Source organism: Haliotis rubra, unplaced genomic scaffold, assembly GCF_003918875.1.
Source record: "Haliotis rubra isolate DU_JTF1 unplaced genomic scaffold, ASM391887v1 Scf311, whole genome shotgun sequence".
NCBI lineage: Eukaryota > Metazoa > Mollusca > Gastropoda > Lepetellida > Haliotidae > Haliotis > Haliotis rubra.
The window spans coordinates 626,739-770,917 of record NW_025766982.1 but is presented as its reverse complement, the minus strand read 5'-3'; the positions used below and the strand labels follow the sequence as shown (position 1 = coordinate 770,917).

Below are 144,179 nucleotides of genomic sequence, written 5' to 3'. Positions count from 1 at the left end.
CAGTAAGATATGACTATAAATAGACCTTGCTGCCGATTGACTTTTCATGTCTTGCAATTACAAACATTACCAAAAATAGATTTAATGAAATAACCGCAGAGGCCACATAATTAGACTGGCTCTACAACTGACAGATTGTGTGTTAAGAGATACACGACATATTGATAAACCCAAGACTTGTATCTATCAAACATGATAAATGTATATAACGTTTTACACTGTATATCCGCAGGCCCTAATGCTACTGGAGCCGTATCATTGCTCCACGTAAAACCAGTTTTCAAACAACCATGGATGAATCAATTTCAGGCAATATGTCTAAAACATGTGTTGTTAAATCAGGGAATATGTGTTGTACCGTAAACGTTTAGGGATTATGCATATTCATTGAGTGAATCAGACATACATCTTCCCTGATCTTACTTATTCACTGCGACATATATACTGGTATAGTAAGCCCTCTCTGTCTATCAATGCTGTCAGAGGTGGACGCTTGCAACCACAAGCAGATGGCTGGGTGTAAATTTCTCAGCTGCATAATCATGTTATTCGTTATATGGTTTTCAACGTTGAAAATGTTCTTGTTCAAGTCAGAATTTACACCTGTTATGCGGTTACTTTGCCCTTAATAATGCTAATTAATTAAGCATGTAATCGACGTCTGTATTTCTCTCTGCAAATGTTTAAAACGTTTACCGAATAGTTTCTGGTGTCCCCTGCATTGATATTGCTTAAATATTGCTTAAAGTGGCGTTAAACCAAACTCGCTCACTCACTTTTTGCAAATAAATGGGCGCCATGTCATGCCAGTCCAGCTAATTAGTAACGCCAACTACTCTTTTCGGTAAATATGTATGGAATCCTTGAAGGGACATTGTTGCATTGCCGCCCTTACCAAAAAAGGGGAAAAGTGTCAAAATTTACAAAAGCGCAACAATATGCAGCAATGCAACAACGCGATAATAGAATTGCGACATTATAACATTACCGCGCTTTTTTCCTTTCTAAAATTCCAAATGTCAATCTCAAGTCAGAATGTTGTTGGATAAAATTAGTCTTCCTCAAAATGTATGTAGGCGCGAACTTCACCAGCAACAGAACCAAAATTTACAGTAAATTACATTTAAATCAACGTATTTGACGATATCCTACCGCTCCATATATCTAAAAATAGTTATGTTATCCTTATAGAAAGAGAAAACCGCTGTCTTCAGAGGTCATAATGAATCGACACCATGAGGAGATGTTAACCATGGGAACATTTCTTGGACTTTTCCGAAGCTAATGAATAATTTCACACAACATTCCTTTTAAGAACCTGCGATAATATGATACTGGTAACATTTTACAGAAGGTGCGTGACGATGTATAATTAGTTGTAAAGGCTGCCATACATTTAATGATATAAAAAACGTAGTTTGCTTCTTCACGATAATAAAGTCGAAATTACGCATCAATTTGACAAGAACGAAGTAGGGCTCGTAGAGAATTAGATGGGCGCATTAGGGTAATATTTCATATATAATTTGAAGGAGGTGGTGGCACTGTTCCTGGAGAAACGTGTTAGCAGAACTACATGGGAAGACCATTCCTGTCTGGTGTCCTCACATCACGGACCAGCAATTGACATTGGGACGCAAATATTGATCATACGCATAGCGACAGATTGAAATTATCCCTCTCAAGGTTCCTTGCTGCCCGGACTGTAAGATGCATCTTTCTGGGTCGTGCCTTCACTTGTCGCTGAAAGTGTGTGGAGTGTTCTTTTCCGTCTCCTCGAATGTTGATCCATATTATGAACTGGTATTCACTATATTTGCAGTGAATGTTTGTGGAGTATTAGTCAATATGTACGACAGATCCACATTAAAGGTACTATTTCACACCACACTTCTCTAAAAATAAATAATGCATTTCTTTCAATAATACTAACGATCAGCCTTCAGGGAAGCTACCATACAGTTTATTCCAAAAGAAATTATGCATTTAGATTACAATATTAAAATAAAAAGGTCGAATGAATTAATGCAACGTTGTATTAAATCGACTCTGGCGCCCTCTACCGACCGAACATTATTTCAAGCGCACCCCATAGAGTTATGTCCCTTGAGCGCTCTTTACGAATATCATACCCGCAACTTGTCATTGAAACTTGTTCAGCAAACACCGACAATACCACGTGCGACAGTTTTGGATGTACGGAGCAATTGTTTGCATTCCATATAAGGCTGTTTGGAATCTGTTCGCCTCGAAGTTTCAGTTATCGATTTCAGGCAAATGGTAAGGGATAATAAGTCTTTTATTGCATCAATAGGAAGCTAACGTGAGTTCATATGCCCCAATATATATATACTCATTCCAAAAATGGTTGTCACTCCCTTCAATTTTTTTAATTGGAGAGGGGGTGTGGGGTGGGGATAGGGGGGTGACAACCATTATTGGTATATAATATAGGACAAAATATCGTCGAAAATTTTTGGCATTGTGCCTTTAAGTGTTGACGGAGGTGTTAATGGGTGGCCATATCTGTCAACTCGCAATATCCAAATTCTCTGTGACACTTTTGTATAATAATAAGTTGTCAAATAATGATCATATTGTGAATCACAGTATAATTATAGTCCATATTCCGGTCCCGCGAGATCTCACGCGATTCTGACTGCTGTTAATCACGTGATACAGGATACAATATCCGTTGAAATTAATAGGAACTAGCTTGCTCACGGTATGGCTCCCATTCTGATTTCGTATACAGCTTGTAATCATGGATGTAGATTAGGTGTCACCATGACATACAGAACTGTACGTGGCATATCTGGGTCACTCGGCGATGACTGTGACTGCAGCCGTGTTGTCGTTTTATCGTGACCTTTGTCATCAGATCACTGAATACAGCGGAACATCCACTTCCATACAAGATACGTGAGTGAGTATAGTTTTACGCCGCACTCAGCAATGTTCCAGCTGTATGGCAGCGGTCTGTGAATAATCGAAACTGGACCAGGCAATCCAGGGATCAACAGCATGAGCATCGATCTACGCAGTTGACATGTGTCAACCAAGTCAGCGAGCCTGACCACCCGATCCCGTTAGTCTCCTTTTATGACAAGCACGGGTTGCTGAAGATCAATTCTAACCAATCAATCAATATTTTATTCCGACAAACCACCATTGGTAGTACAGGAACAGTACAAATTAAATCATAACATAAATGATGAATTGTTATGATCTTCACAGGTCTCCTTATAGCCGGAGGATTGCTGAATACGGCAAACAGATAAACAAACAAAACAAGCTTTAACCTGTCGCCAAATCCTTTGCCTGCTTGCCCCTCTACTCTGGAACTCTCTCCCTATCACCATTAAATCAGCAGTTGACTTTAATTCCTTCAAACCACTTCTCAAGACTCATCTGTTTTCACCATTATGACTAGCTACTAGTCCCTCATTGTATATATGTATATTATCCACCCACTTTGTTAGCGCTTTGAGCATGGGCCTTGTGCATGGAAAAGGCGCATTATAAGTTCACATTTATTTATTATTATTATAAATCATATCATGTGCCTTTTTAATATCAAGAAACACGTACGACCTATTCTGATCAGTGAGTCCTTTTCGAAACCATTCTTGAATTCTGGATAAAATTTTGTTTTTCCGCAAGATAAATAGTCAAGAGGTTGATAACTATTCCTTCCTTAATTTCACATAAATAGGACGTAAGAGTAACTGTCTTTAGTACAGGTATGATTATGACATGTCTCCAAGCCTGACCATCAATACATGTACTTATTCATCAGCTCACGAATAACTTCAAGAGCAGGATCAGGCATGTGCTTAAACAATTCACAGCACAAATTATCTGCCCCGGGTGAGGAGTTATGAGCTTATAAAATTGTCCCTAGAGCTCATCATTTGTAATTTATTTATCTAAATCTGAAGAAACATCAGCCGCAGCCAGTGAAATATCTGGCATAAACTCAGCTTGGTAGGTTTTCTCAGCATCTCGAAATCCTGGAAGGAAGTTTTCAGAACTGCTTGCATTCTTAAAACTGTTCAACCGACCGGTACATGTGGTGGCGTGTGGTTCTGTGCACAGAGCTCAGGTCACGAATCAGTTGAAGTTAAGCAACGTCGAGCTCGGACAGTCCTTGGGTGGGTGACCGTGTTTGGCAGCTTGAGTCCTGAGAGTTTCTAGGACTTCAGTCCTGCCCCACAACGAAGCACATGTGACACATGTGGTCTCACCTTATGCAAGTGAGTTTGTTCAAAAGTGCCTCTGTTCACCCAGCAGATAAAGTCATGTGACTATAACCTTCTAGCGCCTGACATTCAGCTTGGGTTATCCAGGGTAATAATATATTAATCCTCAGATTCTGTTTAAGCGCCGCGAGCAATCACTTGGTGTGTGGAGACTGTGCTATAGAACATGACTTGTTATAAACTATATATTCGTCACTGTGTTGCCAGATATGCCCATAGCAGGAATAAGAGATCTCTTACTTGTGCTACTCATATTTTTTTTTATCTTGGACCAAATTAAAATTGTAATGGAGTAAACCTATTCCCTGTAAAGATGAACGACCTACTCCAGCTTGAGCGTTTAGTACTTCTAACAATGGAAATCTGAACGCTTCTTTTGAAAATCACCCAAATGGGAAACAATTGATGTATAGTATTACTTTGTAGTAAGCTTTTCTTCTTGCCCTGTTGGGCTTTTCACATTCCTGATTCCATCAGGGTTTGGGCGCAAAGACTTAGCTGGCATTTTAGGCAGACATGATTCCTTCTGACACACCTCATGGTGTTTGCGTTTTTTGGATACCACTGTGATATAAATTTCGCCAAATTCTGCATCGGTAGATGTTTCCCCAAATGTGTTTCCATATCGACAACGAACGAAGTGTTCGCCAAAACACAACTAGGAAATTCCGACACTTGCCGCGTAGGGCGAGAGGATTGTGCAGCAGCACTTTACTAAACGGAAGAAGGAAAATATGACGCAATAAGCCAGTATTCTCATCTGACCGTATTCTAAACTTACCTTGATAATATTATTTGTATATTTAATTCCAGAAGATAGAAATGATAGAATAGTTTAAAATAGTGGGGGAAAACAGCGCGAGCTACTGTCAACACGTCCCCGTGGAAACTGGAGTTATATAGTCAGTTATCTCCCTTGTTTCTGTAATTGTGGGCGTTTCAGTTGAACTAGCGTTATTAAGCATATATCTAAAGATAGATATATCATTCTCTCTCTCTCTCTCTCTCTCTCTCTCTCTCTCTCTCTCTCTCTCTCTCTCTCTCTCTCTCTCTCTCTCTCTCTCTCTCTCTCTCTCTCTCTCTCTCTCTCTCTCTCTCTTCTATGTCTATTAATGTGTATTCTCTTAATGTCCTGTTGTAATTTAAATATACACTACGTGCAATGCATCTGTTTAGATGATATGATAAAACCAAGATTAAACTGTGACAAGCAGTAGGCTAGGGTAAATAGTATCCCTCTTACTACTACCACCTCTCTCTTTCCCTCTCTCTCATCAACTCCTTCCACCGACTCGTTTACCATCACGGACACTGGACTCCGACACGGTCATCTACTCCATCTACTCTACAACACCTCGCCGTCTACTGCATTCACGACAGCGTGTACAACACCGCTACGTCAACGACACCAGCCACAACAATACTTCTATCAACAACTATGCTATAAACTGATGAAAAATTAGTCCTAATAATTTCAAGGTGCATTAACCGCAGAGTTAATAGGTCCGCCATTACAGTCACGTGAACATAATGAGGGCAACGTTACCAGGGCGGCCGTACAATGGCGTCTGGCCGGCGCATCTTAACTAAAGGAAACTTGAATCGCGATCGGAAATGCTAAATGACTTTTACACTGCTGAGAAGATGATTCAGAGTCGGGGGATACAGTGCACTGATGCTGTTAGAATTTCCGGCAAGGTCCAGTTTATGTAGTTTTCCTGTTGTGTGTTTTATTATCTTTGCTTACCTCTTTGTACTCATATTAAACACAATTTAATTATTGTAAAAACCGCTAGGTCCGTGAACACACAAGAACAGTCCAAATAGAACAAAACTTACTTCATCTGATTGGTGACGGGTTCACACGCGGAGCAGGATACGTCACCTTTTGGCGAACACCTGCTATTATCATTTGTGTTTAATAATTAATCTTAAACACATGCTTATTTTAAAATTGGACTCGTATAATGGAAAGGATTTGGTATCGCTTATTTGTAAATATTTCCGAAGAGAAATAAAAATAATAAACTATAAATAAATTAAGCTGTTTTGAGACATTTGATTGCCTTTCAGGTTTTATTACACGTGACTTTTTGATCTAATATTGTATATCTCTGTAATCGCTCAATGCCCTATTTAGTGGAGATTAGAATAGTGTATATCGTAGTTAGTAGGTAAATTATATAGTAAGGTTTGAAGCAGTATTTTTTTCAAACTTTAATTTGTTGGGGTTTTGTTTTGTTGTTGAACACCGCACACAGCAATATAACAGCTATATGGCGGCGGTGTGTAAATAATCGAGTCTAGTCTAGACAATCGAGTGATCAGTAGCATGAGCATCGATCTACGCAACTGGGATACGATGACATGTGTCAACCAAGCCAGCGAGAGTGATCACTCGATCCCGTTACGACAAGCAGGGTTGGTGAAGACCATTTCTAATCCGGATCGTCTTCATAGATTGTACCCATGTGAAGAATCGAACCCAGATCTTCGGGATCAAAAGCAAATGCTTTAACCGAGGCTACCCTCTGGCTCTTAGTATGGTAGTAAGGTGATACCATATACACCAACAGCAAGGCATTCGTCACCACTCGCCCCTTTCCGTAATCGCTATTCGGCTCGTCCCGGAATAACACGGGTTAGTCACGAATGAAAGCAAGGTTGCCAACAGGGAAGTTACGGGATATGAACTCGTTCAGTTGGTCCACTCAGTTACGCCACCTCACATAACTGGGATATCCATGGTTTGAATTTATTGCAAGTTCTACGTATGACAAATACATAATGAAAGAGTTCAAACCTGAAGAATATTATTTATAAGTACATTTTGTGTGAGCGTACCTCCCAAAAAGACTGTCTGTCCATAAGAGTACAAACGTGTGCGAAACTATATCGACATTTAAGCATGTACAATATGTATAATAGTGCAAATGTACCATGTTAAAAAGCATTGTTGGTTTAGTTCGTATGGACTAGAAACCGGAAAACAGAGACAATCACACCGTGCTGTTATCGCGATCGGCTTGCAGTCTGATTCTGTCTCTATTGTTATGCTTGGAAGAACATGTAGAGATTTTGAGACTGAAGGATCTTCACTCGTTATTAAGGACATTAATAGCGTTTTTGTGTTGGGAATATTTGCTATATTAGGATTTTAGTTTCCATTAAATGCAATAATCCGTCGTTATAAAATTCATCAGTTCCTTATGAACTATTCCAAAAAGGGAAGCCAATATTTGACGAATTATGAACGAAATTACATGAACAGCGTATTCACATACAACTTAAATTTCACATGAAACATTATGGGCTAAATGTACTTAGCATTAGGTAAGGCGGACTCAGACTTTTGTTGTAACTTTGTGAGTATAATGTGCACTACTTATTTCACAAAAGCTGTTATGAAACAACAAATTATTAATCACGATGTAACTCTATCGTATATGGTCTTTGAAAAGTTGCTTTGGTAATTATAACTACTTTGTATAATAATGACTTGCAAATGAAGAGAATCCATTCTTTTCATTTAAAAGATATCAACATCTGGTACTAAATACAGAAAAGTGCTTCCATTCTTTTCGAGAACAAAAAATCTAACAAAATTCTACTCTTGATATAGAAATTAACAGTTCACGTAATGGAAATATCTAAGAACGTATTTTCAATCTAAAGTATTTTTTAAATTAGGCGCTCTGATGTGTGAAGGCCATTTGACTTGTATTTACAAAATATTGAGTGCGGGGCATTGAGATGTTGTGATTTTATGTGCGCATTAGAGGTGACAGGAGATAATTTTCCATGAACGAATGAACATGGGCCGAATGCTGTTTCGGTCCAGAAAAGTTGACTCCGTATTGATGAAAGTACTGAACAACAAACAACATAGAAACAGCTGGTTTTAATGTAGTGGATGTTTATTTGATAACGACATTCACACAATACAGTTTCTACAACCCACTGTGCTAGTCTAGACACGAGGCTCTGGGTACATGCAACAGTGGGATTAACCGAGACGACCACCGACACTACGCAGTGGAGATACGACGCCACACGTCTACCAAATAGCGCAGCGAAATAGATGATAATATGCAGGTCCTTATTTCTCTGTCGCAGATACGGGTTAACGCATGATTTTTCTCCACAAACAGTTGAACTACTGCATTTTTGTGAATGGTAATCTGTTCTTCAGTCGGGAAAAATGTTGATTCATGAAATGTAGGAAAGGAATACATGCAATACCGTTGATTCTGTGACCCTGATCTCTGGTCACAGCGGGGCGGTGGGGTAGCCTAGTGGTTAAACCGTACGCTCGTCACGCCGAAGACCCGGGTTCGAGTCCCCACATGGGTACAATGTGTGAAGCTCATTTCTGGTGTCCCCCGCCGTGATATTGCTGGAATATTGCTAAAAATGGCGTAAAACCAAACTGACTCTCTCTGATCACAGGAAATTGAAATCCGTTGCATGAAAGCAATTTTAGATGCCAAGATTATGTATGTGGACGTGTATTAGGTATATAATAAAGAAAAAGAAGAAAGGGAGAGGGGCAGGGGGCGTTGTGTGGGAAACTTTCGACCTTTTCAATTGCAGTATTTCATCAACGTTTCCTTAAATATATTCCAAATACGTTTTCGAACTCATACACGGACAGGTAATCATTCTTAATGTTCTCGAAACGCGGCTGTACACTGTATGCTTTGTAGGTATCATTATATAGATTATGTATCACTGTTCAGTGTGGTGTGTTCAGATTAGCAAACTACATCAGACAGAATGTGGTTTCATTTGGATACAAATTATTACTTATTTTCTGGGTCGTAGAACAGTGGAGACGTTGTTCATTTTGCGTGGAAGACGTTGTTCATGTTGTGTGGGTTAGGTTGTTAATGTTGTTTGTTGTTTGAGGCGTTGTTAACGTTGTTTGATGTGTTGCTAACGTTTTGCAAGAGACGTTGTTCATGTTGTGTAGGAGACGTTGTTCACGTTGCGTAGGAGACATTCCTCGCTTGTTTGTCGGAAACTTTCTTCACGTTATGTGCCAGAAGTTGTTCACGTTGTGTAGGAGACGTTGTGCACCTTGTGTAGGAGACGTTGTTCACGCTGTGTAGGAGACGCTGTTCACGTTGTGTGAGAGACGTTGATCACGGTTTGTAGGAGACGTTGTTCACGCTGTGTAGGAGACGCTGTTCACGTTGTGTGAGAGACGTTGATCACGGTTTGTAGGAAACGTTGTTCACGTTGTGTAGGAGGGTTCACGTTGTGTAGGAGACGTTGTTCACGGTTTGTAGGAGACGTTGTTCACGTTGTGTAGGAGACGTTGTTCAGTCTCATAATCTTATCTAAGCTTGAAGGCAAAAGACATTACACTGCGATGTTTAATGGTGGCTGGTCTGTGGTAAGACGTGACAGGAAATTAGGTATTTTACGTCCGTTTCAGATGATAACGCCATCACGAACTGACGAGGTTGCCCCTCTTGGAGTGCAGTTCATGTCAAACGGAATGTTAGCAGTAAACTGATGATTCGTTGTGTGATCAGTGGATTGCTGATGTTGATCATTGGACAGTAGTGGGAATCTGTGGACAGGTAATGTGTATCATCACCTGCATATTTATGTTCATGATCATCACTTACATCACTATAACATCATCAGTTGCACATTTATAATCGTTACCATTCCTTGCCATCTCTTACATCACCATAACACCAACACCTGCATATTTATAATCATTATCATTCACTGCCATCACTTACATCACCATAACACCAACACCTGCATATTTATAATCATTATCATTCATTGCCATCACTTACATCACCATAACACCAACACCTGCATATTTATAATCATTATCATTCATTACCATCACTTACATCACCATCACACCAACACCTGCATATTTATAATCATTTTCATTCATTGTCATCACTTACATCACCATAACACCAACACCTGCATATTTATAATCATTATCATTCATTGCCATCACTTACATCACACAACACCATCACCTGCATATTTATAATCATTATCATTCACTGCCATCACTTACATCACCATAACACCAACACCTGCATATTTATAATCATTATCATTCATTGCCATCACTTACATCACCATAACACCAACACCTGCATATTTATAATCATTATCATTCACTGCCATCTCTTACATCACCATAACACCAACACCTGCATATTTATAATCATTATCATTCACTGCCATCACTTACATCACCATAACACCAACACCTGCATATTTATAATCATAATCATTCACTGCCATCACTTACATCACCATAACACCAACACCTGCATATTTATAATCATTATCATTCACTGCCATCACTTACATCACCATAACACCAACACGTACATATTTCTAATCATTACCATTCACTGCCATCACTTACATCACCATAACACCAACACCTGCATATATATAATCATTATCATTCATTGCCATCACTTACATCACCATAACACCAACACCTGCATATTTATAATCATTATCATTCATTGCCATCTCTCACATCACCATAACACCAACACCTGCATATTTATAATCATTAGGGGCGGTGGGGTAGCCACGTGGTTAAAGCGTTGGCTCGTCACGCCGAAGACCCGGGTTCGAATCCCCACATGGGCACAATGTGTGAAGCCCATTTCTGGTGTTGCTGGAATATTGCGAAAAGCGGTATAATACGCTACTCAGTCACTCACTCATGTTCTGCGACCCATTTGCAATCATTAGTAGTATTGAGACATCATCGACCTACATGATTAAGCTGTTTACAGTTGACCGATTGTATAGAAACCTAATCCCTCTAGTCGGCGAACACAATGGCGTTAATACAGGCGGCATACAAGGACACCTACTTTCCCAGCACATTACCCCTACTTATCGATGTCTGTCCCATTAGAATTAAACCAGAGTCGGAGTAAACACATGACACACGCGACGTCCTGTTCTACACAAACACCACACACAGCCACACAAACACAACCACAGGAGCCCTAATAGTTATTGCACGAACGTGTAAATTTATCTTCTGTTAATGACGCATTCTTATTTGCGACTTTTATACATCAAACAAAGATCGCGTTCACATTCCCTCGGGTGAATCTGATGACATTACGTGAGTATCCTCCATTCAGGATGCCTGTATTGCCGAATAGGATTCGTCCATATTTAATAGGTACGCCTGTACGTACCAGCGGTAACTGGAATACTAGACGCAGTTGCTAGGCAACAACGAGTTCCTATATTTTGTTTGAGGCTTATGTTTAATAATAAAAGAACCTTTTGTGCTAATCACATGTCCTATTACAATGTATGACGCCCTGAACCTGGGTAGAGATGCTGGTTCGGGACCTGCATTGTCCTGTAAGTCGTGGCCCTGTCTACCAGTAGCTTGCTGTTTTCTATGAAGCAGAGTTCGAGATGGCAGATGAAAGCATAACAAAATCCATGGCGAGGTAAGCGCGTAGAAGTAACCACCATAACATATGTTATCTGTCAACCTTATTCTGTTTTGTTTTATGATAGGGTTTTCTTTGCATGAATGAAGATAGAATTCACGCTGGGTAGTATCAATGAGGATAGCATTGACATTAAAAGTATCAATGAGGATATCATTGAGGTTTGGTAGTATCAATGAGGATAGCATTGAGGTTTGGTAGTATCAATGAGGATAGCATTGAGGTTTGGTAGTATCAATGAGGATAGCATTGAGGTTTAAAGTATCAGTGAGGATAGCATTGAGGTTTGGTAGTATCAATGAGGATAGCATTGAGGTTTGGTAGTATCAATGAGGATAGCATTGAGGTTTGGTAGTATCAATGAGGATAGCATTGAGGTTTGGTAGTATCAATGAGGATAGCATTGAGGTTTGGTAGTATCAATGAGGATAGCATTGACGTTTGGTAGTATCAATGAGGGTAGCATTGTGGTTTGGTAGTATCAATGAGGGTAGCATTGTGGTTTGGTAGTATCAATGAGGATAGCATTGACGTTTTGTGAGGGAGTGAGTTTACTTTTACGCCGCACACAGCAATATCATTGACGTTTAAAGATAATAATGAAGAAATGATAAACTGTTGATGGTTTTGATAAAGTTAGTATTCATATTTATGGTATCACTGATGACAGGATTTACGTTTGGAAGGATTAATGAAGAACATTAACCTTGGGTGGTATTAACGTCAAAACCAATCAACTGTTTCGTGTATTAAAGAAGAAAACATTGACTTGGTTTTTTACGCTTCTCCTGTGACATAAGACTTAATTCGATACATATCACGGACCTAAGCATCAGGAACTTTTGGTTCTTTGTGAACATAATTTATAACTTGTTTCATGTTTGTGGCTTCGAAATTACATGTGCGTGATTTCTTCTATCTGCAGCAACACCGAAACAACTGAATCAGGTATGTAAATAATCTTACACTATACATTCAACTATTTCTGCGTATTCTATCCCTACACAGTCGACATTCAACTATTTCTGCGTATTCTATCCCTACACAGTCGACATTCAACTATTTCTTAGAGTACATGGTCTATATAAACTATTTCAGCGTATTCTATCACTACATGTACATGGTCGACATTAAACTATTTCAGCGTATTCCATCACTACATGAACATGGTCGACATTAAACTATTTCAGCGTATTCTATCACTACATGTATATGGTCGACATTAAACTATTTCAGCGCATTCTATCACTACATGTTCACGGTCGATATTAAACTATTTCAGCGTATTCTATCACTACATGAACATGGTCGACATTAAACTATTTCAGCGTATTCCATCACTACATGTACATGGTCGACATTAAACTATTTCAGCGTATTCTATCACTACATGTACATGGTCGACATGAAACTATTTCAGCGTATTCTATCATTACATGTACAAGGTCGTCATTAAACCATTTCAGCGTATTCTATCACTACATGTACATGGACGACATTAAACTATTTCAGCGTATTCTATCATTACATGTACAAGGTCGTCATTAAACTATTTCAGCGTATTCTATCATTACATGTCCATGGTCGACATTAAACCATTTCAGCGTATTCTATCACTACATGTATATGGTCGACATTAAACTATTTCAACGTATTCTATCACTACATGAACATGGTCGACATTAAACTATTTCAGCGTATTCTATCATTACATGTACAAGGTCGTCATTAAACTATTTCAGCGTATTCTATCATTACATGTACATGGTCGACATTAAACTATTTCAGCGTATTCTATCATTACATGTACAAGGTCGTACTATTTCAGCGTATTCTATCATTACATGTACATGGTCGACATTAAACTATTTCAGCGTATTCTATCACTACATGTACATGGTCGACATTAAACTATTTCAGCGTATTCTATCACTACATGTACATGGTCGACATTAAACTATTTCAGCGTATTCTATCATTACATGTACAAGGTCGTCATTAAACTATTTCAGCGTATTCTATCATTACATGTACATGGTCGACATTAAACTATTTCAGCGTATTCTATCACTACATGTACATGGTCGACATTAAACTATTTCAGCGTATTCTATCACTACATGTACATGGTCGACATTAAACTATTTCAGCGTATTCTATCACTACATGTACATGGACGACATTAAACTATTTCTGTGTATTCTATCACTGTTGACGGGTTCGACTTCCGTCTCGCCACGCTTGTGTTTCCGTGCTAGTGTGTTTTAGTTCAGGGGTAACCATCTGAGACCAGCATTATTTTGGGCTTTCCTCCCATGTTTCTGAGTCAGTATAACGCTGCTTTAAAGAACTGTTCAAGTTGTATCGACGCGTATCAGCTTGATGTGGACGCTACAGTTTATGTGATGCAGTGAGCAAGTTTGGGCAGTTATCAAGACGTTTCCTGTTTGACAATTATAATGAAGACATGCGTTTGGTAGAGTGAGTGAGTGAGTTTAGTTTTACGCCGCATTCAGCAATAGTCCAGGTACATGGCGGCGGTCTGTAAATAATTGAGTCTGGACCAGATAATCCAGTGATCAACAGTATGAGCATCGATCTACGCAATTGGGATACGATGACATGTGTCAACCAAGTCAGCGAGCCTGACCACCCGATCCCTTTAGTCGCCTCTTACGACAAGCATGGATTACTGAAGATCCATTCTAACCCGGATCTTCACGTTCCTTGGCAAAAGCCCGAACGTGACTGATTAATTCCTCAGTTCCTGGAGCGGGTTTGGGATAAGGGTGTACGGTTAGAAGGATTTGGACTGTCCTGCCTTGATCAACCAAAAAGTTGTAACACTATGTTTTCATTGTTCCAAAGGCGAGCAGGATAACAAAGGCTATGAGGGAACTGACGATGAGAAGATAGAAATCAAAGATCAAACGGACGCCAGTGACATCTGCATTGACCTTTCTCCCGAGGAAGAGGAACGGATTCTGGATAAGGTAAGTTGTTAGCAACTTCATTATTTTCAAGATATTAGTTTGCACAATTGCTTTGATAATTATTGGTTTGCAAATATTCCAATATGGAGCTAACAATCAAAAGATTATTTGGTTTCCACCGTTTGTTATCTTAAAGCTGGAAAAGCGTTCTGTGGCGGATCGCCGACGTTCCGAGAAACCTGTATGGCAATGGTTCGAAACCTTCGTCAGTTCATACCATGAGTTTTGTTTTGGTTTTTTTGTTTGGTTGTTGCTTAACGCTGCACTCTGCAATATTCCAGCTAGGCCATATAGGCAGCGGTCTTTAAATAGTTGAATCAGGACCACACAATCCAGTGATCAACTGCATGACCATCGATCTACGAAATTGGGATACGATGACATGATTGTGGCAACCAAGTCAGAACCTGACCACCCGATCCCCTTAGTCGCCAATTCTAATCCGGATGTTACCATGGGACTTTATCAGATCGTGTTTAATGTTATCCTAATCGGTGCTTGGAATTAGGGGATGTAGTCAATAAAAGCTGTCAGCGAGGGGTCTATATACATTGAGGCATGGTATCTCAGTGGGCTGGCACTGTAAAACCACCATACGTCTGTATTAGTACCAGCAGCAACGCACACGTCATCCACGTCGCTTTCTAAGTACAATAACCTTGAACGCGATGATGAGGTGAAGTCCAAACTGGCAGAGACGTTTGATGCTCGTATTGTAACCAACGACCAAAATACTAGGTGCAGGCAAACCATAGAATTTGGTCGTGTCCACAATGAGACCTAGCGAAAAACCCACTTGGCCAGAAAGGACGCCGAGATACTGTTGAAGGCCCTTAGATTGAAATATCATGAGTTAAATTTGTAACGGTGTTCCGGTTTTCTTTAGGCCTCTCTTTTCATAGGGTAAGGCGGCGGATGGCTTCTCAACATGTTTACAATTAAGGAAGCCTACTTTCTGGTATCCCCCGCCGACTCACTCACTCACTCATAGGGTAAACTACCGAGCAAAAGAAAGCACACACCTAGGTTTAATTGTCTCTAAAATGAATCCAAAAAGACATGTTGGGTTTTGGGAAGGGGGTGGGGTGATGCTTGGTGTTAAACGCCGCATTCAACAATGCTCTCTGCGAGCCTGACCACCCGATCCCGTTAGTGATCCCGACAATCCAGTGATCAACAGTATGAGCATCGATCTACGCAATCGGGAACCGATGACATGTGTCAACCAAGTCAGCGAGACTGACCACCCGATTCGTCAGTCGTCTCTTACGACAAGCAGGGGTTTCTGAAGGCCAATTCTAACCCGGATATTCACAGGTTCAAAAACAAAAGCCATGGTTATTCGATGGTGAAGTATATTGGTAGCGTTTCGGACTTTACGTTTTCAAGCCAAAAACGTTTTGATAAGGTTTCTTCTTTTTTAATGAATCTAATATTGAAGTGTATATTACTTTCCCAGGCATTTTAGTTACTCAGTGTTGAGAAATGAGGTGGTGTTGGCTTGTGCTCCTAAACGTACATATAGATCAGCTCAGGGGGTCGTTTGAATGAACGCCTCGTGACTCACGTTGCCCTTTAGGCAATGCATAGCGGTAATCTCGGGTTACGCCACATTTCGTTGTTCTTTGGGACAATTGTCCCCGTTATGGTTTTGGCATCTTTTCAGAAAGGTAGACATGCCTGACCTGCGATCCTCCTTGTGATCCGTTTTAAAAAGCGATCTCAGCGTTGAGACGATCGCAATTCATGTTCTTGAACAATTACTTTAAGTAAAGCTTTCAAGAAGTTAATGGTAGACATGTGGAGGACATTTCAAAATTTGATGCATCAGTGACAAAAATGATGTCCGATCCAATTCCCTATTTTGACCTATACCATACGTTCACAAATTATTTCCGGTGAACAAATGACTAGACTTAGCATATGTGTATGACGGGTGCCACCTGTGGAACACGATACGCTCACCTTTTCGCGGACACCTAGGATATATAATAAGTATCATCACTATTTCGTAGTGATCACTGTTTGTATTTTTACTGTTTTCTTAATCAGTTCCTTAATGATTAATATTTCCTGTTGTATTTGATCCAGTTGCGAGAGGTAGTGAGAAAGTGCACCCATGTTGACCCCAGCAAGAGACCAACGGCGGCAGAGGTACAGAAGCTACTGGAAATGCCGGACGTGAAGAAACTGTGAAGGATTGAACACCTTCACGTCCACAGCTGACCTTCTGACATTTACACGACCTTCCTGACCAGTGCAGCCATTGGCCAATCATTGGATTGGGTCAAGGTCAGCGTAGATGACGGAGGACAATGTGTCTGCCGACCATATGTCAGTGTCTATTTGTATGTGTGTCCGTCTGTCTGTGTCTCGAAGTGTGTGGCCGTGGATTGTAGGGAACTGACTGTTTTGAGTTGACAGGTGTCCGTACTCCGGTCTCGAAGCCAGACGTTCATCGACACACTTCAGTCAACAAGGCCGTAGCTACCATCTTAAAACATGATTTTGAAAATGAAAGTTGGGCAAGCCTTCAATACAATCTAAATATACAGCTTTGCAACCTATCGGGCTTGCACAAAAAAAACTTGCTTGCTACGCGCCTGGTCAAGAACTATCTGGCCTTGGAGAAAACACCACTGGTACCCTGCCAAACAGGAAACCCCGCTTTCCGGACTAATATATTTACACATCCCCATGAGTACCGAAGAACCGGTTTAGGTCTTCAGAAACCTTTACTTGTTATCTCCCCTAGACCTTTGGCTACAGCCCCGATGTTTGTTAATCCCATAACAGATGAACTTTACTGACCGGATTAAGGGAGTAAAATTGGCATCAACAACAGTTAGTTAATTTCAATGTATTCACAGATTCCTGTTATGTTGTATAAATCACACTGAATTGGCTATTGGTGTTTTTATTGTTGATTAAATAGTGTGTTAGTTGTTTTCCTCCGCACTCTAATACTCTGTCATGAAGAGGCTACCCGTGAAGATCCGGATCAGATTTGGTCTTCAGCAACCCATGCTTATCGTTGGAGGCGACTAACGGGATCGGGTGGTCAGGCTCGCTGACCTGGTTGACACATGTCATCGGTTCCCAATTACGTAGATCGATGCTCATGCTGTTGATCACTGGATTGTCTGGTCCAGATTCGATTATTTACAGACAACTGGAATATTGTTGAGTCAGGCATTAAACAACAAACAAACAACAACAAAAAACAACCCTCCGAGGCTGTCATCTCTGACAATCAAACCTTGTTAAAGCGGAATCTCTTTTACTGACAGGAACTAGACGGTCGTCCTCCGGCTGTTCCACCAATACATTCAGTGCCTGCGTCACAGAACGCAGGGTTCTAAACACAGTAAACAGCGGGCACTGCGCCGAGCTGTCGTATACAGAGGAATAGTATATATATTCTATGCCTACGCAGCAGTGAATGGGTACCCGGTAGGTTGAGATGGTAATAGAACTGTTAGTTTTCTAGCGCCTCAGGGTAAGCTTGGGTTGTATACTCCCCAGTACAGTTGAGAATGAAAATTTATTGTGTACTGACCTGTTGGCCTGTGTAATGTATCGCCCTGAGCTTAAGGGCACTACTACTTCTACTATACTACTACTACTGATACTACTACTCTACTACTACTACTACTACTACTACTCTACTACTACTACTACTGATACTACTACTACTACTACTACTACTACTACTACTGATACTACTACTACTACTACTACTACTACTACTACTACTACTGATACTACTACTACTACTACTACTCTACTACTGATACTACTACTCTACTACTGCTACTACTACTACTGCTACTACTACTGCTGCTACTACTGCTGCTGATGCTGCTACCTGCTGCTGCTGCTACTGCTGCTGCTTACTGCTGCTGCTGCTGCTACTACTACTGCTGCTGCTAGTACTGCTGCTACTGCTACTAGTGCTACTACTGCTGCTATAATACTGCTGCTGCTGCTGCTGCTGCTGCTGCTACTGCTGCTGCTGCTGCTACTGCTACTGCTGCTGCTGCTGCTGCTGATGCTGCTGCTGCTGCTGCTACTGCTGCTGCTGCTGCTGCTGCTGCTGCTGCTGCTGCTGCTGCTGCTGCTACTGCTGCTGCTGCTGCTGCTGCTGCTACTGCTACTGCTGCTGCTGCTGCTGGCTGCTGCTGCTCTGCTGCTGCTGCTGCTGCTACTGCTGCTGCTACTGCTAAATGCTGCTGCTGCTGCTGCTACTGCTGCTGCTGCTACTGCTGCTGCTGCTGATGCTGCTGCTGCTACTGCTGCTACTGCTGATTGCTGCTGATGCTGCTACTCTGCTGCTGCTGCTGCTGCTGCTGCTGCTAATGCTACTGCTACTGCTACTGCTGCTGCTGCTGCTGCTGCCAATGCTGCTGATACTTGGTGTACGGTGGTGATGGTGGTTACTTTTGTGGTTTTGGTGTGTGGTGGTGGTGGTGGTGGTGGTGGTAGTAGTAGTGTCAATTGATTACTTATGTTCAATGAATTCCCGTTAATATATTATAATCCAGTCCAGTTTCAATTGGCAAGAGCCTATTGCTAGTCATACAGATAGTAGCTCTTTGTCTCACTGACGTACAGGCTATTAAATATTGTTCCTGCCAAAAGCAATAAGTACATTTTAATGATTCGATACGGACAAGCATCGTCTCTGTTTTCTACTTTCGCGGACTTCTGCAATAACTATACATTTAGATCAATCAGTGCTGATATACTTCCGCTGGGTAATAATTCAAAGTATATTGGTAGGTCCATTTAGGGCTTATGCTAATACAGTGGCTGTTTAGTCACAACAAACTGAATCAGCAATGTGAGAACTGAGTTCTCGTCATATCAATATTTAATGAGCTAATACGATCACAATGAAACCATGAGTATTAGCTTCAACAAATAGTTACTAGTATTTGATTAATATTGGACAAATAGGTCTTCAGGTTACCGTGGCGTGTCGGTTTATTGAGTATACTTTTACGCCGTTTTAAGCAATATTTTAGCAATACTAAGGGGAGGCCAGATTTGGGCTTCACACATTGTACCATGGAGGGAATTGAACCCTGGTCTTCGGCGTGATGAGGAGTGTGTGAGTATGCTTTTACGCCGCTTTTAGAAATATTCCAGCAATATCACGGCCTGGGACACCAGAAATGGGCTTCACGTATAATACCATGACGGGAATTGAACCCGGGTCTCCGGCGTGATGAGGAGTGTGTGAGTATGCTTTTACGCCGCTTTTAGAAATATTCCAGCAATATCACGGCATGGGACACCAGAAATGGGCTTCACGTATAATACCATGACGGGAATTGAACCCGGGTCTCCGGCGTGATGAGGAGTGTGTGAGTATGCTTTTACGCCGCTTTTAGAAATATTCCAGCAATATCACGGGGTGGGAGACCAGAAATGGGCTTCACGTATAATACCATGATATATTCCAACAATATCACGGCGGGGGACACCAGAAATCGGCTTCACGTATAATACTATGACGGGAATTGAACCCGGGTCTCCGGCGTGATGAGGAATCGTCTTAACCACGGAGATCACTCGCCGTCCTGTTTAATGTGCCAACAATCCCAAATGTGACATAAGTTGTAAAAATGCGCACGTGAGGTGGTGACACACTTGGACTCACGAGTGTGTGACCTACGACGGGTAGCGCGGCTAAGGGACGCAACTCTTTTGGCTACTCTGTTGTGTGCATCTCATTTGCGTATCCTAATGTTCCAAATAAATTGTACCCACCTCACTCAAACGCAATTGGGTATTTTGCCATATTCCATTAATTGTAAAAATATATTAAAGTTTAAATGTTGGTTTGCGTGTTTGTTATTTATATTTGATCTGTTATATGAGAAAGGATAAGAAAGACTGCAAGTTGCCAAGTCCAGGTGCTGAAATAGAAACTCTCAATATACCACATATATTTTATCTATTTTGGTTTGTACACATGTAATATCAAATCTACTGTGTATTTACAAAAATGAAGCGTACTTGTACGCAATAGACTTAATAGGAATTGAGTTTTCACATAACTATTTGCGTAATTTACGCAGATACGCAGCTTATCTCTACCTCTGACTAGGCTATCACTTGTTGTAAGTGGCGACTCAGGTGATTGGTTGGTCACGGTCGCTAACTTATAATTAGTTGTCAGATGTCATCCCAAATGAGAATACCGACTCTCATTATGTCAGTCACAGGATTGTCTGGTCTCATATATTTATAGACCGCCATCATATAGTGATTTTTGTACGGAATTTTTAGCAAATTCCAGCAATATCACAGCGGGGGACACCAGAAAGGGGCTTCACGTATTGTGTCCATGTGGGGAATCGAACCCGGATATTCAGCGAGACGAGCGAACACTTTAGAATTGATCTTCACCTATTTATAGCTCTACAATCAAATATACACGACTATGTATAACATTATATATCTGGGTATAACATAACCAAACATGATGACATGCTCAGCGATTTCTGACCCGTGAAGATCCGGGTTAGAATTGATCTTCAGTAACCCATACTTGTTGTCAGAGGCGACTAACGAGATCGCGTGGTCAGGCTCGCCGGCTCGGTTGACACGTGTCATCGTATCCCAATTGCGTAGATCGATGCTCATGATATTGATCACTGGATTGTCTGGTCCAGACCCGATTTTTACAGACCGCAGTCATATAGCTGGAATATTGCTGAAGACGGCGTTAAACAACAACCAATCAAATCCAATCCTATTGCTGGAATATCCAGTAAAGAACAAACAACATAGAAAGAGATAGTTTTAATGTAGTGGATGTTTATTTGATAACGACATTCATTGATAACACACGATACAGTTTCTACAACCGACTGCTCTAGTCTAGACATGAGGCACTGGGTACATGCAACAACAGGATTAACAGAGACGGTCATAACAAACACATGTCACTAAAACGAAATAAATACACATGAAAAATGCATAAATACAGTTTGAATAAAACATATACTGAAACAACATCGGTATTTTCATGTCCATATATTTCATATGCACTGGAAACACAACTTCATGTTCATAAACTGTATGATGAAAGGGTGACGAATTCACCAAAATTCATCATACATTCACCGCTTCACCAGGATTCAATAAATATTCAGCTGGAGAATTAAAGGACCTTTACTTTCCTGATTGGCCCACAGTCCCTTATGGTTATACAACAGGTGTAAGTGAAGCAATTAATTATACATTTCCCCAGGTGCAGGATCGAAATCCCCATCCCGCCTGGCGCCTTTAAAATTTAAACGCATTTGTGGCTTTTCGTCTATGAACCTATTTTCACTTTCAAACACTAAGCGTGAGACTTCTAGCAGACATGGGACGTTTATAGTGAGTGAGTCTAGTTTTACGCCGCTTTTAGCAATATTCCAGCAATATCACGACAGGGGACACCAGAAATGGGCTCCACACATTGTACCCATATGGGAAATCGAACCCGGGTCTTTGGCGTGACGAGCGAACGCTTTAACCACTAGGCTACCCCGCCCCTTGAACGTTTATAGAAAACACCTTCGTTTTAGTTTATGGCGACAGTTCAGGGATACATTTCCCCATTATCAGAATCAATAAATAAGTTATCATCCGGAAAACATATCTTCCAACGTTTAAGAGACTTCCTCAAACTATAAACGTCGTTTTAGTTTCCACAAAGAAGGGATCAGCGTTCAACAGTGATGCTGATGGTAAACATTTACGAGCGCTTCAGATGATGCCGCTTTCGTTCTCTTCATATTCCCGAACTGATGCCATATTAAAGGGGACGCCTAGGCTGACTGAGTTTGGTTTTACGCCGCTTTTAGCAATATTCCAGCAACATCACGGCGGGGGACACAAGAAATGGGCTTCACACATTGTACCCATGTGGGAAATCGGGGACGCCAAGGGAATACATCGCACAGCTTGACCGTTTCCAGTGATATACACACATATGTTATATTCATATTGATAAACAATGTAATACAAAACAAGTGCTGCCATCTGTCTCCTTGTTGAGGAAAAGGAATAACCAATAAAATCCATTCATTCACTCACTCTTACATTCACTCACTCTATCATCCTTCATTCAATCGCTCTGACACATCATTGCATTGTAAGGATCCCTTGTGGGCACTTCCGGCTAACTACACGCATGAAGTATGTACAATGTCACGTGACACGCTGTAGGTGATGAAGTGGTGCAGTAACCATGGCAACGTGTTGAAACAAGCATTGGAATAAATGTAACGTACATAAAGAATGCAATCATATGTCCTACTTCAAACAAATACTGATATGATGAAGAAAATATTACACGGTTAAGAGACACGAACATGCCTCTTTAACACGAAAACCTTTGTAATTGATATTCAATTTTCATTTTTCATAAAATACACTCCATCATCCATTCAGTCCGGGTTTAGCTACTAGTAGATCTTTTCTGAATAGATTATTAAAGAATGATATTTTGATTTGACATGAATGGAAGGGGCACCTTAGTCACACGATGCCTCATTCTCGATGCATTTTCTGTGAAGTCACACTGATGCATGCACACTTGTAACAGTAGCTATTCTTCCATAAAAAATAAAAAATACTATAATATAATTCTCATTCAAATGGCATTTCGATTTGAACCACTTGATCCAATTTCCCTATCTTTCAAGAAATAGACATTCAAAAAACTTGCACATATTACACGTCAAATAGCTTAGGCGAAATGTTCCTTTTAAGGCATAAACCATTGACAGAAATGTTCGTGTTCAAATGGCATCTTAATTGAAAAATAACTTGAAACAGCAGTATTTCATCAGCAGCCACACTGTAAGACTTGTGTGAACGGCAGCTCTCCATAATAAACTCGCTGGGAATCGTCAAAATAAAGACCCATCACGGGACGTGACTCAGTAGGCCGACAGCGTGACGATACAATCTGTGAATAGAAATAAACACTTGCTTAAACAGAAATCAATTTTACATTGTGCAATAAAACACATTTCCTCACATAAACACTTGCTAAAACAGAAATTAATTTTGTACGTTGTACATTGAAATACATTTCCGCACATTTAAGTGTGAAGTTATGGCTGAGGATTCTTCACGTCATTCGACATTTGTGGTTTTCTATGGTCATGGTCAGTGCATGTTGATAAAAGGGACGTCAAAGGATTTTAGAAGATAAATGGGAAATAAAAAAATTAGTACACGTCATGTTATAAAAATGTATGGTGTCGTTTTCGCTGGGGAAATACACGAATCTGATTCTGGTTTCGTAAAATCATTATGACTCTCATGAACGTGAACTAATCGAGTCGCCGAATTCACTGACTGACTGACTGAGTTTGGTTTTACGCCGCTTTTAGCAATATTCCAGCAACATCAGGGCGGGGGACACCAAAAATGGGCCTCACACATTGTACCCATGTGGGGATTCGAACCCGGGTCTTCGGCGTGACGAGCCAACGCTTTAACCACTAGGCTACCCCACCGCCCCCGTCGAATTCACATATGTGAACTATTCAAGACTATTCTGATTATCAATCTGTGCCAATTCTGTTCTGTTAGTTAGCAGTTATTCATTTGTATGACAGCGGCCTGTAAATAATCGAATCTGGGTCAGACAGTCTAGTGATTTTATTGACCCGCGGGCCTCTGCTTCGGGGTACCAACACACGCATCAACCATTTCACATATAGTCTGACCTCCTCAAATCGCTTCCAACGATCAGGGTTAAAGGGGACCAAAATAATAGGAATCTTACTGTATTCATTCATGAGGAATAAAGCCTGTGGTGAAATGGGTCAAAGACAACTACTTTGGTGAAGGAGACAAATGCAAACTCTGCATATTGCATATCCTGGCTCAGGGAAGGGACGCAACTTAAACACCTACCTGCAGCATGCCGTTGAACGTCGTCACGCAGGTGCCGCCACACATAAGCGTCGTGTATGATGATGGTGCTATTACATAGGGGCCTGAAATGTACAAGACACTCGTCGAATGATATTCGAACAAATAGCGAGTGAGTGAGTGAGTGGGTGAACACATGCCGAATACCTTTTCTGGTCAAGAGTGGGTGAGTGAGTGTAGTTTTACGTCGCTATTAGCAATATTCCAGCAATATCACGGCGGGGGACACCGGAAAAGGGCTTCAAACATGTTCACTTGCGACAAGATGCTGGTAACCTACAGTTAACTTTATAATAGTGGATGGTTTATGTATAAGGAACTTAATATTTCTCCCGTTAAAATATATTATTTCTTCCAATAATTTCTTCCATTAATATATATAGAGAGAGAGAAAAGGATCATATAAGTGCTATTGGGAAATGCACAGTATGCTATTATTAGACTAACAAAAGAAAACCTTCGGAAATGAGGATTTAGTTTCATAATGGTATTCTTACATTGGCGGATCCAGAGGGGGGGTTCTGGGGGTTCGACCCCCCTTTGAAAATGACTTAAGACCACATTGAAGATTTTTTTTGCGTTAGCGGAGGCAATGGGATGTTCAGGGGGTTTGAACCCCCTGAACCCCCTCTTTTCAAAATTCCTGGATCCGCCCATGCTTATATATTTAAACTCACTTGACTCCCACGTGGCTATCCTCACTTCCGTGCCTTGACACATCCCGACCGATCTCACGCTGTTTTTTGGTGCCGCAGTTGTGACCGGTGACGACGTAGCTCCGACGTCACGTCTCGCACGGAGTCGACCAAATGGAGGACGAAATCGGCTTTGAGTAGTGATGATTTCTAAGTAAGGATAGTTGGATTCAATGTTCTCCTGAATCCAGCGGAATCGGTTGAAAGCTACTGGTTCCTCCCGGCATCCAGTCTCTGAAATGAGTAAGTGAATGGGTGAGTAGGAGAGAGGGTGGTTGGGTTAACGCCACTTTTTACAAACTATTAACACTAATAATATATTAGAATGCCGACACACTGAAACATTCCCCAAAATGTTATACTAGTTGTGGGAATCGAACCGGATTCACGGCGTGACTGCGAACAAGATGACCAATCGGCAAACCAGAAAAAGATGACAATGTAAAAATATCAATATTTCAAATTTCAATAAACCCATTTCAGCTGAAAGTTTTAATACTTCCATAGCATAATTGATAGAACGTCTACAAAGGGAGCCTAAGTTTCGATCCCCTGGGACCGTCAAACCAAATTACGTCAAAACATAAATAAGTTAATCCTAAAATCGCTTTCAACGTTCCGTGGTTTTATATCAATGTTTCTTCATCAGTTCTCTGGGCGGTGAGGTTGTCCAGTGGTTAAAGCGTTCGCTCGTCACGCCGAAGACCCGGGTTCGTTTCCCAACAGGGGTACATTGTGTGAAGCCCATTTCTGGTGTTCTGGCAGTGATATTGCTGGAATATTGCTAAAAGCGGCGTAAAACTAGACTCACTCACTATAAACGTCCCATGTCTGCTAGAAGTCTCACGCTTAGAGTTTGAAAGTGAAAATAAGTTCATACACGAAAAACCACAAATGCGTTTAAATTTTAAAGGCGCCAGGCGGGATGGGGATTTCGATCCTGCACCTGGGGAAATGTATAATTAATTGCTTCACTTACACCTGTTGTATAACCATAAGGGACAGTGGGCCAATCAGGAAAGTAAAGGTTCTTTAATTCTAAAAGCGGGGTAAAACTAAACTCACTCACTCATCAGTTCTTTTGAAACTTTATTATGAAACTCTACAAAGTCAATTATACATAGCTCAACCTCAACAACTAACACATGTTTTCTTTCACAGTGTTTTGTGTATCTTATGTTCGTGTTCTGAAGTAACCTTGATTAGTCGTGAGTTCTTCCTCTATTTTATTACATACCTTCTGGACTATTGCAATCGACGGGAACAACCATATTCATTGCGTTACATGGCACCTCGTTTTCATCTTTGACAATAATCTCGAAACCGAAGTTGTTCCGCTCGCCGCTTAACCACTGCATGACGGCCTGTTTCACGTCAAACGTCACCCACGTTGGTCCCGTTGTTGTCACCATCCGGGCATCCAGCAAGCGCTTCCGGTTTAAAACTGAATCACAGAATGACCATTTTGAACTTGAAATTAGCACAGAAAACAATGGGATGAGAATAGTTACTATCTCATGGTCTTGTTTCAAGGATGATACCGTTTAAAGTGCAAGTGAATAAGTGAGCAGATATTGTTTTACACCGCATTCAGCAACACTAACGTCAAGTAAATGACCAAATCAGTGATTGAAGCAAGGAATGCTATTTCATGTTTTGGAGATACAATGTCATTTCAGTCATAGAGCAAAAATAAAATGCCCCCTATACATACATGCACATACCTTGCTGTATACAAGATTTAGCCATATACCTCGCTCATTACACGATATAGCCAACTACCTAGCTATATACAGCTCGCTATATATACAATAGAACCATCTATCTCTCTATATATACATGTACACGATATAAAAACCTAGATGGCTATATTCACAATATAGCTATATACTTCACATGATACACAATATAGCAATCATATAAATCCATACCCAGAGGTTCTTCTTTGTTCTTTTACTTACCTCTGTTGCGAGATCGCTGGAATCTCAGAGGTCTGAGGAATTGGTACACCGACACCAGGAACCTGGAGCCGCTCGCTGACATTGGAACCTCCTCCCCGTGACAAGTGAAGCCTGGGGTAGAGCAAGAAGAGTGAGTGAGTATGGTTTTACGCAATAAAAGCAATTTAGCAATATTCCAGCAATATCAGGGCGGGAGTAAATGGTTTGTACCCATGTAGGAAAACAATTTTTCAGCGTGACGCAACCATTAGTCTACCCCAGCCCAATATCGACTGGGTTTGGTTTTACGCCATAAAAGCTTTTAGCAATATTCCAGCAACATCAGGGCGGGTGAACACCAGAAATGGGAGACAACCATTGTACCCATGTGAGGAATTGAACCCGGTTTTTCAGCGTGACGAGCCAACGTTTTCACCATTAGGCTACCCCACTGCCCAAGAGCATGAAGAACTTCATCCAACAAGAATATCTGAGATGGGTGTGTTTGCATACGAGTTTGGCTTCTTGTAAGAGCCGTGACAATTGCGTGTCTTGAAGGGCTAGCCCAATGAGATACATGTGCGATGACGCTGTTTACCTGGACAATGACCCCTAGCTGCCCAGTCCATGTTTTTCGTCATGTCTATCCCCTTTAATAATGCACGTGAGACATCATTATATATATTTATTTTTTTTCATATGTTATTTAATGTTTTCATTTTTGGGGGATCATACTTGGGTTTTAGGGTCTCCAAACACTAAGGATTACACTCCATACACTTCAACATAAACTCCAACATTTTCGACAGTAACAGCATTGCTCTTCTTTTCTGTCAAGAGCGGCTGCTGTTTCTGACAAAGTTCATAACCCAACCATGACTCGTTAAGTCAGACATTAGCCGAACCGGGTTATATAACATTATTAAACTGATCGTATACGATTTCAGCTGACTTAATATTACAAGTCCCTGGCTGTTCTTTGTCTCCGTTCGTAAACAGATGCAGATGTTGATAATGTGGGAAAATTAATAAACAATGCAATAAAATTATAGATATATTATTAGAAATATGAACAATACTTACCATTCGTGTGTCGAAGGAAGACATTCAGATTGGCTTGCCGCAGATGTGTTGGGGCAGTGTCCTGTCTCGCAGCTAGACTCGTGTAGACTCGGAAACCTCCGAGCTGGTTGTCCTCCCACAACTGGCGGTCGATATTCCTCGGGAGAGAACCTGGAAGATCATAATCTGTCTCACAGTCCCAGAACAATATGTTCCCTACTGTCTAACCCTCCCTGCAATGCTAAAGCTCTAGATGAAGCAAGTCTAGATGTCTTCAGGTTCTCATCAGGTTCTGAATCTCTGGTCTCCCTGGGTCTCCTTTTCAATTTAAATGGGTTTGTTTGCTGCTGTCAAAATTGTATATATTCAGAGACTAAGCGTTAGTCTAGGAAGGTCATTACAAGATATGTCACAGGCACTGAAAGTTTGTCTACTAATAATTATTGTATGGTTGACCAAATTTGCCACTTTCATACATTTATTTACTTTTGGGTAAAATATATAATTTCATGAACAATAAACAACAAAAAATGTCTCCAACCTTTGTAGTCAACATTTTTGAGAACTCTTTATAATGTTTGATAAACTTTGGTTATTCGTGTGGTAATTGTCGTTGCTTATGCTGTTGATCACCGGATTGTCTGGTCCTGACACGATTATTTACAGACCGCCGCCATATAGCTGGAATATTGCTGAGTGCGGCGTTAAACATAAAAAGAACAACGTATGGTATTTGTAGTTTTGTTTCAAAGGGAAATACAATGTCAACAAGGTTTTATCATTCCTAATCAACAAAAATGAGAAATGTGACCGTTATCATTTAAATGACGTGGCGCTTGTTATGGATAAGAACTGAAACGTCATTTCAAACAATAGTGAGTGAGTGAGTGACTTTATTTTGACGCCGCTTTTAACAATATTCCAGCAATATCACCACAGGGGATACCAGAAATGGGCGTCACACATTGCAGCTATTTGTGGAATCGAACCAAGATCTTCGCCGCGTGACCAGTGAACGCGTTAACCATTAGGCAACCCCACCGCCCCCATGTCAAACAATAAAGAAGTATTTTTAAAAGGTTCCGGGTCTATATTTTCGTGGAACTGGAATACCGTTCCGAACTGTTGCCCAGCAACATAATTTTTAATGTTGTAAGATACATTCTGCTTCAGTTCTATAACAGTTTTGTTTCTTGTCAACTATTTAATTTATCAAAAAATGGATTTTTATGAAATCTTTTTGATTTACGTTCTAAACAGAAGCAATGGCCATTAAATGTGTAATTAATTTAGTGTATGTGAGACACATGCTTTCTATAAATACATTCCTGCTTGAGGCATTCCTGCTGCAAATCTCTTAAGCACATTATTCCCATTTAACATCATCTAAATTGGACAACAAGCAATAAACATCCGCCGTGAAGGCCTCTACCCCGCCCTAGCCTGTGCCGTCGCAATCAATGTAGCCCATTCATTCCTAATACCACCCCGGGGGGCCGTCTTCACTATAATCCATGGCTCAAGAAGATACTGGAAAATTCCAATGAAGTTATGAATGAATGAGGTTTTCATTCAGGGTCGCATGCCATTCTCATTGTGAATACCTCAGACATCTAAGAATGGAAAATACCCAAAGGCTCATGGGAGTACCGTTAAACACCACGTGGGGGTCACATTGTCTGGCCTTGACAAGTTCGCAGCCATCAGCAAACGCCCCTGTTTTCATGTACAGAATTTCACAGTCTGCACTTTGTTTCTGTCTGCCTTGCATGTTGTCGAATATCTTTGACAACGACACTTCAAAAAGATATTTTTGTCACCTACTTTTATTCTTTCCAAAACAAAAATGTTTTTTGTAACAAAATCGTTTTTCACACATTTTTAGATAATAATTAAACATTGCTAAAAAGTATCTGCATATGTGTTCTTTAAAAATCATAAATTATTCACATATTTTTCAAACACCTTTCACTCATTTATCTGAATATTTGCATACATTTTATTCACAGATTGCAGCTGACAAATCATCCATTTACTACACTTGTTTAAACATTTATTAAAATGATAAAACTAGTATATATCGAGTATATATAGGTTTGAACTATAGGCAATTATAGTTTTTATATAGAGTTCTATTGTCTTAAATCTAGTTGCATTTAGCTTAAATCTGCCGGTATATAGTATTAAACCTATTAGCTAGATGCATCTTGTGTTATATAGAGTATTATACATTGTTATACTTTGTTATGCCTATTTATACCAAGTTATACCTCGTTATACCTATTTATACCAAGTTATACCTTGTTATACCTATTTATACCAAGTTATACCTTGTTATACCTATTTATACCAAGTTATACCTCGTTATACCTATTTATACCAAGTTATACCTCGTCCACCTTAGATATACGTATTGTTACTGGGTCAGAACACTGTCATACTGTTACATGCAGATGTGCTCTACCAAGTAGTAATCTATATAAGTAATATTTAGTTGCTTTCTAAATATTGTTTTACATTTAGTCTATACTATTCTAATTAGTTATGTTTCTGAAACATATATTTTGTTTCAAAGGTTTTTCCGTAACAAATATAAATTGCTGAGAATATTGTAATAACTAATTGCATCTGTTGTTACAATTTGCAATACTGTTATACCACGCATACATAATGTATAATTATACCTAGTAGTATATTGTCTTACTAATAGTGTCGCGTAAAATTATAAATACCTATATACAATATATTGTAGAATACAAAAATATCCACCGTACTGTCCTAATGGGTTTTCAGTACTGTTATACCACTTAGATATAATATAATACATGTATAGTTGCCTGTAGATATTTATAATTCGTATAACTACTGTAGCCACAAAAAGCATCGTCATGAATAGTTATATTTGTTAACACATTTTCCCACATAAAATGAAATATTTTGCTGTAAAATAGAAATCGCTGAGTGAATGAGTTTAGTTTTACGCCGCACTCAGCAATAGTCCAGCTAAATGGAAGCGGTCTGTTAATAATCGAGTCTGGACCAGACAATCCAGTGATCAACAGCATGAGCAACGATCTCCGCATTTTGGACACTATGACATGTGTCAACCAAGTCAGCGAGCCTGACCACCCGATCCCGTAAGTCGCCTCTTACAACAAGTATGGGTTACTGAAGATCAATTCTAACCCTGACCTTCACGGGTCAGAAATCTCTGAGCATGTCATCATGTTTGGTTATGTTATACCCAGATATATAATGTTATACATAGTCGTGTATATTTGATTGTAGAGCTATAAATAGGTGTACACAGTGTGTACTCACAAGGAGCGTTGTTATAAATCGTGACAGTTTATGTTGTAAATCACAAATGTTTCAGCCTATTTTGTATTTATTGTGTGTTTTCAATGTTATGTCACAAAGTAAGTATGTGCGTTGCGTTTAAGGCAGCTTATATTCCAGCAATATCACGGCGGGGGACACCACAAATGGGCTTCAACACATTGCACCCTTTTGGGGAATCGAACCCGGGTCTTCCGCGTGACGAGCGAACGCTTTAACCACTAGGCTACCGTTATGTCACATAGATATACTGCTATATGTACTAGTGTAAATTTGCCTGTAGAGTATATATCGTTTACTGCTATACTCACACGAGGCAGAGAAACAGCGGCTCTCCTCCCTGTTCTCCAGTTCGTCCTCCATCAACGTGTAAGGGTATGATTGGTTGGTAATGTTGCGGATGAGGCCTTCCGGGATGCTCGGAGGTTCCGTCCAGCCCAGACTGCGCAGAATCTGTTCCCGGATCCGCTGCAGACGGTATCGGCGGTTCCATGAATGGATCCTGAGGAGAGATAGAGCGCTTACTTTAATATTCCGGCAGGGTGGGGTCAGTTAAATGAGTGGTTCTTGTTTTACGCCGCTCTTAGCAATATTCCAGCAGTAACAGTGAGGGAGAGGCCAGAAAGGGTCTTCACACATTGTAGCTATTTGTAGAATCGAACCAAGGTCTTGGTCGTGACGAACGAACGCGTTAACCACTAGGCCACCACATCTATGTAGGATCCGTCAAGGCACGGAGACATTTTACTGACTAGACTCTGCGGTCTGAGCTGTTAACACCCAAGTCACCATTTGCCCTTAGCGAATTTCGATCTACCATTTCGGTCACAAGTACTCTATGTATTGTAACTATCAGTTGGGTAGCCTCGGGGTTAAAGTGTTAAAGTGTTCGCTTGTTACGTCGCAAGCCCGAGTTCGCTCCCCTCAAGCCTACAGTTCGCGAAGGCCGTTCCTTGTGTCCCCCATCATATTGCTGGAATATTGTTAAAAGCGGCGTAAAACCACATGAACACACTTTCACATTATCTCTTCACACTATAATTGATAATATATTCACGGTTCTTGTAATTCAAATTATTGTGCGTGTGTGAGTGTGTGTGTGCGTGCGTGCGTGCGTGCGTGCGTGCGTGCGTGCGTGCGTGCGTGCATGACATCACGAGCATCGATCTACGCAACTGGGATACGATGACAGGTGTCAACCAAGTCAGCGAGCTTCACCACCCGATCCCGTTAGTCGCCTCTTACGACAAGCATGGTTCACTGAAGAATTCTAGGATCTTCGCGGGTAGCTTCAGAAGATGTACCACGTGGCACCCCACACACATGATTACCATAACCAAGCACCGTTTATCTGTGTCAGTGTCACGGGCATCCCCCTCTGCGAGCCCTACCCACAATACAGGCCACTATTCTTCCCATAAGGAATGTCCCTCATTAGTCTAGTAAAGCCTGTGCCCCCATCCCAGATCACCTGGATGTGAATGGTGGGGAATTAAGGGGGATACGGGATGAATGGAGAAGAATTTTCGCACTATCATTGAGTTCATCTCGTACACGAATGTACTGCATGACTGTTATCTAGAAGACATAGTTTTCTGCTGTTTCGTCACGTCGAAGACCCGGGTTCTATCCCCAGTTGGGTAAACATACTGAACAAAAAAGTTAAGGGCCCAATCTTCAATAATAAATTATTTAATGGTTCATATTATGATCAATATAATGCTTAAATATTTATTATTGGGGTGGTTCATTTTTGCTGAGTATATGTGAAGCCCATTTCTGTGTCCCCCGCCATGATATTACTGGAATATTTCAAAAAGCGGCATAAAACTAAACTCACTCACTAGTACGTGTGCGAACATAACAATTGGGTCATTATTTAAATATTTAACTTTCACAGACACAACGTTGCAACACGTTTTATAACGGCATGTTGTCGCAGTATTCAGTCAAAGCTTGTCTTGGCTTCTCATCTCATGTTTGGTTTGCAAAGAGGTTAAAGGTTTAGACACCGTCAAATACAACTCATTCATTTATCCTACGGCGTTTCAGGACATTGGTTCTGTTTGTATTATTAATTCAAATGATGGTTCACGTAAAATATACTGAATCAGGTTACGTCACGAAGGAAGGAATCAATGCCGCTGTATCATCCATGTCATCGTCGATCTGAACGTCGTGGCGGTTAGATATTATATAATGTACTATATGAAACTTATAAGAATAAATAATAAATAAAATCATTGTCTTCTGAAAAGAAGTATACTGACGTTCAAAAGAAAGTACACACCTGATTGTTTGGTATAATATTTTCTTAAGAACAGAGTTAATATTTTAAGAGTTTTGATTCTGCTTTCCAAGTCACAAACAAGTATTTTCAAAACAACACAGATATCGTTCCCAATAACAACATTGCTAGCAAAATATTTGATTTTTAAAAGTCCCCAAAACACCAGGTGTATACTTTCTTTTGTACGTCAGTATATTTATTCGTATAATTATTCAGTATTTCTCAATCAATACGAAACTTATCAGAATTTGCTTGTCATCATTGTTTTCAGAAAAGAAATATTAATTTGTTTAATTATACAATTTCTCTCAATCAATACGTTTTCAGTTATATATATTTTGGCATAGTATCTCATGGTATCCTACGTCATACTTACTTATTGTAGGAAGTTAAAATGTCATATACACTAATTAAATGCTATGATTGTTTCCATATGTCATAATCAATTGTGCAGATCTATGTTACAAGATGTCCAACAAAGTCAGTCCTTAACGCTTGTATACCTCTTCCACTGTAGCGTGGTGGTAAACAGTGAACACAACCTTCTAATGTGTTGAGAATGTGATACAACGGGTGATAACAACTCGAAAACACACCATGGGATATTGACAAATCACTCCGTCACAAAGTGATCACGTGTGTTGGTGTAGGAATCCCGCATGGACACTGGAAGGTCACAACTTGACAGATGTGGGTCAGACGAAGAGATTGATGGGTCTCAGAAACCACCACAACAACCAGAAATAACTGATTGTGTACACCTTGGAGGTCAAAGATGTCGTTGTGAATCAGGCTAGAGTACGATGCGTAGCCTACACAGACAGTGACTGTTGTGATAGTCATAGCCGTGCACCTAGTCACTGTGATCGTCTAGAAGTCAGGTGTTCATAACACGGGACTTAAAGTGTTGTAGGTGGGACGTCATGACATCTTGTACAGAGTTAATGTCAGGTGTTGTAGCTGGGACGTCATGACATCTTGTACAGAGTCAATGTCAGGTGTTGTAGGTGGGACGTCATGACATCTTGTACAGAGTTAATGTCAGGTGTTGTAGCTGGGACGTCATGACATCTTGTACAGAGTCAATGTCAGGTGTTGTAGGTGGGACTTCATAACAACTTGTGTCGTAGGTGGCGCTTTATAACGCCTTGTACAGAGTCAATGTCAGGTGTTGTAGGTGGCACTTTTTAACGCCTTGTACAGAGTCAATGTCAGGTGTTGTAGGTGGCACTTTATAACGCCTTGTACAGAGTCAATGTCAGGTGTTGTAGGTGGGACGTCATGACATCTTGTGTTGTAGGTGGGGCGTCATAACACCTTGTACAGAGTCAATGTCAGGTGTTGTAGGTGGGACGTCATGACATCTTGTGTTGTAGGTGGGACGTCATAACACCTTGTACAGAGTCAATGTCAGGTGTTGTAGGTGGGACGTCATAACATCTTGTGTTGTAGGTGGGGCGTCATAACACCTTGTACAGAGTCAATGTCAGGTGTTGTAGGTGGGACGTCATAACATCTTGTGTTGTAGGTGGGACGTCATAACACCTTGTACAGAGTCAATGTCAGGTGTTGTAGGTGGGACGTCATAACATCTTGTGTTGTAGGTGTCAGGTTGTAGGGGCGTCATAACACCTTGTACAGAGTCAATGTCAGGTGTTGTAGGTGGCACTTTATAACGTCTTGTACAGAGTCAATGTCAGGTGTTGTAGGTGGGACGTCATAACATCTTGTGTTGTAGGTGGGACGTCATAACATCCTTGTATAGAGTCAATGTCAGGTGTTGTAGGTGGGACGTCATGACAGGTGGCACTCTTGTCTTGTCAATGTGTAGTTGTAGTGGCACTTCATAACACCTTGTACAGAGTCAATGTCAGGTGTTGTAGGTGGCACGTCTTGTACAGTGTCAATGTCAGGTGTTGTAGTTGTACTTTATGGGTCTTTGTAGGTCATAATGTCAGGTGTTGTAGGTGGCACTTTATAACGTGTACAGAGTGTTGTCAGGTGTTGGGTGGCACTTTATAACGTCTTGTACAGAGTCAATGTCAGGTGTTGTAGGTGGTGTTGTAGGTGTTGTGGGGACGTCATAAAATCATGTGTTGTCTTGGGACGTCATAACACATCGTGTGTTGGGTGGGACGTCATAACATCTTGTGTTGTAGGTGGCACTTTATAACGTCTTGTACAGAGTCAATGTCAGGTGTTGTAGGTGGCACTTTATAACGTCTTGTGGGACGTCATAACATCTTGTAGGTGGGACGTCATAACATCTTGTGTTGTAGTGGCACTTCGTCTTGTACAGAGTCAACGTCTTGTACAGAGTCAATGTCAGGTGTTGTAGGTGGGACGTCATAACATCTTGTGTCGTAGGTGGGACTTCATAACGCCTTGTTCAGTAGAGTTATTCCGCAGTAAGCACCAGGGGTCTTACCGAAACTTTATTTTTTATTAATTTTCTTTATTTAAGTGAACAAAAACACATTTTCAAGCCATGTTCAATATTTTGGTAGTAATAACGGACAATCCGCTATATCGGACTTTCCTATAAGTCATACAGATCCTGGAACAAAACTATCCAACAAACCAAGTCTGTAATAGTTGGCAAGTTTGGATTACTGTAGTTTCTAAGAAAGTCTTTCGGGGGCCTTTTTATCATATTTTATTGAAATAACTACTTTTTGTAAAAAAAAAGTAACTATTTCAGAAACTAGATTTTAGTTTATATAAGCATATGTATCAGCATGACTTCTTCAACAATGCTGGCGTGAACGTATTGTATTGGGAATATATACCAACCAAACAAAGTAGGTGATATTGGATTTACAAGATTGATAAAATGCAAATGATGAAGCCAAGGAGGAAACAGATGATGAAGAGAAATTAAGGGAAAATGTGACAATTTATTCCATTCCTTTGGAAATGTTTCATCTGTATGGATATATATTACTTTTTTCATATGCACTGGCTAGTGGTATGCTCACAAAATGGAATATCCCCTACATTTTTGAATGGTATATAAGACTTGCTCTGATGAATAATTGTGATAGTTTGCTGCGGGATGACGAAACACACTGTGTACATGAACCAAGTCATATAGTAAATATACCGTTTTGATGTAAAATTGTATTCGAGTTTATTTATTACATATTTTTATTATACTTACTTTTAACTTTATCATTTCCCATTTTGATCCATTTTGATAATTATGAAAAATGATTATACACATGCATTGCAAGAAGAAGAAATCAGCTTTAATAAATCAAGGTTTTTCCTTGATAATGCTACTTAATATAAATACTTCCATATTCATAAAGGTCTGAGTATAAGGGTCTTATACGTTGAAATGGAAACAATCTTCTTCCAAAATCGTCTTTTGATAAATACTTTGATATATAAATATACATTTACGGAATAGTATTGATTTTAGATAGCATTATCATATGATAAACATTGATTCGCTTAAAAGCTGATTTCGTCTACTTGAATTATGCATATAGCATGTTGAGATGGTTAACGTATTTACATTACAGTACGTCGAGGGAGTGAGGTAAGGAAAATCTAATGAATGTTTAACACCTTTCTCATCACTAGTGCAAGCCACGTGTTTGTTACATAGGAACATGTACTTGGTCGATAAGTCGATATTGGGTAGAAGATATAAGACCTTTATACTACGGAGCCTTATACTAAGACCCATATACCACAGAACCTTATACTTAGACCCTACACTACAAAACCTTACACTAAGACCCTACACTACAAAACCTTATACTTAGACCATTACACTACAAAACCTTATACTTAGACCATTACACTACAAAACGTTATACTTAGACCATTACACTACAATACCTTATAAATAGACCCTTACACTACAAAGCCTTATACTAAGACCATTACACCACAAAAACCTTATAAATAGACGCTTACACCACAAAACCTTATATATAGACCCTTACACTACAAAGCCTTATACTAAGACCCTACACTACAAAGCCTTATACTTAGACCATCACACTAGAAACATTATAAATAGACCATTACACTACTAAACCTTATACATAGACCCTTATGCTACAAAACCTTATACTTAGACGCGTACAAACCTTATCAATAGACCCTTACACTACAAAGCCTTATAATTAGACAATTACACTAGAAACCTTATACTTAGACCATTACAATACTAAACCTTATACATAGACCCTTATGCTACATGACCTTATACTTAGACCCTTATACTACAGAACCTTATACTTAGATCCTTTCACTACACAACCTTTTACTAAAATCATTGCACTACAGAAATTATACTTAGACCATTACACTACAGAACCTTATACTTAGACCCTTACACTACAGGACCTTATACTTAGACCCTTACACTACAGGACCTTATACTTAGACCATTACACTACAAAACCTTATACTCAGACCCTTATACCACAAAACCTTATACTTAGACCCTTATATCACAAAACCTTATACTCAGACCCTTATACCACAAAACCTTATATTCAGACCATTATACCACAAAACCTTATGCTCAGACCCTTATACCACAAAACCTTATACTCAGACCCTTATACCACAAAACCTTATATTCAGACCATTATACCACAAAACCTTATGCTCAGACCCTTATACCACAAAACCTTATGCTCAGACCCTTATATCACAAAACCTTATACTCAGACCCTTATACCACAAAACCTTATATTCAGACCATTATACCACAAAACCTTATGCTCAGACCCTTATACCACAAAACCTTATACTCAGACCCTTATACCACAAAACCTTATATTCAGACCCTTATATCACAAAACCTTACTCAGACCCTTATACCACAAAACCTTATACTTAGACCATTATACCACAAAACCTTATACTTAGACCCTTACACTACAGAACCTTATACTCAGACCCTTATACCACAAAACCTTATACTTAGACCCTTATATCACAGTACCTTATACTTAGAACCCTATACTACAGAACCTTATACTCAGACCCTTATACTACAGAACCTTATACTTAGACCCTTATATCACAAAACCTTATACTCAGACCCTTATACCACAAAACCTTATACTTAGACCCTTACACTACAGAACCTTATACTCAGACCCTTATACCACAAAACCTTATACTCAGACCCTTATACTACAGAACATTATACTTAGACCCTTATATCACAGTACCTTATACTTAGAACCCTATACTACAGAACCTTATACTCAGACCCTTATACTACAGAACCTTATACTTAGACCCTTATATCACAAAACCTTATACTCAGACCCTTATACCACAAAACCTTATACTCAGACCCTTATACCACAAAACCTTATACTTAGACCCTTACACTACAGAACCTTATACTCAGACCCTTATACCACAAAACCTTATACTCAGACCCTTATACTACAAAACCTTATACTCAGACCCTTATACCACAAAACCTTATACTCAGACCCCTATACTACAGAACCTTATACTCAGACCCTTATACCACAAAACCTTATACTCAGACCCTTATATCACAAAACCTTATGCTCAGACCCTTATACCACAGAACCTTATACTTAGAACCCTATACTACAGAACCAATACAGTTGCATTTGAGGCAGCCTAAGTTAATGTATGTTAATGAATCTATTATGGGCCTTATATTTTAATATATACTTAATATATTTTTATTGTACACACCGGAATTGTTCAGCAGACAATAGTTCAAAGCAAGTTGTTGAATGTTACGCTCTGTAAGACCAAATACCCGCTACACTACTACGATCAGATGAGGTTATGTACGGTATGATGACGCCTTACATGCGCTTCACGTGTTCGTGCATGTGTACGACTCCGGACGGATGCTGGTGTTTCTGGTGACGGCCCATTCTGAGGAGTTGAGTGGCGGCGTGCATGCTAGTGTGTATGTGTGTGCGCGCGCGTGCGTGTATGTATGTCTGTCTGTTGGTACTGAGGCGAACTAATGCTGGCGATGCAGCGCTAGCCTACTGAGATACTATGCCGCAGTTTAACATATATACACTCACAGTACACAGACTCCGAACGGGACATTGTTTTATACGTGTAATGCTAAGCGCCAGCCAGGGTAATAGCAAGCACCATTTTTTAACTTGTTGAGGGAAGATGCGCGCGTGTGCGTGAGAGAGAGAAAGAGAACGATTGAGAGCGTGTATGTGCGTGCGTTTTTGTTCAGCCATCAGCTTCCCGCTCTCTCTACACCAAAACACCACTACACAATAATATATCAACTTTTTTTCAGTACTTTTTAGAGTACCTATACTCTGCAGGTATTTAACTTATCTCGAATTTAAATTTTACATTCAACATTATGAGGATAATATTCGGGTCACGGTTTACAGGATTACATTATGTAATAAACCGCCATTGCTGAAGATTGCATCACTCGGTGCATTGCATGCACTTTCGGTTTGAAAAGGATTTTTAAAAAGTTATAAATTAAAATCTTGCAGTATCGGCGGTACCAGTTAAAACATATGTAAACCTTTGCCTAAATATTATGAAAATCATCAATAAATATATACGCATTTGGATATAATGCAAATGTAAAAATTATTAGGTTTAAATGAGCTGTAAATTTAAAAATACTTACCTTTCTCTCATTTCAAACAATCTTTCTTCCTCTGTTGTGAGGTTTGGCGATGCCGTTGTGTTGGTGGGGTCGGTGCCGTTGTCTGCCACGTCTTCAAATTCTGTACTGTTTCCTATATCAACGTTGTTGCTGTTCTGTCTGTTGATGGTGTTACTGTCAACGTCTTCAACAGCAACATAAAGCAGCAACAGCGTCATCAAAATGTTGACACAAGACCACAATTCCATTTTGGACAAATGTTGAAACAAGACCTCCAAAAATAACGTTTCGAACGATTTCCTTTTTAAATAAAAAATTTGGTTTTGAAAATTTTACAAACGATATCTTTGACCGATTTTCAAAATGTCTTTGACAACAATTCTGGAAGAGAAAGTTCCAGTGGTAGTTTCAAACAAAGTCGAACCGACGACAGTGTAAAGGTAAGTTAATCGTCTTTCCGGCAAATGTGTTGAGGAAATCCGTGTTGTCATGTGCGCGTTTTATAAGAAGGAATTAGGAGGCGGGTGAGGGTTGACCAATCACATAGGGTGATCCCGCGTCCGCCTGCCATATTAAGGCGTGGTCTAACAGACGCCTCTGGTGGTCTGCAGCCGATTAACTCAAGCAGACGTCCTCTCTAGACCCACTTGGGAGGATCCCATACGTTACACAGGTTGATTTGCCTTTGTACGCCGGGCCGACTGTACGTCTTACGAGCCTGTACTACAGCGTACAGAGTCAGACAACTTAAGTTGGTTAATTAGGAATGTCGTCTGCTCGTGCTAGGATTCCCGCCAAGTTTGTCTGAAACACTTCGACAACTACCGTCTGGGAGTCCGATGACGCACTATCTTGTTTTGTTTGATGTTATCGTGGTATTTTCTGGGGTGTAAATAGTTAGCTGAAAATGAATATGTTCAAGAGATTCTATCAACACGTGTGTTATTGTTTTTGAGTACGGGCAGGCATTGATCATAGCTTGTCGAGCCCTCGTGGCAGATCCATAAGTTTCATCATAATTGTATTGTATTTTATCGGAATTCAAATGAGATATTTCAATGAAAGTACCTTGCATGTGGACAGAGCGTTTATTGGAATGTGGTTTATGGTACAATACAAGTATGATTTTTATCAAGATCAGTTGCACTTGTAGATACTGTGAAATATATTTTAGACAATATAGACTTGGTCGAGGTGAGTGATTATCAGGTTTATGTACAAGATGAATGCCAATTAAACATCATCAAATGTTCATTTGCACACATTTACGTAATATCATGTGCGTGTGTGTGTATGTGTGCGCGCGCGCGAGTGTGCGTTTGCGCCCGTGTGTGTGTGCCCGCGTGTGCGGATGTGTTAAAGCAGCGTTCAAAGATACATTAGTCTGTCTCACAGTCCCTGAACCACATTAATTTCGCTACTGCTAAGCCCTCTCTGCAGTGCTAAAGCCCTAAATAAAGCAAGTCTAGTTTCCTCAGGTTCTGAATCTCTGGTCTCCCTAGGGTTCCTTTTCAATATAAATGGGCTTGTTTGTTACTATCAAAATTATATATATTCAGAGACTAAGCCTTAGTCTAAAGATACATATGGGTGTGTGTATACAAGTCTGGATGGTCGGTTTTATATACCGTATGACCTTGAAACTTGGATACACCTCCCAGACACTATGTAGGCCTACTGAGATTCAGCCGTCCTTTGTTTTGTCTTCGAGTACCAGCCATGGTAACAATGAGTGCCATCTTTTACCGCACTTTGGTGCGAGTTGGCAGGGGATAGAACTAGCAGCCTTCAGCTTTCCTTGTAAACACTTTTCCTCTCGACTACATGTGTAGCGTGAATCAAAATTAAAATGATTAAAATTATTTCTAATGTCATAAGTATGCGGGGTTCTCTTTTGTCTCCGACTACCTGCCAGGGTAACAGTAAGTGCCATCTTTTACCACACTTTGGTGCGAGTTGGCAGGTTATAGAACCCGCGACCTTCCCGCTTTCCTTGTAAATGCTATTTCCTCTTGACTACTTTTGTGCCGTAAATCAAAATTAAAACGATTATAGTGATTTCTAATGCTATGTGTTTGCCGGCTTATTCATAATCCTAACTGGGGGCGGTGGGGTAGCCTAGTGGTTAAAGCGTTGGCTCGTCACGCCGAAGACCCGGGTTCGAATCCCCACATGGGTACATTGTGTGAAGCTCATTTCTGGTGTCCCCCGCCGTGATATTGCTGAAATATTGCTAAAAGAGTCGTAAAACCAAACTCACTCACTCACTCACTCATAATCCTAACTGACATTTTAAATTCCATACATACCGATAATAACTGTGAGGCAATGTATTTCTCTCTTTATGAGTCTAATGACAAATAATGACATAATTGTTTACTGAAAATACTCTCATCTCCATGTGTATTTACTAATAAATATTATCTCCTGGATAAAATGTGTTTGTTAATATATAGAATAGAATATATAAACAAACACAAAACACATAATAATGTATAATACATGTCTAATATGTATAACCATTATTCATATTATCAGGTGTAAATTCAAATGTTCCGTAAAGAATTTATATTTGTAACAGACTCACGAATAAACGCTTCACTTATAGGAATATTAGACAAAAAGCCATCAGACATGCAACCTGTTTTACCTTCAGGAGTGTTAGACCAACACGAGGCATTCGCATTCATCCAACCTTCAGTCAAAACATGTTTGGGTCGAGTTCTTCGTCCGACTGGGAATCCCATAAAGACCAACTACAAAGATATCAGGTTTCCTTCCGTGCCCCTTCTAACGGTAAACGACCCAATGTCTGTATCCCCCTAAACGATAATTGGGAAAAGTTGATTGTTCCTCCATATATACCAAACTGAACGGCAGCATACTAGAAAAACTACATCCTAAAAATATGCTCAAAAAGGTTTCACTGTGTTCAACGAAAATTTGGTGGGATTGGAAATTTATTTTTCTAAAAAATATTCCGAAAATCCATGGATTTTATTCTCCCTTCGAAAAAGAAAGTTTGCACCATGTGTTAAGGTGAAATATGAACAAACAAGATATTGTTCATTTGCTTGTTCATTTGATAAGGATATGAAAATTGCGTTCGCAGCATATCGGCGACTGTTGTCAGCCCTGTGAAGTTTTAATAAAGTTTGTGTTTTGTCAAATCCAAATTTTAAATTGTGCACTTACTTTTGCCAGGCAGCTCATTCATAATTAATGGTGATGTTTTACTTGAGAAGATATTTACTTCACCAAGCAATTGTGACTATATGGCATTTTAATGTACATCAAGCGAAACACGATTGAATAATTCTTATTCTTCATCCAATAGGAACCGAACTAGTTTAACAATAAGGTTGCAGTACAAGATCATACGAATTTCACACATTACTGAAACATAATGTGTCCTTGATCTATTGTATGTGAAGGAAGTCTTATAAAAGAGGCATTTTCTTGACATTTTGTCGTACGGTTACATTACAACGTTTTAAGTTCAACACGAGGCTAATGTTTCCAGTACCATCTACTTCCCACCCACAGTGTTGAGCCCGTCACATCGTCAAGGCGCTTTCCAGGAGCCATCTGATGAGGCAGCCAGTTGTCGGTGATAACGTTGATGATGATGGTGACGAGAGTACGATGCCTCGTGCACACATGCCTTCTTCTCGGTACAGATGACAGGCGCAAAATGATTGGAGAAGAGCTCTTTTAGCGTATTGTAAAGGATTAATCAACACCTTCGATGACAAAGAAAGTAGTTTTTTTCTGCCCAGTTTATGTATTTTACTGCCTAAACCCACATTTTATCCTGACACGAAGAGAATCGATCTCCATGTTTGTCCATGTTTACGTAAATATTTTGTATCATTTTGTAGTTAGATTAATTTTCACAGATTACCGTTATGCTTTATCTTAATTATTTTAAGCTTGTTAATACGATACCAACTTCATCGCACCTATTATTAATTGAAATGAATCTTATTTAAATAAAACTGCGGAGGGTGGGCAGGGGTGTTGGGTTAATCAAAAGCATAGTATGCAAAAGTAGCACAAGCAAGAACAGCTTTATTGATGGTAATTTATTACACCTGTTTGTTTCAAAGACGATATTACACGCATCATAATAATGATCATCTGAAAACGACATTTCAGCCTAGCAACGTTTAAACATATTTTGGTCACCTCATTTTTTTCAAGAAAATACCTATATATAAGTGCAACATAAGAAGAAATAAAGCGTTGGAATCCCTTTGATAAAAAAACACATCATGCAAGATACGAACCTATATACTGTATATTTAAATAGTGCAGGAGAAGTGAAAACTCACAATAATGTGTAAATAACAAAATGTTTCTCTTAGGAGGCTTGTGTTAGTTTTATTTTATGTTTTCAACGTTTAAAATACAAGTCTGCCGGGTTTGTTATTGGTTTTTTGTTTGTTTATTTTGTTTAATTTTTTTTTTATCTTTGTTGTTTTTATATGCATATATTGTTTGTGTGTGGGTATGCACGTGTGTTTTTATTTATTGTCAAATCGACAGTACTTCAGTCATATGGGCACAGAAACTGCGTACAAAATATATGAATATATTATAGCATCGCAAATACCTCAGTTCACTGTTTACTGACCTTCAAATTAATGAAATATAAAGAAAAACTAGTTCCCTACAACCTTTAACCGTTTAGAATATTTGTCCCTCTGTATAACTCTGTCTGGATAAACGAGGTTCCGCTTCTTTGAAATCACTGTGACTTTAAGCAAATTATGAATAAATAAATTATAAATATTATTATTGTTACAAGTTGTCACAACATGCAATTATCAGTTCCCTCTCTAACTACAAACAACAGAAATGTGCATGTTTGGGGACAAACATATTTTGAAATAGTTCAACTCGCATGCCCAGCAATCACTCGTCACACCAGACCACAGACGACTTAAGTTAATTTCACCATGTCAGCAAAATTTTGTACAACTCCGACAATAACGCCATTCGGTTACCTCTGTCTGTATTTTCACAACCAAGCACGCGATATCACGCTGTGAGTACAAGACGACAAAAAATAAGATCTGAGAAAACCACAACGACAGTCACAATAAAAGAGCTTTGGGAAATGTGAAGATGGCAAATATCTTTTCGTGTTCTTGCAAAACGTCCCATTCATCTCAAATCCCCTGTATCGTTGGCGACTGAGAACGCCGACAGCTTGAGGGACATTACACCGAGCGGCACGAGGTTGTACAAACGTTAAACCTCTGAACATGGGAGGTCCGCCATTCATGACCGCCACAATATGAAAATATTTTGGATGTTGACAAAGAGCAGAGGCAGTTACATTCATGCTCAATGGAATTCATTACAAAAGAGTAGCATATTTTCGGTTCATTTTCAACACGCTGAAGGCATTGTAAACATTTAACGAGAACCCAAGTAAAGAACTGGTGTTGTGACTCGAGTGTTGTTATTACTCGGAATAAAGTGTTTTCCTATTAAAACACCATTTTCGTGGTTTGACTGCCTGAAAAGATTTTCGTGAAAAAAGGTGTTTTCGAGATTTGCTCCCATCTGTTACCGGATATCGTCTGGTGTCGAGATGTTCGTCTGCTAAGAGTCAGCTCGTGCAAGGCGCGTGTACACGTGGGAGGTCGCAGACATGTTGTAAATCAACAGGTTTCTATGAGGCGTGGATAGCAGTCTCGGGATGTAAATAGAGCATACTGGGGAACAAGAAGGCTGAATGGAAATAGCGCAGTCATTAGCGACGAGGAGATAGCTCATAGTACCACACACCAACTTACGTCTTCACCTTGGTACAATTAGCTTTATGTATAAAACCATAGAAGGACATACGCCCTGACAAAGGTACAATGAGGTCATTCCATAGAGCCACACACCAACGTACGTCCTGACATAGGTACAAGGAAGTTATTGTATAGAACCACACACCAACATACGTCCTCACATAGGTACATGAAGGTTATTGTATAGAACCACACACCAACATACGTCCTGACATAGGTACATGAAGGTTATTGTATAGAACCACACACCAACATACGTCCTGACATAGGTACATGGAGGTTATTGTATAGAACCACACACCAACATACGTCCTGACATAGGTACATGAAGGTTATTGTATAGAACCACACACCAACATACGTCCTAACATAGGTACATGAATGTTATTGTATAAAACCACACACAACAAACGTACTCTCATAGGTACATGGAGGTTATTCTATGGAACCACGCACCAACATTATTGTATTGTAGAACCACACACCAACATACGTCCTGACATAGGTACATGAAGGTTATTGTATAGAACCACACACCAACACATACGTCCTGACATAGGTACATGGAGGTTATTGTATAGAATACACACCAACATACGTCCTCACATAGGTACATGGAGGTTATTGTATAGAACCACACACCAACATACGTCCTGACATAGGTACATGGAGGTTATTGTATAGAACCACACACCAACATACGTCCTGACATAGGTACATGGAGGTTATTGTATAGAACCACACACCAACATACGTCCTGACATAGGTACATGGAAGTTATTGTATAGAACCACACACCAACATACGTCCTGACATAGGTACATGGAGGTTATTGTATAGAACCACACACCAACATACGTCCTGACATAGGTACATGGAGGTTATTGTATAGAACCACACACCAACATACGTCCTGACATAGGTACATGGAGGTTATTGTATAGAACCACACACCAACATACGTCCTGACATAGGTACATGGAGGTTATTGTATAGAACCACACACGTCCTAACATACGTACTGACATTGTATAGAACCACACACCAACATACGGTACAGAACCACACACCAACATACGTCCTGACATAGGTTATTGTATAGAACCACACACCAACATACGTCCTGACATAGGTACATGAAGGTTATTGTATAGAAACCACACACCAACATACGTCCTGACATAGGTACATGGAAGTTACATAGGTCCCTCACATAGGTACATGGAAGTTATTGTATTGTAGAACCACACACCAACATACGTCCTGACATAGGTACATGGAGGTTATTGTATAGAACCCACACACCAACATACGTCCTGACATAGGTACATGGAGGTTATTGTATAGAACCACACACCAACATACGTCCTGACATAGGTACATGGAGGTTATTGTATAGAACCACACACCAACATACGTCCTGACATAGGTATGGAATGTTGTTGTATACATGGAGGTATACATGTGTATAGAACCACACACCAACATACGTCCTAACATAGGTACATGAAGGTTATTGTTATCCAATGATCGAAGGAAAAGTTATTGAAGCACCTTTGATCAGTTGTACTGGATATCAAGCGCTATACAAACATCTGTCTGTATGTATGCATGGATGTATGTATGCATGGATGTATGTATAGAACCACGTATGTATGTATGGATGTATGTATGTATGTAGGATGGATGTATGCATGGATGGATGGATGTATGGATGGATGTCTGTATGTATGTATGTATGTATGTATGTATGTATGTATGTATGTATGGATGGATGGATGGATGGATGTTATGCATGGATGGATGTATGGATGGATGGATGTATGCATGGATGTATGTATGCATGTGATGTATGTATGCATGGATATATGTATGCATGGATGGATGTATGTATGGATGGATGGATGGATGGATGTATGCATGGATGTATGTATGCATGGATGTATGTATGTATGCTTATGCATGGATGTATGTGTGCATGGATGTATGTATGCATGTGTATGTATGTATGGATGTATGTATGTATGATGGATGTATGTATGCATGTATGTATGGATGTATGTATGTATATATGGATGTATTGTATATGTATGTGCGTGGATGGATGTATGTATGCGATATGTATGTATGTATGTATTGTGTGTGGATGTATATGTCCTAACCTGTATGGATGTATGTGAACCACAGATGTAACGTATGCATGGATGTATGTATGCATGGTATGTATGTGTGTATGTGTGTGTGTATGTGTGTATGTGCATGGATGTATGTATGTCATGTATGGATGTATGTATGTATGGATGTATGTATGCATGTATGTATGTACATGGATGTTATGTATGTATGCATGATAGGTATGTATTGTACATGTATGTCCTATCTTATGTATGTATGTATGGAACCACGCATGTATGTATGTATGTATGTGTATGTATGTATATGTATGTATGGATGTTATATGTATGCATGTATGTATGTATGAACCACGCATGTATGTGTATGTATGTATGTATGTGTGTATGGATGGATGTATGGATGGATGTATGTATGGATGTATGGATGGATAGAATGTCACATGTGTAATGTATGTATGTATGGATGTGTATGTATGCATGTATGTATGTATGTATGTATGTATGTATTTCATAGGTGGATGTATGTATGTATGTATGTATGTATGTATGGATGGATGGATGGATGGATGTATGCCATGGATGTATGGTATGCATGTATGTACATGTATGTATGCATGGATGTATGTATATGGCATGGATGGATGTATGCATGGATGGATGCTTATACATGGATGTATGTATGTATGGATGTATGTATGGATATGCATGGATGTATGCATGGATGTATGTATGCATGGATGTATGTATGGATGGATATATGGATGTATGGATGTATGTATATGGATGTATGTATGCATGGATGGATGTATGTATGTATGGGATGTATGGATGTATGCATGGATGTATGTATGGATGGATTATGGATGTATGTATGGATGGAGTATGTATAGCATGGATGTATGTAGTGTTATGTATGGATGTATGTATGGTATGGATGTAGATGTATGTATGGTATGTATGTATGCATGCATGGATGTATGTATGTATGAACCATATGTATGTATGGATACATAGGTACATGGAGGTTACTGTAGAAACCACACACCAACATACGTCCTCACATAGGTACATGGAAGGTTATTGTATAGAACCACACACCAACAAACATACGTCCTGACATAGGTATATGAATTTTATTGTGTAGAACCACACACCAACATACGTCCTGACATAGGTACATGGAGATTTATTGTATAGAATCACACACAACATACGTCCTTACATAGGTACATGGAAGTTACTATGTAGAACCACACACCAACATACGCCCTGACATAGGTACATGAAGGTTATTATATAGAACCACACACCAACATACGCCCTGACATGGGTACATGAAGATTATTGTATAGAACCACACACCAACATACGCCCTGACATGGGTACATGAAGATTATTGTATAGAACCACACACCAACATACGCCCTGACATGGGTACATGAAGATTATTGTATAGAACCACACACCAACATACGTCCTGACATAGGTACATGAGGTTATTGTCTAGTGTACAGTACACAACCCTGTGCACTTAAAAGAACCCACGATTAGAAGAACCCACGTTGGTAGATGACCAGATGGTGGCCTCATGAATACTTGCCAACACCTAGTTGCGAGTACAGCAACGTGCAGTAAAACTAGGACAAAGTGCTGTGACTATGTGTCCCAGTCCACCCAGCTGTGAATGGGTACCTCGTAAGGATGGAAAAGCCACATTAACTCGGTGCGCCTAGTAGGCAGCAAGAGTTGTATGCTCCTCAGGGAGTTGAGATTGAAAAATACGATGCGCCGTTGTGATGGATATCCAATGATCGAGTGAAAACAAAGCGGATTTGAGCAGTTGTACTGGATATCGGCGCTATACAAATGTTTGTATGTATGTGTGTATTTATGTTTTCACATAAATACAAGGTGTGTAGAGCCACACATTAACATACGTCTTTAGTTAGTTGCACGGAAGTTGAGGCAAGCAATTAATTAGGTAGACTAAGGATAGTGAATAGAAACATACACCAAAACACGTCCACACTGATGAACTAGGTTGATAGTGTTCAAAGAAGTTAGCGTATTGAGACCTCACAAGCAGGTTATTATAGGACTACACCAGGTACAAGGAGTTTCAGGTATAGAGCCACATACCAACATTCGGCCTGACTTTCTCTGAGGAATATAGAGCCATACTATGTTATATATAATAATGCAGATATTGGGACAATTGATTCATTGTCAGAACAATGGCAACAGTTGTCTTGGCCATATGTTCATGCAGCACGTGCATTTCAGTGTATTTTTACACTGAATTCAGTCAGCTGACGATGCTGAGTTGCATCTGTGTCTGTTGCTTCAACGATTGGTTTCACAACATTTTTAAATCAGGAATCAAATAAAGCTCATTTTGGAATATGCTGTTTTGATTGTCAATGTTTTTACTTTTTGTAAAATAATTTAAGGACACTGTTTGTCCTCTCTGAGCATTTCGTTCTGGTATGAGAAGTGTTTGTTTGTTGTTTGTTTGTTTGTTTGTTGTTTGTTTGTTTGTTTGTTTGTTTGTTTGTTTGCCATCCTATCCCGATAGTTGCTTCTCACGAAGACCAATTCCAATCCAAATTGTTATTGGGTTGAAAAAATCTGTAATCTCCATTGGTCATTAACTACATAGGAATGTTTTATACATGTGTCTGTGTGGGCCTTAAGCAAAAGGATTTTTTTTAATATGAAAATCATGGCAACACATTTAGCACTGTTCGTGAGGAGTTCACGATATAATCCACACGCGAAACATGTTCTCGACATTTTTTTTCCCTTTAATGTTGTAGATTTTCCAATTCCAAAGAATGACATTTAAGTTTGAATTTGATCTGTGAGAAATATTTCAAGAATGTACAAAAAATCAAAACAGTTTTTTAATAGATTGTACGCAATCCAAATGCTGCTGAAACTGAGTGTTAGCAAAAAAAAGACAGTAAAGAGAATAAAACCACGACTTCGTGATAGTCACTCCTTAGACGAGGGCAATATGACTGCACCGGTGTGTGCAGTGTTGCAATGTCAACAATATTGTAGCTTCCTGTAGATCACAGCAAGAAGATTGTCACACGCTGTTAGGTCAGGATGACTCACAGTCGTCCAAATCACATACTCCCATCGCCATAACATCGAAGTGGAGGCGAATTGTTAAACAATCAGCCAAGTTGTACACAGAAATCAGCAGATGAACATCGTCATGAAGGATATCTCACTCACTCACTCACTCACTCACACACACACACACACACACACACAATTCATATCATTTTGAGTGTGAGAATGTGCTCATTTGCAAAATTATCAGATCGTTATATCACGTTTATTGGTTTTGATATCGCTTCTGCAACACTATCCTATATTACTAGTTATACTAGTTAATCTGACTGTTAACCAGACTGCTAATGGGATATATACTTTGGTTAAAACCGGCTTCTAATATTGGGTTCATTGACCAGTCCACGTCGGTTAACATGTGTTGCTTATTTGTAAACGTACTATTAGCAACGTGTTTTGAAATAGTTGGCATGTTGGATGAAATATGTACCTAGCATTGTCATCTTCTCTCCCATAGAAAGGGCATCACCAATAGTCTCACAGCGCCAAATACTTGTCTCCCATGTAGCTTCTCGGTAGAAAGGACCTCAGCAATGGTCTCACATGATTAACTTTCATAATATCTTTTCCCACGATTGTCTCACTTGAGAGTTCTAGGTTGGGATGACACTGTATCACCGCACCCTTAATAATAATAATTACTAAAACTTCTCGCAGTATGCAAATTTTATTCCAAACATTGACAATACGAAACCATTTTAGGAGTAATGTACCCAGTAATGCTAGAGCTAACGTGTGTCAATATTGATCTAAGTACTATTTACCTCTCAGTTGATTTGTATCCATTTGACGTAAGCGATATTATACCTAAACCAGGAACTGAAATGACAATTGTCAGATCAAAATATCCTTCTAATTTGTTGTATTTTGAACATATATTGTGCTTAGAAAAATAAACAAACAGTTGCATGAGACACAGGTGCTGATGGGAATCTTATATTTGTGAACATCATTAAGCAAGGCAGGTCAATACACAATGCCTTTTAGAAAGTGGTCAAATGCAACACATGTTATTTTGGGGTACACTTTCTCAATAAATTACAGATTCTGGTATATTTGGAGTTGAGGCACCTAATGGCACAAAGTCAGCAATCTAACCCACTCAGCCACCGCAGCTTCAACATTTGTTGAACATGGAAGGTGTCTGGTGGTTACAGGTTCAGTTCCAACCACAGTCGTCATTTGTATATTTACGAGAATGTGTTGTGTACGTAAAGTGACAGAGCAATGGATTACTTTCTACCAACCGTTTGATGAATGAGTGATGGTTTCTTTTACGCCTCTCTGAAGTTGTTTCGGTATAAAGACCATATAATGCAATATTAACTAACTTTTACTTTGTAAATTTGAAACTAAATATCACGAAATATATTGATTTTGTTTTTCAATAGGGAGTCTTAGTTGTGTGAATTAAACCGTCCATCTTTATCTTGTCAAATGCATGGCATCGCTCTGGTGAAGAAATGTTCTTTACAATTTCATGTTCTGGAATGCTAAAAGACAAAGTGTAGGACATTCGAAAATAACAGAAATGTATTTAGTAATATTAATATTAATAGACCAGAAGGTTTGTTTGTTTGTTTGTTTGTTTGTTTGTTTGTTTAACACCGCACCGCAATATTCCAGCTTATGTGGGGGTGGTCTGTAAATAATCGAGTCTGGACCAGACAATCCAATGATCAACATCATGCCTAGACATTGCTAGGATATTGTAAGGGCGAAAACAACCAAGAATGATGACGTGAAGATAAAGCATGGACAATTGAAATGACTTCATCAGTAATGGGTAAAGCCACCTCTGTTGCTAACCATTTGTTTATACGGCGTGGCATTGTCCGAAAATTCGCACAATGACAATTAGAATTTGTCTTGTCGACTCCTCCTTTGGCCCAGTTCAGCTAATTGTGAGTTTGAAGGTGAAGGTGAGGTGAGGTGAAATTGGGTTTAACGTCGTGCTTGAGAATATTTCGCTCATATGACGACGTGCATGCGTGTGTATGTGTATGTGCGGCTGCTTGTACTAGCCCAGATTGAAGCTGGTTTTATAGTGCTAGCCCACTGAGATACCATGCCGCAGTGAAGCATGAATACCCCACTCAGACACATTACACTGACTCCGAGCCGACCAGTCCTTGTTGTACCCATTAATGCCGAGCGCCAGGCAGGAACCAACAAGTACCATATTTTAATGTGTTTTGGTATGACGCGGTCGGGGATCGAACCCGCGACCTTCCGCTCTCCGGGCGGACGCTCTAACCAACTACACCACGGAGGCGGTCTTGAAGGTGAAGGCTTGACGTTGGTGGACACGTCTTCCGGTCATGTCCAAGACGTCCTCTCGAATGGGACTCAAGCGTTAACGTCCAAAAAGACAAAATATGGATCAGCATTGACTCAAACGTCAAAACTAATGTCACAACTATGTATCAAGTGCAAGTGACCCACCCTAGGGTTTCGTTTAGCCCAACGGGGAGTGTTTTATGCATATACAACTTCTTTATTATCAATATGAGCGACGTTTCGGTGTAGCTACCAACACCGTCATCAAGCAAGTGATAATTGGTTTCATTTTGTCATACATAGACATTTGTATGACATTTATTGTGCAGACCATCGGCGACATCATAAACAAGTGTATTTGGTCATAGGCAATTTCTCAGTGACTCAGCTCTAAGACACCACTGACGTGGATTTGTTGAGGTTGGTTCAACAAGTGCTCGCTGAGCTACAGGATTTTAAACGCCTGGTCAGCAACCTAAACTCGGGTTGTCTGGAGCATTTGGTGAGGCCGTTTATTTTCGACTGCCCAAAGTATGCTTTCTGATTAACTGACCCTGAGCTGAGGGGCCGGTCATTAACATTTCATGTCTGCAGAAACCTGTAACAAAGTCTGCAAATTACAGACTGAAACACATTGAACGTCCTCTCGAATTGGACTCAAGCGATGGCGACTTCTCGATGTATTCTGTCAGTTTGAAGATGCCAAAGTGTCTTTCATCACGTTGCAGACGAGGCATACCCAGTGTGGTTACAAGTACTGCGTCAATGCATGCACAGAGAGCTCACGTGTTACTGTTGATGATGAAAATTATAAATACTAAGGCCTAAGAGTGATTTGATAAGGCCTAAGAGTCTTTAACTGAAGTGTCAAAATCAAAATTGACTCCACCACCCACGTCCGTGTAGGACATGCTTGATCCACGCTGTTTGTTTGTTTACAGTTTGTGATTTGTGGGTGCTATTTCGGTTTATCTCTGGCTGTCTTTTTATGGAAGCAGATCTTTCTTCTGACAACCAATCATAATATGTATGTCCCCAACTATTTTGACGAGCAGACAACTGATGTAGAAATTAACACTGGTGTGATTATCTGTGTGACTATTAATAGACACAGTATAATCAACAACAAAGGTATGGGTTTTGTGCGTGTTTTTTAGAGGTTTCAAATTACAATTACAATTCAAACAACTGAGTTGATGACATCATCACCACGGTTAAACGCTATTGGTCGTTATGCACTTTCAGCTCATACTAAAAAACGTGTTAATGGATGCGGCGCAAAGACAAATAGGATTATCAGTAATTCCTTCTATCCACTCTAAACACTAGACTGACATTATGAGTGAGTGAGTGAGTGAGTGAGTGAGTTAATATTTAACGCCACATCGGCAATATCTCAGCCATATCGTGACGAAAACAATTTATACAATAAAAATGAAGACTGACATTATGCCGCATCGCAATACACGCAACAGACCCGTGAAGATCCGGGTTAGAATTGATCTTCAGTAACCCATGCTTGTCGTAAGAGGCGACTAACGGGATCGGGTGGTCAGACTCACTGACATGTCTCCGTATTCCAACTGCGCAGAACGATGTTCATGCTGTTGATCACTGAATTGTCTAGTCCAGACTCGATTATCTACAGAACAACTGACAAAAACCAAACGAACCCATCCCCTCTTTCATTAATGCCATAATTGATTCTACATCTACACGAACTGTGCAAGAGAACTGAAGCTGTAGTGGAAAAGCATAGTAGCGAGGTTACCAAGGTGAACACAGCTCTTGAATCCGTCAGTTGGCTTTAGCAGGCATAAAGATTGAACATGGCAACATGTCCAGGGCGGACTGCAGGGCGACTGTAGGACTGTTGTGTCCTATTTTAACCCGGTATAGTAACTTGGTTGACAGATGTCATCGTATTCCAATTGCGTAGATAGATGATCATGCTTGATCACTGGATTGTCTGGTCCGGACACGATTATTTACAGACCGCCGCCATATAACTGGAATATTGCTGAGTGCGGCATAAAGCTAAACTCACTCACTCACTAAACGGAAACAGTAAAAACCTTGCGTCTCAAAGAATACAGAAACAGGTTTACAGTGTAGACGTCTCCTGTCTGTGACTTCGACATGTGAATCCTTGAATTTCGCGTTAGGTATATTTCTTTGTAATTTTGCGTCATCTCCACGGTTTCCTCGTTTGGAAACACAGGATGTTTATCTCCTAAACATTAACCTTTGTCAACAGAACAGTATAAACGATGCTTATTACCCCTCATTACACAATTGGACGTAGCTACCACACCTGCAGATTAACTGTAAACTGATACTGTCACTTTAGAGACTGGAGCTCTCATGTCTGGCCGCAGGTCAAAGGTCACTGACTCAAGGTCACGACTTAACGTCTGTCTGTATCGTGAGGGGACGTTGTCACATCACGACACTACTTAAAAGGCCATTAGAGAAGTGATTTGTATGATATATACAGTTCCATCTCTGGAACTGACTCACTGGGTGTATCCAAGGGCATGGATATCTGGGTGGAAATATATAACCTATGTTTGGGTGACCGACTGTCTGATATTCTGGGGGGGGAGAGAGGATGTTCGGGGTAGGTGAAGCGCTGGGATTTGACGAAACAGTTTAAATAAACTGACGTACAAAACAAAGTACACACCTGGTGCTCTGGGATTATTTTCCCCCAAACAGCGTAAATATATTAAATTACGAATGAAACGCAAATGCTAAAAATGTTTGAAATTACATGAAATAAGACATTAATCAAGGCAAAGTGATGATCGATGATCGATGATCGATGATCAGCGCTGTGTCCTGTTGATATCTGTGGCGCTGCTGATGGAGGCCACACTCAATACTAAAATGTCATTTTCCATGACCCTCTGACGTTACCAAATGACGAAATGTAACGATGTCTTATTGACATTTTACAAAAACACGTCTGGTTACGAATAACTATCATTTGTGTGTTCACTTAAAGGATTGATGTTGGTTTTTTGCATGTTGTCATAAGCAAACATCGATCTCATCATTCACTTTTCTATTACAGTTTCGCTTGATTCGCGTTTCTTTTGGAACTGAGTATACATGTACATGTATATGGAAAGGTGTTTTGATTGTGACTTACAGGTCACAAACATTGCGAATGTGTTGTCAAAACACCACAGATATGGTATCCAATTGCGACGTTGTATGTTTGCAGGTGTGTGTGTGTCTGGTTCGTTTTGGTTTTGCGTGCGTGCGTGCGTGCGTGTGTGTGTGTCTGTGCTGTTGAGGGTATGCCGACGAGTCTTAATTCATCATGTTTTGCAGATCGCCAGGCGACAGAAGAGATGTGGTCGGGTGGTAAGACTTACTGACTTGGTTGATGCTCGTGATGTCAATCACCAGATTGCCGTATACCTTCTCGACTTTCAAGACACCGCCATCACATAATTGGAATATGGGCGCGGCGCCAAACAACAAGCGTGTGGTTGTTTTAAAAAATAGAACAATATCTGGCATTGAAGTTTGTGTTATAATCATGCGAAAAACTAGCATATGATTCTGGAAGCAAACCGCACTCTCTCGCACCATGTAGTAAAAATGCAGTTGGCAGTAGGCTAGTCTAGTCGTTACGTCAGTCAATATTGTACGACATTCCCAGGCACAAGCACCTGATTACCTGAACTCGACTGGGTCTAGACGAGCTCTACGCTACTCCACGTCTGGGTCTAAAGGACATGGCTGATTCTCACACCTGCCGCAGTGCGGTTAAGTACGGCCTTTAACCGAAAAAGCTCCTGACGTCTCAAACAGGTACATTTACAATTGAAACCATAAAATGGCGTGAATACAGTCTCGCTTTGGCGATGTGTGTGGTATCCTGGACTATATTACGGCTGTAGTGTCTGGACAGCGGGTGTTACATTCATCATTAGGCTCCGCCCCTCGCGGATGAATACATCAATCATTTTCAGTCGTTATCGTGAGCTGTGACGTCACGTCATTCATGACGGTGTCCCGCCTCGTTCACGTCGTCCAATGAATAGAGAGGAACCTGCAAGGCGGTTGAACGGGAATATCGTACGATGTGAAATCTCATGTCGTACGTTTCGCGTATTCAATGACAAGAATGAAGATTTACTGATCTGTGTCGCCAAGGAGTGAAACATGGGACAAGTTGTAATGGTTGCTGAGGAGGCTAGTAGTGATGGCCGCCGACCTCATGCTCCAAAGGACAACTCCTTTGAAGACTGCAATTTTTGCAACAAAACATAAAAATATCTTTATTCGCTTGTGTGTGTACTCCAACATCAAATGTTTTAAGACGTTTAACGCTTAATTTTTTATTGAATTCAATATTTGAAATAAAGGGGAGTACTGTAGCTCACCTGCACATGAATTCCACACTTTACAATTGTCATAAAGGCAGGCACAAATTGCTGGCGATTAGGTGAATGAATCTGAGGGTGTGGGTTCGAATCCCGGATAGGACTCTACCCAACAAAAGTACTAGAATCTGTACTTTACTAAGAAAGTGTAATCCCAATTATAACATATGTGACATTTGACCACTTTCTAAATGGCATTGTGTATTCACAGGCACAGATTGCTCTCAGATTTAATATGCAGATACATTCTGTATACATCCAAGGGAATGTCACATATACTAGAGCTTATTCAGATATATGTTAAATATAAAGATCAATGTCTAACATTAAAACTAATTCCATATTTGTCATTTTATATTCCGTGACCTGGACGTCTCCTACTCCATGCCAGGATTTCATATTGTTGAGGGGGCGGTGGGGTAACCTGGTGGTTAAAGCGTTGGCTCGTCACGCCGAAGACCCGGGTTCGAATCCCCACATGGGTACAATGTGTGAAGCCCATTTCTGGTGTCCCCCGCCGTGATGTTGCTGGAATATTGCTTAAAGCAGCGTAAAACCAAATTCAGTCAGTCAGTCAGTCATTATTGTTGAGGTGACAGAAATACGATGCGTTGTGTCATTTGGTGATACAGATTCTCAGAAAAGAAATATTTATGTTTTTGTACATCGTCTACTGCAGTCGAGGTAGGAGGCTAATCGTTATGCGTCAAACAATGTTGCGTCCATTTGTAGTCATTCTATTCTCTAAAGCGTGATTTCAAAATATATGTCTCGAATATTTTTATAAATATATAAGAAAATCACGACGATATGAACAAGCTAAACTGACACACGAAAGAAGGTCATACACCAATGTTTTATGGTGTCGAAAAATTAAATCAACAACAAATCGTTATTCGATGGTAGATGATCCGAGTGTCTCATGTTTTGACAGCGTTTCGTTGACTGTTTTATATTTGTATTTCTTTTCAAACTTAACTTACTATGTTAGTGTTTAATTTCCTGTGTCCAACACTTTGTGAATCACTGAAATAAATATGAATGAAACAATTTCGACCTATGGAGTTTTCGACAATGCGTCGACCATTTAATGAGCCATTTTGAATTTCGCTTACGTAACCTACAAAATAATTTGGTCAAGAAACATAAAACAGGCAGCTCATTCATTCTGTCCAACTCCCCAACGCCAGTAGGATGAGTTAACCCAAAGAATATTCAAAAATCTTATCGAAGACAGTGTTGGAAATGACATCGTTTGAATGCCAAATATGTTCATTCAGAAAAGCACATTGTATATCGGCATCCGTTGATAAAGCTCAAGTGTGTGTGTCATGAAAACATTATGACACTTTTCACAAGAATCTGGCTCCTCTTGCAACAGGCCAGACAATCTCGTCTCGGTACAATCACTGGAATACATTCACTGGAATAGTGGCAATTAGCCAATGACGTCATTGCAAGTGATTGACCCAATTCAGTGTCGTTCCATCAGCTTCACTCATGGCTCCCTGCTGGATACCCAGCCTTAGGGTGTACGTTCACTACAGATCAACGTCTAAGGTTATCCAACGTGTAGCCAGTATCGAGGGATTAGGTATGAATAGGGCCCGGTGGTACTGACCCATAACGGTCGTAGATGCTGGTATGCTGTGTGTGTCTTGTGAATGATGTGATTGGAACATTTTCACGCGGCTTTGTGCGTAGTCATGTTGTGGTGCTGACGGTTTAGTCAGAACAGACAATTGAATAATGAGGCGAATGTACTGAAATGACGGGCTACTGACTATCTGACGTCATCTGCTTCCTGTCGCGAAGCCTTTGCGTGGGATCAATCTCTTTGCTTTATTTTGATCAAGTGTCCTTTTCCGTTTCATAAATGTTGTTTTTCACAAGTACATTTGAACCAGTTTCTTTGTAAATAATCACAGTGTGTATTGGCAGAGATAATGGTTTCTGACAGACTGAGTTTAAACATTTTTGCGGTTGGCCAGTTGTCTGAGATGCAATGAGAAAAAGTATTGTAAAATGGTAATAAATGTAAACCATAAACAGTCAAAGTTGCTTATGGCCTTTCTTATCTACACCGGGCGGTGGGGTAGCCTAGTGGTTAAAGCGTTGGCTCGTCACGCCGAAGACCCGGGTTCGAATCCCCACATGGGTACAATGTGTGAAGCCCATTTCAGGTGTCCCCCGCCGTGATGTTGGTGGAATATTGCTAAAAGCGGCGTAAAACCAAACTCAGTCAGTCAGTCAGTCTTATCTACACCAGACCCATGTGAACTTCACCCCTTAATGCTTTAATGCCCTTAATCCCCTAATTTACAAAAGTTAGCACAATGGGGCACGCCACTGCAATTCGCTCAAATCCTATGGTCGGTTTGAATCCCGTTTTGTCTGGCTTATATTTTTTGGTATGTGAGGACCATAATCCGTGTTCGCGGGTTTCACCAAAGTGGAACATCACACATCTGAGACTTGTATCACTTCCGACAATCTGTGGAGGTCATGGGAGGAATTGTTCGCCTCCATTGCGATCCAGTGCTAGAACTGCTTCGTGTATTTTTGCTTCTGTGCCATAAGACATTGGTGAAAGCGCGGCTTTCGAAACTCTTCGTTAGGAAACGAACACGGAATTTCTAGATAATGGGACAGTGCATCTAAGGAGCCAATCTGTTAGAGGTATATTTTATATTTTTGGCGGCGGTGGGGTAGCCTAGTGGTTAAATTGTTCGATCATCACGCCGAAGACCCGTGTTCGATTCCCCACATGGGTACAATGTGTAAAGCCCATTTCTGGTGTCCCCCGCCGTGATCTTGATCGAATATTGCTAAAAGCGGCGTAAAACCAAACTCACTCACTTTTATATTTTTTTAGAAATTATCATTTAAACTATTACTTATCAACTTAGAGACTTGTGCAAGAATCACCCACTCATTCCAAACATAACAAGAAAAAAAACTGAGAAATCATATATTTCTGTGATTATTTATTCATAAATTAGTGAGACATTATAAATTATTGATCTACGCTATATTATGTTACTTGTTAAAGTGATGGTTCTACGTTTAAGGAACTTTATAACAGAAGAGGTATGTATAGGTATGTACAACAGAACCCTACTGTGACGACAATCAATGCAACGTATTCAAAAATACACATTCACACACACATTCAAAAATATCTTATTATTCTGAGCTAAACACAGATTTTTACAAATGCCTCTTTATCTGTAGGGTTGTATTTTTCAAAATTTTATACATAAAAATAAATAATATACATCATAAACAATAGCAAAAACAAACGTTATCACATGTGGTATTTTCATCCACGTGACCGGAAGTTCATCCATCTTAGTTTGTCTTCTTCCGCTTTGATTCATCCTTGTCGCGCTCTTTGTGAATGAAGTCCTGAACGTTTGGAAGACCCTTCACTACGCATGCGCTAAGTGCACTTCGGTATAAGTTCATATCTGTGGCGTCATACCTGAAGCAAAAGAAAAGATATTTATTAATTGGCGGAAACTTGGTTGACGTTTTAAATAAGGGGAGTAAACAGATAGCCGTAGTGCTATGTATTATGGCGCCACTATGATCATTAGAATTGTCATTATATGTACATGTCTCTCTTCGGTGCTACTGAAAAGAAGACGAAGTAGTCGCCGGAAGTTTGTCAAACCATTTACTGTCAGTTTGGTATATTTACATACAGGCATTGTAAGGCAAGGCAAGACTCACTGTCAACAACACGGACGCGTGGTTATATAAAAAATACACAACAAAATACGAAATCGGGTGCTACGGTTCGGGTGTATATAATTGTTGAACTGGCAACGAAATGGCAGATAAACGAAATTACCAATATGGCATGTACACAACACAGGCAACAGGCGAAAAGCCTTACCATTTTTATTATAATTGAATAGCATTTATTTCATTACTTTCTGACCAGCCGCCCCCGAACTACAGCTTTGCCATTTTTCTAACCCATTACCGGTTAGAATTGATCTCCAGTAACCCATGCCTGTCGTAAGAGACGACTAACAGAATCGGGTGGTCAGTCTCGCTGACTTGATTGGCACATGTCTCATGCTGTTGATCACTGGATTGTCTGGTCGAGACTCGATTATTTACAGACAGCTGCCGTAGAGCTTGAATATTGCTGAGTGCGGCGTAAAACTAAACTCACTCACTCACTACACGCAGCAGTTAATACATTGGAGCGATTTTCGTAAGTGTTAGAAAAACATTAGTGCATTTGTGCCTGTCAGATACCATATGTCTTACAACTCGTTGTTTCAAATGGTATCGAACCAGCTTTCGCTCGAAGATACCTTTCGAAACAATTCGTTTGAAGATAAATGATATTAAGACTCATGTGTAGGCTGGTAATCTCTTGAGGTTTTTTAATTGATAAACTGTATATTTTATTTAGAACCCAAATTTAGTGGTCGCTTAAATGGAACAAACAGGGACTAGTTTTTGACCGATGTTTCACGGGCTTTTTAATTATCAGATTTGTTTTTAGCGTCTTAGCTGAGTAGCGTTTCGGAAACGTGTGTATTTTTTTAATAAATTAGTTTGTAACATTATTTTTCAAATGAGTGGCGTTGTCATGAAAATTATCAACGCCTTTGTGGTGTCGCGAGAGTGGAATGTGAGTCAGTCGATCCCAGACAGGTTAAAAAATAGAGTAACAGGATTTACGAAAATCTATCAAGTGTGTCAGTAACGCGAGTAGTGTGCATGTATTTTGTCTGCGTAAAAATAAATAAAAAGTTAAAAAGTAACAGTCTTCCCAGACGGTAAACAAGATGTTATTCCCAGGTGTATGGTGCAATAAGCACGACATGACCCCTCTCAAAAAATGTCCCCCTAGTTGGACGCCTATTTGCGACGCCATTCATTCACTGTTTTGAAAGAGAAATGATGAAATCTTTAGTGGTATCACGCGATCCTAAGCTGCCCCCAACCCATGTCAGTTTATATTTTGGCTGATGTTTTGTTGAGAAGCATCGCCACCAGAGGGCGTTCCAGCTACCGCCGTTCAATGCATCATCCTTATGACCATATCCGGCCGGACAAAAGACGACTCGCTGTATTGTCCGTGACCAATCTGACGTGAAGAAGGGGAAGTCCGGTCACTGGATTCTAATCTACAGGGACGACAAATACAGATACCCCTCAGTTAAGGGTTGGTGCGTAGCGCAGCGGTTAAAGCATTAGCTCGTGGCGTCCCGGGTTCGTTTCCCAGGTTTGTTTTGTTTGTTTGTTGTCAACATCAGTTTGGATCGATGGCATGTGTCAACCAAGTCAGCGAGCCTGACCACCTGATCCCGTTAGTCGCCTCTTACAAGCATGAGTTTCTGAAGACCAATTTTTACCTTGATCTATCCAGGTGTAAACGCTCACTCACTCACTCACTCACTCACTGATCCACACACGCACACACCACCACCAAACCCCTCACCCCCATTGCCACCCCAACCCAGTTGGTATCGGGGTTGTTATTTTTAAAGTAGGTCACAAACAACCTGTTCTTCGTAAACAGGGAAAAGGTTTGAGTGATTTTGTTCATTGTGCGTCATCATTCACTGACGGTATAGGGAGTTACTCATGATATGGGGCGGTGGGGTAGCCTAGTGGTTAAGGCGTTGGCTCGTCACGACGAAGACCCGGGTTCGAATCCCCACATGGGTACAATGTGTGAAGCCCATTTCTGGTGTCCCCTGCCGTAATGTTGCTGGAATATTGCTAAAAGCGGCGTAAAACCAAACTCAGTCAGTCAGTCCTCATGATATCGACCACTAGTTTGTCTGTTCCAATTTACCGCGATGCAGCTGGAATACGCTGAAATCACATTCGCTCACTTACCACTCATCGGTACTGGCGTCGTAGCACTCGACGTTGAAGATGGTGGTGACCCCGTTGAAGCCGCCGATTGAGAATATCATATCATCAATAACCTGAAACAGAGACGTGCCACGTTAATTCATCTTGCTGTAGACTCCGCTGAAAGTCAGTGTTGAGGTCTAACTGTTCTCCACCCGTCAAGATCTGGGTTAGAAATGGTCTATAACAACCCATGCTTGTCGTACTTAGGGGCGACTTAGGGGATCGGGTGGTCAGGCTCGCTGACACATGTCATCGCATGCCAGTTTCGTAAATCAATAATCATGCTGTTGATCATTGGATTGTCTGGTCTGGACTCGATTATTTACAGACAACCACCATATAGTAGGAAAGTTGTTGAGTGCGGCGTTAAACAACAAACAAACAAAAAAACAAACAAACAAACAAACTTAGTTTCTTCTTCATTTGGTTACCCATGCTTGTCGTAAGAGGCGACTAACGGGCCACGGGTGGTCAGACTCGCTGGTGATGTTTGGAATATTGCTAAAAGGTTGACACATGTCATCGGTTCCCCATATTGCGCACATCGATGCTCATGCTGTTGATCACTGGATTGTATGGTCCAGACTCGATTATTTACAGACCGCCGCCATAAAGCTGGAATATTGCTGAGTGCGGCGTAAAACTAAACTCACTCACTCACTGTTCATTTCGTTAAAAGATAAGATCACGAGTTGTCGCCCTTGAATGGCCAATCATGATAATCAGATAGTGCCACCACTTCACTAGTGGAAAACGTGGTTAACTTACCACGGGAAATTACATCTTTTGACCCACGACTAGCCCAGATTTTAAACTTTGACCTATACTTACACACTGGTTTAAGAAGTCACTCACAAAGAGACGGTAGGGTCGGTTGGTGTTTAGGACGTTCGATTTTCTGGGGTCCCATCTGTGATATTGCTATAAGCGGCGTAAAACCACACTCACTCGCCTTGACGACATTCTATACTTGAACGCGTCGTAGGCGTGTTAGTGAGTGTAGCTGGTTTTACGTAACAAGAAATACCCCATTACCTTGTAACACATTACTCTCGCGGTGAACCGAACCCCAGACGAGCGAACGCTTTTCCTACTAGGCTACGCTGCCCCTTTGTGAAGGTATCTTGTGAAGTATAGGCGAGTATACTAGGCAACCATTAACCTTAATAGGACAGAAGTTAACCGTTGATGTGGGTGACAAACGCGTCATTTGTATACAGCTGGCGTTTTGTTTCCGGTCACACATCTCAAAATCTCAGTATGATAAACTTATTATTAAGCATATTTTTCTGTCTGTCCGCCTGTGTCTGTCTGTGTATCTGTCTATCGCCTGTACGCATGTACGTACGCACGCATGTATGTATGTATTGCGCAAAAGCAACCATCTTTCATATAATGTTCTATTTCGTAAAATAGACCAAAAAAATGAAAAAGAATCTTTTAAGGGCATTTAGAAGTGGACTGCATAAGAAAAGCAAAATTTATGGATGTCAGCTTCTTTATTGTGAATAACACTACGTTGCTCCTCATCAGGTCATGAAGGCGCAAGCATACACTCCGACATGTCGTGTTATTCACAATAAAATTAAAGAAGCCCATTAATCTTGCTTTTCTAAAAATTAAAAAACAAAAAATTAAATGAAACAAGCAGAATGAACAAAAACAATACCTACTGGGTAAATGAATCTATTCTCGATTATTAACTGCCCGTCCATTTTAAGAGGTTATCTAACGCTCTTGCAAAAAACGGTTGATGATGCAACCCTCTGTTATTACTGTAACCAGAAAAGCCTCGTTTTTTAACTGCTCGACGAAAACACTTGAAAGCCGAGTTTCTGACACAAGCCACGTGGCTGTGAACAATAGCCCTGCCCACCGGGTAACGTGGTACGTCTGTCTGTCGTTCCAGGTGCTACCGTTTGCCATAATTAAAAACACAATGGCTCTTTTTATAACAATAGACGGAGAATGTCTGCGGTTAGGTCACACTGACACATATAGACGGCGTAATATTGATGGCTTACAGATCTCTGGGATTATGTGATGTTTCTTTACAGACTCCGAAATATTCCATATGGAATTGATCTGAAAACGCATTCGTTGCACTTTAATACACCTTCACCTTATATTTAGCGAAATATAGCAAAATAAAGGTTTTTACCTACTTATGTGAACTTCAAAGACTAAACTTAAATGCGTGTAACTTAGCACTTAAGTTTTTTTGGTTTTTTGGGGGGTTGTTTTTATTTTTGTATTTTTAAAAGTATTGTATACGACTGTTTGTATTGCAGTTTGTTTGGAGACTTTTCTGCTTAGTCATGAATACCATTCTTGAGATTATTGTCTGTTGCAAATTCACATCAGAGAATTTACACAACACAAAGGTGGTATTCTCTTGATGGCAAAATTACATTATTTACAAACAAATGTTTACCTGTTTACTATATAATGTTTATTGACAAGAGTAACCGCATCTTAGCAACAAATGTTTCCATGGCAACCTTTGACTATACCTTTCTCAAACAACCTAACGGACTCAGAAGATCAAAGGTAGAATCATCAGTGGCCCAAGCTCGTCATAGGAGGCGACTAACGGGATCGGGTGGTCAGGCCCACTCACTTTGTTTATTTCATGACAACTTAACTCAGCATAAAGATGCTCATTATGTCAATCTCCGGATTGTCTAGCCATCATTCTCGCATTTAAAGACCGCCGTTACAAGCTGGACTATTGCTGAGTGCACCATTACAAAACAAATATGTTAAAACAATCCGCGTTTTAAGTATCAAAACCCATGAACTACAAATCTCTAGAAAGGTAACAATATATTTAATCAACTCCGAGGACGAAAACTGTTGACCTAAATATGCGTTGTGTAATAGACTGACTGGGTTATGTCATAAAAACGGGACACTTCGACCTGAGATCTAAGTCTGGCGCAATTCCAAGCGACTTTTCATAATGGCTTTTTCTCTTCCCGGAGTCTAGACAAAATATGTGAAAGAAATTTACCACATAAACATCACGTGCACCTATACATGCATGCTGTCCCAGACTATATACAAACAAGATATGAGTGCATATGAATTTATTTCTTCCATTTGTAAATACAGCAATTTCATTCTATTTAGCCATTCACAAAGTACATTTTTGCTTCACACTGGCTGTGAATTAAGCAAACCAGTACAAATATTGAAACATAATTTGTTTTTCTTGGTATATTTGAAATTGTCAAATGAACATAGTTCGACAACATGCACCCGTGAAGATCCGGGTTAGAATTGATTCAGCGAGACATGCTTGTCGTAAGAGGCGAATTACGGGATCGGGTGGTCAGGCTCGCTGACTTGGTTGACACATGTCATCGTATCCCAGTTGCGTAGATAGATGCTCCTGCTGTTGATCACTGGATTGTCTGGTCCAGATTCGATTATTTACAGACCGCCGCCATATAGCTGGAATATTGCTGAGTGCGGCGTTAAAAACAACCAAACCCAACCATCAGCAACATGTAGTTAGATATTACTGTCGATTCATTTATCGTCACTATATCGTAGGCCGTTGTATACTAGTATTCACAATAAGTACATGTAATTGATGAAACGTTAACTTGATTTTACTCCATAACAGAATTATATATACACTTCGTTCATAAGTACAGTGGAACATCGTTCTTATACATACTGTGGAGCATTTTCAACATAAGGGGCGGTGGGGTAGCCTAGTGGTTATAGCGTTCACTCGTCACGCCGAAGACCCGGGTTCGATTCCCCACATGGGTAAAATGTGTGAAGCCCATTTTGGTGCCCCCCGCCTTGATATTGCTGGAATACTGCTAAAAGTGGCGTATAACTAAACTCACTCACTCACTCTTTAACATAAACACTGGAGCTCACTTATTTATACCATGGAACCTCGGTTCATATACTCAGTGGAACCTCATTTCTACATGCTGTGGAACATCGTTCATGTACAGAATAAAATTTTATTAAATGCACTTTGGCAACTCTCTCAAATACGATTATTAATATATAGTGAAACCTCGATCATACATACCGTGGAAGCTCGCAAACATCCATCCATCCATCCATCCATGTTTCGACCGTGTGATCCGCGCCAGTTTACACTTGTCAGAGGGGTTCACAAAGTACTGTTCTACACAACCAGCTGTCAGACTTTAGTTTTAAGGGAGCCGCGATGGATGAGTGGGTTAGACAGCTGAGTTTGTGTGCTGGCGATTAGGTGCCTCACCCTGAGAGTGTGGGTTCGAATCCCGGATGAGTCTTAACCCCAAAGTACTAGAATCTGTATTCACTAAGAAAGTCTAATCCCAAAATATAACATGTTACAAGTCTCACCTGTGCTCCCCAGCGCTACAAGTTCAAAGTTAAAACATTATTAGACTTACGATAATAGTAACGTTGTATTCATTACGTAGACTTACGATAATAGTAACGTTGACTTACGTAGATTTACGATAATAGTAACGTTGTATTCATTACGTAGATTTACGATAATAACGTAACGTACGTATTCATTACGTTGTATTCATTACGTAGACTTTCGATAATAGTAACGTTGTATTCATTACGTAGACTTACGATAATAGTAACGTAGACTTACGATAATAGTAACGTTGTATTCATTACGTAGACTTACGATAATAGTAACGTTGTATTCATTACGTAGACTTACGATAATAGTAACGTTGTATTCATTACGTAGACATACGATAATAGTAACGTTGTATTCATTACGTAGATTTACGATAATAGTAACGTTGTATTCATTACGTATAATAACGTTGTATTCATTACGTAGATTTACGATAATAGTAGTAACGTAGATTTACGTAATAGTAACGTTGTATTCATTACGTAGATTTACCATAATAGTAACGTTGTATTCATTACGTAGACTTACGATAATAGTAACGTTGTATTCATTACGTAGATTTACGATAGTAGTAACGTTGTATTCATTACGTAGATTTACGATTATAGTAACGTTGTATTCATTACGTAGATTTACCATAATAGTAACGTTGTATTCATTACGTAGATTTACGATAATAGTAACGTTGTATTCATTACGTAGATTTACGATAATAGTAACGTTGTATTCATTACGTAGACTTACGATGATAGTAACGTTGTATTCATTACAATGTTACTTATCAATCAGTGCCTTAAAATATGTGAATGGAATCTGAAGCCGGTCAACTACAGTCTTAAGTGTCCACTAGTGGTGGTCTGATTAATTGAAATAATCGAAGATTGGTCGCAGTGACTAAACGACCAAGCAATCGATCATGTTTTCTCATAATCGAACACAAACAATTCTGAACACTTTTTGCTTTAACAATATTTTTCACAAGGTTGGTTTTGTAAGTAACATTTCATAACCACTACAAGCTTGTTCCAAGTCATGATTGAATTTATCTTAAAGACTCAAAGACTTTTATGTTCCTAACATACTAGTTAAGTAGTAATCCTTTCAATGATGAAGATGTGAAATTTGCCACACACACACACACACACACACACACACACACACACACACACACTCCAAAGAACTACATGTTTTTTCATTATGGTTTTTTTTTTCATTAACAAACAAAAAACAGGAAAATTTCATAAATGACGCTAACCAATTATTTTCGATGATTGATCGGTTGTAATGAAGCAATCATCAATTATGAGGTTTTAACCAATTCCAACACTAGTGTCCACTGTGGTTATCGTATCACTTTTTTTGTTTTCACATGTACATAATTATGCAACTATCTACTTCCTTCCATCCATTCACAGGATGGAGGAGTAAGCACATCCGTTCCTCGTGATTCAGAAGTAGACACCCATAAATCCCCGCCACCCTCACCCTACCCCGTTTTACCGTAAGATCCGGGTTAGAGTTGGACTTCAGTAACCCAGGCTTGTCGTAAGAGGCGACTAACGGGATCGGGTGGTCAGACTCGCTGACATGTCTCCGTATTCCAACTGCGCAGAACGATGTCCATGCTGTTGATCACTGAATTGTCTAGTCCAGACTCGGTTATTTACAGAACAACAAACAGAAAACCCCAACCAACCCACCCCCTCTTTCATTAATGCCATAATTGATTCTACATCTACACGAACTGTGCAAGAGAACTGAAGCTGTAGTGGAGAAGCATAGTAGCGAGGTTACCAAGGTGAACACAGCTCTTGAATCCGTCAGTTGGCTTTAGCAGGCATAAAGATTGAACATGGCAACATGTCCAGGGCGGACTGCAGGGCGACTGTAGGACTGTTGTGTCCTATTTTAACACGGTATAGTAACCAGGATGGTATGGTTCGGGGATATAACATATTTTAAGCGTGTAGCTGTGCTGGCAATATTTCAAATTTGACAACAAAGTTGTGTAAGTATCCAACGCTAACAATATGATAAAAACAAAACCCGGCCAAAAGTCCAATGTGGAGCGTTTCTTGGTTAGGTGATATTTTCCTGGCGCTTCTATTGCATACAATTATCCCATTATGGAGCGCTGGCCTGGTTCATTGTTTGAAAGCAAATCAGTAATATGAAATTTTCAAAAATAGACAACGACTTGAACGTAGGCTCAGTCTATGTTTAGTTGAGTATAATTATATCAAAACGATAGAACCTACTTCGTTATGGTAGAAACTTTCTCTCTTGGGCAACATACTTTTCATATTTAAAAAAAAAATAAAAATGCCTCTATGTGGCATTGCACATAGGAACGATTATGTACATTCTTACACCGTTATCAAACCAGAGTGAGAGCAACGAAGTCAAGAGAAGTCTACACTATTAATTTATGCATATGATGCAGGTGTTATGTCGTAGGCAAATATTACCACACACGGTGATAAGAGTGACCTCCCCTTAAAACAACGCACGCAGCACAACAGGTGGCAATGCATGAGTTTCCAAGCGCCATTTTGAGACTGAGTTGTGTTTTGAAAGCCGCGATGTATTCTCTCCAGGTTACCATAATAGGCAGTCGATCAACATTAACAACAGGTAGCCGATATTAAAAAAGCAGCAAACTGATAATTGGACGAGGCCATTTATGCAGTAACAATTAAATATCGAATAAAAAATCTATCTCATCAGTAGATATTACATTTTATCATCTAATGGAGGGAGTTATCTTATCATGTTTGCTTTACAAACTCCTTGAATGTCAGTGGAACAGAAAGTGTTCATTATAGACAAAGACTGGGAGGGCGGTGGGGCCCGAAAACCCGGGTTCGAATCTCACCCTGGTATAATGTTTGGTGGAGTAGCCTGGTGGTTAAAGCGTTCGCTCGTCACGCCGATGACCCTAGTTTAATTCCCGACATGGATGCAATATTTGAGTCCCCAAGTCCTGTGTCCGCTACCCCAATATTGCTGTAATATGGTAAACGCGGCGTAAAACCATTCTCACCCTACAATGGCAGTGGGGTAGCCTGGTGGTTAAAGCGTTCGCTGGTCATGCCGATGACCCGGGTTCGATTCCCCACATGGGTACAATATTTGAGTCCCCAAGTCCTGTGTCCGCTACCCCAATATTGCTGTAATATGGTAAACGCGGCGTAAAACCATTCTCACCCTACAATGGCAGTGGGGTAGCCTGGTGGTTAAAGCGTTCGCTCGTCACGCCGAAGACCCGGGTTCGATTCCCCACATGGGTAAAATGTATGAAGCCCATTTCTGGTGTTCCTCGCCGTGATATTGCTGGAATATTGCTAAAAGCGGCGTAAAACCTCTCTCACCCACTAACCCTACAATGAGCGGTACCTGTTTTAGATCGCTATGAGATGGCTGAATATAGCTATATTGAAGCAAGACGCAGCGTACAACCCATCTCGCTCATAGTCGACGTTTTTAACGGTAATTTATAATTAAGTAATTTATAACTTGATTTGACTGTACGTTACTTACCTCGATAGCGAAGTTACTTCTAGGGTTGTACATCTCGGGAATGGTCTGCCAGGTGTTGGTCTGAGGGTTGAACCTCTCCCCGGTATTCATCCGCGTGATGCCGTTGAACCCCCCTAGTGCGTACACGCAGCCCCTGTAGGCGATCACCCCGACGCCGCTCCGTCTGTTGCGCATGGGGGTGATGAGAGTCCACTGATTTGTGTTGGGGTCGAAACACTCCGCCGTGTTGAGGCACTCCTGTCCGTTAAACCCTCCGCAGATGTAAATCTTACCTGTATGTGTGAAAATAGTGCGTGAAATTTAAGTTCAGTGGAAACGGTTCAAGTTTTGGTTTGCGGTATTAACCAGATGGCAGAACCTGATATGGCTACGGGTATTGCAGTAGTAACTGCTGTATGGTTTGTAATGCAAGACTTCTCAGGACTAGTTCTTGCCCATTTACCAGGTGTTCAGATCCGTTGATTGCAGGTAGCTGTACCAACACGTTGAGCCTATAAGACCCTCATGGAAAGCAGGTAAATCAAACACTGATACTTTTCATGTTCTATGACTTACCATATCTTCCTAATGTTACAAAGCTGCCAATTAGCCGGAGCCACCATTCTGAATAATGGACTGTACGAAGTTACAGGTAGCCACGTCACACAAGACGCTGTAAATCGTTGCCCCGGGTCGCGTTCACCTGCCCGGTTTTTTTGCACTTAGGTTCGAACCTGTCAACAGGTTATCCGTATCGATGGGTTTATCCAAAGTGCAATATGCCTCTGACTTCTCACACAATTATCTGACTCACTGTAGCTAGTTCACTCACTCACCCACCCACCCACTCACTCACCTTCCAAGGTAGTTGCGCTGGCGTCGCTTCTCTGATGGTTCATGGGCTGTATAAGGCTCCACTGGTTGTTTTTCTTCAAGTACCTTTCGGCTGTGTTCTGTCGCACATGACCATCAAACCCTCCCATGGCGTAGATGAACTTGTCAAGAACAGCAACGCTGACATAGCACCTGAGAAAAATGTTTTAGTTTGCAAACAGGGCACAGGTCCTATGGATTCCACTAAGAATTGTTTGTTTGTTGTTTAAGCTTCAACATGTATAGTCGTGCATGCAAATGCAAATCCCTGTCTTATTAATACTTGTAACAATTGTGTACATTGATATGGCCCAAGAGATGCTAAGTTGGATGCCAAAACAATTTGAAAGAAGCGCCATCTTTAAAAGCGTTGGTTTGACTCGCCAGCATCACAAAGCAATACCTATATGTTTTAAAGACGGTTTCACAACATGATATGAGGTTACAAACAGATCTGTCACTGAGAAAATGAGGAAACGAAGAAGGACTGAAATGAAAAAAACCGCGTTGATCTATGTCCTTATCAGTGAACTTCAGACGCATATATATGTTAATGTGTGAAGGACTGTCGCCATCTCTCTAGTTTTAAGATTTCTCTTGATTTATTTTATTCTACCGAAATTCTACACCGCAGTCCTTCATAAAATGGTAATGTTATCCAAACGATATGCCTTATTGAAACCGTTGAAGGATAATTCCTGCAAATTATTGCAACAGGGAACAGCCATTTTGATTTTCCTCTCCAAGGGACACTACTCCGTCCGTCTTTTGTACTCTCGATCCCTCAGCCGATATCAAACTTGGGATAGGTTCGAACCCCGCTCAGTGATGCTGTTACTTGATCTGATATTTAAATCGACGAGTTGTTTTGAAAATTACCTTAACAAGATAGTTTACCAAAGTCATCATTAACAGTTTTCTATCGAGATAAGTGTGAAAGGCTAGCATGATCAGTAATCTGCAAACAAATATGATGACTGAATTGAATCTTTTGTCTGTACCTAGAAGTAACTGACATTGTATTAGCGATGGAAACACGAACAAGACTCTGCGGTCGTTGATACATGCGTACATAGAGAACATATTTCTTAGAATTGTCTTTTATATTATTAAATTATTATTATTATTATTGTTTGATGAAGTTAATATCAAAGTTGTAAATAATCGGGCCAGACAAAAAAAGTGATTGCTATTATGAGCGAAGGTCCGCGTCGTCGGGGAACATGACACGAAATCTCGGGCTCAGGTCACAGAGCTCATCTCTTACAATCATAGGTTTGTGGAACCAAACTAAACCGACCTAAAACAACACCAGGGCCTAGATTTTCAAAGCTCTCTTAGCGCTAAGATAGTCGTAAGTGCCATTCATTAACATTAACTTACGACTATCTTAGCGCTAAGAGAGCTTCGAAAATCTAGGCCCTGAACATTATCTAAGTGCAACAGTTTCTAACCTCTTTGCGTTCATGGGTGCAGCCTCGGTCCACTGACTATTGATGGGGTTGAAGACCCTGACGCTGTTGAAGTATTCCATGCCGTCAAAGCCCCCCTATGACGTAGATGTGCTGGTCGAGGGCGACGGTACCGTGATAGGCGCGGGGACCTGGACATATTGGAACATGAGTTCGAGTGTGATCATTTACCTGTAGTATCATGCTCGATCAATGAGATATTGGGATTTCCATTGACCTGGACAGAGGGTCATTCAGAGATGAATTTTAACATGCAATATTTCCTAACCAGAATTCACATGTGTGTATGTGAACCCTAATACAGTGAACTGTACATTACCCTTAGACTAATGCTTAGTCTCTGAATATATATAATTTTGATAGTAACAAACAAGCCCATTTAAATTAAAAAGGAGCCCCAGGGAGACCAGAGATTCAGAACCTGAACCTGAGGAAATCTAGACTTGCTTTATTTAGGGCTTTAGCACTGCAGAGAGGGCTTTGTGAGACAGACTACACTGTTTGATAGATCTCCCTTGTTTATTAGTTTACAATATCCGTCATATTTCTAAGTGTTTCCCTTCTGACAATTGTCTCCAATACTGAATCATCTTTAATATAATTGACCCAGAAGCTGAGAATACAAACTAAATTAATTGAATAGCTTGCTGGGATAAGATGTTCATCATTGAGTATTTCTGTTGAGTAGGGTCTTTTGCCTGGCCTGGCTGCCCGACCGCCCGGGACGGGTTATTTTCAGCACGGACTGCCAGATTCTCAAATTCACCTGCCCGACGGTCGGGTTAAAATTTAGACATGTATATGAAGATATTCATCATATTTCAGGATAATAAATCATTATTAATTCACTCGTAAAAATAAATAATGAATTCCAATTGGATGATAAACTACGTCACTTGTCAAACCTAAATTATTTGCAGGCAGGTAAATTTTGGTCAGGGCTGGCAAGTTTTACATCTAACCAGCCCTGTGGTTTGGCTAACATTTTTGGAGTTTCATACCCTGTTTATAAGTGACCACTTATACTCGTTGTTGTTGTTGTTGTTGAGCGCATTGTTACTCTGCAAACTCTTTTCAGCAACACTATTTTCGTGTTCAAAGTTCAAACAAATCACGTATCTATCTCACCTGTGTCGACGTTGTTTGAGACAATCCACCTGTCTGCCCGTGTGTCATATGTTTCCACCATGTTTGTGGGAGACCCTCCACTCCATCCACCAATCACGAACAAGATCTCGTGTGGCACGCGAGGCTTGGCAAGAGGGTTGTTGAGGTCCACCTCCTTGTCTTCATCCATGTCCAGGTCATACAGGAACTTCAACGTCTCAATGATGATTGGTTTACAGGCATCTATTTCCTTGACATAGGGGTGAGACTTCACCTGGAGATGAGCGTGGCACAGGTAAAATGATTCTTCTAAAGTGCTCCCCCGGGGGACTCATTTGTAAATGTAAGGTAAATTTTGTTAATTATATTTGACCAGAACAGCTACCATTTTCTGGTTAAGATTTCTTCTTAAGAAAAGGTTCAGAACAATGTCCAACTAGTGGTTGGTTGGTTCGTTGTTTAACGCCGCACTCAGCAATACTCCAGCTATATGGCGGCGGTCTGTAAATAATCGAGTCTGGACCAGACAATCCAGTGATCATCATCATGACCATCGATCTACGCAATTGGGATACGACGGCATGTGTCAACCAAGTCAGCGAGCCTGACTAACTGATCCCGTTATTCCACTGAAGACCGATCCTAACCCGGATCTTCAAGGGTGGCCAACTGGTGAAGCAGCGTGATACAATCGCAATCGTAAGCGAACTACAGACCACATTATCACTGTCCACATACATCTATACCAGATCCGTTTGTGCACAGAGGTTATGAAAACTTGCTACATTATATTCTGAGAGGTTTATTGACATTGCTAGGCTTGCATGCATACGGTCATGCATACAGTCTAACGAAAGCCGGTGTGACACATTGGCAATGACATTGTTGAACATGTTTTTATGTTATGTCAAATGAATCTCCACGAACGATAAACGCCCTTTTTAATAGAATTTGTGATTTACCAATGGTATTGCAGATATCCTCACCTAGACTAACAACAAATTTCACCGAGAAAAATGCTCATAGTGAAAAAAATAAAATATAATGAAAAGGAGCCCTGAGACTTTCTTCATCCTGAAGCTGTGGAAATCTAGACTTGCCACATTTTCTAGACTTGCGTGGGATTTCTTGGATATATTTGCTTCAGGGTCTGTATGACAGACTAATCCTCACCATGTGTTTCACTTTAAGGAAGTGGGTGTCACTGTTACAATGTGTGTACTTATAATGCGCTTACATTATTACTTTGGTCAATGGGTCATTGTACACTACAACCAAAACTGTCGCTGAGGATATGGAAATAGTGAGAAGACCATCTCACTATTTCACTGCGGGGTGAACACAAAGTCACTTGCCTAAAGTGACAACACATGTGTTACAGGACTGGAACAGGACAGAGGTCCAAGAAACAGTAATCAAGCTGCCAAAAATGATTACCCAGCCATGGACCCTCGGCGCACTGTTTTGCCACACACCGTCACGTAATATTGTATGTATACTGTTGATTAGCTCTCTAGATGTAATAGTCTTGTATATTGTATCGGGGGTTAGATAGACATTCTTCATTTCCCCCACAATATGAAGATGACAGCATACACTGAGAGAAACAAATAAAGGAACACAGTGAAATTCAAGCGTTCATTAAATATTTCCACCTGCTGTGAATAGCGCTGTGGGAGGAAATCTCAGAACAAATAAAGGAACACTGCCATGAATAAGTTATTTGTCCTTATATCAATCTATGACATTAACTATCACACATATATAAGACTCAATCTCTCAAAACATTTACCTTTTACATTAAAATACACTTTTGGAAGATTTCTTCCGGAGAGTGGTAAATATTACCTTTGTCTTGGGCTATTACTTCTGAAAGGGTTGTGAACCCGACTCTTTCATAATACTAAAGATAATCTGTCATATTACTTATGAATATTACTATATTACTGTATATGTTGTCATGATATGACAGATTAAGCAGAGTAATATCAAAGAATCGGGTGATCCTGAACTTTTTTTAAGTGAGTCAGGGCAAAGATAATATAAGTCACTACCCAGTTTTTAAGTAGTTGATTAAATGTGTTTCTTTCTAGATCACGATTATACAGAAGCAAAATATAAAAAGTAACGTTTTACTACGCATTAGATAAAGGATACAGTGCAAAATATATACTATGCAGCGTGTGTGTGTGTGTGTGTGTGTGTGTGTGTGTGTTTGTTTTCCCTGACGCCATTATTAATTATTCAGCTGTTCCCAGTCCTGCTTCTGTTACCTACCTTCTCCACGAAGTACTGTGTTGTGAGAAGCCCAAGGCGGATTGTCTTCAAAAGCCGAGCTATCTGACACTTGCGTTTTTCTGGATCAAAATCTATCCAGCGAAGAACAGCATCAAAAACGATCTCTTCATTCTTTACATTGAGGTCATCAGATCCCAAAATCTCGCATACTTCCTCCACATCCAGTTGAAGGAACTCGTTGCTGTTGGAGTAGACCTCGCCGATGTGTTGCAGAAGGAAACGTAGTGCATGGCGTTCCAGGCTGTGACAGAAATACGCCCGGGCAAAAGCTCTGATTCCAATAACATTCTCTGCACACATCTCCTTCAGGAGGAAGTCGCAGCAGAGTCTGACGAGGCCAGTGACATGGAATTGGTCAGCCGCCGGGAGAAGCTGTTCTACGTTTTCTCTGTCAATCTTGATGTCTCTGGTGTAGGCGTACTCGATAAGGATGTGCATGATATCAGGGGACACTCCAGGGATTGTGACCTCCCGCTTGTTCGTGTCGAACATCTGGTTTGTGAAGAGGGCCCGGAAATAAGGGCTGCAGGCGGACATGATGGCCCTGTGGATCTTATATGTCGTGTCCTCCACTCTGATTACAGCATCACAGAGTTCCCCCTTCTTCCTAAGCTCTGATAACACATTGCAGGCATGCACACTAAACTTCTTCTGCATTACTGTGCCGTTCGTCGTCTCATCCTCGATGTCCATCTCGCTCATGGTTGTCTCTGGCGTACAGTACAGACTCTTGATGAAGTACGACTAGTGCGGGTTGTCTCCGGAGAAAGAATGAAGCCTTAGATACGGAGATCTCTGGACAATGACGTCGAGGGGCCAATCGTAGAGCGATAAAGATATGACGTCACAGAACTATCAATGGCTGGCGTCACTGTCGATGTGCCGTGTGTATGACGTCATGACATTATTCTTGGAATGTGTCGTTTTAACCACAAGCCCAGTTTTGGATAATTCTATTTCTGATATCGTTTATTCGTGATTTCGATCCCTTACGCCTTTATTTACTCCAAAAAATAATGATTAATACTAAGCGTTACTCATTTTTTAATATATTTAACTTTTACTTTAATTATTTTATAAGGTTATAAAATTGAAGACAGTTAAAGACATCGGGTGCTTTAATGTAAAACATTCTCATTACATGGTAAATACATTCAATAAATCAATTTAGTTTCCGCTTTAAATTCGGAGATTCTTTTATTCAGGCATTTATAAATGCATAGACTCCATTCAAGTACAACATAATCGTTGTATCACTTTTAGTTTCTACAGTGTTGATGAGGGAGATCGGAATACGTTACCCTTCATTCAATTCTCAAAACAAACTACAATAACTGATTACATATATTCGAGCTCAGTGAACATTACGTCAAACCATGATGAAAGTTGGCCGTTTTATGACTTGATTTCACAAATAAAGGAACAATCATATAGTACTCTACGTGTATCTGGCATCCATTGCTTCACGGGACGATAACCTTTTAGTTTTTCCAAATTCCTATATACCAAGAACCAGTGAACTCAGATTTGTAACACCATGGTCAGTGCCAAACATGGTCAACAGGTGTGACAAGGGAAATTGTAATACAATTTTGTGTTTCAGCAATAAAAAACAGGATTTAAAGATGTCCAAGATACATGTTCATTTATAAGCCTAACAATATTAGTTGAATTGGATAACTGTTCTGATTTCACAGAAAACAAGTCTGTGACTAGATCTTATAGGTGGGGTCATACTTGAGCATATTTCGCTCATATGACGACGTGCATGCGTGTGGCTGCTTGTACTAGCCCAGACTTAAGCTGGTTTTATAGTGCTAGCTCACTGAGATACAATGCCGCAGTGAAGCATGAATACCCCACTCAGACACATTAAACTGACTACCGACCTGTCCTTGTTGTACCCATTAATGCCGAGCGCCAGGCAGGGACCAACAAGTACCATATTTTAACGTCTTTTGGTATGACGCGACCGGGGATCAAACCCGCAACCTTCCGCTCTCCGTGCGGACGCTCTAACCACTACACCACGAGTAGAACATATACCCTGAAAGGACAGTGAAGCTGGTGTTCAACTGAGCTTAATACTTATACCTGTTCTGTTGATTTTATGGTGGTGTTCCTTTCCAACAGACATATATTATTTCCAAATTCATAGTATTACTTAATTTTTAAATTATGTTTGGAAGAAATTACATTCAAGGTATTAACATCAGAGTATGCATTCGTTTTTCCTTTCATTATTTTTTTTAATAAATGTGCAGGTGTTGAAATTGCAAGAGTTCATCTTGTGGTGCATTGAGCTTGGCGGGTAAATCAGTTTTTTAATAGAAAAGCAACAAATATTACAGGTACATCCGGCATGTCAGATAAAAGTTGGGTGAACCCTGTCCACCAAAACCCCACCCTCGTTCTACCCCATCCGGGGTTCAAACCTATACACAGATGGGGTGTGACCTCCTTGCCTTGATAAAGCTGTCTTTTGATGCCAAGCAATACAGTATTCAAGTACATTCCATGAAATATCGCACAATTGACTCATCGGTTCAGGCTGATATTAAGTCATAGTATAAGGAAGTATGTTATGAAGACTCACAGCAAAAAGTAGGGCTGCAGAGAGTCTACAAAACATACATTTTGAAAATATATTTCTCATTTTTAAATCCAGATTTGAATTTCCCACTCTGTCAGTCAGGTGGCCAGAGAAGGTGCGTTTACATAGAAACAAGCCTTGGAGTGGGGGAAATGTTTCATTCAGGGTTTCATATTTCAGGCAGGCTGGGAAAATGCAGGCTGGGATGGTGATCATATAAGTTTACTCCATTTTTGGAAACCCACTAACATCAGAATAGTGATGACAGAACAATGATCATCGGATTCTAACATATCTAAGGGAGATAACTCCGTCATGAGATTATACAAGACTATACTATATCAGTCAACAATTCTAAATCTACAACTGAAACGAATGTCAGCCTAAGAAAAACAAATTATTCTATTTGCACAAAATAAACTAGAGAAAAAAAAAACATGTCAGTGTTTGTATTAATTTTATTTGGTTCAAATCACTCATTAACATAATATAGTTTCTTATATTTATAAAAATATCAACAATCAATGTTGTGAAATATGTCACAAGAAATGTATATTACAAAATATAAAAGAAACAGCAACAAAAAGTTCATCTAAAACATTGTCCCCTAAGTTCAAATATGAACAGACAATAGAGACACGGGACCACAAAGAAAGTCACAACTATCCTAAACCTTCATCACCTTAAATTATCAGTTTCTGTAACACTGATCTTAACTATCTCAAAAACATAAAATAGTCATCATGTAACAGATATTTTGGCGTTTGATTAATGCTCAATATTTTGATTATATTGTTTGACTACATGTAGATCTAGACTTTAATATAAGTAATGATCCATTTTATTCAATTCCAAAAACCAACACCCAAACACAGAGAAACAAATGCAGATGACTTCAAGTTATTCAATAAAGGATAAGATAAATTGAGAGGGAGAGAGAGGGGGAGGAGAGAGAGAGAGGGATACTATTTACCCTAGCCTACTGATTGTCATAGTTTAATCTTGATTTTACCATATCATCTAAACTGATGCATTGCAGGTAGTATATATCTATATTACTGCAGGACATTAAGAGAATACACATTAATACATAAAGGCATTAAAGTATTATTCTATTCTATTTTATTCTATTCTATTCTATACACAGAATCCACATAGACCTCTTCCACAACTTGCGATTAGTGCTCAGCTGATTGTAACTCCAATACTTTATCATAGGCCATTACAACTCAGAGAGTGAGTTTAGTTTTACACCGCCTTTAGCAATATTCTAGCAACATCATGGAGGGTGACACCAGAAATGGGCTTCACACATTGTACCCGTTTGGGGAATCGAAGCCAGGTCTTCAGCGTGACGGGCAATGATTTAACCACTAGGCTACCCCACTGCCCTACAACTCTAAGATGAATTTGATTAAATGGGTCTTCTATGGGAGGCAACAATAAATAGACAATAACTAACAAGTGACGGGGAATGACAGATTATCTTTCCCGAGTTATATAAATTCTGTAATTCTCAAGCCTTGGTGAGTTGGTTATTGTGTTTATTACACTTTATAATCTGAAAAACACTTTAAAAAAACAGCAGTCTCTCTATAAGGAAACCCGCGATGTGGGTTGTTGCAGAAAATAAAATAATCAAAAAACGTTCAACAAAAGGTGTAACCTCCATAGGGACTTACAGGAAAAACACTACCCCGTGTCCTCCTTCTCACATGGGTAATTAACTCTAAACCCCCAAAAGTAATAACTGAGGTTAATATGGCAAATAATGTCCAAGTGTATCCCCTCATACAACAGTGGAATATTAGTCTTAAGACATGTTCCAGAATTCCAAACATGGAATATTCCAGAAAAGAGAGTTATTTGGAATGAATTAATACCTTCAGGCATACAAGTACAACAGAATGGACGGACACATATTCACAAACTGGATCACAGTTTGTGTGTATTAAAACTAAATTTACAAATATCACAGGTAATACACAATTGGTTGTACACAGAGAAATTCCTCTGCACGAGAATCACACAACACAGACAAAAGTCTGCAATTAAAAGTTAAAACCATTACATTGTTTAACAAACATAACACTGTAATGAAGTTAATTATATAAAACACATAAAACTCACAATGAAATTAGGACACTATAATGCAAAATGTTATAAAGCTGTTTTATTTTTAACTAAAAGCGTAACAGATATAAATATCACGATGAAGGATGTTATTAAAAATGTTAACAGATTAATTTCTGAGCATTACATTTTTTTTTTAAACATGATAAATCAATGTGGGAATAAATGTAAACCCATGCTTTTTTGTAGTCATTTTGTTTTTAAAAGCCCTGTTATATTTATCCTTTTTGCCCTACTGGACTGAGCTACAGCATTATTTACATAAACTTTAAAAGAAATGTTCTCAGGGAATTATATACTTATGGTACCTTCGATCCACAAGTAATCAAACAAGAGGCTTCATGTCTAGCTAACTGTTGCCTAGCAACTGTTCTCTATGCATGAACAATTCCCCAAATATCTTGTTCCAACAGAAACTGACACCATTTTCAATGTTACAAGATCTATCAACAGTGTTCATCAGCAATAGGTAACAAATTAATCATACCAAGAAACAAACAACACAAATTTGCACGTTAATCATGAGGCTACTCGATGTTCTTCACTGATGCTGGGCTTCCAGATTCTACAATTACATTGCTTCATCAACAGGTGAATGCTTCACTGCCTCTTGCCTTCTCTCTACATGCCTTGCGACACAAGTCCTCAAAATAACTGTTGTCTCAAGTTAAAAAGGTGGTAACAGTTCAGAGACCCAGATAAGCTGCGTATCCGGGTAAAATACGTATATAAAATTTCAAATTACGCATTGAAAAATAATTGTTGCGTACAAATTACGCATTTAAAATGTTAGATACGCAAAAAGTTTAAAACAAATGTGTACGTAATATATATATAAAAATCGCTTGCATAATGAAAAAGATCGATTGCTATCAAGTTGTACTGTTAGTATAGGACAAGTGTTGTACTGTCAGTATAGGATGAGTGATTTTCTATGAAATCATTTCCATTATATTTAAGTTGGTTTTGATTAGGTATGACATAAGGCAGAACATACCTTCTTAGTAAACTTACTCAATGACATACTACTTGAGTAAAATGATTGAAATACGCACATATTTGAAATCAGTGGGTAACGGAAAATGAAATACCCACTCAACATTCATAATACCCACTCCAAAAAAAATACAGTGGGTAGAGTACCCACATGAGCTAAATCTTATCTGGAGCTCTGAGTTCAATGCCGGTCTTAGTACCATCAAGTTCACCACTATACAGGATTTACCACACATGCACCCCTGCACCCTAAAAAGTGAAAAGGGAGGCCAAATATACAGAGTGAAAGGATGCTGAAAATGTATATCCATGTTTAGAAATGAATGTTGCTATTTGTGATTTTGTACAGATACATAGGTTTAGATATATTTAATGTATCTGTATGTAATCACTTACAAAGTACACTACATAGTACATGCTTCACGATCTTCAAGGGTTGGTTCTTACAGATTTTTGTCAGTGCTTATCTATCTCTAACAGTATCTGAAGCAAACTTACATTACTTGTGGTAGAGTGCTGTATTCAGTTTTCCAGAGAGACACATTTTTAGCATGGGACCCTCATTTTTTAAACTTAAACCTTTACAATTTAAAGCTTTGAATCCTTTGGAACCCTAAAATATATAACCCTGGTAAATCCCTGTACATGAGGACTGGGAAAGTCAGCATCATATCACAAAGCTGATTGGTTAGTTGCAACAATACTGTATGACATCATCCTTTATGACATCACAACAGGTGACATGACATCATCATCACAGTTGGTTGACTTCAAGAAAATGTGTTGTTCCCCAGATAGCATTCAGACGCTGGCCCAACATTGGCAATGGTTTTGCCAACATTGCCAACGTTGGGCCAACGTCTGAATGCTATCTGGGTCATTATGTATTTTCTTTCTTCAAATGACAATTATTAACATAAAAGCCCGACTGACATGAAGCATGGGTTATCTATCACTCCTTTAAGAAGGCAATAGAGACTTTCACCATTTGTTCCTTCAGAACAAAAACCATGCATCTATTATGTTAGTTTCTGCTTCATACTGTGGAAATCATCATTCACCATTGACAGGGGTTCAAAAAAAAATTAAAAAGCCACTTTCCACAGGGCAAGTGACTCTAAGAAAGTAACTTGTCCTGACTAATTTTCCACTCGCCCTGATTTTATGACATAATTATGATGATGTAATTATGAAAGAATAAATCAATATGGTATTTGATGTTTATGTTTACTGCACTATTTATTGAAAAGTGATAAATAGCAAAGAAAGATAACTCTCCTTTATTATCATTGTGAAATGTAATAGCTACATTTTGAGCAGATATGAAATTAAATCCAAGTTTTATTTGCGGTTTGAAACCATAAGTGAAAATTATCTAGTAGCCCACGGACAAGTAAGATACCATTATTTGATTGCCCGAAATGAAAACTGACTTGTCCCGGGTGTCGGGCGATGGGATTTTTTAACCCCTGCATAGATCACCTTTCTTTGAAAGCAATTTGCCGAGACCTAAGTCTATACTTGGGTCTATACTGACACAACGTATGTTTATATGTTAGGATGGAGAGGATTTCTAAATATTCATTACATGTAATACCATCTTTTCCAGTTGCAATCATATTCAATTAATTTTTTTTTCTTTTAAATACTTTCTTCCAACAATTAAAAAACAAGTTTATTCAAACATGCAAACCTATTTTCTTAAATGATTCCTTGACCAAACTAAGTGTTCTAAATTCCAGGAACCACGTCTTCGCAATACCATGACTGGTACCATTCCTCAACACCTTTTGCCTAATGAATCATAAATACAGTTCCTTTCCCATTTGTAAGTTTTGGAATATCACAAATGTGGGATACCTTTTTCTAGCTCACATCACATGTCCTAACTAGTTCAACAATACATAACTGAGAAATTATTTTACAGTTTATTTATGCTACTTCCTGAATCAACAGATTTCTCAGACAAAAAACATGTTTGCATCTGAAAATGTTTGCATAATGACCCGCAAGTTCAGAATGACCAATGAATTTCTGATTCCAAATTCAATAACAATAGTGTTACATCATCATAATGGTCTAATGCCAGTAATTCAGGAGCAGGGCTACAGCCATTGTAGTGTTAACAATATCACAGTTCTACATGTTCCACGATTTGAGAGTCACACTACACTTTGCGTGGCCTTGAGCTGCACAATCGCCACGGCAACAAAGGGAGGCAACTTTGTCAAGACAATCAGCAGGCAATACAAACAGTTAACATTCATCTACAGTGTGACACACTGCTAACATATATATATGTCTGATAACTCATACTGAATGTAATCAGATAGATATTTGCCTAGATTACTGCAGACTACTGACACAAGTTCAAATATTTCTGACCTTGACAGATTATTATTCACCAACTTTGGCCATATCAAAATCATAATAATTTGACAAAGTAATTATACCAGCTTCGATGTCACTACGTCAAAATGTATTTTTTAACACAAATAATGAAATCACTATAAATTAAGTGATAATTCCCTGAATCATCTTGTTTGATACAATGCCAACATTTCACATTTCGAACCCGGGTTACTATGTGACACCGTCATGTGGAGAAACAGTCCCCATGCCTTCGATGTGATGAGCGAATGCTTTAACCACTTTTTACCCCTCCCCCCATCTGCATAAGTCTACATTCAAGACCAGCTTCATTTCAGACTTTCCTTACACAGTGAGCTGACAGACCTTGACACACACATCGGTTTCTGTCCAAATCAATGTAAACTCCAACTCACTAATTCATCAAAGAGCCGAGTAATTTCATGTAACTTCTATGTGTAGAATCATTCAAACCTTAAAGATTCAGCCATGAAATAACCCAAAGCAGTGATGGGTCTTGGGTACGTATTATACTGGAATGGATACTTGGTGAACAAACATGCTTATCTTCTTGATAAAAAGTCCACAACCTTGCCTGACAAAGATGGCTGAGCTTCTCACAGTTACATCTGACAATCGCAACCTTAAACAAAGCACAACCACTTCCGTTTTCCATAACTATTAACTGAACAGTTCCTCCATATCACAGCTTCAATAACAAAAGATAAAGATATATAGTTTTGTGAGTTAATTAATTCACTGAACAGATTTTCCATATCCCTTTTTTCAATAACAGAAGTTAACTAGTTATATGATGGTTAATGGATGAGAAATCCAAAACAAAAATTATCAACAATGGACGGAGAGATGCAGCAACTACTGGTATGAGCCGAGTTCACTGTAGACTGCATGTTGAAGAGCCCTGTTTCTCTCCAGAACGCTTGATGTGACGCCCACTGCTGCTGCCGTTGGAGCTGGCCGATGGAGAGGACGACACCCTAGCATCGCTGCCTGCAATTAGGGCTTCTAGGTCCGCAATCTACAAAAAGAATGATAGCACCATGAATGAGAGTAAGGCTTTTATAAGACTATCTCTTTAGTCTCGTTTTGTTTGAGACAAGAAAAGAGCCTCTAACCCCCCTTTCGAAAATTTATACAAACCTGTAGAGGTTATGAATTCTTTGAAGAAAGTCCTCCTTGGGGTACATATAAGCATTAAAATGTCCATTTTAAATCCTACGACAGTTGTAACTATATTTTTAATAAAATATTTACAAAACAAAAAACTCGTTTTGTCTTGTGAGACCACCCCTACAGGGCCCCACCGGACCAACACAGCCAAGAGCAGGTAACTCTCGCCGTCTACCTCGTACCTCACTTTTCATGCTGAACGTGTCAGACAGAATGAGGGGAGGGCCGGAGTGGCCATTCAAGGAGGACTTTCTTCAAAGAATTCATAACCTCTACAGGTTTGTATAATTCTTTTCAGAAGAAGTCCTCCTTGGGGTACATATAAGCATATGACAGACTCCCAAAGATATTTGAGGCGGAGTGGCATTCTGTCTGGCAACAACTAAACCCGTGGTGGAGTGAAATCTACAACCGATACGAAATAGAAAACACCGAGCCACCTGACCGCTGATGTCAATCAGACGGGCGGAACTAGAGAGCCCAAGCTTATATGTCAATTGGCTCAATATCAATGACATAAAACCCCGCTAACCATTACAATGGAAGGAATGTATGGGGACATGCCGAACAACTCCCAACCCTAATATAGCCCCAGCCAGACAATCGTGGCGCAGAGGTATAAGGGTAGGGAAAGAGTAAAAATTTAAACGCTTACAAAGCCAATAACCCAGGAGTCGAGCTAATAAGTACTGCAAACTAATGCTCAATGCAGCCCCTGTTTGGAAGAGGGCTTGCCGGGACCTCGATAAAACCCAGAGAAATTATTAGCCTCGCTAAAACTTTCTGAGGAAATCGAACGAAAGTACAAACGCCATGCATTGTAATGCAGTGAAAACACCAAACACTCTCGGCGTGAGGAGGGTAAGTGTAGGCCACCATCCCACAAAGCTGATTAACACAGGCTCCCAAATACCAAAGGCTCGGGGAAGAGGGAAAACTGTAAGCCGCATAAAAATCCCCTGAATAGCTTAAAAGCGTGGCCGAACATATGTTGGCTCACCATTACACTAACCTGGTCACGTGACATGCGGCTCAAGAGAGGCATACCAAACAGTGCCCCGCGGGGTTCGCACCCAATTCCGTCCGCAAGACGGTTAATAGCATATGACTGGTTAAAGCGCTCAAAACGGACCCGCCTCTTGAAGGGGCGTAAAGGGGCGACGATGTACACCCAAACCCGACCCAACCCGAAAGGATGGTAAGGCTAATACGATGTAGTGATATGAAATATATCGACATTGAACACAGAACCGATACCAATGACCAGTTACTAACTTGGTCAGGGTGGCAGGTCACTCTCCACTGGAGAGAACCGAAAGACCAAACCGAGCACGATCCTTAGAATGGGTGTCAAGTTGGTAATGGCGAATGAAGGCGTTCTGCTGGCTCCAAAGAGCGACAGAACCGATCTCTTCATTGAGCAGTGCCGCTGTGTATTGTCAACAAAGCGGCATCTGCCCTACCCAGTCTGCCTTCAACCCCTCGGGAGGTAAACCGTATCATTGTAAATCCATACAATTACGGAAACAAGCCAACGAGATAAAGTGCGCTTGCTAGCAGACTCCCCAGTCTTCCCGCCACCAAACAGCACACATGGGGTACCGTCACGGATCCCTTTTGTTCGCTCGTTCGTGACAGGCACGGGTGAGCAATCGAAAGATTGGTCCCTGGTGCGAAGGCTGGGTAAGGGGTGGAAGTGCGATATGAGCAGTCACGCGGAAAGCAATATCGCGACTGAGAGTGGTAGGTATCCGAGTCGAATACGGACATGATCAGTATAAAATACTGTCAGTGTCGGGTCAGTGGGAATCGCATGGATGTACCCGACCCTTCTACCAGAGTTCACCACAACAAGTAAAGTCGCCTTCCACGCCAACAAGTGAAGTGAGAGAGACGATATACTTGAAAAAATTAGGGCCAGGCAGCCAATTGTGAATAAGTGGCAATTTTAAGGTGGGCTGGTCACGCCGACGAGGCGGTCGAACCCTGTTCATGCCAGCTACGACGCGATGTACGAGAGGATGCTGCCTAGGCAGAGCACCATCGAACGAGGTGTGAAACGTGGAAATAGCCATGGAGTACCCGGCAATGGTGGAGGTCATAAGGCTCTCAACCAAAACGAGGTTATAGTAACTCCAATATCCGAACTAAGTCCGCAGAATAGGGATTATGAAATCCCCCTATCTGCACACCAGCGCGCCCCACCTATCAACACACTGAACGGGTGTTGAATCCCAGACAGAATTGTGTCTGCAACGGTTGCAGGAATTTAACCAAACCTGCAGAGGTTTTCAATTCTTTGAAGAGAGTCGTCCTTGGGGTACATATTATGCATTTTCCGGCTGAAAAATGTCCTGTGACAGTTGTATCAATGTTTTTTGAATAAAAAGATTGAACAATAAATAAACTCTTTTATTTATTATACGGACCCTACCTCACGGAGTTACCTCCCTTAGCGCATGCGCACCAACTGGGTAGGCTCCTAGACCCGTATCATCATTCCTTCTGCTGAATTCTTATCAGTGAACAGAATTGCGGGAGGCGGAGGCCCTACCCAAGGGCGACTCTCTTCAAAGAATTGAAAACCTCTGCAGGTTTGGTTAATTCTTTTCAGAGAGATCGTCCTTGGGGTACATATTATGCATAAACACAGACTCCCAAAGACCGGAGGCCAGGGAGGAGGAATTCTGTCCAAGCACACACAAATATAGCGATCGTATCATGGAAAAAATTGAACAGACGCCATAACACTCACCTGTCACTTGTCCCAGTTTCGCTTCACGAGAGGCATTATGGGAGGGAACTGACAGGGAGGAATTGTGCTCAAAGAAGACCTCTCTAGCATAATGAGACATTGCACGAGTGCGAATGTCAATGAATCCCCACCCACTAAGTGGCTACATGAGAGCACCGTGAGGGGAATGCAAAATACCACTCACTAACGATATAGTAACTCCGTAGAGAGAATCGAAGGGGTACAGGTTCTCTGAGTGAGCTCACAGTAGCAGACATGTCAATAATGGAATTATTGTACAGTAGCGTCAAAACAAACCAATAAACCAAGACTCACTCGGTCAGGGTGGCAGGACACTGTCCACTGGAGAGAACAGTACGGCCAAAGCTCGCACGACACGGAATGCGACGAGCTGATAATGCCAGATAAACGCGTTGCTTGGCGGCTCCAAATAGCGGCGGAGCAGATCTCTTCAATGGGAGTGCCGATGCAAAGCTTTTGAGGCAGCTACTGCCCTGACCGAGTGAGCCTTCAACCCCTCAGGGGAGGCTTGCCCTTAGCCTGATAAGCGGCACAAATACGAGACTAGCCAGCGAGACAAAGTCTGCTTGCTCGCTGGCAGACCAGCCTTCCGCCACCGCGTAACAACAGAACAGCTGGGTACCCGTCACGGATCCCCTGCGTTCGTTTGACATAGACTTTGGCGTCTTCACGGACATCCAGCGGGTGAGTGCTCAGAGTAGAGTGGTCCCGATGTGGAAGGCTGGGTAAGAGTAGGAAGTTCGATAGGAGCTGTCACATGGAAAGCGTGATTGACCTTCGGTCGGTAAGTATCTGGGAGGCGAATACTGACACGATCCGTGTGAAACACAGTCAGCGCCGGGTCGGACGACATAGCATGTAAATCGCCGACCCTACGACCAGATGTTACCGCCACCAGAAAAACAGCTTTCCAGGTCAACAACTGAATGGAAATAGCCGATAGGTGTGAGAAAGTGGGACCGGACAGCCAATCGAGCACGATCGACAAATCCCAAGGTGGACTGGTTCGCCTGAGAGCAGGTCGAATCCGTTCCGCGCCAGCCAGAAACCTGAGAATTACCGGAAACCAGCTCTGTGACGGCCAAAGCGGTGCCAGTAGCACAAGTAGCCGAGCTGGCTGGGTGGACAGCTGTGAAAGGACACGGGGAATGAGTGGTAACGGCGGGAACGCCCAGAGCACTTTGCCCGTCCAATCCAGCAGGAAGGCGTCGGCAGCCAACGCCCCTGGGTCCGGTATCCGAGAGCAGAACACGGGTGTCTGATGCGTCCCGCCGGACGCAAACAGATCCACCTCGAGCGACCCGTACAACTGGGAGATTACTGTGAATATCTGCCTGTCGAGCATCCACTTTCGTCGCGGGGCCAGGATCGGCGAGAGGCGCATCTGCTCGCCGTTCTCCAGCCCGGGAGATAAACAGGGAGTACCTGACAATGCGTACTGAGTCGCACCAGAGGAGAAAGTCCACGCTTCGGGCGCTGGGGACACCGTGCCTCCCTGCTTCAGGATGTACGACATGGCCGTCTGGTTGTCTAACTGAAGGCGGACTACCTGGCCCGGACATGCTCTCTGAAGCGCTCGAATACCAACCGCACAGCTCTCAGTTCCAACACGTTGATGTGAAGGTGGGCTTCGGCTTCGGACCAGAGTCCGGAAGCCGACAGACTGCCCAGAACACCCCCCCAGCCCGTGAGGGACGCATCGGTCTGAACTGTGAGAGCTGGCGTCGGGATTTCCAAGGGGAACCCCCTGGTGAGATTCCCGACATTTGTCCACCACTGAAGGTGAGGTTTCAACCACTCGGGGACTGTGAGACTGCGCTCCAGATCCTCCGTGTGAGTCCACAGCCGAGCCAAAGCTTGCTGTATGGGACGCATCCTCAACCGCGCCCGCCACACTACAGAGATCGTCGCCGCCATATGGCCCAGTAGACGGAGCCAAGTCCGTGCTGGTGCCTGGGGCTGGGAGAGGAATGAAGATACCATCTCCCGAACTCTGGTGACCCGGTCGGGCGACAAGGAAAGCGAGATCCTTGGTGCGTTTGGAATCGCTCCAAGAAAAACCAAGTCCTGGGTGGGTACCAGGTCGGATTTCTTGAGGTTGATGATCCACCCCAGTCGAGTTAGAATGTCTATCACTGTGTGAGTAGCATCTTGACTCGCTGGCTGTGTTAGTGCTCGAGCAACCAGTCGTCTAGGTAAGGGTAACAACGCCTTCCTTGCGGCGAGCTAGGTAGCTGGGACTAACATGAGCTTGGTGAACACCCTTGGGGCAGTCGATATGCGAAGGGGAGCACCCTGAATTGGTAATACATCCCGTCGTAAGAGAACCGAAGGTACTGCTTGAGCGATGGATGTATGGGTACATGCAATCGCATCCTTTAGGTCGATTGATGTGAGCCAATCGCCGGGCTGAACAGATGAGATCACCGAGCGCAGTGTCTCCATCTTGAAGGATGGTACTTCGAGCATCGCGATTCAACCCCTTGAGGTTGAGAATCGGGGCGGAACCCGCCGTCTTTCTTCGGGACGAGGAAGTACGCGGAATAAAATCCGCCTGTTCCTCTCCCAGTGGAATGCGCCGATTGCGGACTTGTCCAGCAGAGCCTGAACTTCGTCAGCGCAATATGTCCGCCCTGGCTTGACATGGCGGCACCCGAGTCGCGGCGTATGCGGTGAAGTCGGGCGGACCTCCGCTTCCACAGTGGGAGATGGCCTATGCTGACCGCGTGGCCAGCACCCAAAGCGTTGTTGGTAGCCTTCTCCCATTCCGGCAGGAATAGAGAGAGCTGACCTCCCACTGGGATATGGGGTAGGAGCGTGTGTAGACCCGAGTGGCGGAGCTGACTGGGCGTGACACACCGCGGTTTGGCGGCAGCCTGAGGGTTAACGGGAGGTCGGGCAGACCTCCAGCGCCCTTGAAAGGCTGGGAGCTAGTCGAGGACTGCTCCTTGCCCCTACCCTTGGCGGACCTGTTTCTCCGCCTACCCCTACCAAGCGGCCAAAGCCAGCCCGGCAGACTTCGGGTGTAGGCTGCACCCGGCGGAGGAAGGTGGCACGGGGAGCGGGGCGAGACACCGCGGGTGCTCCAACAAGGCCTTAGAGTCCTTGAAGGAGGTAGCTGCAGCGGCAGCCTCCCGTATGACCTGCTGGGCCCCGGGAAAGAGGGTCGGCTCCCAGGCGGAAGGGAGGGCCAGCAAGGTCTGCTGTGTTGCTGCCGAAAGTACCTAGAAGCGTCGACAGCCACAGCCTGCGCATCCCCATGACTCGCACATCACCGTCGGCGCAGCAGACCGCAAAGAGTCGCCCAGCGAGGTGAGCCTGAACTTCCGAGCTGGCGGAGCAGCACGACATGCGGCGACATCGTCGCCAGCATGCCCTCCACCTCAAGGGCCGACCTCTGAACCGAGGAGAGGTAGGCCTCATGGACCACCACCCCACCTGCTGCATCAGCGTTCGGTGAAGACCTCCTCCGTAGGTCGATGCAGCGTGCGCAGGGGATGCAGCGAGGGCAAAAGGTGGAGTAAGGCCCTTGCCGAGCAGCGGAGCTGCTCGGAGGAAGGCCGAGCCTCCCCAGGGCGGCGGAAGTGAACACACATTCGGTCTACAATTGGCACAACGAACAGGGAATCCTCCCAAGCTGGTAGCGCCGCCGAGAGATCGGTAAGTCAAACCGTGCTTTCGGGCACCAGACAAGAGGGATCGACCGTCGTCCGAGACCAGCGAAGGCAGAATCTGCGGAGCTGCGTCTGCGAGGGTTGCCTAGGGGCAAACGCCTTCCTGCCTGGCAAGCGGAACTCAGTCGAGTCCACGCGCAACCAGCAGGCACCGCGGCCTGGGGTAGGCCCTCGGCAATTCTCTGCCGGACCTCCCGCAAGGCGAAGCAAAGCGAAGCTGCCGTCATGCTCCTCAACCTCCCCAAGCTCCATTGACTCGGCGCCCGAGCCCGAGTCCGAGGCTGGGTCTCCTCCGTAAGAGGACCCTAACCCCGACCCGGTGGACTGCCTAGCGCTAGGAACCACAGGAAGGGAAGAACAGACAGACGGCTCCACGTCAGCGCCAGCCGGCGTGCGTGGACCCCAGTCCCGAGACGCTGGAGGCAGGCCAAAGAGAACTGGTGCCTCCGCTCTCATGGGGCGGGTGTGCGCAAGGACCGGAATACCAGGAATACTCAACGATCCCTGCGCCAACTCCGAGAGGGGGACTGGGAGCACCTCCCTCTCCGGAGCAGCCGAGGCGTCCGGATCCGAAGCCAGAGGCAACGGATCTACAGACGCCTCAAGGCTGAGGGATCGAGCCGAGCCCGGCGATCCCACCCCCGGACTCTCCGCCCCCCGTCCGGAGTGGGTGAGGAACTCCTGCCGGAGACCTCCAACCGACTCCCGAACGAAGGACTTCACGGAGGCCATATGCTGCTGAAACATAGATTCCATTACCGACATGTCAAAACCACTGGCGGCAGTGGCAGGGGAAGGCCTCCGGGATTTTTTTCCTTTTGACGTTCGTTTTGTTTTAGACGGGGGACCTGCGTCAGGTCCCCTCCCGCCTCATGCATCTCACGATAAAACAACGTATCGGCCGCCCGCCTCTTCTGGGCCCGGGGCCAAAAAGGCCAGACAAATAGGGCAGGAATCAGCGTCGTGTCCCGTCTTTTCCAGACAGGCAACACAGTTTGTATGACTGTCGGCCCGGGGGATACTACCCCCACAACCGAACAGGATGAAAAGGCCTGAAAACAAACACGCAAGCATGTTGGATTAGCGGCCCAGCAGCATATAAACACGTAGAAAACATTGAAAAATCACGTGAAGGTTACCACGGAAAGTAATAGTTGGTTTTAATACGCAATATTACAACCACGCGGCACGCTAAACTTCCCGCCATGGCAGAGCAACACTTGCGTAAACCACGGGAAAGTTCGCGTATTAGAATTAATACAAAGGCACAATTATGAAACAACCAACTGTAAAGCTTTACTGTTCCTTGTTTAAGGCAAAAAAAGACCAAACATACAGGTGGTGTCTCAGACATAGCGGTATTCAGCGCTGTACGGCTCATGAATGGTTACATATAACGTCTGTTCACGGCAGTGACAGCAGAAGGAATGATGATACGGGTCTAGGAGCCTACCCAGTTGGTGCGCATGCGCTAAGGGAGGTAACTCCGTGAGGTAGGGTCCGTATAATAAATAAAAGAGTTTATTTATTGTTCAATCTTTTTATTCAAAAAACATTGATACAACTGTCACAGGACATTTTTCTGCCGGAAAATGCATAATATGTACCCCAAGGACGATCTCTCTGAAAAAGAATCCGTGTGTTATACCCGACAGAGGCCAAGCCACCCAGTGAATCCGAGGATTCGGGTGTGGCGCCCCGTGCAGAGTGAGAATGTCTGGCCGAAGAGGTAATTCGAATCCCGGTGTGCGGGATCGAACACCAACCTGACTGCTGTCAATTCCAGCACATTGATGTGCAGGTTGTGACTTCATCTCAAGAGGCTGCAGGTCACCCAGAACATCGCCCTAACCCGGTAGGGATGTATCTGGCTGGACTGAGAGCGACGGTGTCTCCAGGGGTGGGGACCCTCGGAGAGACGCCTGACGTCTGTCCATCTGACTGCGTGAGGTTGACAATTCCGCCCAGTTTAAGTAACTGATCGATCGTGAGGTCCCCGAGACTCAACAGTTATCTGAAACCACGATGAGTCAGTCGCCTATGCGCGGTGACAACACCGGCACTGCGATCTGGCTATCTGAGCTGTAATAAACCTCAATTTGGTGAACACCCTTGGCACCGTAATGTAGCCTAAGGAGAGCACACGAAACTGGTAGCACGTCCCGTCAAACAAGAAACCGAAGGTAAATCTTGAAATCAGGGTGCAATGGAACAAGGAGGTATCGCGACCGCAGGTCGCATTGATTGGCGTCGCCAATCCCCTGTCTCGGCAGATGAGATCACCGAGCGCGGTGTCTCCATCTTGAAGGACAGTACCTCTATAAACTTGCTCTCAGATGAGAATGGGTCTGAACATTCCGTTCGTAATGGCAACTATGAAATAAGTGGTGTCAAACCCCACATATTCCTGACCATTGGAAACCACCACACTGGTTGTCTAGCCCAGCAAAGACTGGATCTGGGCACGGAGTATTGTCGCCTTCTCCCGGGAAGCCGACACAGGAGTGTGTCGCTCCGCCGGTGTTTGCGGCAGAATATAGTAACCCCAGCAGTCGGCAACTTAACGTTTGCCGATGCCTGGGCACCTGAGGAAGTAACGAAGCTCAACAGACTTCCAGATTCCTCGAAAACTGTCCCGGCGATATGCCCATAACCGCCCTCATCATTTGACTGGCACAGCTACAATGCAGTCCCTAGCCAGATGAGAGTTGCCCCGCCAGATGCCGCCCAGAGTCGCCCGGCGAAAAAAAAAAAATTCCACCGGCTCTCTCCCTTTCCACCAGCTCCTCAGCAGCTGAGAGATGCGCCAGTGGAGCATACAGCGTTGAGCTGTGAAGGGGAAAGAACGGGCAGACTTAAGGGAGAGTGTGTGAGGCCTTGTGCGGATGCGATGCTGGAAGCAGGCTTCCCTCGGAGGCGAACTCCAACGGTTCGGGTAGTCGACATGGACAACACCTGAGGCAACACAGCAGCGATTCTATCTCGCGCACTTGCCCTCAGGGACGATCCTACTTAGTGGTAAGTTCAAAGTAGCGAAATGAGCCGAAGCTCAAATCGACTTGTCCACTGTAATGAGCCTGAACCCGATTCGAGGCACATGTGAGAAGCCTGACAATCAAGGTTTCACAAGCACTCAGACAGACCTCGGAGCGGGCGAGGTGACAGTCACACCCGGCACACCTTCGATGGCATCTAGGTCAATAATATCGATAGACATCAGGCGAGACCTGAACTACCGGCCGAGACCTGAACTACCGGTCGGGAATCTGCGCCCTACCAGTGCGAAAGCCTGGAGTCGGCGCTACCCACGGGTTCAGAGAATCCGCGAGAGCGAAGCTCAGCTGTTCTAGACCGAACCCGATCCGGGACATAGGAGTAGCCTGATAAATCAGGTTTCCCGAAGTACTTACTCAAAAGCGCACTGAGTATAGTCAAACATAGCCTATAGCGCTATATAAATACCCATACATACACATGTATGTATCGTAGAATTTCGGCGGTTCGAGTTCGAACCCGATCCCCAACACATGGGAGTGGCCTGACAATGCAGGGCTCCCCTGGTGTACACGGGTAGAACCTCGGCGTCCGAGGTGATCGGCAGCTCATCACACTCAGCGGCCTCTTGGCCAGGGCATCGATAGACATCAGGCGAGACCTGAGCTAACAGCCCGGGGATCTGCTCCGTACGGGGCGAAGCCCAGGTCGGTGCTAGTCCGATCTGCAGTCCCGACACAAGGGAGTAGCCTGGCAATGCAGGTTGCCCCTGGTGGACACAGGTAGACCTAGGGCGCCGAGGTGATCGGCAGCTCAGTGGAACAGAGACCGCCGAGAGGAACCTGCCGATATACAGGTTTCCCGGCAACCCCGACTGACCACGTGGCGAGGTGTCCCTCGAGCTGGTCGGCGCCTGGCGACCGCCAGTCAGGGCACCAGGGCAAAACCTGCAGGGCAAAACCTGCATCGCCGGGCGCCAGAAGCCGGTGATCTAACCTGAGCCCGGCTAGGTTGCCACAAAGGTGCGAAGCGCGGAGGTGTCCCGAGCTGGTCTGCGCCCTGGCGACCGCCAGTCAGGGCACCAGAAGCAGACAGGGCAAAACCTGCATCGCCGGGCCAGGCTACCGTGATCCAAACCTGAGCCCGAGCTAGGTCGCCACAAGGTGCCGAAGGCACACCATCACCTGAGCGAAGCCAGGATCAAGCTGCCTGGGGAGGCTGGCGTTCTCCGAGCCAGAGCTCGGGCGCAGCCAACCCCCAGATGCGTCGATCCACCCCGGCGACAGGCGTGCTGAGCTCCTTCGGAACCCAGACAGCACCGCGTGTCAATCGGGGGAATTTCACCACAGGCGACACCTGGTGAACTTACCTTCGAGATCAACACTTTGAGCCGAGCTCCCTTCCGGGTTGGAGCTGACATCGCGCTATCAATCATCGAATTGACATTATGTTGAAGAATATGTTGCTGCAATAGTGAAGTCATATTTAAGTCAGCAACATTGTTTTGCGGGGAAACGATAAAGGGATTTCCTTAGAAATCTTTTATCAAATATTATCCCGCCTGAAGCAGATTAGTGAAAACATAAAATCTGGGCGTGTCGGAAAGAATGCGCTGCGGGCGCAGAAACCCAGACAAAACCACAACCTCGGCCTATGAGCCACGTTGTTGTAAACGCGTATGAAATATGTATCATAATACAACATAATGTAACAGGAATATTGGCGCTTAAGGGCGTTTATTATGAGCATCCTTGATCGTCATTGGCGCCCCCTCGGCTAAACACTGAAGGCACACTATATAACCATCCTGTGGCGGTAGTGTGCATGGCACAACGCGACAGGGCTTAAACTGCAACAAACAGAACCACGCCAGTGTTACTAGCAGGAACTGTGAAGCAGCAAACACATAAACACAAGTAATAGCAAGAATAATCCGCGACGTGGCGATATATAAATGCTACAAGCTACAGCCATTTAAATACTAAACATACAATGCAAAGCAGAAAAAGGCTAGCCACCCCTGCGTGTACTAGTGATAGAGTAAAGTTGAGTGATACGAAAGCGAACACTATCAAAATACTCAACAACGACTTACCACAAATTCGCTGAAAGAAAGAGAATTTAGGCAAGCCTACCATATAATATGCAAACATAATATATGAACTCCCTACTACAAGCTACCAATAACATATAGCAAGGAAACCCACGATCGCTGTCCGCCATTTTGCCTGCCACATGGCTGGAAAACAGAGACCCACGGCAAAGTTACAACAAAAGATGAATGAAAATATCCACATATGACGCCCATCTAACGCCGTCGCGTAGAGAAAAGGAACCATACATACAGATTGAGACTCTTTTACACTCATCATTATCGGTAGGAGAGCAAACTCTAAAGCTTGAACACCACGCACGTCTATTCAACAGAACTCGACAGCATGAAAAGTGAGGTTGGTCACGTAGGTGGACGGCGAGAGTTACCTGCTCTTGGCTGTGTGTATGTTGGTCCTTTTGGTGGGGCCCTGTAGGGAATTGGTCTCACAAGACAAAACGAGTTTTTTGTTTTGTAAATATTTTATTAAAAATATAGTTACAACTGTCGTAGGATTTAAAATGGACATTTTAATGCTTATATGTACCCCAAGGAGGACTTCTTCTGAAAAAGAATCAGTACTTTTGTGTCTATGGATGTCTGGCGTTTTAAATGTTAAAAAGCCATGAGTGAGTGAGTGAGTATGGGTTTACGCCACTTTTAGCAATATTCCAGCAATATAACGGCGGGGGACACCAGAAATGGGCTTCACATATTGTACCCATGTGGGGAATCGAACCCGGGCCTTTGGCGTGATGAACCAATGCTTAAAAAAAAAGAAGGCATGAGCTTTCTATGGAGATCTGTGAAGCACACCATTTTCATGTTTATAATTACATCAACGCAAATATATATGGAAGCCAATTATTATGAATATGTATGTTAACAATAATTACTTCACAGACAATGAATGTTCACGGACAGTGAGAGTCAGTGAATGTTGTTAGACGCCAAGTCACCATGCTGCAGCTATATCTGCCAGTCAGTCAATAGTCAGGTCTGGATGAGACAAACATGACTTGAAGCATAATGAATAACCCACATCATCGGGGCACAGTGACCAGCCAAGACAGCATCCAGTCAAACATGGGACATAACACTGAATCCCTATGATGTGTTCCTACAATGTGTGACCCGTGAAGATCCGGGTTAGAATTGATCTTCAGTAAACTGATGTTAGTCGTAAGAGGCGACTAACGGGATCGGGTGGTCACACTCACTGACTTGGCTAACACATGTCATCGTATCCAATTTGCATAGATCAATGCTCATGCTGTTGATCACTGGATTGTCTGGTCCAAACTTGACTATTTATAGACCGCCGCCTGATAGCTGGAATATTGCTGAGTGTGGCATAAAACTAAACTCACTCACTCCTAAAGCATGTCCCTAACGATATGTCCCAATGTGTTGTAGAGTATAAGTTGGCAGCTACAATGGCATAAATGATAAAATCATTACATTAAAAACTAACCTTAATCGTCCCATCACCAGAAACTTTAGCTCCTTGTATCAAGCCTTGTAGCTGATTCTGAAAAGTAAAATTAACATCAGAAACCTGGAGTAAATGAATGATTCAGAGGTACAGATAAGCTGCGTATCTGCGTAAATTACGCAAATATTTATATGAAAACTCAATTCCTATTAAGTATATTTCGTACAAGCACGCATGAAGTTTTGTAACTACTTAATAAGTTTGATCTTACATGCGTACACACATAAATGTCACATTTTAGCTTACATACCGGTGGTTAGATGAAATAGCAGAGGTATACTGAGAGGTTCTATTTCAACTTGACAACTTGCAGTCCCCTCTTATCGTTTCTAATATTACAGATCAAATATGAATAACAAACATGTAAACCAACATTTAAACTTTATTATATTTTTACAATTAATGGAAAATGGCAAAATACCCAATTGAGTTGGAATGAGGTGGGTACAATATATTTGGTTACTCAAAGGAAAATTAGGATACCCAGTTGAGATGAACACAAGCGAGTACATAACTCAATGACTCAAAATGTTATCACTAGCTCTGATGATTATAACACGATATCATAACAATGTTTGTAAATAATCTTGTCTTGGCTTTTTATTCCATGATCAACAGTCAATTCCTTCAAGTGTGATGACATCCAATGGGCCAGGGGCGGTGGGGTAGCTTAGTGGGTAAAGCGTTCGCTCGTCACGCCGAAGGCCCGGGTTCGATTCCCCACATGGGTATAATGTGTGAAGCCCATTTCTGGTGTCCCCCGCCATAATATTGCTGGAATATTGCTAAAAGCGGCGTAAAATCAAACTCACTCCAACGGGCCAGGGTCCAGATCCACAAAACATTCGTAACGTTACAACTTGTGTGAGTTGTTGTAACCCCATAGTTTATCATTGGCTCATGAATGTCATAGACCGGTGAATGTCCGGGATAGAATTGATCTTCAGTAACCCACGCATGTCGTAAGAGGCGACTAACGGGATCGGGTGGTCAGGCTCGCTTACTGGGTTGACACATGTCATTGTATCCCAATTGCGTAGACCGATGTTCATGCTGTTGATCCCTGGATTGTCTGGTCCAGACTTGATAATTTACAGACCACCGCCATACAGCTTGAATATTGCTGAGTGTGGCGTAAAACTAAACTCACTCATGAATGAATGAATGAATGTCATAGCGCTACGAACGTTTTGTGGATTGGACCAAGGTCAGACAATCATTTACCTATCCCCTCTTGCATTGGTGCTTGAAACAAGTATGTGGAAATTTTGCCTTATTCTGTTCTGGAATCACCACAAAGAAAATCAAATGGGATACTGGGGACATACTCTGCCCACAAAGAAAGATATGGACAAGACATTGAGGACGCACTCTACCAAGTCCTAACAAGGAGACAAGCAAGATGTACTGGCCCTACTGGGGACTTTCTCTGCCCAAGAATCCATATTTCATTCAAGTCAGATATCCATTCTATATTTTAAGAAAAGTACAATATTTCATCACTAAATCAATACTTTCCCTTTTAAATCGGCCTCTCAAATTTTAAAGCCAATAAACATGCTGTCCTTGCAGATACATACCAGTCTGTTTTCTGCACGCTCCGCGATCTTCTTGTACGTGTTGATCTCGTGTGCTGCCTTGTACTTGGCTTCCTCCTGAAAGTAAAAGAACAATGTAGACAAGTTTCTGGGTAGGCTATTACCTCCATATACAACACAGTCTTACCACGGAGAAGCACTTATACAACCAGATATCAAGTTCGTAGTTTAATGCCACACTCAGCAATATTCCAGTTATATGGCTGCAATTTGTAAATAGTCAAATCTTGACCAGACAATGCAGTGATCAACAGCATGAGCATCGATCTACGCAAAAGCATGCTTGTCGTAAGAGGCGACAAACATGGATGGTCAGGCTCGCTGACTTGGATGACACATGCCATATTCCAATTGTGCAGATCAATTCTGATGCTGTTGAACCATACCTTCCAGTGATCAACAGCATGATCACATAGGCAATTGAGATGCAATGACATACTAGCATGTCAACCATGTCAGCAAGCCTGATCGCCTCATCCCGTTAGTCCCACGTACAATCAGCATGGGTTGCTGAAGATACATTCTAACACCGATCTTTACAGGTGACCAGATATTATAATTCATATATATATTTATAATACAGTCTATAATATTATCATACCATCAGTGGGTTAGTTCTTACATTCAGCTTTAACTTTAATGTGCTTATCTAGAAGAGGCTGAAAAATGCTTAAGTCAGAACTGAAGAACACAGAACGCAGTGATATTCAACACCTTAAAGTCCTGTGGTATTGTTTCCTGTATCCAACCATGTACTGTGGCACCAACAATGCTGCTTTCAACCCTGTATAGTCTTACCAGGATTCAGACAGATATTATTTTATTATAGGATATTTATATAGCACACATATCCACGCACTAGTGCATGCTCAAGGAGCTGGTATTTTTTCCCTCGATCATTGGATGTCAATCTCAACGGCACATCGCATTATCAATCTCCCTGGGGAGTATACAACTCTTGCAGCCACTAGGCGCACCGAGTTATTGTGTCTTTCTTATCCTAACGAGGTACCCATTCACAGCTGGGTGGACTGGGACACATAGTCACAGTACTTTGTCCAAGTTCACTGCACGTTGCTGTACCCGCAACTAGGTGTTTGCACGTATTCACGTGGCCACCATCTGGTCATATACCAACGGATTCGTGGGCTCTTTTAAGTGCACAGGGTTGTGTACTGTACACTAGGGGTTGTGACAATACTGAAAGAGTCTGCACACAAAGTTGACTCCAAGGTTTTTTACACCCGCTCACAGGTGGGCTCGATCCCGACACCTCAACCTCTCTGGAACACTAGCCTGGCGCCTTAGCCAGCTCGCCCACCGCACCCCATGCTTTACGCCGCATTTAGCAATATTCCAGCAATATCACGGCGGGGGACAACTGAAATCGGCATTACACATTGTACGCATGTGGGGAATCGAACCCTTGTCTTTGGCGTGGCGAGCGAACGCTTTAACCACTAGGCTACCACCGCCCCATTTACAAATGTAAGTGATCCGAGCATTTTATATATATATATTCATAGAGAAACTGCACCAGCTTACATATTTATGAGATAGTACAGCTTTTTTACATTTGTTGTAATTACCTTGTTACAGTGTGACGTTAGAACATACGTAGGCATACTTAATGGGGTAAGTAAACAACCTCACACACAACAGCTGTTTGTAATATACATCATATTCATATACTATCCTAAAAGAGAAACGCATAGGCGTTTTGTGTGTTTTAAAATCTATCAATTACCTATTGTGTTGTGAAAGAGTCTGCACACAAAGTTGACTCCAGGGTTTTTACACCCGGTTACAGGTGGGCTCGATCCCGACACCTCAACCTCGCTGGATCACTAGCCTGGCACCTTAGCTAGCTCACCCACCGCGCCCCAGATATATGTATGTCAAGGGCAACCAGCACCAATGGGACAATTTGTAGTCTCGTTTTGGTAAAAACCAACAACCATGGGGATGGTGCTTTCAAGTCTGTGACAGAATTGGGAGTGGGACTTTAAAGGATCTGCAGCTGTGGTTCATTGAGTTATTTGTAGAGGGTTATCTATGTTGGAGTGAGCGAGTATGTTTTTCTGCCATTTTTTCGAAATATTCCAGCAATATCATTGAAAGGGACTGCAGAAGTGGGCTTCACACATTGTACCCATGTGGGATATCGAACCTGGATCTTTGGAGGTGATAAACCGAGAAACACAATCAGTGTGTTACGTATCTACCTTGGAAGATTTTCTCATCTTCATCATGTTCATGCTCTCAAGAACAACAAAGCACAACTCGGCAACTCCATATTTTAATGTTCAGTTCCAGGACGGCATCAAATTTACCCTCACTCCTTTGCATAAGCTTAGTCAATGGATGTGCCCAGCAACTTTAGGAGGCAGAACACAATGAAATCCACTGGAATTCGGGAGTGTTACACTTCACTGACGTAATTGCTCCGTAGAGTAGAGCTCAGTAAGAGTGCATGTTGAACACCTCTGCATCATCATACTGATTGTGACCCAGGTCCATAGGGCCACGCTTGGAGGCCGTATTCCGATGCCTTGGTATGGAAGCCAAGTGAAGTAGTTCTCATAAGATGAGAACAAAAGGTTGAGATCAAGTTCAACTTTTATTCAGTATATACAAGGAAGCAGTAACGCGAAATGCGGAACTGTCCCTTATCTGGGCCTATGTGAGCTACTGAGCCAGTACAAAAGGTCAGAACTAGTGTAGTCCCAGGACATTGTGACAGACTGGCATTGTGAAGAGAAGACTGTATCAGAACGTCAGAAGCAACCTTCCATGACAGCGGTCAAGGTCAGTTGCTATGAAGGGCCATGGTCGAGGTTACTCTTATTGAATGTTTGTGTAAATACTGTTCACTTTTGTAATTTAGCACCACTGTAAATAATCAAACAATCCACTGATTGACATCATGACAACATGCCTTGTTGCAGTGCAGGTGGAAAGCCTATAGTTAAATAGTGATGATATCAGTAATACTGAACTGTGGGTCGTGCTTCTTGCTCGTGAATGTACCAAGGAAATAAACAGATTGCAGAGTGTCAAAATAGCTCATCCCTCATGCTACTTGTCCAGGTGCTGCAGCCAGTGTTTAATGCACAGGACTGCCTGACTGACTGAGTTTGATTTTACGCCCCTTTTAGCAATATTCCACCAACATCACGGCGGGGGACACCAGAAATGGGCTTCACACATTGTACCCATGTGGGGATTCGAACCCGAGTCTTCGGCGTGACGAGCCAATGCTTTGACCACTAGGCTACCCCACCGCCCCTTAATGCACAGGATGTTAGCAACAGTGCTAAACACAAACTATCTCTCTCTGTACACTTTAGTTGTGTTAATGCCGCTAATACCAGGTTTAACAAAATAAAGCTATCATTATTAACTCAAAACTGTTAAAAGAATTGGAAAAGTTGAGAAACCTTCATTTTTAGTAAAGGTAAAACAATGAACCGTTAGTAGCATTGCTAACCAAACAAAACAAAGCTGCTAAAAACACATATCCAAAATTAAGAGAAAGAGACCTGGCCCAATATTAGACACAGAAAGCAACAAAAAGTTAGTTTTTCGTTCAACCCATGCATACTTACGTCTTGTTTCTGCAGGGTAGCAGAGGAATGTTACAATATCAGACATTGCAAAGCTCATGTATTTTCCAGCATAATAACAATAAGGCCACTTACAAAGCGCTGAACTCCACCCCACTCGGGCAGGCTCTTAGCGCATACAACATGGACATTATTACCATGGGCCTAGGTTTCAAAGCTTTTAAGCGCTAAGATAATCGTAAGTTAATGTTAATGTATGGCACTTGCAACTATCTTAGCGCTAAGAGAGCTTCGAAAATCTAGGCCCTGGATAACCCAAGCTGCCTGTGAGGCGATAGAAGGTTAGTCATTTGACATATGACTGAGTAAGGTTCTGAGGAAGCTTTCAGCAATATTCCAGCAACATCACAGCAGGAGACACCAGGGCCCTTATTCTCAAAATGTTCGTAGCCCTAAGAATTCTTAACTTTGATCGTAGCCAATGTGTTGAGAATGGGCTTAAGAAGTTCGTAGGGCTACGAACGTTCCGAGAATAGCTAGCCAGAACAAGGTACAATTTCATTTTCTTTCACTACCTGCACAGGGGTAACCAGGTGGATTAATCAGGCTGCTCATTTGAATATTGGCGGTACCTATACCCTATACTGGCTAACCAACAATCCCATTTCTGTCGCTGACGATTTCTTATCAGCAGACCAAAAGATATTCTGGTCAATGTTACTATCACCAGAACTGTCTGATGGTTGAGATGTCATATTTCAAGTCAATGTTTTCCAATTTGGGACTGGATCATTCATTACAGGGAAGGAGCATTAACATACATCATATCTATATGGGAGATGGCCATGACAAAATACCACTGTTTTTATTGTATTGGTTTTTTTTTGGTTTCTTGTTACAAAAAAATGTGAACTTCTAAAATTTAGTTGGTACTGGCCAATTATTATTGGTCGGGTAATGAGAAAATGCTACACATATTTGAGTTGGGGGCAAGAAAATATCATACAGTCAAATTCCACTGCTTGACAACCCCTAACCAATGAGTGAGTGAGTGAGTGAGTTTGGTTTTACGCCGCTTTTAGCAATATTCCAGCAATATCACGGCGGGGGACACCAGAATGTACCCATGTGGGATTCGAACCCGGGTCTTCGGCGTGACGAGCGAACGCTTTAACCACTAGGCTACCTCACTGCCCCCTAACCAAAGAAATAAATGACCAGTTCTTTACATAAAAACAACTTATATACAACATACAGATTGAAAGCAACACATGTGTAGCTCAGGTTCTTCCTGTTTCACATCTTGATACTTCCCTCTTGAATTTAATGTAACTCCAAAATCTGGAAGAACTCTCTCATAAAAACCTCAGCATCAAACAGACAAAATTATGCTATCAGTCCAAAATCTTTATAAATTGCTAGCTCAAAATCTGCAACAACTATCGTTTGATTTTAAACAACATCCACAAGCGTTATTAGGGTTTAATGCTGTGTCAACAATATTGCAGCCATTTGTGGAAGGGCAAAATCAAGTAACCAGCATTTCAAGGGCATGTATGTGTCATAACGCACTGACAGAATTATAATAGGCTGAGTATCAGGTCAACATATAATTTTCAATATGGCCACTAAGGCAGCCATGTTGAATTTGTCAAAGCAATTTATTGCTGTAGAAAGAATATTGTTTGTGTCATTTGTTAGTCATAGCATTAAAAGCATTATGTTAACTAGTAAAAAAATAAGAAAATAACCCATTTGACTCGCATTACCCTGTTAATTAAGGGATAAATTTCCTCACAATGACTCACTAACTAACTGACAAACTCACCTCTTTGATCTTGTCTTCTTTGCTAACCTGAAACATTCATAGCAAGTGATTAGGGACAAAACAATTTCATTTTCATGAGGTGTTTGATCTTATCAAATATTTAGACACATAATTTGTATTAAAATACATTGTAATACATAAGTGAGTGAGTGAGTGAGGATTTACAGTCAAATCGGCAATATTTCAGCCATATCATAACCAACTACTTTTAAATTCATCATAAATACATGTAAATTATAAAAAGCCTGTCGATGAAGGAAAGTTAAAACAACTAGAATATCACAAATATAAATATAAAGCTAGCGTGAAAATCTAAAATATCATAACTACAGAAGACAATACAATATAAAAACAGGCTATAGATTGCCAGCAACCGAAGGTAGATCACCATACTAGAGAAGTGATTTATGAAAGGATGGCAATTCAATTGTTTCAATGATTTTGAAGTACAGCAGAAATATTTGTCACATGACATGCATGTGACAATGAACTTACAGTGACAGTATTGGCTGCAGTTGCCCCCACCCCGAGGGTGGTCTTCTCCCGGGACATGAGGGCCTTTGTGGTGTTCTGGGCTGGGGCCGGGGCAGGGTTGGGGTCACCCTTGGACGTCTTTTCAGACTTCTTCGCTGCCTTGCCGGCATCGTCCACCACTTCCGACTTGTCCGGTTTCTGTTGTCCCCAGACTTCGATGACCAGTGATCTTGTGAGCAGGTAGTCCAGCAACTAGATGACCCATGACAAGTGTTGGAGTTACCATGGTAACATGGAACAAATTTAGCAATGGAGTTCACCTGGTCAAACATCATAAATAATGACATTTGACACCTGTACCTTGTCTTATTGACCACCTCTGGGGTCTGGATACCGGTTATCTCAAAGTCAGCATAAAAACTGTGAGCATTTCCACAAAAAAGGAATGGTACGTCAGGGCTAGCACAATAAATCCTGCATTTAGTTTTATGGCCGCTTTTAGCAATATACCAGCAATATCACGATGGGGGACATAAAAAATGGGCTTCATAAATTGCACTGATGTGTTAAATCTAACCCGGTGTAGCAGCCCAGAATAACCCCCACTAGATTATACCCCGGGGTAAACTATAGGCTAGCCCAGTTTATACCCCGGGGGTATACTCTGGACCAGGCCAAAGTATACCCCTCCAGCCCAGACTATACCCTTAAAAAATTATGTTGACAATTCACTCAATATGAGTGTGTGACTCGGGCAATGGTCTTGGTGTCATTTAAAGGAATTTGTAGGTGCATTTCATTTAACCCCGGGTATAGTCTGGGACATGGGTAAACTCTGGCCTGTTACACCGGGTCTTCACCATTACTCTTTAACCACTAGGTCACCCCACCGCCCCCTTTAGTATAGATTAGCCCAGAGCAGACAATAACACCCCTGACACTATATAAGAACAATAAACCTGAACGTGTTATTAAACTCCATTTCAGGGCAACTCTTGTTTTAAAAGTAAACCAGAAAACACAGCAGTAAGTTACCTGCTGGGTGACGGGTTTGAACGTGAAGCGCTTCTCGTGGTCGAAGTCGGGGTTGCTGGTCCCAGAGATGGTCTCTGTCTCCACCCAGTTCTCGTCCAGGTAAAACTTGTACCTGCAGTACGACTGAACAAACCACGCAGTGTCATTAAAAAGCATCGTAAGTTGTCGTAAGAAGCATGTAATGGGATCAGGTGGTCAGGCTTGCTGACTTTCATGATGCTTGTTTATATCCCTAAACCCATGAAGATCTGGGCTACACTTCAGCAACCCATATTGAAATATTGTCTCCCCCCGTGAAGATCCGGGTTAGAAATGGTCATCAGTAACCCATGCTTGTCGTAAGAGGCGATTAACGGGATCAGGTGATCAGGCTCGCTGACTTGGTTGACACATGTCATTGCATCCCAATTGCCTATGTGCTCATGCTGTTGATCACTGGATTGTCTGGTTCAACAGCATCAGAATTCATCTGCACAATTGGAATATGCATGACATGTGTCAACCAAGTCAGCATTCCTGACCACCTGAGCCCGTTAGTCGCCTCTTACGACAAGCATGGGTTGCTGATGACCATTTCTAACCTGGATCTTCACGGGGGGAGACAATATTTCAATAGTTAACAATAGTAGCCATTTCTCTAAACCAATGATGTTTTTCCTCAAATGTTTTACCATCAATCAGACTGCAGTATACATTCTAATCCTTCTCAGATTCTGTGATATGTCTCACTTACTTTGATAAAGCGATTTGCGATTCCACGTCCAGATATAATCTTCAGCTTGAAGTGCAGGGCTCTGGACAGCTGTAATGCAACAGCTGGAGTTGAATATACTGGTGCCACACAACATCAAATGTCCTATATTTCACATCATATCATTTCCTCACCAGGTAACTAAAGCATGCTTTCATTGATAGTGCAGTGTCTCTTAGTCATGGTAGGTCGAGAATTACCTTGAGTAATGTACAAGCCTACAATACTGATTCTACTGAAGCTTATTTCGGTGAACCAATCAAATATGGCTGCCAGTTGGCCATATTGAATTTCCATTTACTGTAACTGTTTCAAGACACAATTATCCATGCTTTGAAAAGATACATACCAGATCACCTGGGTCCTCGGTGAATTCATCACAGCATTCCGTCCAGTCATCGGAACACGGCAGAATCTCAACATTCAGGTGAGCTACAGCAGAAATTGGATGCAATATACTCCTAATGTCGATTATAAATCATCTTGTCAGGTAAGCTACAGCAGAGATTAGATGCTATATACTCCTGATGTCCATTATAAATCATCTGTCAGGTGAGCTACAGCAGAGATTGAATGCTATATACTCCTGATGTCTATAATACATCATCTTGTCAGGTGAGCTACAGCAGAGATTGGATACAATATACTCCTGATGTCCATTATGAATCATCTTGTCAGGTAAGCTACAGCAGAGATTGGATGCAATATGCTCCTGATGTCGATTATAAATCATCTGTCAGGTGAGCTACAGAAGATATTGGATGCAATATACTCCTGATGTCTATAATACGTCATCTTGTCAGATGAGCTACAGCAGAGATTGGATACAATATACTCCCGATGTCTATAAAACATCATCCTGTCAGGTGAGCTACAGTAGAGATTGGATGCAATATACTCCTGATGTTCATTATAAATCATCTTGTCAGGTAAGCTACAGCAAAATTGGATACAATATATTCCTGATGTCTATAAAACATCATCCTGTCAGGTGAGCTACAGCAGAGATTGGATGCAATATACTCCTGATGTCTATAATACGTCATCTTGTCAGGTGAGCTACAGCAGAGATTGGATACAATATACTCCTGATGTCTACAAAACATCATCTTGTCAGGTGAGCTACAGCAGAGATTGGATGCAATATACTCCTGATGTCTATAATACGTCATCTTGTCAGGTGAGCTACAGCAGAGATTGGATACAATATACTCCTGATGTCTATAATACGTCATCTTGTCAGGTGAGCTACAGCAGAGATTGGATACAATATACTCCTGATGTCTATAATACGTCATCTTGTCAGGTGAGCTACAGCAGAGATTGGATACAATATACTCCTGATGTCTACAAAACATCATACTGTCAGGTGAGCTACAGCAGAGATTGGATACAATATACTCCTGATGTCTACAAAACATCATACTGTCAGGTGAGCTACAGCAGAGATTGGATACAGTATACTCCTAATGTCCATAATAATATCCTGATGACCACAATGAATCATATTGAAGTGAGGTGAGCTAATAATATAATGAGGCTCCCTACCTTGTTCGACACCCTTGAAGTCAGTGACGGCAAGGTTCTCCTGCAACTCTATCATGTAGCCCAAAGACTGTAGGTACACGTTTATATGCAGACCTTTAGTCTGTAATAACGATCAGCTGCGGCTGATGAGGATGACATTAATATGGTATGTCTACCCAATGAAAGACTACACAACGCAGAAGTGTGGATGACAATGAGCGCGTGTGGATGGCTACCGACGGACCGGATATATAGCTTAGCTTTTTATGCCCTCCGCCGTAAAGGCAGACAGGCAAAGCATAGGCAAGTTTGCACTTCCTCCCGCTGAGACAGCAGGCAGGTAAGGCATTGCAAACTTTGTACTTCCTCCCGCCGGAGACAGCAGGCAGGAAAAGCAGGCTGATAAGGCATTGCAAACCTTGTATATCCTCCCCGCTGAGACAGCAGGCAGGAAAAGCAGGCTGATAAGGCATTGAAACTTTTGTACTTCCTCCCGCGAGACAGCAGGCAGGAAGGTTTGGGCTGCCACTGTGAAAGCAGAAGCCAAGTATCCCCTTATTAAGCCTATTTAGTGTTTAGTCCCGCGGCACCATGCCCACCGCACCTGTTTATTACAAAGGAAGCAAGACACAAAGGTTATGGTACATGTTATGCATACTGAGAACTGTACAAAGACTTAATATAAGTCGCATTTAACAACCTTCATGCTTCAGCACCCCACTCCCCAGATCATGTGCTGCAGCAGGGAAGGGTGGGTGGGAAATTATTATGGATGAAGCAAGATGGTGAACCTGTCAGGACAGCATGCAGAATAGAAAGGAAACGGACGCGACGTGATGCCTGGCGGATGTGACATCACTCCGAAGTGACGAGCTACTACTATTATGGAATGCGGAAATAATACACTGCCACGCGCGTAAGTTACACTGGATACTTATCATAAGATAAGTGTATGAATACTTTGCAAAGAATTGTATATTCCACCCATCCCCTTTTATCAAATTATGCCGCCTTTAGTACCTAAAGGTTAAGACAGATATTTCACTTAACTACACTGCCGACTGTGTGTTAGCCGCATGCCGAAAATGAAGATGATTAGAAATGACATAATTCAAGGTGAAGTTAAACGCTACATATCCGAAAGTGTATTTCACTTGCCAGAGCAGTGCTAGAGCTGTGCGAATGTAAATGCTGCCTATAAACCCATTTAGCAACTAATGCTAAATGCCATTATATGCAGACCTTTAGTCTGTAATAACGATCAGCTGCGGCTGATGAGGATGACATTAATATGGTATGTCTACCCAATGAAAGACTACACAACGCAGAAGTGTGGATGACAATGAGCTGTGTGGATGGCTCGACGGGACCGGATATATAGCTTAGCTTTTATGCCCTCCGCCGTAAAGGCAGACAGGCAAAGCATAGGCAAGTTTGCACTTCCTCCCGCTGAGAGACAGCAGGCAGGTAAGGCATTGCAAACTTTGTACTTCCTCCCGCTGAGACAGCAGGCAGGAAAAGCAGGCTGATAAGGCATTGCAAACCTTGTATATCCTCCCGCTGAGACAGCAGGCAGGAAAAGCAGGCTGATAAGGCATTGAAACTTTTGTACTTCCTCCCGCTGAGACAGCAGGCAGGAAGGTTTGGGCTGCCACTGTGAAAGCAGAAGCCAAGCATCCCCCTTTATTAAGCCTATTTAGTGTTTAGTCCCGCCGGCACCATGCCAACAGGCCCGCGACGCTGCCCACTGCCGACAGCGAAGCCGGGCTGCCATCCACAACGAAGTTAAAGAGTTAAAGGTGGGAGTAGGGAGAGGACGAGAAAAGGTCTTAATGTTTGAATGCTGCCAGGATGGCACGATGTTGGGCCCATACCTGGCTTGGTTAGGTGAACCCCGGCCCAGATAATGAGCGGGTCAGGTGTGAATGATACAACCCCGCCGCCCAGCTGCTCTTTCACGATGTTGCTGACTCTACGATTTAATTTCTTTCTTTCAGCTCGAGGGCTGGAGATCAATAGCTCCACGCCACTCGAAAGCCGAGGCAGCATCTGCGACCAGATGATGGTGGCAGCTGGGCAGCGCAGGCTTAATATACAGCAATTCCTGGTGCATGTCATCGTGAGAGGACTTTGGAAGGGACTCACACAGGTCGTTAGGAACCCAGGTGGATCACGATAAACGACCTGCATGGGCCCCTCGCCTTTATTAGCCCGGCCCACCCTGCTGCGTGAAGTTCACCACCTGAGGCCCCCTGTCGGAATTGTGATGACCCCGGCGAGGCCCAGGCTGCTTCGGTGCGCCCGAGGTGTTGTTGCAGCCTCGCCATGTAGCTTGAGCCAATCACCCACGATGGTCCTGCAACCCATATTTCTTAAATTAGTTTTGTGTGCTTAGCCGGGGATACGGATATACGCCTGGTAGGCATTCGATCTCCAGCGCCAAATTCCTGAATCTGAACTGCCGGAATTCCTTGCAACGCTGCTGTGGTTGCTGCCCCTATCCCAAATGAATGAGAAGAGTAAAGATTAATATTGATGGGTTGTTTTGCTGCCGCTTAGCGCCTTCCTGAGCACTGCCTGAAACTGAAATCTTGTTAGAGGAGCGGAATTAGTGTGAATAAAGAAATATCCATCTGTACGCGGGTCGCGACTGCCAAAAATCGTGGTCAAAGCTTTGACGGGCACAGTATGGACCGAGGGACTGCTTGAATGGCGATGCGCGTGCCGCCTGCCTTGTTGATCTGTTTTGGAGGCCCGTAGGGACCACCTCGACGTAGGATTGGTCGCTAGCGAAAAGATAGGTCATTCAGCAACAACGCCCGCTGTGATGAGTCGCTGATTGAACCGCAACTACCTCACTTACCCTGAAAACCCAAAAAATGTTAGCAGGTATGCCGCTGAAAACATAGAAGCTTCATATGAAGACCTACATACAGTGGGGAGGAGTTGCACAATGCGAAGTTAGCAGATCGAAAGTGTAATCGGCTGACGGTATCTGGCTGCCTCGATCTCCTGGCCATCCCTGCAATGGCTTTCTGCACTAGGAAGTGGTTAGACATGCACTGCAAGGAATTGAGCTTGTGTATGGAGGATAATGCTGAAATGTAAGAACGGGCCGCGCTGGGAGACCTACCTGATAATGAGAGATAAGCTATAAAATGAAGCATATGATCTAAAGGTACAGGCCATATGTCAGGCAGGAGTACACCACCCGAAAATAGCCAGAGGACTGTACCGACTCATAAGTCCTCCAAGTGTTTGCTGCCATCGAAGTTTGCTACTAGACTGTTTGCTTCCGCTGTTAGATGAGCCAGATGTCCGCTGGGATTCCTGAGGCCTGATGATCCGCCTGTGGGGCTGCTGCTCAAACCGCGGACCACTGAAATCTCGAAGAGCCGCCTGCTATTATGTTGGCCTGAGTTGGTATATACTGTGCTTTGAAGTGTATGTTGTTCTGCAAGCATATGAGGACCATTCGCCTGAGCAGTTTCATTACCCTTTGCCCTTTGGCAGTGTGCCTGTTGATAATACTCACCACGGCCTGGTTGTCACAGAACATTAGTACCCTTTGTTGGCCAGACTGCTGCCCCATATGCGCAATGCCACGACTATAGGAAAGAGCTCTAAGCATGTAATGTCTTTCACCCATCCTTGTTGTATCCATAGATCTGGCCACCTGGCATTGGCCCAATGACCTTGGAAATATGCACCCCAACCCTGAGCCAGCTGCATCTGTATAAAGTTGAGTATTGGGGTTGTAACCCAACCCTGTTCCAAGAATAAGGTTGTGCCATTGTGCCTGGCAAGAAACTGAAGCCACAGATTAAGGTCTTCACGCGATACCCGCTGATACCCGTGATCCTGTGGTGTGGCTTATGCGTCTTCTTTTGTGCCCGATGAGACGCCGCAAGAATGGACGACCCATGGGAATTGCCTTGCATACAAAGTTTAGCTTTCCCACTATTGACTGCAGCGTATGCAGTGTAACTTTCTTGGATGATGAGTCTACCAGCTGTGACAGCTGATGGACCAGTTGTGCTATCTTGTCCTCCGGTATCCTGATTTCACCCCGAGCCGTGTCTATGGTGAGGCCCAGGAATGTCAGACAAGTTGTAGGTTGTACAGTCTTCTGGTGAGCCGATAGGCACGCCCAGATTATCAGCCAGTTGCAAAGAGGTGTTAAGCATGTTGGAGCATTTGCTTAGGTCCACTGCCGCCAGGATAAAATCATCAAGGTAATGAGCGATGTCCTGACTGCACGTAGTGGCCTTGATAGCCCATTCAATGAAAGTGCTGAATGACTCAAATAGGGCACAAGAAATGGAACAGCCAAAGGGAAGGCATTTATCAATGTAAAATTGTTCTTGAAACTTAATGCCGAAAGTAGCTGAAAGTCCGATGGTACCACAGGCAGGAGGCTTAAAGGCTGATTTGACGCCAAATTTTGACATGTAAGCACCCCTGCCCAAGTTTTGAATCATGGCTACAGCCTGGTCGAAACTGGTGTACTGCACTGTACATGCTTCCTGTGGTATAAAATCATTGATTGATGAGCCTTGAGGATGCGATAAATGATGGATGAGGCGGAAGGCAGCCTCACCATGAACTGATGAATCAACTTTCTTAGGCACCAAGCCGATTGGGGAAACTATAAGAGATTGCACTGGTCTGTAGGAATGAAAATGGGCCTGCCATGCGACCCAACAGAATTTCTTTTGCAGCTTTTGCTCCACTATTAGTGGCTGTTCCCTGGCAGATTTAAGGTTGATAGCGCCCCGAATGACCCGCGGCCCTTCAGAAGTTTAAGCTGAAACCCTTACTGAAACCCTCCTGTAGTAACTGAGCTGCTGCTGGATTGCACAATTTATATTGCTGCAACCATTGTTCCAAGCAAGGGATGTTAATTGGAGTTGGGGCCGTGGTGAAATAGCTCTGCCTGGCAAGGTAGGTTGACGCTTTTAAGAGATTGGGCGGTGGTGACTGTGTTCTTTTGCCACGAAACAAGACATGGCTTCCATGCCCGCCTATGTTACATGCTGAGCACCTGTGTGCATAACGGCACATCTGACCCTCTCGCAAGTGCCACGATTGAAGTTTCTACATACCTCTGTGCGCCGCTGAGTGTAGGTGGAGGCTCTGGCTGGGTAGGCAAATGCCTGCTGCTTGTGGCTGGGGAGCATTAACTGCAGCCACAGTTGTCCGTCCGATGGCACCCCATGACCGAAATGGGTCCCTCTCCATTTTTGCCTAAACTGGACGCCGTGATTGAGACCAGCAGTCACCGCCAAATCGTGGATGCGCACCGCTGATCGCCTCCATGTAATGAGCATTTGTTGTATCTTGTTGACATCCGCCTGACGCTTCTATTACCACGCTGATAAAAGTCAAGAAAGCAGATGTCCAAGCCCCAATGTTTAATTGACGGACAGACAGCTGCTTGGGTTTAAAAACTACCTGTCCTGAAATATCAAGCTCCATTGTGAAGTTGGAACTCTCCTGTGCTGCCTGGTTCTCTGGTGGCAATAGGGACCTCATATCTACAAATTCCCCACGATGGATCTTTTCCCTCACTGCTTGCTTCACATGGAAACTTATAGTCTCCGCCCTGAAGTTCAGCTGTTGATTTGACAGTGCCTCTGCATTAATCAGTGACTCCGATTAGAGAAGGGTTGCCCCTGTATACAGAAGTTTGGCATAGCGGTGGACCTCCGCGCGTGGCTGTAACTCAACATCAGGCCTAACAGAGCTTGGAATTAACAACCCGCGAAATACTAATATGCCCAAAGTGAGACGCACCTTGATTAGTGGATGACGGAGCCATCGGGTGATGAAGCTTGGCTCCAGCGGGGTGTCACATTGATGGTTGCCGGAGGAACCTCACGCGGTGTAGACACAGAGGGTGGTGCGGGTTGGTTGGCCTGAGGGGCAGCCCCCAGGGACAACACCAGAAGCTGCGCGCCCCTTTGCCTGACGCCTGGCAACCTTAGGGCGCCCCTGACCACAGCGTGGTTGATGGCTGCCTTGGCGCTTTGGTGGCATGATGAGTTGCTCGGAAAGAAAGTTGTACAATTATTTAAAACAATCAAGAATTCAGATGAAAAGGACGTAATGTGATAGCGGATGCGAATTAAGTATTAAGTTAATTCAGAATTTTACGAGATAACAAAATTTGAGCCAAGATCGAGAAATTATTATGGATGAAGCAAGATGGTGAACCTGTCAGGACAGCATGCAGAATAGAAAGGAAACGGACGCGACGTATGCCTCATGATGTGACATCACTCCGAAGTGACGAAGCTACTATTATGGAATGCGGAAATAATACACTGCCACGCATGCTGTTACACTGGATACTTATCATAAGATAAGTGTATGAATACTTTGCAAAGAATTGTATATTCCACCCATCCCCTTTTATCAAATTATGCCGCCTTTAGTACCTAAAGGTTAAGACAGATATTTCACTCAACTACACTGCCACTGTGCCGACTGTGTGTTAGCCGCATGCCGAAATGAAGATGATTAGAAATGACATAATTCAAGGTGAAGTTAAACGCTACATATCCGAAAGTGTATTTCACTTGCCAGAGCAGTGCTAGAGCTGTGCTTAATGTAAATGCTGCCTATAAACCCATTTAGCAACTACCATGCTAAATGCCAATTTCCACCAGTGATGTTAGCTGCGCGAAGCAACTGCAAACCAAGAAACGGGATGCAACGGGGTAGTTTACTGTAGGAGGCCGTACGAGGCGATGACAACTGACATGCATCGTGACGTCGCTTACATTGTGACGTAATGTAAAATGGTTTGATTACGAGGGGGCACACTAGAATGGCGCAGTGATGGGATAACGTCATTCAATTGTTACGTCATCAAAAAACTATACCTTTATTGTCTGATAATGTTGTTTTTTTTCGATTGTTCTAACCGCTAGGCATCTTAGAACTGGGATTACACTTTTTCAATAAAGTACAGATTCTAGTACTTTTGTTGGGATGAGTCCCATCCGGGATTCGAACCCACACCCTCAGAGTCAGACACCTAATAGCCAGCACACAAAGTCAGCTGTCAAACCTGCTCAGCCACAGCGACTTCCACCCAACAAAAGTACTAGAATCTGTACTTTACTGAGAAAGTGTAATCCCAAATATAACATATGTTTCACAAGTCAAAGATGCCAAGACCGAAAAACACAGCAGTCTCCAAGCGAGGGTCAAAAACCTATATCATAATAAAAAGCCTTTTCGGGGAGGGTCGAAATAGTAAAATGACATGTGGAAGATCATCCAAAAATATAAGGGAGGGTCATTATTTTCTCAGTACACTGGTGCATCCTCCAATATTTGGCCCTCTTCAAAGCGATATTTTCACTAATTATGGAACACACAGTATATTCAAGGGTAGATAATCACCCTCTCCACATCCCAATCCTTGCAGCCCTCCATAAAATTCTGGTACATCTCCTGCATCAGGAACTTGCGGTTGATGAAGTGGTTGCGGTCGAACATCCACTCGTTGCCGTTCACCAAGTTCCTCATCTTCACATTCACCTGATGAGAAAAATCAGAGATCTCAGGATTGAAAACACTGTCAGGAAAAGCTCACAAGACACTTGAAATTTGTTCTGTTTTTTTTCTTGTTAAACACTGCCTTCCTAAATTACTAACAAGCTTCTGTCATAAACCTGAGTGGAAATAGTCCAACCAAAGAAACAATTCGAACATTAATTTTTCAAATATGCATACAGCACAGCTAAAATACTTCCTAGACCTAAAGGAGATAAAATTACCTCTGTCCGACCATGTGGCAGACCTCTGGCTTGTGGCGAGACCAATGCAATCTCAAACTTGACCTTTTTGTCCAGTTCTTCAGACATTGCATTTGCTTCATTCACCATCGGGAGCAGCTGTATCAGGTCCTCCTGGAGTAGCAAGTCCTCTGCAAATGTAACAACAGTCTTAGGGGAAATATCATCTGATATGTGAACACAATAACAGCCTTAGGGGAAATACCATCTGATATGTGAACACAATAACAGCCTTAGGGAAATATCATCTGATATGTGAATACAATAACAGTCTCAGGGAAATATCATCTGATATGTGAAAACAAAAACAGCCTTAGGGGAAATATCATCTGATATGTGAACACAATAACAGCCTTAGGGGAAATACCATCTGATATGTGAACACAATAACAGCCTTAGGGAAATATCATCTGATATGTGCATACAACAACAGTCATGGGGGAATTATCATCTGATATGTGAACACAATAACAGCCTTAGGGAAATATCATCTGATATGTGAACACAATAACAGCCTTAGGAAAATACCATCTGATATGTGAACACAATAACAGCCTTAGGGAAATACCATCTGATATGTGCATACAAAAACAGCCTTAGGGGAAATACCATCTGATATGTGAACACAACAACAGCCTTAGGGAAATATCATCTGATATGTGAACACAACAACAGTCATGGGGAAATATCATCTGATATGTGAATACAACAACAGTCTTCAGGAAATATCATCTGATATGTGAATACAACAATAATCTTCGGGAAATATCATCTGATATGTGCATGCAACAACAGTCATGGGGAAATATCATCTGATATGTGAACACAATAACAGCCTCGGGAAATATCATCTAGGGAAATATCATCTGATATGTGAACACAATAACAGCCTTAGGGAAATACCATCTGATATGTGCATACAACAACAGTCTCAGGGAAATATCATCTGATATGTGAACACAATAACAGCCTTAGGGAAATATCATCTGATATGTGCATACAACAACAGTCTCAGGGAAATATCATCTGATATGTGAATACAATAACAGCCTTAGGGAAATATCATCTGATATGTGAACACAATAACAGTCTCAGGGAAATATCATCTGATATGTGAACACAACAGACTTAGGGAAATATCATCTGATATGTGAATACAACAACAGTCTCAGGGAAATATCATCTGATATGTGAACACAAAACAGCCTTAGGGAAATATCATCTGATAAGTGAATACAACAACAGTCTTAGGGAAATAACATCGGATATGTGAATACAACAACAGTCTTAGGGAAATAACATCTGATATGTGAATACAACAACAGTCTTAGGGAAATATCATCGGATATGTGAATACAACAACAATCGTAGGAAAATTCATCAATTAAAATCATATCTGAAATTTTAAGCAGGCAAGGTCTAACCTACCCTGAAATTTCTGCAACAGATCAAAATAGGGTACTGGGGACCTATTCTGCTTGAAACGTCACCAATTACTGTGGATCCAGCCTGCCTTGAGATCCTAACAGTTCAATACTTGGTCAGCGTGATCTAATCTACACTGGATTACCCACAGAAACATTAAAGCATGTACACATGAATTAGCAGTAAACCTTCCACAGCTGAACATACGCCCACTCCCTATAAAGAGCCAGCATCAACACAACTGCCCACCTTTAGACTTGCCATCACCACCACTCGTGTCCTTGAAGAGGCCTGTATGTTTCATGATTTCCTCCTGGGCAGAGTCATACGTGGGACTCGCAACCTGCACCCCTTGTTCCTTCTGTTTGGACTCATCGTGAGGGTGTTGGAATGCATACAAATGATTCGATCCAAACAGCACTCTGGGGAAGATATTATAGAATGACATGAAAATGTTAAAATATCTTTTGGCAAAAAACAGTTTCAGTCATTATGATAATACAACATGAACATCAAATGGTCAGATTTTTCGCCCCAAAATTCAGGCTTGTAGGTCAAAACTCATAATCAATAATCTCCAGGGTACACATTCTGAAAAATCTCCAATAGTACATTGGATGCATCTACGGCTCGGCCCGATAATTATATTACCGCCCTTTGCAGGTTTTTTATCCAATCAGATGTCTACGCTGGGAAGTTGAGCGTACCAATCACAATACGTCAATCAAAATCCAATTCCGCTTCTTTTATCTAACCGATTAAACTGAGGTACCCTGAAAGAGGTACAAGGAGTTCTTGCATATATGTTTTAAGGTTTCAGACCTGTCAATTTGTTTGTATGATTTTCCAACTAAATCTGAGTCGCACAGTGAGTGACCTTCGTGGCTGTGGCTGCCATCTTTGTTAACACTAACACGCTCGACTGTAACAGCTTATCTGATTGGCTACTGCGAGAAGGCTGAGCCAGCAAAGGGAGGTAATATAATTATCAGGCCATTTATCGGAATGTATACCCGGGAGATTATGGAGGATGGTCAAAACTATACAAAGTAACAAAATGTAGATATGGTATGAAAAAAGGAAATATACTATGAGTGCAGGAGGAATAGGGATAGAAACAACAGATTCTCTGCAGGATTAGTAGCTCGATGCAACAGTAGATTCTTCAATCCATACAGTCCAAAACATTTGCTTCTGTTACTTTCGACCTTCAATTATCATATACTGATTGCAAGAGAACATCTGCTCTTTTTTCAATCTATTTTGCAAAATTAAAAACACCACTACTTTAAATTTTGACTCATTTCGATTTGTTTCAGCTGGCAGATGTGTAAACCAGGCTTGTATAAAGTCTAGCCTTCGACTCACCTGTCGTGATGGTGTAAAATCCGGTTGTCCTTGACGCTCTCGCCGTTGATGAGGATGCGCGAGCCTGACGTGGGGGTCAGTGTCACAATGTTATTCTTGTTCTCGATGACAGCATGCTCTTTCTGTATGCTGCACAGAAGGTAAGAAAATAACATCGTGTTCTAATTCAACTTGATATGTAACACGAGTTCTGATAGGTCAAAGCTAAAAATCTCCGACCGTATAATCAACATATACGGTGGCAATTTGAAAACCGATTCACCAAAACTTTTGAATGTATCCCTACACTATAGGTGTAATGTTGTTTTTCAGGGTATTATCATTTGCAGAAGCCCTAGGTCTTCAATTAACTCCCCTATTACAGCTAATATGGAATTTGTGTTAAATAAGACAAAACAGTATCATAAATTTAATTGTAAGTTTACTTCAAACAACTCACAACGGGCTGTTGACCCAACACTGTTAGATCATGGAACAATATTTATGACGTCATTATGGAGCAAGACATCAGCTGCTGACAACAGAACTGATAATAGCCCGTCGTTAAGGAAGGTGGGTGGGTGTCTCACTCACTCACTCTCACTCACTCACTCACTCACTGTCTGGCTAAATAGTCCTATTCAGTTCCAGCTTACCTCAAACCATTTAGTTGTATATCTGGTGGAGGAGAGGCGTTCTTGGTGCCGATAGTGGATTTTCCTGAAGTAAGAATATATTACATACTGACACTACTACACTGCTAAATAAATTATTGACAGCATGAAATAGGGAATAAATTGTTTACCTGCATCTCTGTTGTTGCCCTCAAAAACAAAAATGGACATGCAAAATTCACTGTTTACTACGGAGACAAACAATGAAATCATTCACCATCTTAACATTATTTCCAAGACTTGAACAACATTTGGATAAATTGCTCATCTATAAGATAAATATCGGTAAACAATTCTGCATTCTGCAACGGAAAAACCTTGCACAGATTTACATATTTCCCTCAGTAATAAATGAGAAACAGCATTCCATTGATGACATCATACAGTTCTGTGACATCATGTGACAAGGTTACAATACAATGACATCATAATGTCGAGAACATTGCAGTGCTGTCTTCACTCTCTCTTTCACTGATCCGGGTTAGAATATTGATCTTCAGTAACCTATGCTTGTCGTGAAGAGGCTGAAGACTCGCTGGCTTGACATATACATTGGTTCCCAATGGGATCGATCAGCTGTTGATCACTGGATTGTCTGGTCCCGACTGTTGACAGGCCACTGCCATTGGTTGGAATATTGCTGAGTGCAGATCTCACTCACTCACTCTTTACTGCTGTCATATTGATCAGATTCTGGATTGTTATCTGGGATTCAACCCACTCAATTGAGACATCAGATTGCCACATGCCCATATAGCCCACTGCCACCGCGGAATATTCAAGAGTGAGTGAGTGCGTTTAGTTTTTAAACTCAGCAACTCACTCACAAATAATCAAGTCTGGAACAATCCACAACAGCATGAGCATCGATCTGCAATTGGGAACCGATGACACCATGTATTCAAGATGTGACTTATGTTAAATGGTACCAAATTTATGCTTTTAAGATGTGTTATGACACATATCTGATGATTTTATTTTTAGTTAGAGACTGGTGATAGACTGACTTAATCCGGGTTCGTACAGATAATCAGTCATCAAATTTAAGGCCTATTTATGTACACAAGATTAGTCAAACTTGGGACCAACCATCAGAAGGAAATAACTGTTAGCTACATAGCAGAACTTGGAAAATTTTGCTTCGAAATGGAGATTAATTAACACTCACAGTCATTGCAAGCTATTTTCTTATGTATTAGTTTCCTGTAAAATCACTTGACAAGAAGACAAAGTCATCAATATCCCCCGCAATGGCAAAATACTCTTCATGAATATGTCTACTAGTTTTGATTATGTCAATGTTTTGATGTGTATATGGCAAATTGGTAGGAGAGTATTGAAAAGTGTTAAGTTCTGTTCCAGAAAGGAGCACAACCACCAATTCTGTTGAACAAACATGTTGACATGGAAACAAAAATATGGCGAATTCCAAAAAAATTTAATAGGCACCAGTACACCAAGACCTATCTATGCCAAGTTTGAAGGGGATAGTGACGGTTTTGGTTCTGCTCGGAAAAATATGGGGGTGCTTTCTGGATGGGCCTTTTCAAGTCTTAAAACAATTTAGGGCCTTTCTAAATATAGTTTCAAAATGTCAACATTTCAGACTTTTTCCCGTTAAGCCTTCAGCAAACCCTGTTAAAATCTGCTTGAAATGGGACTCAAAAATGAAAGTCCAGAGCACCGTGAGGACAAATCTTTGCCAGCAGGCATCCCTAATGTTTATGGAAAGATATTATTCAACACTGTGATGAAGATTATGATGCCATGTTTTACGGAAGTGATACAGGATGTTTCCTCCATGATATTTACCATCTTTGACAAAGTGTATGACCATTGCAGTGAGGGCAGGGTCCTCATTCAGGTTCCAGAAGTGGCACTCTGTCTTCCGCCTCGCTTGTATCTGGTTCTCCTCCTCTGCCTGGCCCTGTGGAGGAGAGAGAGTGAGTGAGTGTTTATTTGTTTGTTGTTTAACGCTGCACTCAGCAATATTCCATATGTCTGTAAATAATCTAGCCTGGACCAGACAATCCAAAACAGCATGAGCATCAATCTATGCATTTGAGATAAAATGACATGTGTCAACTAAGTAAGCGAAGCCTGACCACCCGATCCCATTAGTCGCCTGTTACGACAAGCATGGGTTACTGAAGTGAATGAGCGAGTTAGTCTGTGGATGTTGGAGGGAGGCAGGGTGCCAGGTTGAGTGTGTAAGTATTGGAGCAGGTAGGTGGGCTGTTAATCAAAAACAATACAAGTTACAATCATAGGCCATGTGTTACGACTGAATATTGTGTCAACTATCAGCTGCCCATGTGTTATAACTGTATATTCTTCAGCTAGTGAGTGAGTGAGGGCTTGTCTCACCTTGCTAGCCTGGTTGGCCTCCTCCAGTTTCTGAGCCCACGTCATCTGGCTCTCCTTCATCTGCTCCTCAAGCTCCTTCCTCAGACGCTCCATCTCTGTAACCATGACAACACACAGGAGTGAGTTTTATTCTGCTTTTAGCAATATACCAGCAATAACACGGCAGGAGACACCCGAAATGGGCTTCACACATTGCACACATGCAGGGAATCGAACCCGTATCACAAATTAAAGGGGTAGCCTAATTGTTAAACTCGTCATGTCGAAGACCTGAGTCCAATTCCCCACATGGGTACAATATGTGAAGCCCATTTCTGGTGTCCACTGCTGTGATGTTGCTGCAATATTGCTAAAAGCGGCGTAAAACCAAACTTGCTCAGTAACAGTGAGAGATTTAACATAAGTTTTTTCACTCACATCTCAACCTCTCACTGTTATCTCAGAAGAAATTCCAACAGAGCTTAGAAATTTACTCTAAGTGAGTGAGTTTAATTTTTTGCCACTTCCAGATTCCAGCAAAGTCACAGTGGGGGACATCTGAACTGGGCTTCACACATTGTACTCGGAAATGTAGGGAATCGAACCCGGGTCTTCAACGTGACAAGCAAACGCTTTAACCACTAGGCTACCCACCGCCTCAGACATTTACTTTGGTAAACACCCTCAAGACAGGAATGGTGTTAAGCTATGAATCATTATCATTGCAAATATAGAATTTGAAAACATGGTTCTCGATTCCCAAAGGAGGCAACGGTGTAGCGCACATTAAACAGTGTAGATGCCCCCATTAATAAAGACATTCTCACCACAGTGATCTAGGTCCTGTTTAACAAAGTTTACACAGCGCTACAACCATCTTGACTCACAAGGTTACCACAGCGCTACAACCATCTTGACTCACAAGGTTACCACAGAGCTACACCCATCTTGACTCACAAAGTTCACACAGCACTACAACCATCTTGACTCACAAGGTTACCACAGAGCTACAACCATCTTGACTCACAAAGTTCACACAGCACTACAACCATCTTGACTCACAAAGTAACCACACCGCTACAACCATCTTGACTCACAAAGTTACTACAGGGCTACAACCATCTTGACTCACAAAGTTACTACAGGGCTACAACCATCTTGACTCCTAGACATTTACAGACATACAACACTCCAAAATGTGGCCCTGGAAAGTGGAATGATATTTTCATGACATACCCTCCTCTCTGTTGAAGGTGGACGCATCGGTTCCCACAACGTTGGCTCCACCACCACCCTTCAGCATCTCCATCAGACGAGCGTTCTCCTCCCGTAGCTCCCTGATCAGCTTGTCTGTCGGACTCTCATTCACCACAGCCTGGGTCTTGATGGCTTTAGCTCGGTCAGCTGACAGAAAACGACAACTCTACTTCAGTGAGCCTTAAAGCCGCCGTGATATTGACAGATTAGGAACAGATAAATTCAATTGAGAGATGAAATCTCAAGAATACACATTTTGACATTTTCTTCAATTTTTTATTCACATAAATGCAATCAGGTTGTTCGCTCGAAAACATGCTGAATGTGATAAGGATATACGCTGAACAGATTCTGTCTTTCACAGCCATTAGTGTTTTATAGTGATATTGTCTGGATGGTCATCAGCTCCGCTCCAAATTACCAGACCCTGACTTCAATCTGGTGATGAAAGTTGTACATTGTACCTGCTAGGTAGGTCAACTGATCCCACTATTTTCAAGCCGCTTATTTTGACGTTGAAGAAACAAGGAAACAGATCTTACCAAATCTTAAAGTTGAAAGTGTCTCTTCATAGTTGATGTCAGCGGGACTCAAGGCAGCGATCTACAGGAGTGACACACAATGTATTAATCAGTGTTGTACAGCAGACTGTCTGTCTGTATATCTGTCTGTCTGTGTATCTGCCTGTCTGTGTGTCTGTGTGTCTGTCTGTGTATCTGTCTGTCTGTGTATCTGTCTGTCTGGTAGTCTGTCGGTTGGTCGGTCTGTCTATGTGTCTGTCTGTGTGTCTGTCTGTGTATCTGTCTGTCTGTCTGGTAGTCTGTCGGTCGGTCTGTCTGTCTATGTGTCTGTCTGTGTATCTGCCTGTCTGTCTGTGTATCTGTCTGTCTGTCTGGTAGTCTGTCTATGTGTCTGTCTGTGTATCTGTCTGTCTGTGTATCTGTCTGTCTGATAGTCTGTCGGTCGGTCGGTCTATCTATGTGTCTGTCTGTGTATCTGTCTGTGTGTCTGTCTGTTTGTCTGTCTGTCTGTGTATCTGTCTGTCTGTCTGGTAGTCTGTCTATGTGTCTGTCTGTGTATCTGTCTGTCTGTCTGGTAGTCTGTCAGTCGATCGGTCTATCTATGTGTCTGTGTATCTGCATGTCTGTGTATCTGTCTGTCTGTGTGTCTGTCTTTCTGTCTGGTAGTCTGCCTGTCTGTCTATGTGTCTGTCTGTGTGGTAGTGTGTCGGTCTGTCTATGTGTCGGTCTGTCTATGTCTCTGTGTATTTGTCGGTTTCTGTCTTTCTGTCTATCGATGTATTTGTCTGTCTGTCTGTCTGTGTCTGTCAGTCTGTCTGCCTGTCTATGTCATGTATATGTCTGTCCAATAGTGTTAACAGTGCTACACAACAGAAATACCACACCAAAGTTTAACACAAACACCCCACTCTGACACATTATTTATTATGTGGCACCAGGAATCAAAACACCGCCCTTCCCCTCTGCGGGCATCTGCTGGGAGACAGCACAGTCACCATGTGCAGTAATTGTACACTTACCATGATGGTTTTGCTGTTGCCACCCAGAGCATTCTGGAGCAGTTTCGTCAGAACTGAGTCTCGGAACGGAACTACAAAGAGAAATACATCATAAAATGGTCGCTAAAATCAGCTTGCCGTAAAACAAAACTTTACTGTTTATCATGATTAAGCTAAAATCTCATAAAAGTTGTATATAACTAGATCTAATGAAACAACACAACAATCAGATCAAAGTTTGAACATGATTTTGAATATTTTAGATTTCAGTTTGCGATTATTTGCTTCATAATATGATGCAGAAATCCATTGCATGACATTTTACTACGAAGCTAAGATTATATTCACTATTGACAAAAGCCCCCAAATTTTACAAACAACAAACTAGCCGCAACCTTCATAATGACCATCATTAATTATTATCAAACCTGTTGTCTTCACAAAGACACTAAGCCCCCCAGTGCCCTCTTGTCAAGGATGAATCAAGGCCAACATTGACCCATGGAACACTATAACATAGACTGACCCACAGTTTTCTTCTTGCCCATGGACAGGTCAGCTAGGGCCTTGATGCAGTTGCCGAGTGTACTGAGTGACTGGTTGATGGCCGACCCCTCCTTCAACCGATCTCCTGTGGCCCCAGTGCTCTCTGCCCTCTCACTGTAGGATAAAGCACAAGACGTGATATACAAGTGCACTCTTTTTACTGTAGGATTAAGCACAATACAAGAAACAATACAAGAAACACAAGTGCTCTCCATGTGCTTACTGTAGGATTAAGCACACTACGTGAAACACAAGTGCTCTCCATGTGCTTACTGTAGGATTAAGCACAATACAAGAAATGCAAGGGCTCTCCATGTGCTTACTGTAGGATTAAGCACACTACGTGAAACACAAGTGCTCTCCATGTGCTTACTGTAGGATTAAGCACAATACAAGAAACACAAGTGCTCTCCATGTGCTTACTGTAGGATTAAGCACAATACAAGAAACACAAGTGCTCTCCATGTGCTTACTGTAGGATTAAGCACAATACAAGAAATGCAAGTGCTCTCCATGTGCTTACTGTAGGATTAAGCACAATACAAGAAACACAAGTGCTCTCCATGTGCTTACTGTAGGATTAAGCACAATACAAGAAATGCAAGGGCTCTCCATGTGCTTACTGTAGGAATAAGCACAATACAAGAAACACAAGTGCTCTCCATGTGCTTACTGTAGGATTAAGCACAATGCATACAAGAAAGGGCTCAAGAAACACAAGAAATGCTCTCCATGTGCTTACTGTAGGATTAAGCACAATACAAGAAACACAAGTGCTCTCCATGTGCTTACTGTAGGATTAAGCACAATACAAGAAATGCAAGGGCTCTCCATGTGCTTACTGTAGGAATAAGCACAATACGAGAAACACAAGTGCTCTCCATGTGCTTACTGTAGCATTAAGCACAATACAAGAAACACAAGTGCTCTCCATGTGCTTACTGTAGGATTAAGCACAATACAAGAAACACAAGTGCTCTCCACGTGCTTACTGTAGGATTAAGCACAATACAAGAAATGCAAGGGCTCTCCATGTGCTTACTGTAGGATTAAGCACAATACAAGAAATGCAAGGGCTCTCCATGTGCTTACTGTAGGATTAAGCACAATACAAGAAATGCAAGGGCTCTCCATGTGCTTACTGTAGCATTAAGCACAATACAAGAAATGCAAGGGCTCTCCATGTGCTTACTGTAGGAATAAGCACAATACGAGAAACACAAGTGCTCTCCATGTGCTTATGTAGGATTAAGCACAGTACAAGAAACGAAAGTGCTCTCCACATGCTTACTGTAGGATTAAACACTATCCCCAGGAAGTGTAACAGCAAGTAGCGTTTTTAACATCCTCTGTTATTACATTGCCTAGGATCAAACCACTGATCTCTCCGGTCCAACACCCTATCCATTACACCACGATAGAGACAAATAACACTTCACCATCCACCATGTACACACCTGCCAGCCAGATCCACCAAGTTGATAATGGATGTCTTCGTCATATTCTGGTTCGCTTCGTTCAGTGTCTTCTGCACAAATGTGACCGCCACAATTGTATGGGCTCGACTGGATTAAAAAATAACAGCATTGTCATGATACAGTGTCTAACCTTTCATAAAAATATTCATTATCCACACATAAAAATTCATCTTTGTTTCAATGAACCATATTTTTGTAATATACAGTACTTGAGGATTTATCTAGACCCTCTCAGAGGCCAATATTCTGCCCCAAGTCTGAGGCAAATCTGATGATGCAGTGGATTTATCCCTGTGTATTGACCTGCCATACACCTTAAGTATTACAAGCGAGTCCGGTAATTCCGCCCATCCGGTAATTCTGCGTAGCTACAATAACGTACTTCCGAAGGTAAATATCGTCTGCTACCACATTTACGCTTGAAATCTGGACATTTCTACAAGGGACTGGCTTTTAATCACTAAAGGTAAGTAAATAACAATAATTGTCAGATAAATTGACAGTTTTATGAAAATTCGTTTTCTTCAGACTTTTAAACCTTTTTCTTGATTATTCAGAATTGGATTTAATATGAAACACTCTTCCTTACATTGATGAAGTGATTTTTGAAAATAATCTGGCCCTAATACGCTTCCATACTTCGGATCTCCAGCCGGATGTTATGCGCATCTTAGAATCGTATAAAATCTTATAGTCGTCAATAAAACTTATATTCTAGGTAAATGTGATGCATACCAGCATGTTTAGTCACGTAAACCACGGAAAATAAGAGACGTTAGTTGCCGTATTGCGATCGATGTGCTTATGTGCGCGGAATTACCGGACGGCATTGTATACATTTAAAAAAGTTGACACTAAACATGCAGATATGGAATTAGTGATGTTAGAGTGTGTTATTTACTTTCAGTTTGTGACAAATTCTGAATATAGCCGATATCAGTCAAGGAGTGTTGTAATTTCAAAAACAAATCCACGTTAATGATATTCTGAGCTTCAGTCCGCACTAATATATATACAAGCAACAAAGACACAAACAGTGAAAATGTTCAGTAGCTCACCTGCTGGTGGCGTTCATGTTGGTAGAGGCAACTGTCCTGTTTCTTGTTCCCTCGTTGATCTTGTTGTCAATCGCCATGTAACTGTCCACAGGCCAGGAGGTAAGTGTGTCCACTGAAACATACAACACAAGGTCAAGGTGAAATAGATGACACAATGTCAAGGTGAAACATATAACACAAGGTAAAAGTGAAACAGGCAACACAAGGTCAAGGTGAAACAGACAACACAAGGTCAAGGTGAAACATATAACACAAGGTCAAGGTGAAACAGACAACACAAGGTCAAGGTGAAACATATAACACAAGGTAAAAGTGAAACAGACAACACAAGGTCAAGGTGAAACAGACAACACAAGGTCAAGGTGAAACATAACACAAGGTAAAAGTGAAACAGACAACACAAGGTCAAGGTGAAACAGACAACACAAGGTCAAGGTGAAACATATAACACAAGGTAAAAGTGAAACAGACAACACAAGGTCAAGGTGAAACAGACAACACAAGGTCAAGGTGAAACAGACAACACAAGGTCAAGGTGAAACAGATAACACAAGGTCAAGGTGAAACATATAACAAGGTAAAAGTGAAACAGACAACACAAGGTCAAGGTGAAACCGACAACACAAGGTCAAGGTGAAACCGACAACACAAGGTCAAGGTGAAACCGACAACACAAGGTCAAGGTGGAACTGGCAACAAAATGTCTAGGTGAACCACAAATTAGTATTTTAATAGGACGGTTCATGTCTTTGGGAAAAAATAATCATTCACAAAAATGAAACATTTGGTATTGCTACATATTTAGCATTTACTGTCCTCGTTATGACTTGATGATGTCGATGCAAGTCACTGATAACATTCAGCAATCTACAATGAAGCTATCAAAGATTGTCACATGACTCCTTATAATTTCTCTAGACTAGGTCAATGTGACACACTAAATGTGAGTGTAAATGTGTGAATGTGAGTCTATCAGTGACACAAATACTGTGGGTTGTTCCTGCAACTATGCTAGTCCTCACATGCTACTGTCTGTAAAACTACTAATACTGATCAAGGTTTTGGTCACCTGTTGTGCCCTTACTTTCCTATTCATATCATTTTAGTGTGGGCCGGGTACGTAAGGTTCATAATACATAACTACTGTTTGAATGTTTTACCATAGAATCCCTTGGAAGGGTGCTGTCGAACTTTGAGACCTCCTTTCTGTGATGATTTGAGATTGAGGAGGTCCCTAACTTGCTCATTGTAGATCTCCAGCATGCTCAGCTTCACCTGCAGACAGAACCATACCACAATTACCATCGTTTCCTCACCATCATCACCACCACCACAAACATCATCGTCGTCATCGTCGTTGTCATCATCATCACCACCACCACAAACATCATCATCATCGTCGTTGTCATCATCATCATCATCATCATCATCATCATCATCATCATCATCATCACCACCACCACAAACATCATCATCGTCATCGTCGTTGTCATCATCATCATCATCACCACCACCACAAACATCATCATCATCGTCATCATCATCATCATCACCACCACCACCACCACAAACATCATCGCCATCATCATCGCCATCATCATCATCATCATCATCCACCACCACCACAAATCATCATCATCGTTGTTGTCATCATCATCATCATCACCACCACAAACATCATCATCATCGTCATCATCGTCGCCGTTGTCATCATCATCATCATCACCACCACCACAAACATCATCATCATCGTCATCATCATCACCACCACCACCACAAACATCATCATCGCATCCATCGCATCATCATCATCACCACCACCACCACCACAAACATCATCATCATCACCGTCGTCACCACCATCATCATCATCATCACCACCACCACCACAAACATCATCATCACCGTCGACATCATCATCATCATCATCATCATCACCACCACCACACAAACATCATCATCATCACCGTCGTCATCATCATCATCATCATCATCATCATCACCACCACCACCAACATCATCACTGTCGTCGTCATCATCATCATCATCATCATCATCACTAATAATAAAATCATCACCACCAAAACCACTACTTCAATTATCATTCCAATTGTCAATATCATCATCTACATCACAACCACACCATCACCACTATCATGATCATCACCATCATCTACAGAATCATCATCAAGGTAATAGTTTCTGACACTTTTACACACAAGGACTTTTATTCCAAGATTTTGATCTTGGCCCTTGTATAAATCTAAATATGACGTGTGTTGATGATTTATTGTTCATAATGATGCTGTTTTAGTTCTATGTAAATCCCTTGGATATATTGAATACTCAAACTGCTGTTTACTACTTAGAATGAACATAACAATACAAGCTGTGAGAACTGTGATGAAACAGTGAGACTATTGACAAGCTCACCTGATATTCTTCCCCCTCCTTGGCTGTTGTCTTCTTCTCGTTGATGCCACGGAACAGGTCCTCACAGGCAAGGGGGACAATCCCCTTGTTGGTGCCATAGCCCACCATGGAGTATGACTTGCCGCTGCCAGTCTGACCATACGCGAAGAGGGAGCAGTTGTAGCCCTTCCAGGCATTGTCCAGCACCCCCTTTCCCAGGTCGTCAAACACAACTTTCTGCGGACACACAGACAAACATGGAAAACTGATTCCTGGCAGGCATGTAGCAAGCCATTTTTTTCGAGTAAGCCAATACGTTGCAAAGCTTCATATTATAATATTGAAGGCTTGCCCAACCTTTTTTAGCAATAATCATGCATAAGCCCGGGCTATATTTTTATAATGGTAGCTACGCCCCTGTCTGGTACACTGAGAACAACTGTACACATTGACAATCACCATTTCTTAACCATGTTCACAGTAACCCCGGTAACATGCATTTTTTTTCAGAAAGTGGTCAAATGTTTTATTTGGGATTACACCTTCTCAGTCCAAAGCAAAGTATTGACGCTAGTAGAGGCTCAGTCTCATCCAGGATACGAACCCACACTCTAAACATGAGGAGCCAAATCATCAACATGCGAAGTCTGCAATCTAACACACAAAGCTACCAGGGTTCCCACAAATGTCAAGGTGTTTGAAAGTAAGACCCAAAACAATACTAAGCCCTTCCAAAAGTAGGGCAGGAACAGAGGTGGATCCCGGATTTGAAAAAAATGGGTACATGTAATACCTAAACCAGAAGTGACTTGTCTGAGGACACAATTTGGCAAAAGTAGAAATTCTTGGACTACTTTGTGTGAAGTCCCATCCGGGATTCAAACCCACACTCTACAGTAAGGCACTGAAAAGGGAGCACACAAAGTCAGTGGCCTGATCCCAGTGGACCACTGTCTTACTCTGAAAATGTGGGTTTAATCCAAGACAGGGCTCCAACCAAAACGGCACCAACAAGTCACCTGAATACATGACACATTTTGTGTATAACAACGTCTTATCATATTTTTATTATTCATTTATCGCGATGTTTCAGAGATAATTCTGGTTATGATCATTCACCTAATGAAGGAACAAGAATTAGCACAGAAACTGTGTGATAAAGAAGAAGTTGTTATCCATAAAACTCGTCATGTATTCATGTTCGTCCAACTTCTAAATGCCTTTCAAGAACAACAAGTCACCTGTGTGTACTGTACACAATCCTGGGGTGGAAATATCTTTAAAACTGCTAGTGTACTCCGGTACAGTGGCACATGTAAAATCACTTGCCCCGATAATTTTTCCACTATACCGACCGTTTTCTTGTTGATATTTTAAATAATCAACATAATTAATATTGGAAAGTCAACTGGACACCAGTACAGTGTGATATACAAATTTGCTTGGCCGACAGAAAAAAACACTGGACTCGGGCGTTGGGCAATGGGTTATTTCCACCCCTGCAATCTACTATTTCAAAGATACTCTTTCAAGAACTCATTAAGCCAATTATTCATCAATTATGGACAGCAATGAGTATTCTGAAAACATATTGCGCAGAGGTACAGACAGCTGCCTACCTGGTCAGCATACGTGGACGAGCTGGGCTCCAAGTATCCATCGTCCCTCTCTGAGTATCCATCATGGGACCAGTATGAGAAATCAAAGGCAAACTTCTTGGGCTTTTCCTTGGTATTTTCTGGGTCTGTGATCTCGGTCTGAGTACCAGTCATCTTGATAATGACGCTAGCCTTCCTGGCCGTCTCACGCGAGTTGTGGACATCGTCAAGGAAAACAATCATTGTATTGTGGCCTATGTGCTTAGCTTGCTTAGACATGATCGAATAGTGTTCCTTCATCACTGACATCAATGAAAATATATTAAAATGTTGTCATGATGATGATCAGGCACATAAAAGATAATATTTGTTGGGTTTTTTTCTATATTAATCATTGTTAAGTTCATCGTTTGAAACATGGAACTTTTCACACAAAATATAAGAGAATTCTTTCTTTTAACTGTTTAACATGTTAAATTAAATTTTATTCCACTATGGTAAACCTACACTATTCCCTGGATCCAATCCCGTAGTTCTCGCAATCTCTAAACAACTGACCTTGATTGTAGTTAGCCAGTTTGATCAACAATATTGCAGTCAGTCCCATTGAATACGATAGAGTTTGAGAGAAATTGGCATCGAAATACTGACTGAGAAAAGAAAGCCCTAAAAATCTTTGTGCTGAAAAGGATGTGTCCATGGCCACAAAAACTAACTGTTTCTGTGGTTTGTAGTAGTGGTGGTCGGATTAATTGGAATATCGATGATTGGTGACTGTGACTAAACAACCAAGCAATTGATCATGTTTTCTCATAATCGAACACAAACAATTTTGGAACACTTGTTTGCATGAACAATATTTTTCAATATAGAACAAGTTTTATGGACAACATTTTTCACAAGGATGTTTTGTCTGTCATTAAATTTACATTTCATAGGCACTACAAGCTCGTTCCAAGTCATGATTGAAGTTCTCTTAAAGACTCCTGGAAATTTATGTTCCCAACATACTATTCATCCTCCAAAGATGTGAAATTTGCAAAGGCATTTTGTGCAATTTACAAGGAAAACAAAAACAAATTAACAACGTATTGTTTTCGGGTTTTTTTGTGTGTGTATTAACAACCATAACAGGAAAATTTTATAAATGGCACTAACCAATTATTTTCCATGATTGATCGGTTGTAATGAACCAATCATCCATTATGAGAGTTTAACCAATTCCCAACACTAGTTTGTAGGCAAACTTAAGTACCTCCCTTACCTATGCCTTTTGCCTTAGGCCTAAAAAAATTGTTGGGGTTCCGATTACCCAATCGACCCTTGAATTCTGGTGCCAACCCTATATTGTTTAAGCAGTATGACTAAAATAAGCTTTCAGATACCATTGTATTTTCCCAGCACCAACGGACATTGGTCATTCTGATAGAGAAAGTCGACATGATGGTAGCAAGCTTTATTAAATAAACAATTACATTGATAAATGTGTTATGAGTTTGTACTTTACTTCTAAAAAAATGTAGAAAGAAAAATCCTGCCTACCTATCTTAAATTTTAAAGAGGTGTAAACAGAACCACAACATTTTTTTATTTGGCCTTATCTAATACTCGTTTGGTCAGTAAAGGTTGATGAACCTTGGGAAGAGATCCAGGGGTTGATGAAGGTTTGTGAATGTATCTGCTGTTACCAGTAGAGGACGTAACATGTACGCGAGACAGTCCCCCGTTACACGTACAAGTGACCACCTGAGAGATACAAGAGATGCTTACAGCTTGTTCACCGATCCTTATTCAATTTAATTTGAATTAAAATATGTTTAAACCAGATACAAGAGATACTATTATATCTAGTCCCCCTTCCCTGTTAAAGTCTAGACATTAATAGTTCATGTACATGTGACTAGAGACATCAAACAATTGTTGCCATATTCTTCATCTGTGACTTGTTCTAAAAGATTTTTTTTCCATACACTGTATTCTGAAAAGTGGATTAGTCAACAGACACAATACAATGTGAAGACCCCTCCAAACAACAATATTTTGTTTACAAGATATTTCAAAACACACAGTGTATAATAAACGAGTTCAACATCATATCTTTTCCAATCAAAACAAAAAAATATCTTTCTGAGTTTTTTAATATTGACTGGGGAATAAAATCAGATGTTTATGTTGTATTTCCACATGGTACTGGCTGCCTAACAGATACCGCCATGTAACAGTTATCGCCAATACATCCATATCACACGCAGTTCCGGTCACTTACCATGCTTACACTTCGGGTATTTTTCCCACAGTATTTGACAAAAATAAAGGACAGCAAAAGAAAATTCTTCACGGTAAGTAACATAAGAGAAAAATTAATGATAAAGTTGGGAACCCTATAAAAAAACTAACTTAGTCAGGGGGATGTTACACGATCTATATAATAGCAAGTTCAAGTTCACAAAAGTCATTAATTGTTTCATTCCCTATCAATCTACTGTAAAAAACACTCAGCTATTCACTAGTAAATTATTCGAGGTTATTTTATGATATAAATCTACTACATTATTTCACGAATGACATGAAAAATTCTGAAATGGTGATAACTGTTACAGCTAGCTGCGAGAAAACACCTATTTGTACTGCCATGATTCCCTTCCGCCGCATTATATATTATACAAACATGATCGGCGGCAGTGAACGGGCTGGACACAGAGGTGAATAGCTAATTAAGTATCATAATTATTTATGTTTCATTAATTTAACGAATGGCGGAGTAATTTTGTAAATATCGCTAAAATATGGCGATAACTGTTCAGCAGCCAGTACAGTTTTAAGATCTAAACCCTTTAAATAAAAGCGACACTTAAGTTTTTTACATGATGTGTGTCCCTGGTAATGTTTACAGGCCGTCCTAATAGAGCTGAAATATTGCTGACACTCACAATAAGCACTCACAGAGACATATATATTGTGCAAACTTAACACAATAATTTAGAATTTAGTCAGGTCACAAAACCCAACAACAAAAGATTTTCTACCTGGAAAGTTTTAATTTTATAACGTCTTCTTGGGGGGTTCGTTTAAATGATGTTTACAAGGGAGTTCATGTATTTCTAAATGAAAACTGTATTTACATACACTGCTTATTACAGACATAATGCAAACACGCCCCACTCCACTTTATCTTTACATAAGAGACCCAACACAAAAACAAACATCACCCATAGCAATAAACTCTACCATGAACGTTATTGAGAAATTATTCTAGCCTATAGGCTAAATATCATTGCTTGTACTGTATCTACATTCAAACACGGCACTGAAATATAAGCATAATTAAAACAATAAAATATTATTTCGATTATTTTAAATTTCCAAAAATAGAGCATAAGTACTTATATAAACGTGATGACAAAACGACGAGTCATTGTATAACGCTATTCAAGCACATAAACATACGTCAAACATTTTAGTCTAACAGGGAAATAAATAAGTCATTGACAAAGCAGACACAGGTAAATCGTGAACTGTTACTTCGTGTTGCTTACAAAGAACGACAACAAAAGCCGTACAATAGCAAAGGATATAAAAGGCCTGACCCGTACGGCTACCCGAACGTTCTCCGCCATGATTGTCTTGACAAGTGCGCGCCGTGTCTGTCAGCCTCCCGCTTTTGTTTCTTGGCAAATTGTAATTATCTTCTCCTGGTTGAGAAATACCTCCTCTCGCAACTGTGGTAACTCCAAACTGTATTCCTTCACAGATGTTGCGACACTGACAGGTTGTCGTGTTTACGGCAGGTCGATTGTTTCAGGCTAATGGTGAAGACAACACATGACGCCACAAGGGATCAACTTCCGTCAACAAAAGGGGGACAAATCTACGGTTACCATGACTTCCGGAAAACAATTCAGTGGGCGTGGCAGTCAAATCGTGTGACGAAATTGTGGACCTTTCATAGTTAATTCACTATATTTTTTAGTGAATAGTTTAGAATATTACAATAGTTTTAAAATGAACGTATAAATACACAAATTTATAGTTTATTTTAGGGTATTTATCGTTTGCGGTAATACGTTTACTAAATAGTATAGTAAATAGTCCGTTATTTACACTTTATTTAACCCGTCCATTTCTATGTATGCATGACATAGTGGTTAACTGTTAGAATTCCGTTCTCAACAATATTATGCCGATCTCACATAACTGAGAAAACAAATCAAAGACATAGATACATACAATAAACAATTGATTTGTAAGTTTGTATCACCAGTAAATTTTTCCAAATTGAAACAGAAGTATGTTATTTTTAAACCAAACGATATAATGTTAAATGTTTCACCTTACCACTCGCTGGTTGGTATTCGGAGGTACGTGATTGGACGATAACAGAATCAATCAATTCCGCAAGACCGAACAATGGATACACTTATGTTGAAACTCACTACACGCGCGAGCGCTCTTGTAAATTACTTCATTATTACTCCCAGTCACATCGATTGAGCTGATCGATTAATACAGATCGATTTCTTGCACTGAATGCGCAGCGCACCAGTAAACTTGACATACCCTCTATATACTGTGTATAAACTATTGATACAAAGCTGCAATTAACGGTGTTTGTGTGTCCCACTTGGGGTGTCGGGGGCTGATTTGACCCCAGGCAGTACCCGACAGTTGAAGGGGTATCAGGTAAAGGTGCAGTTCAAATAATGGCTACAGAGAGGCCCAATGATTGGATATTTAACTCCCACTGCAATCAGTTGTGGGGGTATTTGCCCTTTATCACCTATAAAAATATGATCCTCCATATATGAAATTATTTCAGAAATGTTTTTGAAAATGATGACTAACTTTTGTGCTTTTATCATTAAATGCACATTTTTTAATGGAAACTTGATCTTAGCCGCTTCACTAATATGTGCAGTTCAAATAATGGCTGCAGAGAGACGCTGGGATTGGGTATTTAACTCCTACTGCAATTAGTTGTGGGGGTATTTGCCCTTGATCACCTATGACTCGGGCGTTTTGAACATCGTATACCATGACATTGTCTCTGAACATTGTATATATCATGTCTCTGAACATCGTATATACCAGGGGCCGTGGGGTAGCCTAGTGGTTAAAGCGTGGGCTCGTCACGCCAAAGACCCGGGTCCGATTGCCCACATGGGTACAATGTGTGAAGCCCATTTCTGGTGTCCCCCGTCGTGATGTTGCTGGAATATTGCTAAAAGCGGCGTAAAACTAAACTCACTCACTCACTCGTAAATACAATGTCTCTGAACATCGTATATACCATGAAAACAACCACGGTAGTTGGTTGGTTAGACAAGTCTGATGAGACGAATAAATTTTCCGGCATTGAACTTGCATTGAGGTTTGGAGTGAGGAGTGAGTTTAGGTTTACGCCGCACTCAGCAATATTCCAGCTATATGGCGGCGGTTTGTAAATAATCGAGTCTGGACCAGACAATCCAGTGATCAACAGCATGAGCATCGATCTGCGCAATTGGGAACCGATGACATGTGTCAACCAAGTCAGCGAGCCTGACCACCCGATCCCGTTAGTCGCCTTTTACGACAAGCATAGTCGCCTTTTATGACAAGAATGGGTTGCTGAAGACCTATTCTACCCCGGATCTTCACGGGTCTGAGGTTTGGAGCATGATATCTCATGTCTTTGAGCATCGTATATACCAGGTATACTATGGGTAATTGGGTATGCCATATATGATTGGCAGTTGGTCGGTAAGATGAGTCTTATGGGAGGAATATATTTTCCTGCATTGAACTTGCATTGAGATTTGGAACTTTGCACATTTATTGACTGATGCATAGTAATCATTTTCAGATATGGAGGCACTCAAAATAATTTCATTTTGCGCATGCGCAGATTGAAGGTTTGTTTGTTGTTTACGCCGCACTCAGCAATATTCCTGCTTCCTCCTGCTCTATGGAAGTGGTTTGTAAATAGTCGACTCTGGACCAGACAATCAAGTGATCGACAGCATGAGCACGATCTACGCAGTTGGGATACGATGACATATGTCAACGTAGTCAGCGAGCCTGACCACGTGCACCCATCCTGTTGTCTCACCCGAATCTTCATGGGTCTAAAATTTGATATCAGCCTCCCACACACCATCTAGTTACACAAACGAGCCTTCACACATATACCATGGCAAGCCTAAAGTAGAATCATAGGTGGATCCTGAAGGGGGGGGTCCTGAAAGTTTTTTAAATGACCATTGAAAACGGGTGAAAATGAAGTGTGCAACCTCCCTTTCTCAAGAGTGTGACACCCCATCCCCATCCCTCACTCCCCGTAGATTGCTGTGGATTGCATGAAGAATGTCAGCGTGGGTGACCACCCGATCCAATTAGTCGCCTCTTACTACAAGCATGGATTCCAAAAGACCAATTCAAACTCGCATCTTCAAGGGCGTTTGCAGAAGGTAAATACAACTTTACTTTTCTCGCTACGGTTTTAGCTTTGGAAAGGCCACCAATGCATTACAGGGAAATGTGGATGCATTATAATTACGCACATATCCTGGTTAAATGTCAAGAGAGCCCAGTGTATTTAAGCAGTGTATGAAATAAGCCAAAAACCCAGCCAGACAAAACTTCAAAATATTACCAGCCCCAAATGGATTTAACCAGACCAGACAATCCAAAGAAAATTACTCACATGGGGAACATGTCATGTTATGGAACATGTCATGTTTTCTAAAAACTTTTACCAGACCATCTGTCTGGCTAACTGTAAATTAGAAATCTAGCCCGTCTCGGACGGTCGGACGAGCCTTATTTCATACACTGATTTAAGTGAGGACTGTTTGCACTTGCATATGTTGTTACATCCCTTCTGCAGGAACAAGAGACCACCTCCCGACAAGACGTTGATGCGTGGTGAAGTGTCGTCCATTAGGGAACATATTTACCACTTTCCTGCTGTATCCAGAGGTAAGGGAGTGGAAGAAGTGACTTACCCAATATATAGTATGACCAGAAATTATTGAGAATTTTAGGAAAATGTTTAATTGGATATCTAGTATAAACAACCTTGACCAGCTATCAAGTGCTTGGTTTCATTCAAGAGAGACAACTCCGTTAATCCTTTTTCATTAGTTTGTGAAGAGTTATCCCCCTTTGTATACTTGCTAGCAGACGACATTTTCAGTGATCCTCAGTATGGATAATTTGGAGAAGAGGAAGTTGATTTTAGAGTATTATAACAAGGACATCAGATCAGCTAAAGTGATTTCAAGTAGAACAGGCATCCCTTTGTCCACTGTTTATCGTGTTTTGAAAAATATTGCAAATGGATATGGCACTGAGCACCAAGGAGGCGCAGGTAGGCCCAGAAAATTGACTGTCGGTGACAGGAGGCAGCTTGGTATTCTTGTTTCTAAAAACAAACGAAGGAGTTTAGAAAACTTAAGGCTGGATATGATTGATAGAGGAACTGTGTCTGTCTGTAAGGAGACAATTAGAACTAAGCTGCATGCAATGGGTTGGCAGAAAAGTCGAGAAATTCCATCACCGATCATGAAACCTGAACAAAAGGAGCGAAGGTCGAACTGGTGCTTACAGCATAGAAATTAACTGGGACAATGTGATTTTCTCAGATGAAAGTTCTGTGTGGCTGTTTCCTAATACAATGAAATTCTGGACCAAACAAACTGAAAAACTTTTGTATCAGCGCCCAAAGTACAGACCGAAATTTAACGTGTGGGGTGGCATATCTGTGTTAGGGGCAACGCCCCTCTGTGTATTTGAAGAGAATATGAACAGTGAGCGGTACACAGATATTCTCAAGGGACAGTTACTTCCATCTGCTCACGTGTTCTATGGAATTTTTGGATTTTCCAGCAGGACAACGACCCAAAACATCGTTCAAAGCATTCACAGGCCTGGTTTCGGACCCAAAATATGACATTATTAGATTGGCCAAGCTATAGCCCTGACCTAAATCCATAGAAAATGTTTGGGGACTTATGAAGGAAAGTGTCAATAAGAAAAATCTGACAAATATTGCTGAAATGAAAGAAGAGGTGGTCCGATATTGGGACAGCATGGGCCACAACTTTCTAACTTCTTTGATCAGTAGTATGCCCCGCCGCATTGAAGCCTGCATTGCTGCCCATGGTGACTTGACAAAATACTAACTGTTCACCTGTCTTTGAATCTGGAGTTATGTTCTGCTAATTTTCACATTTAATACGTGAGTAATGAATGAAAAAAATATAAATATTACAATCTTTAGATTCTCTATAATTTCTGGTTGTACTGTAAGTGGACCGAATGTTTTTTCTACTTGACTCTGGCTTCAGACAAGTGTACAAAGTTGCCTGAAGATATTTCTGGTCACTCGAGTGCTGATCACGAGTGCTGACCTTGTTTTAGGACTGATGCACGTAGTGTATTTGATGATCTCTTCCACCGATGTGCAAAAAACTTGATTATTTATGGGATGCTGTGATACAACTGGAAACTTGATGCCATCATGTAGCCGAGCGTGGCTTTAAACCTTGTCCTGCCTGGTAAGCTGTTTTTTACATGCTGTACAAGAGCTGCATGCGTTGGTGGGATGGCATGTTCTGAGCGTCACTGCAAGCACTACAACATCTGCAGCTACTTTTCGTAACATAATCTTTTCATGGTCATGTTTTGCAGCATGATCAACATGAAGTATGATGTGAATATCGGTTTCATGATGACTGCAATTCCCGGGACAGGTGAAGACGTATTAATCAAATGTTTTGACAGTAACAAGTTTCAACTTCTGAAGCATGACAGCTCGGTCAATGATTAAAGTGGCAACAGTTGGCTCTTCTGTATTTACTGTAACATATGCGTCTATATGTGCCAACAGCTCACAGTTTGTATCAGCGCGAAAGCATCCATGTTTTGATAGGGATGGTGCCTGATGCTGTTGCGTTTTCATGCTGATCAGAATCATCTAAATTTGACGGACGTCTAATGTACACTCTGATAAGAGTTCTGTCACTCTTCATTGTCTCCAGCTCTTCTTTACCCCTTCCATATACTGTTACTAGGCTCTGTCTGTCCACAAACTTATAAAGGTCCCAAACCTTTATAAAGGTCCCAAACTGCTCTTTCCCTATGGGTCCCAGTTTCACATGATGCGATGGTCCCGACGGTCCCGCTACAGGTCCTAAAATGATTTAAAAGACGGCAGTACTAAAAAGAAACTTTTTTGACGTGGCAAGACGCAGACGTTGAGAAAATATATGATGGCAAACTATTGGCTTGCATGATGCAGGGATCTCCTGTCGCAACATTGGGGTTAACTTGTACATTAACCACATGTCTGTTAGTCAACTTAACAGGAATCTTGTGGCCTACGAGAAACCACGTGGCTACCGTGGTCGTCCAAGTCCTGGCAGGCTGAGGAACACTAGTGACCATGATGAACGGGTGTAAATTCGTCTGGCAAGACATCAGTATGATAAACCATGCCGAAGAACTGCAATGGGGAGTGGGAGTCTCTTAGAAGAAGGTTGCGACGTCTGAGGGTACGTCGTCGATCAGACATCTCTTCCTCACAGATAGGAACAGGCAGAAACGCCTGATGTGGTGCAAACTCCAAGAACTGCAACTTGAGGAAATAGCCTAGGGCTCATTGGTCTCATGAACGCTTCG

At 41.6% G+C, this 144,179-nt stretch overlaps 3 protein-coding genes across 3 annotated transcripts; all 3 read right to left on the bottom strand.

Annotated features, from left to right (window-relative positions):
- Positions 1-21,547: 21,547 nt before the first annotated feature.
- On the bottom strand, positions 21,548-41,132 carry LOC124283258 (growth/differentiation factor 8-like). The gene is made up of 8 exons (XM_046719287.1): positions 40,657-41,132; positions 32,038-32,228; positions 28,409-28,558; positions 27,347-27,457; positions 26,623-26,829; positions 25,368-25,619; positions 24,673-24,755; positions 21,548-23,713 (listed from the first exon to the last, which is right to left on the bottom strand). The coding sequence occupies exons 1-8, from the start codon at positions 40,881-40,883 to the stop codon at positions 23,591-23,593; spliced, it is 1,344 nt and encodes a 447-aa protein (XP_046575243.1). The 5' UTR covers positions 40,884-41,132; the 3' UTR covers positions 21,548-23,590.
- A 20,239-nt stretch (positions 41,133-61,371) lies between these two features.
- LOC124283269 (kelch-like protein 10) lies at positions 61,372-78,748 on the bottom strand. The gene is given in 8 exon segments (XM_046719297.1): positions 61,372-61,885; positions 64,273-64,364; positions 72,230-72,501; positions 73,065-73,234; positions 74,536-74,630; positions 74,632-74,684; positions 75,682-75,934; positions 77,938-78,748. Coding segments are annotated over 8 exon segments (1,791 nt in total). The 5' UTR covers positions 78,661-78,748; the 3' UTR covers positions 61,372-61,752.
- Positions 78,749-86,783: 8,035 nt separating this feature from the next.
- Positions 86,784-138,355, bottom strand: LOC124283260 (kinesin-like protein KIF28P). Its single transcript, XM_046719289.1, has 32 exons — positions 138,095-138,355; positions 134,541-134,735; positions 132,943-133,158; positions 131,670-131,784; positions 130,510-130,621; positions 129,431-129,538; positions 127,954-128,087; positions 127,449-127,519; positions 126,451-126,511; positions 125,888-126,055; positions 124,673-124,767; positions 124,118-124,232; positions 122,288-122,351; positions 121,653-121,781; positions 120,534-120,706; positions 118,842-118,990; positions 118,465-118,602; positions 116,506-116,667; positions 116,157-116,234; positions 114,287-114,450; positions 113,291-113,407; positions 112,945-113,137; positions 111,073-111,172; positions 109,874-109,956; positions 109,507-109,575; positions 108,774-108,896; positions 107,760-107,990; positions 107,265-107,291; positions 105,479-105,487; positions 101,853-101,927; positions 100,252-100,308; positions 86,784-87,089 (listed from the first exon to the last, which is right to left on the bottom strand). Exons 1-32 carry the CDS (start codon positions 138,134-138,136, stop codon positions 86,946-86,948), a joined length of 3,717 nt encoding a protein of 1,238 aa, XP_046575245.1. The 5' UTR covers positions 138,137-138,355; the 3' UTR covers positions 86,784-86,945.
- Positions 138,356-144,179: the final 5,824 nt, after the last annotated feature.

Coding starts and splice junctions, on each gene's coding strand:
- LOC124283258 (XM_046719287.1), bottom strand. CDS start 40,883: ATGGAATTGTGGTCTTGTGTCAACATTTTGATGACGCTGTTGCTGCTT. Junction 32,229..40,656: donor TTGTTTGAAATGAGAGAAAG/GTAAGTATTTTT, acceptor ATCTCTCCTCAG/GATCCATTCATGGAACCGCC. Junction 24,756..25,367: donor GATAGCCACGTGGGAGTCAA/GTGAGTTTAAAT, acceptor TGTACATTTCAG/GCCCCTATGTAATAGCACCA.
- LOC124283260 (XM_046719289.1), bottom strand. CDS start 138,136: ATGGCGGAGAACGTTCGGGTAGCCGTACGGGTCAGGCCTTTT. Junction 120,707..121,652: donor ATTTTACACCATCACGACAG/GTGAGTCGAAGG, acceptor TATCTTCCCCAG/AGTGCTGTTTGGATCGAATC. Junction 116,235..116,505: donor AGCTTGATATTTCAGGACAG/GTAGTTTTTAAA, acceptor CTGTGGCTGCAG/TTAATGCTCCCCAGCCACAA.